This window comes from Malus domestica, chromosome 16, assembly GCF_042453785.1.
Source record: "Malus domestica chromosome 16, GDT2T_hap1".
Lineage (NCBI taxonomy): Eukaryota > Viridiplantae > Streptophyta > Magnoliopsida > Rosales > Rosaceae > Malus > Malus domestica.
Window position 1 is genome coordinate 15,457,879 of NC_091676.1, and position 144,179 is coordinate 15,602,057.

General features: G+C 38.1%; 7 protein-coding genes and 3 long non-coding RNA genes across 15 annotated transcripts; 6 read left to right on the forward strand and 4 right to left on the reverse strand.

The window, feature by feature from the left end:
- The first annotated feature begins 641 nt into the window (after nt 1-641).
- On the forward strand, nt 642-1,278 carry LOC139192642 (uncharacterized). Its single transcript, XR_011576874.1, has 2 exons — nt 642-866; nt 960-1,278. It is a non-coding gene; the product is annotated as an uncharacterized lncRNA (long non-coding RNA).
- Nucleotides 1,279-35,064: 33,786 nt separating this feature from the next.
- LOC103445887 (cyclin-T1-4-like) lies at nt 35,065-45,932 on the forward strand. 3 transcript variants are annotated; one of them, XR_011577519.1, is made up of 9 exons: nt 35,070-35,210; nt 35,811-36,172; nt 40,879-41,087; nt 41,286-41,367; nt 41,707-41,841; nt 42,177-42,352; nt 42,728-45,134; nt 45,393-45,538; nt 45,636-45,932. XR_011577519.1 is itself a non-coding variant. In XM_070815872.1 (8 exons), the coding sequence occupies exons 2-8, from the start codon at nt 35,816-35,818 to the stop codon at nt 45,665-45,667; spliced, it is 1,137 nt and encodes a 378-aa protein (XP_070671973.1). In that variant the 5' UTR covers nt 35,065-35,205; nt 35,811-35,815; the 3' UTR covers nt 45,668-45,932. The 3 variants fall into 3 exon arrangements, 2 of the variants coding, with proteins under 2 accessions (XP_070671973.1, XP_070671972.1); XM_070815872.1 differs by lacking the exon at nt 42,728-45,134 and having other exon boundaries at nt 35,065-35,205; XM_070815871.1 differs by lacking the exon at nt 42,728-45,134.
- A 3,710-nt stretch (nt 45,933-49,642) lies between these two features.
- On the forward strand, nt 49,643-59,881 carry LOC103411515 (long chain acyl-CoA synthetase 6, peroxisomal-like). Of its 3 annotated transcripts, XR_011577520.1 has the most exons (24): nt 49,684-50,059; nt 51,757-51,817; nt 51,918-51,995; nt 52,147-52,218; nt 52,329-52,410; nt 52,574-52,679; nt 52,759-52,835; nt 53,503-53,547; nt 53,674-53,760; nt 54,193-54,282; nt 54,570-54,649; nt 54,743-54,836; nt 55,358-55,446; nt 55,540-55,628; nt 56,163-56,292; nt 56,418-56,536; nt 57,216-57,339; nt 57,429-57,515; nt 58,056-58,159; nt 58,248-58,333; nt 58,564-58,650; nt 58,753-58,839; nt 58,929-59,102; nt 59,688-59,881. XR_011577520.1 is itself a non-coding variant. In XM_029095707.2 (23 exons), the coding sequence occupies exons 1-23, from the start codon at nt 49,861-49,863 to the stop codon at nt 59,016-59,018; spliced, it is 2,163 nt and encodes a 720-aa protein (XP_028951540.2). In that variant the 5' UTR covers nt 49,643-49,860; the 3' UTR covers nt 59,019-59,320. The 3 variants fall into 3 exon arrangements, 2 of the variants coding, with proteins under 2 accessions (XP_028951540.2, XP_028951541.2); XM_029095707.2 differs by lacking the exon at nt 59,688-59,881 and having other exon boundaries at nt 49,643-50,059; nt 58,929-59,320; XM_029095708.2 differs by lacking the exon at nt 59,688-59,881 and having other exon boundaries at nt 49,742-50,059; nt 56,427-56,536; nt 58,929-59,320.
- LOC139192944 (uncharacterized) lies at nt 50,633-51,018 on the forward strand. The gene is made up of 2 exons (XR_011577521.1): nt 50,633-50,744; nt 50,826-51,018. It is a non-coding gene; the product is annotated as an uncharacterized lncRNA (long non-coding RNA).
- A 1,800-nt stretch (nt 59,882-61,681) lies between the features above and the next one.
- Nucleotides 61,682-65,238, reverse strand: LOC139192853 (uncharacterized). Of its 2 annotated transcripts, none has more exons than XR_011577336.1 (4): nt 64,679-65,238; nt 63,819-63,875; nt 63,092-63,159; nt 61,682-62,498 (listed from the first exon to the last, which is right to left on the reverse strand). It is a non-coding gene; the product is annotated as an uncharacterized lncRNA (long non-coding RNA). The 2 variants fall into 2 exon arrangements; XR_011577335.1 differs by having other exon boundaries at nt 61,682-62,553.
- A 1,739-nt stretch (nt 65,239-66,977) lies between these two features.
- On the forward strand, nt 66,978-91,678 carry LOC103421757 (chloride channel protein CLC-d-like). The gene is made up of 22 exons (XM_070815873.1): nt 66,978-67,136; nt 67,219-67,291; nt 67,432-67,653; nt 67,741-67,787; nt 67,877-67,975; nt 68,266-68,340; nt 75,462-75,550; nt 75,777-75,917; nt 76,025-76,095; nt 76,199-76,278; nt 76,390-76,539; nt 87,083-87,157; nt 87,623-87,774; nt 87,882-88,017; nt 88,088-88,216; nt 88,842-88,919; nt 89,044-89,098; nt 89,200-89,284; nt 89,366-89,522; nt 89,616-89,717; nt 89,794-89,840; nt 91,097-91,678. Exons 1-22 carry the CDS (start codon nt 67,059-67,061, stop codon nt 91,173-91,175), a joined length of 2,220 nt encoding a protein of 739 aa, XP_070671974.1. The 5' UTR covers nt 66,978-67,058; the 3' UTR covers nt 91,176-91,678.
- A 735-nt stretch (nt 91,679-92,413) lies between these two features.
- LOC103443265 (mavicyanin-like) lies at nt 92,414-94,745 on the reverse strand. Its single transcript, XM_008382082.4, has 2 exons — nt 94,297-94,745; nt 92,414-93,017 (listed from the first exon to the last, which is right to left on the reverse strand). Exons 1-2 carry the CDS (start codon nt 94,466-94,468, stop codon nt 92,638-92,640), a joined length of 552 nt encoding a protein of 183 aa, XP_008380304.3. The 5' UTR covers nt 94,469-94,745; the 3' UTR covers nt 92,414-92,637.
- Nucleotides 94,746-115,303: 20,558 nt separating this feature from the next.
- On the reverse strand, nt 115,304-121,779 carry LOC103443264 (sugar transport protein 13-like). Its single transcript, XM_008382081.4, has 5 exons — nt 121,486-121,779; nt 120,346-120,668; nt 117,577-117,701; nt 116,378-116,669; nt 115,304-116,276 (listed from the first exon to the last, which is right to left on the reverse strand). Exons 1-5 carry the CDS (start codon nt 121,616-121,618, stop codon nt 115,563-115,565), a joined length of 1,587 nt encoding a protein of 528 aa, XP_008380303.3. The 5' UTR covers nt 121,619-121,779; the 3' UTR covers nt 115,304-115,562.
- Nucleotides 121,780-128,712: 6,933 nt separating this feature from the next.
- Nucleotides 128,713-131,122, forward strand: LOC103443262 (sugar transport protein 13-like). Its single transcript, XM_070815610.1, has 4 exons — nt 128,713-128,991; nt 129,128-129,450; nt 129,628-129,752; nt 129,877-131,122. Exons 1-4 carry the CDS (start codon nt 128,859-128,861, stop codon nt 130,823-130,825), a joined length of 1,530 nt encoding a protein of 509 aa, XP_070671711.1. The 5' UTR covers nt 128,713-128,858; the 3' UTR covers nt 130,826-131,122.
- A 3,189-nt stretch (nt 131,123-134,311) lies between these two features.
- On the reverse strand, nt 134,312-137,905 carry LOC139192833 (sugar transport protein 13-like). Its single transcript, XM_070815609.1, has 5 exons — nt 137,633-137,905; nt 137,194-137,516; nt 136,987-137,111; nt 136,422-136,713; nt 134,312-135,129 (listed from the first exon to the last, which is right to left on the reverse strand). Exons 1-5 carry the CDS (start codon nt 137,760-137,762, stop codon nt 134,467-134,469), a joined length of 1,533 nt encoding a protein of 510 aa, XP_070671710.1. The 5' UTR covers nt 137,763-137,905; the 3' UTR covers nt 134,312-134,466.
- Nucleotides 137,906-144,179: the final 6,274 nt, after the last annotated feature.

Sequence of the window (144,179 nt, forward strand, 5' to 3'; positions counted from 1 at the left end):
GAGACGACCTTAAATGGGCCTAACCGCGTTTGCACCTCTAACCTGTATTAGTGAGAGCATTGCCACTGTATAAGTATGTTGGACGACGGCAGGCTTGTGTGATCACTAGAATCGCTACAATAATACAGTTAATGTGGTTGTGTGTGTGTGTGTGATTTTAAAAGGATTAAAAATGCCAAGTAGGTCGTGTTTGATCCAACAGAATTTTCTCCGGATTATTTTGGTAAGGATCTTTGGAATCTATGAATCGTGTCCGTTCATCGTACATTGTGTAATCAATTTTTTTGATGTACTGTTTGTGTTTGATTTTAAATAAAAATATTTAAAATAATTTTTGACCGTACGATGTACGATAAACGGACATGATTTATGGATCTTCAGGATCCTCGTAAAGAAGATCTGGATTCGTGTTTAACAATAATGGGTTTAAAATGATTAATGCGTTTTCAAATAACCAAAAGGGTTTATAGCAGCTTTTGACGTGAAAAATTGAAAGTGATTATATCACAAATGCACTTTTCAGGAAGCTTCTTCAAATGATTTAAAAAAGAAAAAAATTGAATGAGTACTGCGACATCATTATATATACTAAAACTGAGTTTCCCCGGCACTGTTTATCATCAGTGTCCGGACAGATTTGCCCTCGGTTTTTCCTGTGCTGAGAGTGTTGTTTCGACTTTTCTACAGTAGAAAGTGTGTTTCGCCCCTTTTCTTAAATTTGCAATTGGCAAGCCAAAACCTCATAGTGTTCGTTTATTTTGCCGTTTGGGGTTTTGCCGTTGTCGTTTGATTTCTACCCAATTTGTGAGTCTGTGTGGGAGCGGCCTATCTTCAAATCATGGTGAAACAAATTTGATCGAACTCAGGTAGATTTTATAATAGTTTTATTTGAGTTTTAATTTTCGATTTTTGTTACTTTAGACCAAACCCTAACCGTTTGGTTTTGGGATCAATTGCAGTTTTTGTTATCTCAATTCATAAATCTCTAATTGAGAGAGGATTGGAACGCTGTTGATAATCTTTTGGGTGTGTTATCTCTGCTTCTATTTATCCCAATTTTAATATGTAATTTTTGGGTGTGTTATCTCTGCTTATGTTTATCCCAATTTTAATATGTATTTGGAAATATTGGATTAAAAGGGGCTTGTGATTTGTGAAAACAGATGAGTCAAATGACTCCAATTTTGTAAAGTTTTCTGGTTTTGGTTTCTATATAGAAAACAGGAAAACTGAGAGGGAAATTATGATATAAAGTATTAAGTTTAATTGTGATTTAAATTTTTTTATGCTGTTGGTGGATGAACCCATGTGTTGGTCGAATTGATGGATGTAAAAAATGAATATGGAAAGGTGTAAATAATTGGAGGTTTATGGTATTTTGCAAGTTTTCTGTTGGTTTGTCAATGTTTGTGTTGTTGTAATTAACAACTTAAGCAAATAAATCATTTTCGGTTTCTGAATAAATGATAGTTTACAAAATAATCGAGTATGCTTAGCAAAACTAATTGCTTACAATAGAGAATCACTATAGATGTTATTGTAATAGGTTAGTATTGCTTTTTGTCGTTAAATCATATTGCTGCCTTGAGCTGTGGTATATTTTTGTTTTTCAAATTTAATTTTTTGTGATTGTCTTTTGATGGATATTTCAGGATTTGAGAGAGTGGGTCTGCTTTTATGAATTATTTCGTTGCTTTGTATGATTTTGTTTACATGGATATCTTAGAGCTTAATTAGAAATGTATCTGATTGAAATTTTTGTTAAAATGGAGAATTCTTAAGGAGGTTTGTGAACCGATTAAATTGGATAAGAAACTATGTTTTTTTTTTACATTGTTGTCATAGGTTAGAATATAAATATGTATCTAAATACTTTGAGAAGAGCATAAACAAGAGTTTAAAGTTTCCCTAATGCCAGATGTTAAAAATTGGTTTCATGAGGATCTAGGTCTGAGTGTATTAGAGTGAATGAATGACAGTTTTAAATTTAAAATTGTGTTTCTGTTTGGTCTTAATGGCATCTGAGTTATTTGTGCGTTGATTTTTTTTTCCTTTTTCACAAATTTGTTTTGCAGTTCATTGTTTTCCAAATAGCTGAAATTGTTTGTTTTCATGATGTCTAAAAAATCTCTAAATGATCAAACAAGTGATAGTACAAAATGAAAGCAATGCGTTGATAACAGCCAGTCTAATATAGTTCTCGAATGTGATCACCGATCCAAAAGAATGTGTAGAGCGCATGGTTTGCAAAATTTTGAAGACGTTTTATTCGCACCTAACATGTTTATTTCTCAAAATTTATTGGTTGAACATGTGTTTTTCTCAAGCAGAGTTTCTGTTGATCATTGTGTTGCTAGATCCGTCAACTATAATGAAATTGTGGATTCCACCGTGTTTAGAAAACAAATGTACACGTGTGATCAAAAAGAGAAAAATATTGTTAATTTGTCAAATAATATTGAAAACAGTATTTGAAAAATCTCAAATGGAGAAAACGGTGCACTCATGAATAAGGGCCAAGCCTTTTTAAAAAAAAAAAAAAAAATAGAAACGGCATGTTTCTAATTTCGTATAATTATTTTTTATTCTATGTTCTAACATTAGTATTTAGGTAATTGCATATTGTCACTTAGGGGTGGGTTCAAAAAACCGAAAACCGAAAAAAATCGAACCGAATACCGAACCGAGACAAAAAAAAACCGAACCAAAAGTGTAAAACCGGACCGAACCGAAACTGGTTCAGTTCAGTTCGATTTCTGGGGTTCGGAAATCGGATCGAACCGAACCGAACCGAAGTAAGGAAAAACGACGTCGTTTTTCTCTTGAACGGTGTCATTCGTTTGTCCAAGTCCAATCGCGCATGCCTTCCTTTCCTTCAATTCAATCCTTCTTCAGTCTCTGAAGAACTCTGTCTGAAACCCTAAACACCAAATAGAACCGAAAACCCATTCCTATTCCCTTTCTCTTGAACGGTGTCATTCCAAATCTCTCTCACCATCTCAGCGACCTGTCTCTCACTCGCCATCGCCGTCTCAGCGACCTTTCTCTTATCCTTCTCACTCGCCGTCGCCGTCTCACTCTCAATCTGAATCTGTCACCCTGCGACCCACGACTTCCTCTCGCCGTTTCAAGGCTCAAGTCTCGACCCACAAATTCCCTCATTTGCAAGGTTAGTCTCTCACCCCATGATGCGTTTTGCAGATTTTTTTTTTCAATTTCGTTGGTTCCGTCAACATATATGACCCGCTATCATATAGGCTCCAGTCTGCGGTTGTACTTAAATGGTTTGTAGGGATTGTTGAATTGATTGCGATCATTTGTCTATATCGTAAATGGTTTGTGATTGATTTCTTTAATTTTTGTTGTGTTGTGTTGTGTTTGTCTTTTCGATATGTCCCTTCCCTCGGCTTGTTTTGCTTGCAGCTCTACTTTACCTCCATTTTTGTTGTACTCATTTGTCTTAATTTGGTAAAATGATAAACATCGGGGTTTCAAATTTTGATGGAGTCAATTGTAAGTCGATTATTTTGTGTTCAAGTGCTTGCATGTTGTGTTCATGTTTTGTCAGGGAGTCATGTCTACAGACGCTACGGGTCTGTTGCTTGCTCGTGAGCCTCGTGGGAGACTGGTTCTATGCGAGCTGTAATTGCTTAAGTTTCACCTTAGCAACCTTTCATCATTATGACTATGAACTCGTTCCATCTAAGTCACTGGAGATGGGTTCTGCAGATGTTTTGTATAAGATTTTAGTACTACACAGGATGTGAGGAAGAAGAGTTGAAGTCATTAGCAATGCTGTCTTAAATCTGTCAAATTTTGCCATGGCATGGACTGTCTTTAGCTTATTCAAGTCACAAGGCTTGTTTACGTTTTGTTATAAATAATACAAACTGTTGCGTTTTTGCTCTAACATGGTTCATTAGTTAATTTTTCAGTACAGCAGATGAACCTTTAAGGGAAGTATGTGAGAGTTTTTTCTCGTTGCATGTTTAGTTTGTAGATCCAGATACTTTGAACTAAGGTGTCATTGTTTTCTTCGCTAGTAACTATGTACTATAGTTGCTGGAAATTTCAATTATATCATCTGAAATGGATGCACATTAAGTTGATTCACGAAAGAGAAATCGAAATATGGTGTTGTTGCCTAACATAAAAATTTAACGTCAAACTGCTACCAATCCCTGCGTGACGTCTCATCAACAAGAGAGGAAGGAAAGACCGAATTAGAAAAAGCAAAAGTGTTTCCCAAGTTTATGCAGAAGCCAAACAGGATATGTTTTGTTTTCTTTTTCTTCTTAATCAATGATGTATCTAGATGGCTGATAACTACATTTGTGCATATAGTTTGTGTTTTGTATCTTACCTTTGCTTCTTAGTCAATGATGTATCTGTAAGGACCGTAACTTTTAGTTTTATGAGACTTTATGTTTTTAGATTAATTAGTAAGTAGTAACTTCCCTCATGAATATTGAAAAACCGTCCTGGAGAGAAGGAAACATGTCATATTTTCTATTTCTATCTTATGTTGTGGTTGTTTTGCATTTTTTGGAGGAAGAGAAAAAAAAAAAAAAAAAAAAACCGAAAAAAACCGAAACCGAACCGAAAAAAAAACCGAACCGAAAAAAACCAAAAAAAATTTGGGCCGAACCGAACCGAACCGATAAGAACCGAACCCAGCCCTATTGTCACTGACTTTTTCTTTTTCTTTTATTTGTTTTCTATTTTTTTTTCTCCCTTTGCTCGATGTGATTTTTTGCAGGAGTTGCAAAAGATTACATGGACTTGGGTGATAAAAATTATAAATGTGTCCACTATGGTGTATATTTTTGGTTAAAAGAGTCTCTCAAACAAAGTTGGAAAAAAAAATGAACCCATTTTTACTCTTTGTTGTCAACAAGGAAAAATTATATTTCCACATCTAAAACCAAAACCAACACCAACTTTTTAAAATTGCTTGCTTGATCCAAATGGAGGTCAAAAGAGTTTATCATTTCGAGAAAATATTTGAGCTTATAACTCTATATTTTCGTTTACTTCAATGGGAGCAAAAGTTGATCACTCAATTAATGACAGATCAAGTCCTTACATTTTCAAAATTAGTGGTCAAGTTTGTCATTTAATGGGATCTCTTTTACTTGCTGATAACGAGCCTCCAAAGTTTGCTTAGTTATATGTTTATGATACATATAATGAAGTACAAAATCGCCTGAGTGCTTTTAATTTTGAAGGAAACAATCAAAACCTTGATCCAACAATTGTTCAAGAGTTGATCAGAATGTTTGATGAATGCAATCAGTTGGTTAAACTTTTCCGAACAGTCAAAGATAAATTTGAAACCGATGGTCTAATAAACTTAACAATGACTTTATTAGGTAGACAACTAAATGATAGCAATGATCAACCAACAAGTGATGAAATAGGTGGTTTGATAGTAGATGATGTAGGTTTGTCTGACTCTAATAGATACATCATTATAGACTTAAAATCGAAGGATTAAGGCGTGTAACAAAATTGAATCCAAAATTTATGGCTCTTCAGTATCCTATTCTCTTTCCGTGCGGTAAAGATGTGTATATGTTAGATTTAAAATGGAATGAAAATTAAAAAGGCCTCAAAACAAAAAGACAAAGAATACCTTTGAGAGCTTATATAGCATATCAAATTCAAGAAAGAGAAATGTGTTTAACTACATTGTTAAAAGGAGGTAGACTTTTTCAACAATATTTGGTTGATTCTTATGCAACGATTGAAGAAGATAGATTGTATTACATTACACAAAATTAAAAAAAAAATTGAGAAGTGAAATATCCAAAGGAATTTCTGATGCAATGTCAAGAGGTGATAACGATGCCAACAATTTAGGACAAAAAATTGTGTTGCCTGTTTTGTATACAGGAAGTTCTAGATATATGATTAACAATTATCAAGATGCTATGACAATTTGTAGGGAATATGGTCATTTTGATTTGTTCTTAACATTTACCTGCAATATAAAGTGACTAGCAATTATTAGAGAATTTGAAAAAAAAAAAAACCGAGTTTCAAGCCTGAGGACATGTCTGATATAATTTCTAAAATATTTAAAATGAAACTTGATGATATGCTTGATTTCATCAAGTTTGGAGCGCTTTTTGGACAAGTTGAAGCAAATGAGTTCTAAAAACTTATTTTCATTGTTATCTTTATCTTATTCACATTTTTTTTCTACATAAACCTAACTTTTTTTTTGTTCTTTTTTGTTTTGTTTTAATTCTTTTTACAAATAGATGTTTGTACAATTGAATTTCAAAAACAAGGTTTGCCTCATTCTCATATGTTAATATGGCTGAACTCAAATTTTAAATGCTATGCCGCATCAGATATAGATTTTATCATTTCAGTCGAGTTGCTAGACAAATTTGTGAATCCTCAGCCTTATGAAATTGTTAATCAATTTATGATTCATGGTCCATGTGGTTATCTCAATCAAAATTCTTCTTGCATGCGGGAAAATAAATGTTCCAAAAACTTTTCTAAGTCATATAAAAATGAAACTGTTTTTGAACCAAGTGGTTTTCGGGTTTATAGGCGCTGTGATGATGACACAAAATTTGTTATAAAAAATGGAGTCAAAATTGATAATAGTTTTGTGGTTCCTTATAATCTTGAATTGTTTTTTTAGATATAATGCTCGTAAAAACGTTGAAATTTATTGTCAATCAACGCTTATAACATATTTGTTCAAATATGTAAATAAAGGTCCAGATAGAGCACGGTTAGTTTTACAACAAAACCCAATGATGAAATATTAACTTACCTAAATTGTAGATATATATCACCTTGTGAAGCTGTTTGGAGATTGTTTCAGTATTCCATACATCATAGAGAACCCTCTGTTGAGCGATTACCAGTGCATTTACCATTAGAGCAAAATATTGTTTTCAGTGGTTATCAATCACTGCAATACATTATCAATCAAAATGCTTCTGACCATACAATGTTAACAAGTTGGTTTGAAACTAACAAAATTTATAACGAAGCACGTTCACTAACTTATGCACAGCTTCCATTAAATTTTTTATATGATACACAGAAAAAAAAAATTTGGAAACCAAGGAAACATAAATGTTCAATAGGTATAATAGCATATGTACATCCTGCATCTGGTGAACTATATTATTTAAGAATACTTTTAAATTTGAAAAAAAGGAGCTTTTAACTTTGACGATATCAAAACTATTAATGGTATTGTACATGTTTCATACTAATCTGCGTGTCAATCATCAGGATTGTTAGGTGATGATAAAGAATGGATTGAAGTTTTATCAAATGTTGTCAATGTAGCATCATCTGCTCAATTGAGACAATTATTTGTTATAATAATTTTGTTCTGTGATGTAGCAAATCCTCAAATTCTTTTTGATAATTATTGGCAAAACATGTATGATAATATTTTATACAAATTACGAAAAACTTTTGCGATTCCTGATATGATTATACTACAAGATTAATTAAAAAATTATGTCTTGTTTGAACTAGAATTGCTTTTTAACAATGCATCTACTTCTTTGGACAAATATCATTTACCCATGTCTAATGCAAATAAAATGCTATAAATTAAAAATAAACTTTTAAGAGAAGAGTTAAATTGTGATTGTGAAGAATTGTAAAAAAACACATGCCGTTTTAAAATTGCAACTTAATCGAGATAAAAAACATATCTACGATTCTATTATAGACACTATAAATAAAATAAAAACAAGGCCTATTTTTTGTCTATGGCCACAGAGGTACAGGAAAAGCCTTTTTATTGGATAGGCTTAGATCTGAAGGAAAAATAGCATCGCTGTTATTAACAGGTGGTAGAACAGCTCATTCCAGATTTAAAATACCTTTGGTTATTACTGATTCTTCAATTTGTCCAATAAAAAAACAAAACACACACATTTTGCAAGATTAATTGAAAAAAAAAGATTTAATTATATGGGATGAAGCACCTATGAATCATAAACATTGCTTTGAAGCTTTGGATAAATCACCTTCTGATCTTTTATCACATTTACATGGTACAAAAAACAATATCTCCTTTGGTGTCAAACCTCTTTTATTGGGTGGTGATTTTCGACAAATATCACATGTTATACCTGAAAGAACCAAAGAAGATATAATAAATGTTTCTTTAAATAGTTCTTATTTGTGGTCACATTTAAATTTTTTTTTTCATTTAATAGAGAATATGAGATTATCAAGAAATGGAATAAGCATTGAAAAAAAGAAAAAAAATCAGTGATTTCGCAAATTGGATTTTACAAATAGGAGATGGAAAAATTAGTGATATAAGTAATGAAATAATTTGAATGATAAAGACACATCTTTGGTTGAAATATCAGAAGATTTAATGATTCATTCTTCTGAAAATCCAATTTCTTCAACTGTTTTCGCAACTTATCCCAATTTTGAATTTTTTTTTAACAATTGTGATTATTTAAGGGAGCGTGCTATCATAAGACCTCGAAACACAACTATTACAGACATAAACAATTATATAATTGATTTGTTACTTGGAGAATAACATGTGTTTCTCAGTTATGATTCTTTATGTTCTTCTAGCGTGAATATTGAAAATTTAGAGACATCACATCATGTTGAATTTTTTAATAAACTAGATTTCAATGGTTTACATGCACATAACTTGATTTTGAAAATAGGAATGTCAGTTATGTTATTATGAAATTTGAACCAATCTTTGGGTTTGTGTAATGGAATTAGATGAATTATTACTCAATTATTTCATAGAATTATTGAAGCCAAAATACTTGTTGGACATAATACTGGTTACAAAGTTTTTATACCAATAATCATTCAGCAACTGAGAGCAAGTGACTTTTTGTTTTTAAAAAGAGACAATTCCCAATTAGACCATGTTATGCAATGATTATTAACAAAAGTTAGGGTCAATATTTGAAATAGGTTGGTTTATATCTTCCTGAATCGGTTTTGACTCAAGGTCAGTTATATGTTGTATTATCTAGAGTGACATCAAAAGAAGGTCTCAAAATTTTAATAACGGATGGAGAAAACAATGTCAAAAGTTATACTACTAATATAGTATTTAAAGATGTTCTCCAAAATTTGGAATCAAATTGTTAATTTAATTTTTCCATATCCAAAATGGCTATATATTTATTCAGTGCATTCAAACAACTATATAATGACGTTTGACTTTGGTTTTTAAATCACTCTTAACAGTTGTACTTATATGTCTTTTGTACATGCAGGATAAACAATGTCAACAGTAGAAAGACAAAATAGAAAACATCCTTTAACTCAGGTTACTTTTATTGCTACTCTCCATTTTATTTTGCCGATGTTAAAAATTGTTCTGTTTATTCCAATCTGATAAACAAATTCTATTTTGTCTGGTGCAAATATTGTCTTTCTTATTCTTTTAAACAATTTTCATGTTTGTTTTCGTATCATTCAATAAGTTTATTTGTCAATAACACTATAGAACAAAAACATTTCTTAGAAAATCATTCAATCCATACTTAAAAAACACTTATACATTTTAAATATTTACAATACTTTTTTGCGTTTATACAACTCATGCATGATAAAAAGTACTGATTTTACCTAATATGTCTCTAACCATTATGTTATAATTTATAAAACACATATATTGATGCACTGTATTTACTGAAAAAATATATTTACCAATTTTCTTTTTTGTGCAAATCAGGTAATCAATCTCTTCAAACATCAATTTTATTTCCTCTTTCCTTTCTTTTACCTTCCCAGCACTCTGGCTCTTCATGCCTCGCTTACCTCCTCAGTCAACCTTCTACTTTGTTTTTTACGGAGGTACATTTGTCTTGACAACCAATGGTATGTTAAAAATTTATAATTTATTGATTTTTTCCATTAATGTTTTACACTTAAATAAAATTTTGACCAACCTTTCTCTTCAGGGGAATTGGTCGTTACCGATATATATATATATATATATATATATATATATATATATATATGCACTAATGGGTTAAGCCTGACATCCAAAAGTATTGTCAAAGACGTTATAACCAAAAATGTACCCAAGTCACTAACCTTGATTGAACCAAAGAATAACACAGCAATAAGGAACTTGTTAAATCTGTCTATCTAAACTTCTTATTATTCATTGGATAGATTAAACAATTTTGTTGTTCATATCCTATTCTTTTGTTTGATTAAGGAATGAGGAGACAATGTATTTATGGTTAAAATATCTAGATTCACACTTCTGGATGTCCATCTTAAACCCCTCAGTGAATAATCAAACAATTAATCACATGTTTTCCAGTAGGTCAAAAGAAGACAATGTTTGTCTATAAATTGGTAATAATCAATTCCTTTAAAGATGAGAGATGGAAATGATGATAATACTTGAAAGAATGCAAGCTCAAATGATTTAGCAAATTATATATCTGTCTTACACAAAGACACTAAATTATCCTTATCTGATCCATCTTTGCATATCATTTATTGCCATTCTTACAATAAAAACAACACAAAATTATCTTCCACATCTTTTTGCACCATATTGTCACATTTTTATTTCACTGTAAATTATAGTATTTAGTTTGCTTCAGTTTATCCACAACTTTTCCAAATCATGCACGTTACTACAATAACTTTACTAATGTTTACCCACCAATTCTTACTAATGTTGTTTTTTTTTAAATCTTTTTCCTGTGTTGACACAATCTTCTACCAACATCAAACAAGCTCCAGTCCTCCAAAAAGCAACTTATTGCTCTGTTTTATCAAGCTTGGTATGAACATCTCTCCATTTTTTGCTAGTTTTAGATACACACACATGGTTCAACATAGACAAAATAGTTTTTATTAAAATACTTTACATTATGTAAAATTAAGATGCAAAATAGTAACCACGAAATACAAATAGAACGCACATTGCATAATTAATAAGCTTTTGTGAAAACTTAATGTGCTCACCTTCCTTTTTCCAATTCTTATTCTTTATTGTTTTCTATCGTGTAATTACGCTATCAACTAATTACAAATATTAATATGATTTTTCCAATGTCTTGCCAGAAATTATGTCATTGTTGATATTGCGAGTATCCAATTTGTACAAATTACAAGGTATGTTACCACTCTCCTTAATCTACATATATTCAATGTGCAAAATTACATCTGTTCTCAAGAATGAACCTGTTTTGTTCCATCCTTCTGTTATACTCATATATAAACAAATTAACATAATTCAACCTAGGGCTATATAAATTAGGTTACTAATTTGTTTATGCATTTCTTTGTTTATGGTTTCTATTTTCACCAATTTTCCATCCTTGCCAAGTAGGTTTTTGTGAAGAGTTACTATGATCAACTTCCTTTTTACAATTTCTGTCTTCTATCATTTTCTATTATGTAATTAAAATGTCATATCCTACTGAAAAAATGATGACTGTTGATGACCCATAGCATCACGGGGCATTAGTGCTAGTGTATTCACTAAAATCATTGCTGTGGATATGTGTGGAAATCATGGTTTTTGATTAACCTACAGATTGCATTATTTTATTAGTAAAGGCCATATACTTTGTGAGAGAAATATATTCTTCTATTTTTTATGAGAGTAATGTTCTTTTAATGTATGTAGATCTGTGAGCTGAGTCAACCGGTTCTAGTCGAAGCCTTTAGTAAATCTTATAATTCTTATTTTTTTTCTTTCAAAGTGGTGTTATTCACACTCTTTTTTGCCTTTTAAAAATATTTTTAATTTTTATCCGTCATATTGAATAAATTGAAGAAGATAAAAAGAAGTGTATGGATAGTGCCACCCCTTATTAATAGAGAAACAAACAATTACAAGAAGAAACCTCCTTAGAGCACACAATCGAAACTTCTTGGATACTTCAAATGTTTTAACGAATAGATCTTTATTTAAAAATACAAAATTTAAAATTACTGTTAAAAAGTCTAAAATACACAGGTGCTTCGGAGTCTCAAGAATTTTTTCACACAACCATCTCATTATTTGTATGTTTTCCTTCGTAAATTTGTTATTTATTTATTATCAAGTGACATATGGCCCCTGGTATTTTAAGTGTAAAATTTGATCATTGCCAGATAGGTAGATTTGACCATTTTAGATCAGTCCGGCAAGAATCAAGGTTTTAACGGGAAATGAGAGTTCATGTATTTAGTGGCAGATCTATCACTCTAACCTTGTGGGGTCTCGTTATAAAAGATTCATGTGCGATGTGCTCCAAAATTGCTTTTTCTTCAATTTTTGCTTTTTCTTCAATTTTTTTTCACTGAGGCATTTAGTGGAGCACTTGGTGAGCCAGTCGTTATGCCTAAATCTGTCGACAGCTTCACAGGTCTAATGTTGAGGCCTGTCAAGCATCACTTGCCAATGCATGCCAAATTCTGCTGAATAAATATTTCATAGAACTGTTTGTGGGCATTTTCAGGTCCTATATTAGATGGTCATAGGGTCTTTTGGTGACATTTTCCCCATATTTTCCGACTTGTCACATGGTCCCAAAACCTAGGGGACCCCTTGGATCCACCCTATATGTATCAATTTCTGAAAGCTTGCCCGACATAATTTTAACGAGGCCATACTAGTGCATTCTATCCTCTTATACGTATTATTTTTGTTATCAATACAGACAGAGAAAGAGAGACTGCAACAAGAAGTACATTATGGTTCTCATATGGTAGTTATATTTCGTAAAAGATGTAACCTATTTGTACCATATTTAGGGTCTCCGTATTTAGACCTCGTATGAATACTCGAGGGACTCAAATGTAATTATGTAATAAATAAAGGGGCAAATATGTAATAAGTGAGGATTCCTTATTCTATAAAAGGACTCCTCACTCTCCTCATTAGAGGAGGTCAAGGTTTAGGTCATGGGAAGAGAGAAAACATCTCAGAGAGGGTAAACACAGAAAATAGGCTAGAGAGCACACTATCTCTAGCCTTCTTGTTTATTCACCATTAAGAGTGAAACAATATTTACATCAGTGTGGACGTAGCCCAAACATTGGGGTAAATCACGATACATCTTGTGTTCTTTGCTTTCTTGCAGATTCACGGTCGGATTTATGTTGTTCCAAGACCCCTCCGATTTTATGCATCAACATTTGGCACCGTCTGTGGGAAACGACACGAAAAGCTATGTCAGTTCTTTCCCATTTTTTCATCATAACCACTGTCCACCGTGGATCCGTAAAAAATCCAAAACACCTACGGATCTCCATTTTCATCTACCAAACAAATCAAAACACTCAAATCTCATTTCAGATATATCACAGTTTTCCAATCACTTCCTAGAAAAACCCAAACAAACGGTTACAAAAACCCAGAAAATACCCCCAAATATCTGCACACTCCTTTTCCTCCTGGCGACCCCCGTCTCCACCTACGGATCCATTAGCATGAACTGGGGTATGACGACGTCACACCCACTACCGCCGGCCAAGGTGATGGAGCAGCAGATGCAACCTCTTCCACTGTAGAGACATTCATAAAGGTCCATTACCTGTCCCATTTTCACGCCACTGTTGAACCCAAGCTTGGCCCATAACCCGGCCTAGCACCGCCCGCCATTGGAGATCCGACACACTTAGCACAACGCCCACCATGAGCTACCACCATCTGGGTTGCTTAAAGTTGAAAGACGCCATAACAGGAAACACTTAAGCTCTCTGAGCTCTCAGAGAACTCATCATCTACCCTCTCCTCTACTCTTGTCAAGCCCAAAAGCTCGGTCTCAAATGGCCTCAGTGTGGCTGATGAAGTGCCCGGGGGTTGTCACCAAGTTGTGGACCAAACCAAAACTCTCTCTCTATGCAATTGGTCACTGTATATCCACCAATCTATCCATGGCTAATTCAGATTTGTCCACGGTTTTGCCTTGGGTTCTTATTGTCTCCCGACGAACCGTCCGCAAGAACAAGTTTGTAGATTTCATGGGAGAATATCATCTATACCTAATAGTAAGCTGTGAAGCAGTACCTGTCATCATCCCAAGAGTCAGCAGAGTTCATATGCTACTCCAAAGCTTCGAGCCAATCCACGGAGTCCTTCTTTGCGAAGGCGAAGACATCGATCCGTCCTATTATGATGTGCAGCTATCGGGTTTCTCTCCCGGAGAACTAGAAGAGATCGGAAAGCTTCATGCAAACGCTGCTATCCACCCACAGAGTCGTTGCCGTGTCCACAGTTTCCCCGCCACCTCTAACTTGGCAGACGGCCCACTCACTGCCGCCTGAAGAAGTTGAGTTTGAATTTTTCAGTGGTGAAGATCAGAGCTGGGGTCGTACAGTGACTTGAAGAAATTGTGAAGGAACCAAACAACTGTCTCCCCCGACGCATCCCGCCACCACGTCTATAGAACCGCTAGTGAGTGCACCCCTGGTTGTCAGAAAGGTCTTCCTCTCTGCCATTTTGATCTTTCTCATTTGAAGCTCAAGGCCATGGCAATTCCTCACGACTGTCGTCGTCGTGTCACTGCCCGTGACATATTGCCAGACCCTCCCTTCGCCAAGTTCGATCCCAACTCTTTCTTTGACTGCAATCCCACCCCAGTAAAGAAGGGCGTAGTCTTCGCCATGATCATCTCGACCCGACCCTTGCTGTAAAGATATTTGAAAACCAAGCATAATGGAGAAAATGATGAGGTTTATTATAGGGGAGGCCATAGTCCACCACTATCAAGTCTGCCACACTCAATCATCCATTTGTTCTCATGGAAAATAACCACAAAGATAAGACTCTTATCTTTACAGCCCATACCCACTATCATTGATGAATATTTTATTAAGTTGTCATCTGCAAACTGGAGCAATTATTATATAGTTATACTGATGTGTAAAGCTGGGGTATGACACCGACATTTGGCACAATGCTAATAATGATGACAGCTTACAAGACCTAGGAGGGCTCACTCAAGTAAAAAATATACGTTTGTGGTGGGGACTACCTTCTCAAAGTCGGTCCTTGCTTCAGGCAATCGACTGATCGGCCACAAGAAATGGATTACTGGAATCTCTTGGGAACCAGTCCATCTTAGCTCTCCGTGTCGACGCTTTGTAAGTGCTAGCAAAGATGGTGATGCACGTATATGGGATGTTACGTTGAGGAAATCTGTTATATGTCTTAGTGGCCACACACTTACAGTAACTTGTGTAAAATGGGGTGGAGATGGTGTCATATATATAGGCTCCCAGGATTGTACTATCAAAGTATGAAAGATCATGCCTGCTGACCAAACCTGCCTCCACGTGAAAGTTTCCTCCAACAGCTGGACCGTTGAGGTTGATGTGAATGGAGAAATCTCGCTATTGCCAAGTCCCAGCAGCTTTTTTGAATGATGTGATTTACTTTTCTTATCTTTTGGAGACATATGTATAACCCCACCAGAAGGTAATCATAAATAAAGAAAGAAGGCATCATGCCAAAAAAAAAGGGCAAAATGTCGGCAAGCCCAAAATAATGGGCTAGAATGTGATGTGGAGGGCGAAGGCCCATATGCCCAAAAGAGCCAGGCCCTATGGCTTCAAACTCCAACCTCCATCCCTCCACTTAAGGTTCACCCTCTATTATCACCAACTAGATGATTAAAAGTATGTCCAGTACTCTAAAATTATTCGGCAGCCTGCCGCTATTATCACCAACTAGATGATCAAAAGTATGTCCAGTACTCCAAAATTATTCAGCAGCCTGCCGTTATTATCACAAACCAGGTGATCAAAAGTACAACTTGTCCTTCAAAAAATCATACATGAGCATCACTCAGGACAATCACCATCATACATAAGCATCACTCTTGTCAATCATACATAAACATTCATGAGCATCACTCATGTCAATCATACATAAACATTCATGAGCATCACTCAAGTCAACATCCATGAGCATCACTCATGTCAATTAACATAAACATTCATGAGCATCACCCATGTCAATCAGCTTCGAAAACTTCATTTACAAAGCACCAGCTTCGAAAGCTTCATTTACAGAGCTCTAGCTTTGAAAGTTTCATTTATATAGCTCTAGCTTCGAAAGTTTTATTTATAAAGCTCCATCTTCGAAAGCTTCATTTACAGAGCTCTAGCTTCGAAAACTTCATTTACAGAGCTCAAGCTTCGAAAGCTTCATTTACAGAGCTCCAGCTTCGAAAGCTTCAGCTTCGAAAGCTTCATTTACAGAGCTCCAGCTTCGAAAGCTTCATTTATAACAGCTCCAGCTTCAAAAGCTTCATTTACAGAGCTCCAGCTTTGAAAGCTTTATTTACAAAAGCTCCAGCTTCGAAAGCTTCATTTACAGAGCTCAAGCTTCGAAAGCTTCATTTATAACAGCTCCAGCTTCAAAAGCTTCATTTACAGAGCTCCAGCTTCGAAAACTTTATTTACAAAAGCTCCAGCTTCGAAAGCTTCATTTACAAAGCTCCGACTTCAAAGCTTCATTTACAAAAGTTCTAGCTTCAAAGCTTCACTTTCAAAGCCTCACTGATAAAACTTCACTTTCAAAGCTTCACTTACAAAGTTTCAGTGCATGGTATACAAAGACCGCCTCCGAACAACCGCCACTTCGGCCCATACATGGATTGAATTTGAAGTTTCCAGCCAACAGACTCTATTGACTGAAGACTTGGGGGACTACACTATGTACCATATAATGGGCTTCCGCAACTAGGCCTCATGAAAAATACTTGGGGGACTTAACCCATTATTTATGTACTGAGGAGCGAACCCTTATTCTATAAAAGGGATTCCCTTACTTTCATTAGAGATGACCTATTATTCATGTATTGAGGAGCGAACCCTTATTTTATAAAAGGGACTCCCTCACCTTCATTAGAGAGAGACTTTTAGCCCATCACTTATGTATTGAGGAATGAACCCTTATTCTATAAAAGTGACTTCCTCACCTTCATTAGAGAGCATCGCCGCCAGCTGAGCAACCACCTCGCCGTGAGCATCACTCCTAACCCATCACTTATGTATTGAGGAGCGAGCCCTTATTCTATAAAATGACTCCCTCACCATCATTAAAGAGCATCGCCGTCTGCTGAACAACCGCCTCACCGGAGCATCAACTCTAGCCCATCATTTATGTATTGAGGAGCGAGCCCTTATTCTATAAAAGGGACTCCCTCACCTTCAACGCCACAAGCTGAGCCAACCAAGGCAACATAAGCCACAAGCCGAGCAGCCTCGCAACATGTGCTACTTCTAGTTGAGTATCATTTCACATTGAGCATTGCCTCATATCGAGTATCAGTTCTAGACGACATCTAGTTACTTCGGCCCACACATGGACTGAATTTCAAGTCTCCAACCAAAAGACTCTCTTGACTGAAGACTTGGGGGACTACTGTTTGTACCATATTTAGGGCATCTGTATTTAGACCTACTTGGGGGACTCAAATGTAATTATGTAATAAATGAAGGGGTAAATATGTAATAAGTGAGGAGCCCTTATTCTATAAAAGGAATCCTCACTCTCCTCATTACAAGAGGTCAAGGTTTAGGCCATGGGAAGAGAGAAAACATCTTAGAGAGGGCAAACACAGAAAATAGGCTAGAGAGAACACTGCCTCTAGCCTTCTTGTATATTCACCATTCAGAGTGAAACAATATCAACATCAGTGTGAACGTAGCCCAAACATTGGGGTGACCCACGATACATCTTGTGTTCTTTACTTTCTTGCAGATTTACGGTCGGATTTATGTTGTTCCAAGACCTCTCCGATTTTGTGCATCAACATAACTCTCGAGGAAAACTAATAGGTGTTATTGATATAGAGAAAGTCGTAGCTCCTTAAACACAGTTTATCAACTGTGGAAGAGTACAGTAGTAGAGTTGCAAGTGCAAACTAGATTCAATCAAGATAGTGCATGCTGCATGCATAATAGAGAGAGCTTTCCGAGGCATGAAAAGGCATGTTAAACCAAAAACAAATTAATTTACAAGTAAATTAACTTGCCAGCTATAAGTAAACTAAACCCACTTATAATATTCAAAAGGAAAAAAATATTAACGAAGATTAGAGCCATGAATTCGATACGAAACAATTGATATGTACCTTACCAGACATACATATATATATATATACATACATACATATATATATATATATATATGTATATCTTAACATCATCATCGATTCATTGAATACTTGTCACGTGTTAAAAAATGATCTTATTATCCAATATATGTTTGTCATGTGACATCATCGTTTACATGGGAGCATCTCTCTATCTAAACGAGATTCAAGAAGCTTAGGATATAACAAGTTGTTGATATGTAATTTTATATTTAAAGACAGAGCCATAAATTTTCTTTAGCGGATAATAAGAAGATAAAATGCAATTTAAAGAATAAAGTGAAACCAAAAAGAAAGAGTAAGGTTATGTGGACTATGTTTATACCATATTTAGGGCCTCGTATTTAGATCTCGTACAAATACTCAGGGGACTTAAATGTAATTATGTGATAAAGGAAGGGGCAAATATGTAATAAGTGAGGAGTCCTTATTTTATAAAAAGACCCCTCACCCTCACAATTAGAGGAGGCCAATTCCTAGGCCCTCTCACCCCCTCTCAAAGCTCTTACTCTCAGAGCTCTCTCTCCCTCAGAAATACAATATCAGTGTGGACGTAGCCCAAACCTTGGGGTGAACCACGATATATCTTGTGTTATTTACATTTCTTGCAGATTCATGGTCGGATTTACGTTGTTCCAAGACCTCCGGTTTTATGCATCAACATTTGGCGCCGTCTGTGGGAACCGACACGAAAAGTTATGTCTGTTCTCTTTCAATTTTTCACCTCCGCCATGAATCTGCAAAAACCAAGAACCCAGAAAACCTTCACAGACTCTGCAGTTTTAAGAAACCATCCAAAAACCCATTTTCCATCTCTCTCTCAACAACACGGCTACCATTGCGTCTTTTCATGTCTCCAATTCCAGATCTCACCCTCTCCCTTTCTAAAAAAAAACTCTTTCTCCCTAAAACCCGAACCAAACATCATCTTCAACCTTGGGACTCGGAAGAGAAAGGGAAAACCCTGTAAATTTAGCCATAATCATCCTCCTCCGCACCTCTTTCCTCACTTCTTCTCTCTACACCTCTCACTTTTTTTCCTCCATCTCTGCTCTTTCCCTCATCGTTATCTGACGCATCACCAAACAAAGGGAAGGTCCAATCGTGCTGACCCAGCTCGCCGCTGGTCTCGGCGTCTTGTCAGGCGCAATTGTCGTCAAATCACTCATGGATCAGAAGCCTATGGCCGGCCCCTTCCTGCGCTGTCCCAGGTGCAATGGAACGGGTCGAGTCACCTGTCTTGGCTCACATTGGTTCGATGGTGATGTTGGGTGCCGGAGATGTGCGATGGAACGGGTCGTACGTTTTGGAGTAGCTGTGGTGTATATAATTTAAATGGAAAGCAAAAATGGCCCATTATCGATCTCTATGAGCTCGCCTAGTACGCAGGCAACATATGGCCTAGATTCACGCAAGCAACATATTAACAGACCTACATCGGAAACGGGCAATCGATGGTTGTTCGACATTTGGCGGAGCTCCGGCCCTCAAACCCAAGAATCTATCAAATGGGTTTTTGCTTCTCTAGGGGTTGGAACTTAAAGGGATGTGAGATTGGAAGTGAAAGAGTGTTGAGATCGTCGAGATCATGGCAGGGGGGAAGAAAGAAAAATGTGATTTTTTCATTTTTGTTGGTTTTGTAGAAATTGAAGGTTCTATATCAGAAATGATGAAGGGTTGTATCGATGAGGCTCCCTGCTATGTTCGCATCGCCATGGAGGTCCAACCAAGCCACCACCGCATTTTTCTCTGCCGTCACTCCCCTTGACTTCTCATCATGAAGGAATGCATGTTCCCACTCTTCGCAGATGACACCATGATGTAAAGGGAAAAGAGAAAGCAAAAACAAAAGCAGAAAGCAAAAGTGAGGAATAAACATCCCACCAGAATGATGTAATTTATTTTATCTTTCGGAAACATTTGTATAAACCCCATCAGAGGGTAATGGAAAAAAAACGGCAAAGCCCAAAATAAATGGGCTGGCATGTTGTGTGGAGGGCGAAGGCCCATAAGCCCAAAATAGCACCAACCAAGTGATCAAAAGTACGCCCAGTACTTCTAAAATTATTCGACAACCCGCCGCTATTATCACCAACCAGGTGACCAAAAGTACGCCTAGTACTCCAAAATTATTCGGCAACCTACCGTTATTACCACCAACCAGGTGATGAAATGTACAACCTGTACTCTAATATCATTTGGCAACTAGCCATTCATGCCACCAACCAGGTGATGAAATGTACAACCCGTACTCTCCTTTATGCCACCAACCAGGTGATTAAAAGTACGCCCAGTACTCCAAATTATACATGAGCATTACTCATGTCATTCATACATAAACATTCATGAGCATCACTCATGACAATCATACATAAACATTCATGACCATCATTCATGTCAAGATTCATGAGCATCACTCATGTTAACATTCATGAGCATCACTCATGACAACATCTATAATCATCACTCATGTCAATCAACATAAACATTAATGAGCATCACTCATGTCAATCAGCTTCAAAAGCTTCATTTACAGAACTCTAGCTTCAAAAGCTTCATTTACAAAAGCTCCAGTTTCGAAAGCTTCATTTACAGAGCTCTAGCTTCAAAACTTCACTTGCAAAGCTTCACTTATAAAGCTTCAATGCAGGGTATACAAATATTGCCTCCGAACAACCGCCACTTCGGCCCATACATGGATTCAATGTGAAGTCTCTAGCCAACAAACTCTATTGACCGAAGACTTGGGGGACTACATTATGTACCATATATTGGGTATCAACTGGGCCTCATAAAAAATACTTGGGGGACTTAGCCCATTATTTATGTACTGAGGAGCGAGCCCTTATTCGATAAAAGGGACTCCCTCACTTTCATTAGAGAGCACCCATTATTCATGTACTGAGGAGCGAGCCCTTATTTTATAAAAGGGACTCCCTCACCTTCATTAGAGAGCAACACCGCCAGCTAAGCAACCACCTCGCCGCGAACATCACTCCTAGCCCATCACTTATGTATTGAAGAGCGATCCCTTATTCTATAAAAGGGACTCCCTCACCACCATTAGAGAGCATCGCCGCCTACTGAGCAACAGCCTCACCGCGACCATCAACTCTAGCTCATCATTTATGTATTGAGGAGCAAGCCCTTATTCTATAAAAGGGACTCCCTCACACCATTAAAGAGCATCGCTGCCTACTAAGCAACCGCCTCGCCGCGAGCATCAACTCTAGCCCATCATTTATGTATTGAGGAGCGAGCCCTTATTCTATAAAATGGACTCCCTCACCTTCAACACCACAAGCTGAGCCAACCAAGGAAACATAAGTCACGAGCCTCGCAGCATGTGCTACTTCTAGTTAAGCATCATTTTAGATTGAGCACCGCCTCATATCGAACATCAGTTCAAGACAACATCTAGTTACTTTGGCCCACACATGGACTGAATTTCAAGTCTCCAGCCAAAAGACTCTCTTGATTGAAGACTTGGGGGACTACTGTTTATGCCATATTTAGGGCCTCGTATTTAGATCTCGTACAAATACTCGGGGGACTTAAATGTAATTATGTGATAAATGAAGGGGCAAATATGTAATAAGTGAGGAGTCCTTATTTTATAAAAGGATCCCTCACCTTCACAATCAGAGGAGGCCAATTCCTAGGCCCTCTCACTCCCTCTCAAAGCTCTCACTCTCAGAACTCTCTCTCCCTTAGAAATACAATATCAGTGTGGACGTAGCCCAAACCTTGGGGTAAACCACGATACATCTTCTGTTATTTACATTTCTTGCAGATTCACGGTCGGATTTACGTTGTTCCAAGACCTCCGGTTTTGTGCATCAACAGACTACATACCAACAATGACCCCATTATGGCAAGTTATAGTATGCACATGACGCAGAATTGATCAAGAAATTGGTTTCTATATTTTTGTTTTGGAAATAAGAAAATTCAGTTTTTAACTCCTCTCTTTCTCTCTCTCTAATTCTACACACATATTAAATAAACTATTGAGAAGCATTTACATAGTTACAGAAATAAAGTTTATTGATATATACTAGTTTCTACACATGCGCTCTCTTGAAATTAAAGAAAAGTAGTTTCTGGAACTTGCCTCCTCTTGAAATGAAGTAAGTTAAAAGCCACACACGCATCCTTAAGCATTATGTGCATGATCCAATTCAGAAAACCCCAATAAGGCGAGGAAGAAAAGTGATGTTGCGTATGGTTCAATGGGATAAGAAAACTAAAAAGCAAAATGAATTTCTCTGATGACTAAATGCAAAATGAATTTGCTAAGCAATCATGGAGTTAGTGTCCCTATTGTTAACGCTCAAAATTTACAGGTTTACAAATTAAAATACTAAACTCCTGGTAGGCTTGAAATATGGGCTACAATGAAATGGACACAAAGATTCAAGTGGTTTATTCCCTAAAATTAGGTTACATCCATTGTGTTACTCGGATTTTATTGATTGCAAGACTAAAAACAGAGCTCAACTAATACATGAATTCTTTCTCCTTAGTCGTCCAACCCTAATACAGGAGGTTCTCACCCCTTTGTATAGGCTTTCAATGAACCCCTCAACCTTGGGTCTTCCCCACTTGACAATGATTGGGCCACCTATGTAGACTAGCATAATGACACTTTTTCACTTATCAACCAGACATTCAGCCGTGATGTGACATGTGGTCAGCCGAAATGGCACGTTCTGTCAGAATGATGTGGGCCGAGTGTTTACTCAGCCTTGGTTATCCAACCTCACATCTCCGAGCACCGTTTTGACTACCTTTATGGCTTATCCTAGGTTTCTACCACTGATTTGGGGTTGCCATGTGGCCTGATTGACATTTGGGTAGGCCTGTTCTGGAATACTTGTGCTTCAAAGATGTCAGTCTGCCCACATTCCCCTGACGGTCGGAAAGTTCTTTACATATACCAGTCGAACTAAGCTCATAGGCTGTCGGCCATAGCGCTTGGGAGTGTTCTTTTTAGTTCCCTCCTTTGTTATTTGAACCTTGCTTTGATTGTTGATTTAGATACGCTTACCTTCACTTCATTGTTCAAAGTGTATGTAATCGAATATTGAATATCATTTGAACATGTGGTTGATTTAGTTCTTATGAATCATAGTATTTGCTTTGTTTCAGAAGAGTCAAGGCCTCTTATCAGTTAGTAATAAGGCCCATGTAACCATAATGGGAATAAGGCCTCATTTGAGTTACTAATGAGGATACCGAAGCTATTTGTATTATTTTTTATTTATCGAGTTCTTGAGTTTGAATGTATTACATCTCTTGAATTCAACACCTCTGAATATGCATTCGTTTCAGTTCATTTTAGATATTGTTGCTTAGTGAGCCTTGTAGCCTACGTTTTTTCTCTTCTCTATCAGATCAGCTTGGGTGAGAAGTTAACTTGTTTTAGATGTATTTGAAGAGCTATTACGTTTTGGAAGACCTTAGATGTTTTGTAGTTGTTTTGTTAACATTGTATACATTAAAAGTTTTGTACCTTTGTTTTGAATTTTGGAACCTTTGTAGTTCATATTTTGATGTTTATACTTGAAATGGTAATGATTTTGTTTATGTTCAGATTCGAGAATTTTGGTGGTTACTTTTTGGTCCTAAAAGGGACGTGAAAATTCACATGCCCGAGTTTAGTTGGGGCCAAATCCGTGGTGTGACATGAGTCCTCTACAACAAGTCCCACAACGAACAAATTAACGAAAACATCCTGCAAAGTCGTCACAATTTGGAGTGAATCATACTCAAGAATCAAGTTGTGTAAACCTGTTTCCACCGTATGTCCCACAATGGCCATATCTTTTTCACCATACGAAAGAGAGATACCACATACTAAACTAAGAACTAGTTGATTTCGAAGTAGTAGGTTATACATGGCATTATTGCCACTGAACTATGGACATCCACTCACTAGCTAAACTTGCTAGAGTATTGTTAGTTCCACACTAACTAGTTAGGGCTCATTTGAAAAATATTTTTAAATGACTGAAATCACTTCTAAAAAATATAATATTTTTTAAACTAATTGTCATGCCCCAACTCAAGAATTAACGTAAGCCTTGATTTAGAATGTGATTCAACTATAAAGCTTAGCTAATATAAATAAATGCGAAATGAAATAGAAAATAAGAACATGAATAATTCACTTAGAATAAATTCAATGGAGCTACATATCATTCATTGTAAATTACAACCAACTTACAACTTAGAAACTACTCAAATTTCACGCATGAGTAGCTCTTTATTCAAACAAGAGAGCAAAAACTAGAAAGCTCATTTTTTTTTTGGTATAATTAAAACATCAAATCAAGGAAACTTCTAGTTTTTTTGTTCCACACCTACAAAAGGTGAGCTCAAAAAGCTCAGTAGGAACCTATACCTTCATCATAAAATAATAAACTTTTATTAATATAGCAGAAACAAAACCATATTTAAAATGATTTGTAAGGAAGCAATGCAAACACCTTAACTATATCCGTTAAATTATATAACTAAACACCCTAACCTCGTACTTCCCATTCCGTATTTATACCAATTGATCATGAACACTTAATTATATGAACTAGCCCCCAGCCAAAACATCTCTAATATTTCAACACCTTGAAAATCATTCACATTAAGAAATAACAAAACACAGTCTAGTCACTTTTTATATGTTTCTCTCTTTCTAGCAAATTACTTTTTCTTTCTTAAGTAAATTTGTAATATCATATATAACTTACACCCTCACACCCCACAATTCCATCACATTGTGGTTGTTTCTACGAAGAGAGGCTCTTTTATTCATATTTGCTCTTCTAGGGTTGTCATGGATAAAGCCTCACTTTTTTAAGTTTGTAAAATAAAATTCCAATGTTAAAATTGAAAAAAAAAAAAAAAAACCAACTATAGAAAAAAAATAGTGTTTGTATGTAATTTATTTAAGTTTGTAAGTGAAAGTCTCATGTTCGACTATATGAATGATGATGACGCATTATATTTGTTTTGATTTGATACCTATTTAGTGACTAACTCATTGTGCGGCCTAACTCATTTTCGCTTCCTTTATAGTAGAATATCCCCTTCCTTAGAGTTCAATTGTATCAAGAAATTTGGTTTGGGCTTGTTGTCAAATGAGATTTTTTATTTGTTTATAAAGACTGGGTTGTAAAGTCTTTAAAAAAATTGTATAAATATGAAGGGCATAATTATGAATATCTTATATTATTACATATTTTGGTATAAACTACTATGAAAATGTGTTGCAACTCGCAAGTTGCTAATTTTACTACAAGAGCAAACGTACGTATCGTGGTAAATTGCCTGAAACAACTTGAGTTAAGTATGGAGTTTCAATTTTTCAAACTTGCTCAAGTTCGGCTCGTATAAAAAGCAAGTGAAACTAGACTTTAGTACTCAATCACTTCTTCTTTGGTTATTCCATTCCTTCCCCCATAACGCTTTCTCTAAATTTTTTCATTTTCTTTAACTTTATTTCTACATTTGAGTAAAAGGACTCCATTGCAATATACTCATGTGCTTCTGACCAACATTGTATGATGACGACGACTCTTATTAGTTATCATGCGACTTTATTTGCTTTTATACCTACTTGGATCATTGGAGATGAATTCTTCTTAGATTAACTCACTTGTGTGGATGCAAATGTTTGCCTTCTCCTTGGATAATGTTGTCGCGGGATAGCCGTCGGGGTGGTGCGGCACGTTAGCTTGGCATGGGCCGATGAGTGTTGTGGCATGGACCACTGCTTGGGCTGCTCGGCTTGGCTAAAGCCAAGGGCAGCTATACGGTTGGGGTCACGGATTAAAGCGATGGGGCGCAGTGCTAAGCGAGCCACATGGCCCATGTCCTTTAGGCTCTTGGACCTGATGTGGGCCAGGCTGGCGATTGAGAGAAATGAAGAGGTCATGGACCTCATGGGCTGCTGAAATGCTGGGTATGCAGACATTCTACCTGCTGGTTTGAGAGAAAAAATGAGGGAAAAGCCAGCATGTGTTAAGCTTCCCTGTTGAGTACCGTGAAATGACATTGGCTGCTTAGTCCTCTTTGCTGGGAGAAATGTGGGCTGCTCCCGAGAGAGGAGATAAAGAGGATCAAGACGGATGCTTTGGCTCGTCTGATCGCTGTCGTGGAGCCTACTATGAATGAAGATGGAAAGAAAAGATCTTCCCTGCCTGTTCAAGAGAAGCCGGTTGAGAAAAAACTGAAGATTTCCTCCGCTGTTCGTAAGGGCCTACCTACTGCCATGAGACTTGTGATTGACTTGACTTCTTCCAATGTGAAGAAAAATAAGGCTACTAGATTTAAGTCTGTGATGCCTGGCATGCCAAAAATGGCTAGTACGATTACTGATAAGATTGCTTAGCGCAGAGGTTCTGTCATGCCCCAGTGCCGAAGTCTGTACCAAGATGTTCATTGGAAGCTAAGTCCAGTTCACATTTAAAGAGGCCTGCTATTATGAAGAACGATAAGGTGGACTTTTTTGCTAAAGTGGCACCAAAGCTTATTTCTCTTACTGCTCAGACTGGATCGCTTGCTGAGAAATATGAGACTGCTTACGTGGGCAGTTGCAAGAAATCCACCAAGCCTGTTTCTAGAGAGGTTGTTGAGATCTGTGCACTTTTGAAACCAATCTGCTTGAAGACATGGACGCCTATGCCAAGCTTATTGATGGCGTTAGAGAGGTTATTTTCCCAAGTTCCTTTGCGAAGCGTACGATCCAATATAAAAGGACTGCTATGCTTGCTATGATGCAGAAAATAGCGATTTTGGCCACCGAGTCTATACTCTTTGACCAAGAGGATACCAAGGATGCCAAAGAGGTAGCCAAGACTATGGCAGCTGAAGCTTATTCCTCTGTTGAGAAGATCAAGAGGTTGGATTCTAAGCTCGTTGTTTTGAAGGGGTCTAATATCTCTGCCCCCACTTTTCTGCAGCTTGAGACCACTGGCCAAGAGATCATTGACTTGAAGGCTAGGCTTGACGCAATCCAAGTTAAGTATGAAAATGTAGAAAGGAGATTGAATGTTATATACCTCATATTCCAGCTCTTGAACGTGACGTTTTTTAGCTTCATTTTGCTGTTTACATAAAGGATGAAGAGTTGATTGCTGCTTATAATCAAGTGATCCACTTCAAGAAGATCATCGATAAGCTTGAACCCCAAGTTTTGGAACTCCAAGGTGCACTCAAAATCAACGAAAGTCTAAAGAAAGAAGTGGATGAGCTGTAACGCTTCCGTGTTGGTCTACTCGAGGAGAATGAGCAACTGAAGGGCTTGAGTCTGGGCTCGAGGCTTTGCTTGTTTCAAGTCAGGCTGATTTCTATAAGCTGGGTTATGTATATCATCTATTTGGTAGGCCGTCTGACTTTGAGTTCTTTGGGAAAGGCTTCGAAACCTTTTATATTTCTCTGGAAGACTTACTTGTCTTTACTTTTGAGGCTTTCATTGGTGAAGTAGTTTGAGAAGTTGGTGCTCAAGTTGGGGCAGCTGGGAGTGAAACGGTGGATGATGCTGCTGCTGAAGGTGTGGCAACCGAGTAGTCATGGGATGTCCGAGCTACTGAAGAGTAGTCTTCTAGGTAACCTTTAGGATTTTCTTTGTTTTCCTTGTTGCTTTTTGCTTTTCTTGAACTCCTTCGGCCTTTGCTATTTGTTTATTAATTTCGCTAGAAAATCTAATAAACTTGCTTCATTCGCTTTTCTTAATCTTCACTTCTTTTGGTTATGCCTAACCTTTTACCTTTAGGCCAGTGGCATGCGTGTTGCTTTTCTATAAGTAGACATGCTCGCATAGCCTATGCAGTCATAGGTGTTGGTATAGAACTTTTGCAAAGTTGTTAGCCATAGGGTCAACAGCCGGACACCTTACTTATAGAAGCAGACGAGTCTGTGTGACTACTTGGCTGTTAAATTTGGCTTTCTTCAATCCTTTAAGCTGTGTGGCCTGTATCACAACATTTGGGTCATGAAATTCACTAACCCTTGTTATCAAAAGTGCACAGTTGTATGGAATTTTGTAACCAAAGGTCCTAGAGAACTCCTTGCTTTTATGTAACCAATTTTGTGGGTTGCATAACAAGTATCACAACACTTTAGGAATTAGTGTAGATCTAAACGATCATTCCATGCTTGGCAGAAGTGAAGCTTATCGACTGCGTAGCATGTTGGCAGTGGATAAAGCTTAGTATATGCACGCTAACTTGTTTAACCTTTCACAAAAAATGTGTGGTTGTATAAGTTTAGCGCGGCATATTGCTCAAAGGGCAAGCCGTAGGTAATTTTCTGGAAACCGTAGGCTACCTTAGTGCACTTGGTAGCAGCTTTAGGGTTCCAAGGCAGCCGTCCATAAGGCGTACTGCATAATGTGCCTCCTCTATCTCTGAGGCCTGATTCCCCACAAATTAGTCCAAGAGACCCAAAATCCTTTAGTTAGTTAAGCCTTGAAAAAAACCATTGTGGCTATTTCTAGGAATCTCGACACAAGTTATAATGCACCTAGTTATACCAGGGTAGCCCAACTTATCGACGTCTGGATATTCGGAGTGTAAAGTTTATCCTCCCACATTGGAGAGCAAACCTATGTGGGTGTTGGGGAATTAGTTTACCCTTTCACACTAGAGAACATTGTGAACCCTATTGGGCGCAATTCCTACGATAAGTCCCTATGAAGGGTGCGATCTTCTTTTGAATTGCATGAGTGATTAGTTGTTGTAAATATGCAGCCGAGCCAAGTTGTAGATTACTTCTAAATTCCTCATTGAAAAATGAGTGAAACGAACGAAACTTAGTTGTAAGGTAGGGATTGCATAACAACTGGATAGTCCTCGGCTTGCAAGGTGGTGCCTGTCGAGCTGCTTGAGTCTTCGTACTTTGATGTAGCAGGATGTCACGCATGGTACTTCTTCATATTGTAGGTGTTCCATATTTTTGGAGCCTTCTCTGCGGGCAATGATGAAGGTTTTTCTTAGGACTATATCTTCAGGCTGGAACTACTGGATCTTAGCCATTTTATTGTAATTGAAGAGGAGTTACTACTGGTAGGCTGCAATGTGGTGATGACCTTTTCGCATTTTTCCTCTACTAGATCTAAGTTTGTGGCCATCTCATTTCTGTTCTGCTTAATGCTTGGCAGTAGAGTGCTGATACTTGACACGATGACATTGAGATGAATGATTGCTTCAGAACCAAATGTCAAAGAGAAAGGTGCTTCACCGGTTGCTCATCGTTTGGTTGTGTGATACGCTTATAGAGATCTTGGAAATTGTCTGGCCATTTTCCTTTATTGTCGGAAAGGGATTTCTTGAGGCAGTTGAGAATCGTGTTGTTAGATGCTTTAGTTTGCCCATTGCTACCATATTTCTGGAAAAACTTTGCCAAATCTTTGCTTACGAATTGTGAGCTGTTGTCTGTGACAATTGATTGAAGGATGCCAAATCGACAAATGATGTTCTTCCATATGAAGCGCTCTATGTTCTTCTAAGTTGTGGTTGTCATGGGTTCTGCTTCCACCTACTTGGTGAAATAGCCAGTTGCCACGATCATCATGCCTCTGCCCCCAGTAGCGAATGACATTGGCCCTACTAAATTGATTGTCCACTGCATGAATGGCCAATGACTCGTCTGCGGGTGTAGTTCACTTGCAAGCAGTGCTAGTACCAACTTATAATGTTGGCAGTGGTCACACTTTTATACTAACTCCTTAGAGTCTTGATGCATAATAGGCTAATAGTAGCCTACATTTAGAGCTTTCTATGCTAAGGATTTGCCTTCAAAATGATTTCCATAAAAGTCTTCGTCGATTGAGCTTAAAACCTTTAAGTTGTCGGGAGACGTTAGGCAGTGGAGATATGGTCCAATGTAGGATCTTCACACGAGAATGTCGTTTCATATGTAGCAGCGTGTTGCCTTTGTTTGTAGATTTCTAGACTCCAATCTTTCCATGGGGAGTGTGCCATTGACCAAGTAATTTATAATGGAATCTTGCCAGTTTGGAGTTGTACTAACCCGTGACACCTCGGCTGCTAGCTCCGTCTCTATACTTGGTTTGTCTAGATACTCCACCAAAATAGAGCATTTGAGTTGGTGGTCGAGGACGAAGCTTAGGCCAGCTAGCACGTCTGCGTGGGTGTTGTTTGCCTGCAGAACTTGAGTGAAAGTGTAAGTCTGAAACGCCTCAAGTTGTTTTCGTACATTCTCTCGGTACTACGCCATTAAATGTTTTGCCGTGTACTCCCAAGTAGTATTGGCTGTTGGCTAGGAATCAGAATGAATTGCAAGTTTTTTTATCGCCAAGTTTTTTGCCATTTGGAGGCCTGTTAGTAGGGTTTCGTACTCTACTTCGTTGTTGGATGCTTTTAAGCCTAGAGTGATTGCTAGCTCGAGCATCGAACCATCTAAGGTGACAAGGATCATGCCTGCTCCTGAGCCCTTGTAGTTGGATGTGCTGTTGATGTGCAAATGCTAGAAGTCTCAATTGGGTGAAGCAGACGTGGCTAGGGCATGCTCGATTGCCTTCGAGTCGTCGTTTGGTCACTCTGTTGTGTCGCCTAGGCTAAGCGTGAAGGCGCGGTAGAGAGCCGTGAGGCTGGGGCCATGTTACATGTAGCAGGAGATGCTTAACTGTCGATACTGGGCCACTCTAGAGCTAAATTATGGAGCAAGGGCCGGCTAGGGCCATGTGACGCGCAGCAGGAGGTGGTGCTCAAATGCCGGTACATATTGCTCATATGTAGAATCTTTTGGGGCGACGACGATAAAATTTGGTTCCAAGTATGTCCTTCTAGTGTTTGTCTGCCCTTGGCATGCCTTTTGGGCTAAGTTGTTACGTTCGTCAGAAAACTTTGCATCCGCCAGTGTTTGCGCCTTTATCGTCCCGCGTCTGGATTAAGCTGAATAATGCGTCATGAGGATGACTGCTTAAGTTTGAAGGTATAACTTGAGCTTCTGAGTTGCAACAACTGTCACCAAAGTTAGCTTTTGAATTTCTGGTAGCTGGTTTCCACATCGATAAGAGCTTTTGAACTATAGAATATAGGTAGTCGAGCCCCTAGCTCTTCTAGTATGAGGGGTAAAGCTTATTGCTGCTTCAGATACCTTCAAACATATAAATAAGTCCTCTACTGCTTATGGTTTGGATAGTAGGGATGTGATGTCAGGTACTTCTTTAGGTATTTGAATGCTTTCTCACACTTGTCGTTCTATTCATCTTGTTACTCTTTTTCGATTGAGTTGAAAAATGGCTTACGTTGATCGGTGGACCGCAATGGTAAATGGTTGAGTATGGCTGCTCGTCTGATCAAACCTTGAATCTCCTTCAGAGTAATGGGGGACTTCATATTCAAGATCACACAGATTTTCCTTTAATGTGCATCGGCGAGCCTCATCCCAAAGTGCATGTTTTTTTGCCAGAGCGAAAGAGTATGCCAGAGTTAGATCTTCTTTTTTTATCAATTCCCCGAACAACGGGTGGTCTGCTGTGAGTTCTTTTTGGAAGGCTGCACTAGCTATCAAGTCATTGCATCCGACTATCTTTACCTTCTCTGCTTTGAACATCTTCACGTAGTCACTGAGCGACTTCTTTGGGTTCTTTTTCATGTTAAACAAATGGTTGAATTTCTTCTTAATCCAGCGATAGAATGAATACTCCTTGGTGAAAACCAAAGAAAGCTAATTAAAACTCCTGATGGATTGTGGTGGCAGGGTGTGGAACCAATCTTACGCTTCGCCTTGTAAAGTGGGGGTGAATATTTTGCACATGAGAGCATCGTTCCGATAAAGGATCATTGCGCTATGGTAGTGCTTTAGGTGACTCTCCGTGTTTCCATTTCCTTTGAAAGATGTGAAATGTGGCATGCTGAACTTGTGTGAAGGCTCTGCCTACTCGACCTCGTCTATGAAGGGTGACCTGCTTATGTTGGTCATGTCCCGTCGTAGTGCCTCATCAATGATCTCGTTTTGTTGGAAATCGCACAATCTCTCGATCATGAACCTTTATACTTCTTCCTGAATATGCCTTTGTTGGGAGTAGTGGAGCTCTTAGCTGCCCTCTAGTCATGACCTACTGGTCTAGGTTGTTCTTCCATATGTTCGACTCGTCTATGCGGCAGCTTCTGTGCATGTGGTACGTTCATAGCAGGGGAGCGAATTACTCGTAGGCTGTTGCTTGAACTTGAGCCGGATTGTGTGACTGTTTATCTCTATTCATCGTGCTATCTACTTCAATGTAAGGTGGATGATTCTCTTTGTGGGCCTAGCCGCGAATGAACACTTTGCTTAGAAGGTTGCTCATGTTGATTATCGGAGTGTGGCCCCAACCGTAAATGTATCATCGTCCGTGGGCCTAACCGAGAGTGCATGCTCATTCACGCACTAAGACAGAAGTATACGCTATCTCGAAGGCCTAATCGGGAGTGTACAATACCCGAACGATCGGTTCATGGCTGGTCAAGGGGCTGCTTGCTGGGATGCTGTTGGAGAGATTCGTCGGCTACCCTTGTCCTACTTCGGGACACCTCGTTTAGGGCACTCTGCATCTCGGTTCGCTGCAAGAGTTGATTCACTAAGGTCGTCTGCTGCACGAGGGCGATTGTCAACTTTATGACTTGTCGAGATAAGTGTTGTTCATCATTTGGGTTGGAATGGCTTGGACGGTATGCGTCTCCTTGTGTAATGGAAGTGTAATGGACTCTGGGCGTGAGATTTAAGTTGGGATATATCAAATCTGCGAAAAAATAAAGTGAAAATACCCAGGTTCAATCATCGGTCCAGAAATCTGAAGCTGGGACGGTTAAATTGATCTTGGATCGGTTTGGATTGCTTGGAATGCCACGGAAGTAGGCCGAACCTCGGGTTGAACCACATGAGTGGGTCAAGTGGCAAACACAGGCTGGGCCGCTGGAGCGCATGGGCGCTAGGTTCTCCTTGGCGAGGCTTGGGCATGCAACTCTTGGGCTTGGCTTTGGAGCGTGCTGGGCTCGCGCTGGCCTTGAGCCCCCGAGCGTTGGGCTGCTTCTCTTATTGCAGTTGCTTGGGCTTGTGCTATTGAGGTAGTGACTCGGGCCGACTTGCGCTGGGCTTGGCTCAGCTACCTTGCAGCATGGGCTGCAGATTGGGTTGTGCGCCAAGTGGACGAGACTTGGGCCTGCGCTACTCAGGCAGCGGCTTGGGCTGCTTCTAGCGCCTGGGCTTGCTATTGCAAAGTGGCGTAGGCCTAGGCTATTTGCTGCCTCGCTGCTCCCTGTTCACTATGTGCTTGCTGCCATGGAGCCGGCCCACTTTCCACTTCCACGGTGGCCCCTGTGGCTACCATGGTGGTGGTGCTCCTTGGTGACAAAGTTGCTCCTCTTGCCATCGTATTGAGCCTCGTGGATCGTCGTGGTGGGGCTACATCTCATTCTCCATCATTTGATCCGGATCTTTGAACGTAAGAAGTTCTGTTCGTCGTGGTTTCCGAATTTCTCATCACTGTATTTTTTCCTCACCTCTATTCAAAGAATTAAAAAAATTCTAGGAATAAGAAAGTATGAAAAATTCATGAACGAACGAGGAACAAGAAACTTTGAATGTGAAAGTCTTCTTCAAGTGTGTGAATCAAGACTCTCAATGAAAGCACCAATTTGTGGATACAAATTTCCACCGTCTTCTTATTTAACGACAATGCACCTGCAAAATAATAACACCTAAGATCAAGGTCAAGCACGTCACGCACCCACGATTAATGGGGGGTTTGGCCGAAGAATCTCCAATGCCAAAGTTAGAATTTGAGAGAGAATGTGTTTGGGAATTTTTGGGAGAGAATAAACTTAGCATTTTGGTGTGAGAATTAGGCTATATATAGGGGTGTGGTTGATCCTATTTGGAGAATAGAGACCGGCCACTTATGGTGGTATTATAATATCTTGCAATTAATTTGGTAATTAATCCTAAATTGAATAGGAAAATTGAGAGTTACTTTTTTAGTGAGGATTTGATGAGAAATGATGGGAGGGATTTGAATAAATACCATTTTGATCACATTTGACTCTTCCTTGATTGAGCCGTCATTGTCCGTTTGCATGAGCGTGTGAATCCCGGTGTGCCTTGAGGGTAATTTTGTCATTTTAACCCAAAAGTCTATGTGCCGCCTCCATAATTTTCTTGAATATTTTTGGCTCCACAATTTGCTCTACAAGTTTCCTCTAGTTAGAACTTAGAAGTCGTGAGTTTTATGGTGACGCCGCTTCAGTTTATGGTGTTAGTTACGATTTTGGTTGTTCTGAGCTATATGTGAGATTGAAATGGGTTACACTGGAGTTTTGTGTTGTGGATTTTTACTCCCCGTTCAGATTTTATTTATTTATAATTACATATTAAAAATATTGTTTTTATAATTACATATTAAAATTCATGTCTTATGCACATTTTTAATGTACGGTTTAATTTTTTTTCAATGAATATTGTTGTTTCTTAAAGGTTGGTATAAGATGAAAGTTGTTAAAAAAATGGTAATAAAATGAAATTAAAATTAAGGGAGTTTTAAGGAAACACTCATGATATTGTTCACTTTTAACGAAAAACCAATTCTTTACCTTTTCTTGGTACTGTTCATTACACATTTATTTATCATTTTTCATTAAAACTAAAGGTTTTGTGGACTTTTCGTTACTTTTCCTTAAAATTAAATCTGATCACTTAGTACTACGATCTAGTGATATTCCTCTTCACTTGTAAGGGAAATGTCTTAAGTTCAGTTCTCGTTAAAGACGAATTTGAACCACATTATTGCTAACCAATTAGTATAAATAATATTGTTTGTAATTAAAAAAAAATTAAATCTAGAGAGATACAAGTTTCCAAAGCGGGTTACAGCATGGATCGTTTGTTGCTGACCTTGCATTACCTCACCAAATTACAAAATATAAAATGCTCCTTGCTTTCGGTTTGGGGTTAAACTTGGCACGCTTTCTTCCTCCCAAACCCTAATCACCTCGCGTACGATCGCATCCAACCGTGTGATCAGATCGCCATCGCTGCCCTAATCGCTCTTATATTTCACGATTGCGATTGTTCTTGACGTCGCCGTTTTGTAGTTGTAAGGTTTTCATCGTTTCAATCTGCCAATTTCTGTGCAATCGGACATCCATAGACTATAGTTGGTCAATTATTCGGTTTTAGGTTCAAATTACTTTACTTTCTGCAATGATCTGCTTTCATTTATCGTTTTTTTTTTTAAATTGAATTTGTTTAATTTTAAGGGCAGAGCCATAGGAGGATCTGAAATTTATAGGTTATTCAATTTTGTATTTATTTCACGTATCTATGGTTACATGCATGTGTGAAAGATAATTTGGAAGTAGGCGAATCGTAAATTCTGTTTGCTGGATGTCCGAGATTTAATTGAGGTTTCAAAATTTGAAATTGGTTGAATTTAGAAGCAGGTTGGTTCTTGTGATAATTTAGAGGTTCTTATGTTTTTGAGTTGTTGATTATATGAATTTAGATCGAGTAGAACCATCGAAAATGCATTACGATAACATACTTTTCCTTGTGATTTTGTTAAAGAAATGTTTAACCAGTGTATATTTTTCGTAATCTTCCATGCGTTGTTTGGTTTTTGTTAAATTTAGTTTTGCAGTTTCTCAGGACTTTTCTCTGTTGGTTTGTTCACTTTTTTATTTGTTGTTTTTAACTTGGCAGGAGTAATGTCTTTTGCACGTAACTATCGCTCACAAGGGGGCACCACTGGTGAAGAGTATTGGCCCACCCTTGGTAGAAATGACTTCAAAAACTTCCACAACTTCAACCACAGGAACAACAACAACTGGAACAGGAGCCGGACCAATAGCTTTGCTAAGAATTATAACAATTTCCCCAATTTCCAGAATTACGTGGGTGGTTATAAGGAGCATGCTGATAATTCTAATTATTTCAAGCCTGACAGTGCACCATCGTTTAAGAGGAGAAAATTTTCAGATTCTACTTGGGGTGATGGTGGGAGACATTATCTGCCACCCAACACATATGAGTTTGTCTCGTCTACCTGCAATAATTATCTTCCTTATGCAAGATCCAACGGTGCTGTATGGCACAGAATGTTGGGCGGTGAAGCATCAACACATACACAAAATGGGTTGTAGCGGAGATGAGGATGCTTCGTTGGATGTGTGGGCACACGAGAAAGGATAAGATTAAGAATGAGGATATCCGGGGTAAAGTAGGAGTAGCCGAAATTGAAGGCAAGATGAGAGAAAATCGGTTACGGTGGTTTGGACATGTGCAACGAAGGCCTACTGACGCTCCAATTAGAAGATGCGACTATGGGACAGAGGTTCAGGGCCGAAGGGGTAGAGGAAGACCTAGGAAAACTTTGGAAGAGACTCTAAGAAAAGACTTAGAGTACTTGGATCTAACGAAGGACATGACACAGGACCGAGCACAATGGCGTTCTAAGATTCATATAGCCGATCCCACTCAGTGACTTGGATTTTCCAAGTCTCCAATCGAGAAGTTTTCCTCACTCGGGAAATTAAGGGAACACTACCCCAACCTACATGCTCCACTCAGAAAGCTTCAACATACAAGCTTCAACAAAAGAAAATTCAAAGAACTTAGCGAAGAAGGTTTTGGTGTATTTAACACAATACGTTGAAATGAAGGAAAACTTATTTATTGATATCCCCGATAAGCTACAAATGTGTACATATACATGAGTCAAAATAAACAAACAAGAGGGAGCCTTCACAAGGGTTGCTTAGGAGAAGTTTCAGCAGTCGGTAGAGCCCCAGAAAGAGAAGGCACCGGAGGGGGATCATTCGGAACCTCAGTACTGGACAGAACCCTAGAAGGAGGAGGCATCAGAGGTTGATTATTTGGAGCTTCATTACGCGGTACAGCCCCAGAAGACGAAGGCAATAAATGCCTTTGGAACAAACCCACAAATCTCTGATGATCAAGTAAAACCTGACCATCAGTTTCCTTCATCTGGTCAAGCTTCCTCTTCATGTTTGTAGCATAGTCATGTGCGAGCCGGTGCAACTGTTTATTCTCATGCTTGAGCCCTCTAATCTCCTGTTTGAGACTCATCACCTCAGCCGCCAATGATTCAACTTGGCGGGTTCGAGCAAATAGGCGTTGGGCCATATTAGACACAGAACCTGCACACTGAACACTGAGAGCCAGCGAATCCTTAACAGCTAACTCATCAGACCGTTTGGAAAGTAGTCTGTTATCTTTGGGAGTGAGAAGGTTCCTGGCCACCACCGCAGCAGTCATATCATTCTTCATCACGGAATCCCCAACGGTAAGAGGACCAGTAGGGGAGACGAAGGATGGGCGCCATATGTTGTCTGGAGAAGGCGGGGCTGCCTCTTCAACAAGGTTCAAGTCAAAACGACGGTCGGAGGGGCCAGACATTTTCAAAGGTGTTGAAGAGAGAAGAGGTTGGACAAATCAAGATCTTAGAAGTGCAAGAATGGAGCTTCTACTGGTGGAGATTCAAGTGTGCTTTGGAACTTAATGCCAGCCCCTATAAAAATCTGCACTCGACGGATCTTCAGAAATCGAAGAGGCGTTTGCTTTCTCAAAAGCTGGGCTGCTTAGAGACCACGAGGGTTGATCTCAGAAATCGAAGAGGCGTTTGCTTTCTCAAAAGTTAGGCTGCTCAAAGACCACGAAGGCCGATCTCAGAAATCGAAGAGGCGCTCGCTTTCTCAAAAGCTGGGCTCCTCAGAGACCACGAGGGCCGATCTCAGAAATCGAAGAGGCACCTACTTTTCCAGCCTTGTCAGCACCTGTCACACGCACACTCAGCTTTGCGGAAATTATGGGCATTCTGTCGAAGACTTCTGAGGAAGTAGAAAACACATGAATCTTACTGTTCAATCACCCATTTTCCACACGCAACACTAGCTCATGGGTACCACAGATAACTTTGCCAAAGTTCTCTGCCAAAATTGAGCACGTAAAGCTTGTAGCTCCCACTACATCGCTCTGACCAAGAAAGGTAAAAGAATAGCAAAGAAACAGCACTAACAAAGTTTAGACCCATAAATTTTGAAGGTCTAGCTACCATATTATTACCCACAAGGGTAAAGGAACAGTACCACTGCTGGATAATTGGAAAGTCCCTGTGTGTCAACCTCTGTGCTTCGTGGCAAGGTAGACTAGTAAACATGCCCAACCTTTACTCACACTCGAGAAAACACTACCAATAAGATTGCTTGCTCCAAAATCGAAGAGGCACCGTCCTCCGAATCTCGAGAGCCAGACTCCCAACATGACTACTTTCTCAAAAATCGAAGAGAGGGTAAAGGAACAGTACCATTGCTGGATAATTGGAAAATCCCTGTGTGTCAACCTCTGTGCTTCGTGGCAAGGTAGACTAGCAAACATGCCCAACCTTTACTCACATTCGAGAAAACACTCCCAACAAGATTGCTTGCTCCAAAATCGAAGAGGCACCGCCCTCCGAATCTCGAGAGCCAGACTCCTAACATGATTACTTTCTCAAAAATCGAAGTGACACTGCTCCCCGAATCTCGAGAGCCAGACCCCCATCATGATTGCTTTCTTAAAAATCGAAGATGCATCGTTCTCCGAATCAATCGAAGAGACGCTCGCTTTCTCAAAAGCTGGGCTGCTCAGAGACCACGAGGGCCGATCTCAGAAATCGAAGAGGCACCTACTTTTCTAGCCTTGTCAGCACCTGTCACACGCACACTCAGCTTTGCGGAAATTATGGGCATTCTGTCGAAGACTTCTCGAGAGCACAGACCACTTTTTCAAAGTGCTCTGACAGAGTTAAAACATGTGAAGCTGGCAGCTCCCACTACCGTGCTATGACCAAGCAGGGTAAAGGAATAGCATTACTACTTGTTGTTAGGGAGACTCCTATATATGTCGACCTCCATCCCCAACGGACAGGCAGACCTGCAAAAATGTTCAACCCTTCCTCATATTTGAGAGGGCACTCCCAACGAAGCCTTTCGAAATATTCAGCTTTCTTTCCCCCCGATAATACCTTTGCAAACAAGCTATACTAGAGCAAGAATATCTCATATCATCAGGGTTAAAAGCAAGAGTATCCCATATCATGCTTTTTCCCTGTCTTTTCCTTTGGCCTTGTTGTTACCTGCAAGACAAGGAGAAAGAGAGCAATCAGTCAGCACTTGGAATCAAGCTTCCAGCCAGGAACTGACTGCCTGGAACCCCTTACCTGATTACTTACCTGGCATTGCTCTCGAGTACTCATCTTCAACATCTTATGTTTCCAGGGAAGATACCGCATCTGCTTGAGGAACAGATAGGGCAAGTGCGAAGGATACAAGGAAGCATGTGGAGACAAGCGTAACAGCACACGTGCCGATACATCCATTACTCTGTCAAAAGCAAAAGTATCCCATATCAGCAGGGTCGAACGTACTCTAGATTTGATGGACTTGTTTTGACCCTCAAATTCTTCAGTCGGCTCTGGAGGAAACCAGAAAACCCTCCAGCTCAGTTCAAGAATAAGCCTGTGGAAAGTTACTTCTTCAAAAGCAAAAGTATCCCATATCATCTCTTCTCATCTTTCTTCTCTTTATCCTTCATGCTACTGCAAGATGGGGAGAAGGTGAACAATCAGCCGGAGCTCTGATTGCTTACCTTGTCTGTCACCTCTTTCAGCAGATCCCCTAGCTCGGCGACTTGGGAGACTCCTACTACATGGTTTGTATCGCGCTTGACCAAGCCTGAAACTACAAGTAAGCTTCAAGTGAAATTGATACATTACCTTGTGCATCTCCACCAGTTAAAGATACCACCCCTGGATGGAGGAAGAGTACTTCCAGAGAAGATGCTACATCTACCTATGAGACAGATAAGGCAAGTCAAGACGATACCACACTCCGATACTTAGAAGTTTCGTGATTACGAGATCATTCTCTCACAATATTTCCTAATGTCATTTGTACTAAATCATTCACTTGTACTCACTAAAGGAGAGCTTGAACCTATGTACTTGTGTAAACCCTTCACAATTAATGAGAACTCTTCTATTCCGTGGACGTAGCCAATCTGGGTGAACCACGTACATCTTGTGTTTGCTTTCCTATCTCTATTCATTTATATACTTATCCACACTAATGACCGGAGCAATCTAGCGAAGATCACAAAAAGCGACCGTTTTTGCTGCCTAGGATCTATCTTGCAAGAGAACGGAGAATTAGATGGAGATCTCAACCATAGAATACGACCTGGACGGATGAAGTGTAAGAGTGCATCCGGCGTGTTATGTGACCGTCGTAGGCCACTGAAGCTCAAGGGAAAATTTTATAGGACGACAATAAGGCCAACGATGTTGTATGGCACAGAATGTTGGACGGTGAAGCATCAACACGTACACAAAATGGGTGTAGCGGAGATGAGGATGCTTCGTGGGATGTGTGGGCACACGAGAAAGGATAAGATTGGGCATGAGGATATCCGAGGTAAAGTAGGAGTAGCCGAAATTGAAGGAAAGATGAGAGAAAATCGGTTCCGGTGATTTGGACATGGGCAAAGAAGGCCGACTGACGCTCCGGTTCGAAGATGTGACTACGGGACAGAGGTTCAGGGCCGAAGGGGTAGAGGAAGACCTAGGAAAACTTTAGAAGAGACTCTAAGAAAAGACTTAGAGTACTTGGATCGAACGGAGGACATGACACAAAACCGAGCGCAATGGCGTTCTAGGATTCATATAGCCGACCCCACTTAGTGGGAAAAGGCTTTGTTGTTGTTGTTGTTGTTGTATGCAAGATCCAACGGTGATGCCTCTGCATCTACTACTGGTAAACGTGACCGCTCAAAATTAGATGAGGATGAACTGCCCTTTATGTCAAGGGATGAGATAGAGAGATGCTCCCCGTCTAGAAAAGATGGTATAGATTCAGTACGTGAAGCACACTTGCGCTACTCATATTGTTCTTACCTTCAGAATCTTGGATTGCGGCTTGACTTGTAAGCTTCTTTCTTTTCTAGGTGTATCTTTGTTATGTTTTCATTTTACATTTGTTTCCTTGCATTGTTGAACTGGTTTTGTCCAGAACTAGTTGTTATGGTATTTTTAACACTTTGCTAGTTGACTTTCAGTTTCCATGTTTTCTTCTCTTTTTTTAAGAATTATGTAATTTATGAACTGAATCATGTCTCTTCCAGGCCCCAGACTACTATCGCTACAGCAATGGTTCTCTGCCATCGGTTTTTTTCCCGGCGATCACACGCTTGCCATGATAGATTTGTGAGTATTGTACTTATTTTTAAATTCATAGCATCTTTTGATGTTATTAAGGTGTCCTTTATCTTAGATACCATAAATTATATTTCTCATATGATCAGTATTTTAGCATTTAAGGTAATCAATCATTTGTTGTGTTCAAAGTCTTTTCCCTTTTATTTTTATGTTAGTCTTTTCCCTTTTATTTTTATGTTTTCTTAATATAACTCATTAACCTATGTTTCTTTTCTCCATAACGTGCTGTTTTAAATTTCCTACAGCTTTATGTATTATGTGTGTTGTTGGTTTACTGTGTCACTCCATCTGGTAATAATATTTATGACTATTTTGTTTCTTTTCCAGTTGATTGCTACTGCCGCTCTTTTCCTAGCTGCAAAGTCCGAGGAGACACCACGCCCTTTGAATACTGTGTTGAGAATGTCTTCTGAGATTTCCCATAAGCAGGATATCAGTTTCTTGTCCTATATGCTCCCCATTGTGAGTGTCTTTACTGTTCTTCTGACCCTCTATGATATGATCTGTTCTCTTGAAAACATTCAGAATTAAAACAATCTTCATACAGTTTATCTGTCAATATAAACATTATTACATAATCAAATGCCATAACGTTTTTCTTTTCGTTTACATGAAAAAAACCATTGCTTGGCTTTTCTTTTTTTTTTTTTTAAATTCAGATGACTTTTCCTGCATCCGATATTATTTCCTATTCCATGCTATTCAGTACATCATGTAGAGCATGAAACAAACTTTTTAAGATTTTTCCATTCACTGGACACTTTCTAGCATTCTGACATCTGTTGGTTGTTAAACAGGACTGGTTTGAGCAGTATCGGGAACGGGTGACTGAGGCTGAGCAAATGATACTGACCACTCTAAATTTTGAACTTGGTGTGCAGCATCCATATGCACCGCTTACGTCTATTCTTAACAAATTAGGTCTCTCACAAACTGTTCTGGTGAATCTGTCCTTAAGCTTGGTCAGTGAAGGGTAAGCTCATCAATCAGAGGGTTCAGCATTTTGCCTACATTTCACTGAATGTTTGTACTTGATCATTATTGACATGTTTGTCTTGCTTTTTTCTACTCAGTTTACCTTGCATGCCTTCCTGAAAATTGTGTTATTATTAAGATTCACTGTGGTTGTTAAAGGGAAGGGAGAGGGGTGGGGGGGGATATCATCAGAATTTCAGATTTTGTTGATGTTTGGGCGTGGCTATGGCTGCGGCAGAGGATAAACACTGGTTTTCTTCCTGTTCTCCAAAACTCTGATGCTTGATGCCTGTCTTTGTAATTTTCTTGTTTACAGCATCTACTCTAGTAGTATTTTGAAATATTAATTCTTTTGGCATGCATATAATTGCAGGATCTACACAAGATTAGAGTTGATCGCCTGTATGATATTCTTAGCTGGCGGATTGATTTGCTGTTCATGGAACTTTTGTTTTACTTCTGAAGTTGAACTGCCGATATTTTGTGGATGAATTTACCATAATATTCCTCCATCATCTTGGTCATTGGCTATTGAATATAGCCAATTAGCCTCCATAGCCATTTTCACATCTTCAACTTACTGGTGGAATTTATTAAGAAAGAGTCCTGTCTTGCTTGCAAAAATACAGTTTGTAAGACAGGCTTTTTGTGTGCTTGGTTTTGGAGGAAAACCATTGACTAGGCTAGGATTTTCATATTGTGATTGGTAGTCCTTCCCGTCCCCATATGAATCCTCCAATGACTTTTTCTAGTTCCTGATAACGAGGGGTTGACCTGATATCTAGGGGTTGCTTTAGGTTTAAAAGTATGATATATCAGTTTTGAGTATCAGGGCTTGCAGTCTGATTTCAGTTTCTACCAAACTCTTTCTGATGGAAGTTTAGACCCTGGCCCAAAAAGTTGCAAATTGTCATAGAACTGTGGTCACTGATGCATGAGTCTCAGGAACTTGTGTAGGTATTTGCCTGACGTAGATGTCTTGAAAGTTTTCGATGTTGTATCCGTTTTTCCATTACAGAATGGAATGGGCGACATTAGCATTTTGTATAGTACCTGCCATTCATCTACCCCGTCTCCCTAAAGAATAAAAGGAGAGAGATTTAATGCAACACGTGTGAAATGAAAATGAGGGAAATTGGCACTGACAGTTTTCCTCATTAATTGGCATTGAGATGCAACTTATTTTCCAAGATTGGGAATAGGAGCTCAGGAAATATAACAAAATTTTGAAAGTCATTTGAATGCCATATCATTTTACATGATTTTCGTATCATAATCTTTTTGGTTTAACATATATTTCTCAGGTAATGATTTGTCTGGATCTGGAACCTGCCCAGATATTTATCCGGGTCAAAACCTTGACTCAGAACTATTTGCTTCCATATACATGGTATCAGATAATGTCAATTTTCTAGTCCCAACTCCCGTGTATTGTTTTTACAGTTTTTAATAAATTTGAGGCCACTTCACAGTTAGTGTGCGCTATTTTTGCTTTAAAAATGTATTTTATCTTCTTTGAGTTTTCTCAATTTTAAACTTTGTTTGAACGTTTGTTCAAGCGATGGATTTTGTTAGTTATTTGTTCTGGAAAAAAAAGCAAAAAAAGGTTTTCTTGAATATTCTTTGTCAAAATTTGTTATTTTTGTGAAATATGTTTTATATATTGTAACCGTATCTTCATTTATTTGTAAAGATCAGTTTGATCTTAATGCCACTATTGTTGTTATTTGTGATGAATAATTTATTATTTTTATTACTGGCACTATGGACTCCTGGTCCTTCTGTTAGACGACTTTGTTTTACACAGAAGTACACAGCGGAATATTGCCTCACCAGCTAATTGAAAAAAAAATCATATATTAGTGAAGAAGATATTGGCATAGACTTTTTATATCTTTCTTGGTTACATCCATGGATGTTTTTGGTGTGGGGGAAAGGCTACCCAAAACATGGTACAAGTGTTGTAAGATTATGTTGCTAACTACAACCCGGAAATCTTTTGAAAAGAGTAGAGGAGTCCTAATAACTTAAGATACATGTACTTATGTTTTGAACGCTAGTGCTTTTCTGTTCTCCGTCTCATTATTTATTTATTCTGAAACCTTAATGTTGATATAAGTTCCTGCTAGGTGATTAAAAAGGTAAAATCACAGTGAGACTAGACTCTGGAGGAAACATCTTTTTCTCTATAAAGTACCCCAGAAGAATTGATGGCATCCATCCCTGTAGTTGCTTGAAAATTCCTACCATTGTTAGAATCCCGGGTTGTTGTAGGGGGCATTCGCCATTTTGTGTATTCCAAGGTCTCACCAAAGTTTTGCTTCAGTAGTTGATGATATGAGAAAAGTATACGTATTATAACTCAGATGTACATATGTATACTATCTGGAACAGACTATAGATGGCAATTCAGCTTCATATCATGCCTGCAACATGGCAATTCAGCAGTAGTCGATGATTCTCATCGGGAACTTAGTAGTTGGGTTATTGTGCATGCTCAATGAGCATCAATGCATGTGTTGGCAAGTCTGTCCGGATCCAGCCATTGATCAGAAGATTGTGGATTTGCTTTCAGAAGTTTAATTGTTTGCAATGTCCTGCTTTTGCTTTCTAATATGAATCATGTATTCGAGTAAAATAGCCGTGCAGCAGATTGGGGCCTGGGAATTTTGGTGTCTCTAGATGGGGTGTATCATATTTGCTATAGTTTTGGTACTCTTATCAGCCATCCTGCAGAGATTGTGGAAAATATTCTACCTGACTTGCTGCTTTTGTAGTTGGTAAGAAATTGACTTGTTATTTCATGCCTGATTTGATGTCGTTTTGCTACCAATTTTTTATGCTATATGTTGCTGACGTACGTTCTATCAATGTGATGTGAAAAATATGCTACATTGCACTGAGAATTGCCTGGTCTTTCTACTGTTGCCCCAGATGGTTTGGTTTGATGCTGTGCCTTTCTGCCTCTCCTATCCCATGGTGGTGGCTCGGTCTCATACTTTCAGGGACTGATTTTGTTTTTTCATTTTATTTTTCAGGCTTCGGAGTTCTCTGTGGCTCCAGTTCAAACCGCATCATATTGCGGCAGGAGCTGCCTACCTTGCCGCAAAGTTTCTAAATTTGGATCTTGATTCTTATAAAAATATATGGCAGGAATTCCAAGCTACACCAGATATTCTTCAAGGTACGCATACATGCTTTTGTCATCGCAGCCGAGGCCTAGCGAGCTGCATTTTCAATTGCGTATATCTAGTTTTAATTTGTGTTAATTGTTGATGCAGCCGTTGCTCAGCAGTTGATGGAACTCTTCTAGATGGATGGAGCATGTTGCTACGCTAGTTTCTGTGTATAAAATTCGGATCGGGGAAAACATACACGACTTTTACAGAGGTATGGTGTGAGGAGACGAGGAGAAGCGCCAAGATATGATACTTATCGTGTCTCGCGACTGCTATCCTCTTGAACCTCTTGAAGGCTTAAAAATATTAGTTTTGAATGTTTTGTAACTTAACTAGGAGTACGCATTTCGGAGTGGTAACGTACATATTAATGACAAAATGGCTACAACGTTTTTCTTATATCCTGTGCTCTATGTTCGTATTTTAACTTTGTCTATTGTTGAAGGAGATTTTAGACAACATAATGATACAACGGTTTGGGCCTCCTAATCCATCGGCCTCGCACAATGGTGAATGGAGAGATGCTCTCTTGTCACAAATTCAGTCCGTGGACACGATAATATTTCCAAGCATGACAAGAGTTACCCACTGACTACGGCCCCGTTTGGGATTGAGGTGATTTTAAAAAAGCCACTGTGAAAAAAGCTGAGGGTCATTTTTGTGTTTGGTAAATTGAAAAAAAAATGGCTTATTTTGGAAGCTGCTGTGAGAATAAGCTGAAAATCAAAGGAAAAGCTGAAGCTGCTATTTGCTGCTTTGAAAAAAAGCCAGTTTTTTCAAAGCACATAGAGCTACGGTGCTCCTTTAATGAAAAGACACTATCATCCTGCTTTTTTTCCAAAAGCATTTTCATAAAAAAGTTTACCAAACACTCTACTGGCTTTATTTCACAGCCGCTTATTCTCACAGCACAGCCGCTTATTCTCACAACAGCTTTTTTTCAAAGCACAGCAATACCAAACCAGCCCTACATGTGGTGAAAACGTGAATGTTGGTAGGTTAGGGGATGCTAGGATCTTGCTTTCAAGCACTCTCCATATTCTTTTCATTTATTATGCTCCATTGTTTGACATGTACCGAATGAATAAAACTCAAAACAGGGAGAGATTTTGCAGGGGTGCTCCAAGCTGCGGGTGGCTCGGGTACTATGCTCTGTCAATGCGCTGCCGTGGCTGAAGCAATAGCGATACGTATTGCCTTGTCGGCATGTATTAATCACAAATTCAATCATGTTATTGTTGAATCTGATGCTCTGATGATCATACAAATGATCAGGAAGGAAGTGCCTGCAGACTGTAATTTGGACTACGTTCTTGGCGACATCGAGATCCTAACACGAAAGCTAACGTCGGTGACGTTTGCGTTTGTGCCTAGGGAGAGTAATCAGGCTGCTCACTTGGTGGCTAAGTATGTGTTCAAGAAAGGTCAGGACTATACCTGGGATAATGTTGGCCCAGTGTTTTTGTTTAATACGCTTGTTACTGATGTTAACCTTTTGATTCGTCTTTAATATATGTTATCTTTGGGGAAAAAAATAAAAATAAAACTCAAAACGTGCCACGAAGAATTTAGCTGCCAAAAATATCAGCGCACACTAAACACTGATGCGTACTATATCATTTTGTATCGGTCTCTCTTTTAAAATACATGCTACAAAAGAATTCATATAGTGTAGTTGAAGCATACTAAAATTCAGAAGGAATCCAACTTTAAATTTGTGGGGTCCCAACATATGACCGCTATCATGAAGCCATCCGGCAACGTAGAAGGCATAAAAAATCAGAACGGCCGACGGCCGGCGCAAAATAAAAAGACATTTCAAAATTCGTATTTTTTCAACACAAAATTCAACATATTATTTAGACTTGGCATTCGTTTCTTATTTTTCGTGTTTGTGTCGTTTTTGTGACATACCCGATATCTTAACGGGTCGTGTCATGTAACACCCGTTAAAGTCAAATGGTAATATGACCCGACCCAAAATCGACCCGTTAATATTATCAGGTAATATGACCCGACCGATTACTTGTTAAAGAAAATATATTTTAAATCAATGAATAATGAAAATGAAAAATATAATTTGACCCAAAAAAATTGAAAAACATAATACTAAATTTGTATATGTATATGACATTGTCACATAAATATTACTTCAAAAGATAAAAACAACATTTATCTTTTAAGTATTACATACCCCAAAATAAGAGACTAATAAAAAAACATTGGTACATTACTACAAAATACAAATGTTCAAGGATATGCAAAATAAAAGGAGTTGCGTTTTAAGGTTGAGGAAACCTTGCACTTTTTTTTAAAAAAACCCTTCAAATTTCATCAATTAGAAAGAGAAATGATATTGGTTTATTTTGAACTCTCTTAAAAAGACTATTCATGAGGGTTTGTATGGTTCTAAAAAGGCTAAATAGCCCAAATAGTTTCTGAGATTTGCATAACTCATCACTTTGGTCCTTAACATTTCAAATCGATAAAAGTGGTCTTTGAGATTGTCCATCATCCATCATTTTGGTCTTTCCGTTAAAAACTCCGTTAAGTGTCCCGGAGCTCCTGGCCGGAAGTTTGGGCAATTTTCAAAGCTTCGTAACTCAATCGTTTCTTAACCAAATTCGACCTATAATATATCAAAATGAAGATAGAAAAGTTTAGAATAAGATTATACAATTTGGAAGCACAATGGATGCCGGAGATGGTTAGAAAATAGCCTCAAAGTTGACTGGTCGAAGGGAAAACTAGAAAACTCGTCGGAAATTGGGTAAACTTTAAACGTTCATAACTTCTTCAATACTCAACGAAATCAAGTGATTCAAAAACAAAAATCATACTTCTCGATGAGATGAAGAGAATGATACCTTTGTAAAAGGCTAAATTGACATGGTTTGGCTGGAAAATGGCTAACTTGAGACTAAGATAGTCACTTTCGAGCCATTTTTCGGTCAAACCACGGCGAGTTAGCCATCTAAAAAGGTACCATTCTCTTTATTTTGTCGAGAAGTATGATTTTCATTTGAATCACTTGATTTCGTTGAGTATTGAAGAAGTTATGAACGTTTAAAGTTTACTTAGTTTCCGGCGAGTTTTCCAGTTTTCATTCGGAGCATTCAACTTTGAGACTATTTTTCGGCTATCTCCGGCAGCCATTGGGTTTCTAAATAAGTATAATCTTATTCTACACTTTCCTATCTTTATTTTGATATATTATAGGTCGAATTTGGTTAAAAAACGATTGAGTTAAGAAGCTTTGAAAATTGTCTAAACTTCAGGCCAAGAGCTCCAGAGTTTTTAACGGAATGACTAAAATGATGGATGATGGACAATCTCAAGGACCATTTTATCGATTTGAAATGTTAGGGACCAAAGTGATAAGTTATGCAAATCTCAGGAACCGTTTTGGCTATTTAGCCTTCTAAAAATTCAAACGAAGATGTACCCATCCTCAAAGCATACAAAATGTAATCACGAGCACTAGCATATTTTTTTCACATTTTTTTACACTTGTAAGTTAATTATTATATTTTTTTAATGTGTTTGGTATTTTTAAATTACTTGATAATTTTTTTAACGTGTTTTATAATTTTTTTAATCTCCCTGCTTGCCTATATATAGTACACTATAAAAATAAATAAAACTTAAATTTTTTAAATTTATAAAGAATAATAATATGATAATACATATTTTAATATACTATATGGCTATTGTATTTTATAGTAATTTTTTTAAGTAGTTTAAAAAAATTAAAATCATCAAAATAATATTTTTCTTAACATGTTGAAATATGTTACTCGCATGTCATTCTCGTGTAAACTTGTTAAGGACTCGTTATTAACGGGTTATTATCACGTGACTTGATAACTATTCGATTAGTTATCGGTCAATCTGAGACTAGTAATTTTTGTGTCGTTTACGTGTCGGGTATGAAATTGCTAGGTTTAATATTATTACTACATATTTATTATGGGAATTGCTATTAGCATTTCATAAATCTCATTTTGTAGTATAAATTTTCTATAATTAGAAAAAAAATTACACTTCTAAAAAGTGTAGAATGAAAATTTTGAAATTCTAATAACAACTGCACACCTCGATCTCTTCCTACACTTCTAATAACACCTTGCATTATTTCTAATTTCTGTCCGTACTCATGTCATTGTCACTCGCACACCTCGATCTCTTCCTGATCGCGATCGTTGGGAGCCGTGCCCTTGTTGTTTCGAATGCCGGGGTAATATTCTCGAGAAACAAATAGAAAGTTAAGTGCTCACGAAAAGCTGACCTCACTGGATAAAAACACAAGAAGCAGCTAAAAGATTTAATGGCTCACGACGCCAATCCACTTTCTTCTGCTCTGATCTGCTCATTGGAAGCTAAGACGAACGTCCCAACGCTCCTTCCGATGGATTCAGCGGCAGCTCAGCGTCGCCTTAAAGCAATCAACCGCCACCTCGCCACCGGCGTCGACTCCGAGTCCCCTCTCCGGCCCAATCCCACCACCGCCGGCGAGTTCTTTTCCGGTGCGCCCTCTCTCTGGGCTTATTATTTTTCCAGCTCAATTTTGGTTTTGAATTTTGATCGCGTAGTATGCACGCGAAGCTCGAAGCTTTGTTGTGAAGGAAGTTATTGCAAAGGAAAAAGCTATGGAATAATTTAAGGTGGCATTAATGCCCCTAGATTTTGTGGTGTCTTGATTTTGGGGGACTTTTGAGCTTCCAAGAACTGGATACAGTTAAAGAAAAGAAGCAAAATTACATATTTCGGGCATTGAGAATCAGATAAGATTTTTGATACCTCTGGTTTTAGATTGTTTGATCATACGTTTCGACCTCAGTTGAGGATCATACAGTTTTGAATTGTTTTTTCAGTAAAGGGTGATTCTTTGTATGATTTCAGCAGTTCCAATTCATTGATTTAGAAACCCGTTAGACAGTTAATGTTGCGTCTCGATTTATAAGAGATTTGGATTTGAATTCTTTTTTGTTAATGGGTTTCTTTGTTTTTAAAGTACTAGTTTTTGTGCTCTTAAGGTCTTATGTTTCTTTTCCTTTTTGTCGAAATTTGCATGTGAAATTGATCATTTTGAAACGGGGTGCAATTCAAATGCTCAAGAATCCCTCTTTCAAATCATAAATGTCAAATGCAAGTGTGCTGCTGGATTGCAATTCATGTTTTTTGTTCGCTAATAATTTTTGGACTTTGAAGGTTACTTTTGCTTTTCTTTTGTCCTTTTCAGTTAGATATTAATACTTGTTCGATGAATTTGTTACTGATGGGACTTTGAAGGTTACTTTTGTTTTTCTTTTGTCCTTTTCAGTTAGACATTAATACTTGTTCAGATGTCGTCATGTTTTGTTTTTGTGGGGATTTTGGTCCATGGGATCCAAGAGACCATTTTGAGTGGACTTTTGATTCGAGGGAGGTATGGCAGTGCTTTATGGGAAATATTGAAAGGACCGTTGTATGACAGTTAGGAAAATATACTTGGGAGTTTATCATTTTGTCCTTCCATTGGTCTGATTTCTGTGAAACTTCACTTTCTATCTCCCACATCCAAGCACATATAGGCATTTGACAATGATCTTTGTTCTCTCTCTAATGGGAAAAATGGACTGATCTAGCTGATGAAGAGCACTGAAGATTTGGATACGAACTTATATAAAAACTTGGATCAGTAAAATGAAGAGGACTACCATGACAAAGAAGCTGGACTATATGAAAAATAGGAGTTTGACTTAGTACTTACAGGGCAAATCCTTTCTACAATTGGTAGCATTGTTTTCTCTTCGATTGATTACCTTATGTTTTGTTTTGTATCACTCGCTTTTTTTTTTCTTTTTTTTATTTTTTTTATCTTAGTTCTCTTGTTTAGTTCTTTTGCATTATGTGTTTCATAATGAAAAACTTTGGCCGTTTACATTAGCATGTATGGGATATGTCACTGCATAAATCTTGCTTTGTGGGATATTGTGAAAGCGATAATGGATAAGTTTGTTGCTCAAAAGATAAATTTCTGAGGGGTATCGAGGGCTTTCAAGTGGGATTGGAAATGAAAATTTGATTCTTTGAAAGGTTTGGTTTCTTTGTTTTGTGGTGGACTATAGAATAAGTGGGAACAGGCTGGTAAAGGTGGTTAGCAATTTGTTCTGGAAACGTGTCTAGGATGTTTAACTTATTGGCTCAAATACATATATTAATATCATTAAATTCTTAACAGAGCATGGGTACAGTGTGGTGCTTCCAGAGAAATTAGACACGGGAAAGTGGAATGTATACAGGTGGGCATATTCCCTTTTTTCGTTTGTGCTGCCCCAACAAGGTCCTTGGCTTTTCATGTCATGTGAGAACAATATTTTTGTTTTGTTGTTGTGGTGACAGATCTGCACGCTCCCCAATGAAGCTTGTTAGTAGATTCCCCGATCATCCTGAAATTGGTACACTGCATGATAATTTTGTGTGAGTCAGCTACTTTTTGCCAAATTACACAAGTACATTTAAGCTCAATAATTTCTTACAATTATCTGCCCTATATTTGTATGTCTAACCACTGTTATTTAGTTCCCTTGGAATTTGCTAAATGACTTCATCTAACTTTTGTCAATATTAGGCATTCAGTTGAAACTTTCCGAGATTACAAATATTTGGGCACAAGAATTCGCGTTGATGGCACAGTTGGAGAGTGAGTGTCTTTTTATATAATTAACGTCTCAGTTCCTGTGAATTACAATTGTTTGGGCTCATGCATCCAGTGAAGCCTCACCCATTTTCATTTGTTTTTCTGCCGTCAAGTTACAAGTGGATGACATACGGAGAAGCAGGTACTGCTCGGTCAGGAATAGGTTCTGGCCTAATTTATAATGGAATACCAAAGGTGTAATTTCATTAATAATTCCATGGTTCCAATATACTTTCGTTTATTGGTCATTGAACTTTATCTCTGTAATTAGTTCCTTGAAACATGAAACTACTGAGTGGATTTCCCTGATGTTACATTACATCAAATCCTCTTTAAACTTTTATGTCTTTAACTACAGGGATCTTCAATTGGATTGTATTTTATTAACAGACCTGAGTGGCTCATTGTTGATCATGCCTGCTCTGCGTATTCGTATATATCAGTTCCTTTGTATGACACTCTAGGTTTGTGCTACTTTGCTTGTATTTTTCCAATCATGGTCTATGGTTCAGATGTTACAATTGAATATGATATTCTTTGCAGGTCCAGATGCTGTCAAGTACATTGTAAATCATGCTGTTATGCAAGTTATCTTTTGTGTGCCTCAAACATTGAATAGTGTGAGTTTAAGTTATTATCACCCTCTATAACTTCACAATATTTTCATGAGTTGTAAAAACTTTATCTTGTTACCTTCTTTCTTCCTCAATTTTATATATTTAGGTATTAAATGACAACTAAATGTTTGTTTTTATATTTTTGGAAGTGTCCATATGATAGCATATACATCTTTGTGTAAATGCCATCACAAAATGTTTTGAGCAAGTGTTTATCAGGTTGAATTGCTGTATGGAATATAGACCAGATACTAATTTAGATATCATCTTAAGTATCCAAAAAAGAAAAAGAATAGATAACAAGAGCAGGAAAAGCTCAACAAAAGGCGAAAATCCTTAACAGTCACAATATAAACCTAGCTTGGAAACTGTTTCTTCTGAACTATGTGGTGTCGACTTCTTTCACCTTGGCATTTAACTCATGTTTGGCCAAAATTACTGTCAAAGTATGGTTTAGTGTGTCATTTCTCACTGTTTCAATTTTATCTTAAGGCGTATTTTTCCTTGCAGTGTATACAATCTATATAACTTGTAGACTGAAATTGTTCATGTTGTTAGTAATAAATCATAAATGAGTGCATAATTATTGGAAAATTGCGGATTAGATTCCATATTGTTATATTACATGGCTCTGAATTTCTCAATTGATTCTTGTCATTTGGAACTGCAGTTATTGAGCTTCTTGGCGGATATTCCAACCATACGCCTGATTGTGGTATGAGAATACAACTCATAGTATTAAATTAATCTTTGTACTAGTGAAAGTTGAATGTGATGTTGACTTTGCACAGTTTATATATCTTTTAAAATAATGTCTTCATTTGCCCTCGATATTATTCAGGTTGTTGGGGGGATGGATGATCAAATGCCATCTCTTCCGTCATCGGCTGGAGTGAAGGTTGTAACATATTCAAAATTGCTGTCTCAGGTAATTCCTTTATTCCCTATGAATCCACCAAATCATTGAAACGTCTGAGGATATCTGTCAAAGATCTTCTCATGGATGCATAAATGATATACATCCAAGCATTATATGCGTTTTTCTGTGTAAACATTAGCACAAAGAATGCGTTGAGCAGTGCTAAAATCAACTCACAGACATAAACCCGTAGCATAAACACTCCTGAAATAGCCATTTCGTCATAGCTGCATATTGGATATTTTCTGTGTCCTAAACCACACATTGTCTTCTTCTTACATATTTTAATGCATAGTCTGTTCACACACTTAATGAACATTAGGTGTTTTTTATCTGCTCATGTTGCCACTTGGATATTATGACTCTTATCATAGTTAAACTCCTTAGTAACTGATGATATAACTTTGATTGATGTGCTTCTTATCCATTGTATTATTTCAGGGCTCTAGTAGTCTTCAGCCTTTTTGCCCTCCAAAACCAGAGGATGTTGCAACAATATGCTACACAAGTGGTACAACAGGCACTCCAAAGGTACGATTTAAAGAACTATTAACTTTTAGCTTTTTTCGATAAAAAATGTATATTACAACTTTTAGCTTTCTGATGAAGTAAGTGTGTTCCGCAATAAATGGTTTAGCTACTATGTTTTCATATATTGTTCTGAGTTCTCCTTTTATAACTGTTGGATATTGTGGAAGAAACAAGAATTCTAGGGCTGCCTCCTCCTCAAATACGACTATGTTAAATACTTTCCATATCTTATTTATACCCCATATATTGTAAGAATTGCACTATAACCAACAATAACATTTGGCCAGGGAGCTGTATTGACTCATGGAAACTTGATTGCAAATGTTGCTGGGACCACGATTGCTATCAAATTCTACCCGTCCGACATGTGAGTATCTGTAGTTTTGTGTGCTTCTTAGAAAACAGTAGTGTTTTTTTTATCAGATTTTTTATTTCATACACATTACCTTGTACTTTCCAGCTACATATCATATCTTCCTTTGGCACACATTTATGAGCGGGTTAACCAGGTCATGACGGCATACTTTGGAGTTGCTGTTGGATTCTACCAAGGGGTATGAAACTTGTTTAAACATTTCCCTTTTTAATAGTTTCCCATCATATCTTGAATCTGCGGTATTGTCTCCCCACCAAAACAAAAACCTGTCCATTTGTCATAGAGGTTTACTTCTTCGTAAAGGCTTTTTCTATATCTGTTTTCTTGAAATGCAATAAAAACTGTGCCAGAATCAATCTGCCTGTTAAAAATTAGTCTGCATTTTACTGAAGGGTAGATGCATGTTGCCGTATTAAATTGTTCTCAATTATACTGGATTCAAGCATGTAAGACTTTACTAGAAGTGATGAATTTCCTAAAGGAATCTGATGCAATTGTAATATTGATTTATAAACATCAACATCTATCTAAACCTATTGGAACCTATTGACAAATCGCTGACCAACACGTTGTAATATGTGCTATATGTTAGAGTCGTTAGGCTAGCTGGTTTATTTATATTTTTGTATTTTTTATTTTGGTTTAATTACGTATCTTTAGAGACAAGCCTTACAGCGTTTATTTAACTGTCCTATGCAGGATAATTTAAAATTAATGGACGATATGGCAGCTCTAAGACCTACCATCTTCAGCAGTGTTCCTAGGTTGTATAACAGAATATATGCGGGGTAAAAAAAAAATTCAATTGCTTATGTGATTGTTCACCAATAAGAAACTAATACAGTTAAACAGTCATTAACTCGGATCTTCTAGTTGTTCAGTATTACAAATGCGGTCAAGACATCCGGTGTACTGAGGGAGAGACTATTTAATGCTGCTTACAATGCCAAGAAGCAGGCACTATTAAGTGGTAAAGCATATTGCCACTAAATTCTTTTTGCACTATAACATGAGAATCTACGTCTTACACAATTGTTTATGCTTAAACTGTTAAACTTCTTTTTGCAGACGTAATAAAATGTATGATCTTATGGAAATGGTTTAAGGTGTAAAATCTAGGTGCCAACGTTCAAGTAGAAAAGATATCATGTTTAACTTTGAAATAATAGAAAACTAGAATTGTGGAAATATAGAAACAAAACTACAAGTGAATCAGGTGATATTCTTTACTTAAAGTAGAAATGTAGCAGCTTTAAGGAACTAGTTGTGGAAAATTAGAAACAAAACTACAAGTGAATCAGGTGATATTCTATAAATGTAGAAATATAGCAGCTTGAAAATGAGATTGACAAAAAATGTTTTCTTGACCCTGCCTCGTGGTTTCCTTGAACATTCTGTTAGCCACAGCTGACAAGTGATGAGTCTAAACTGTTTTGGTGCCAATTATTTCCTTGTATTGTGTACTTTTCGCTATTTCTTATTGTATCACGATGTCATGTTATAGGAAAAAATCCATCCCCCATGTGGGATAGATTGGTATTCAATAAGATAAAGGCTAAGCTAGGAGGACGAGTTCGTTTTATGACATCAGGTGCTTCACCCTTGTCACCTGATGTAATGCAGTTTTTGAAGATGTAAGTCTTTTACATTTCTAGGCATATCGAATGCCAAAAGGAGTCACATGTGGTTGGTTTTTATTTCATAGTTTTTATTCTTTTGCATTTACCGGGCTTATAAACTAATGATGATTTATTCCCAGATGCTTTAGTGGTGAAGTGGCTGAAGGGTATGGAATGACTGAGACTTCTTGTGTTATAAGTGCTATGGATGGGGATGACAAAGTATGTGGGCATGTTGGCTCTCCTAATCCAGCTTGTGGTGAGTTATTGTCCACTGACTCTGAGTTTAACGCACCTAATTAATGGCATCATTTAGGTTCTTTTCGAATAATGCGGACCAAAAATTTGAACTTTTTATTCTTTGACCCTTCTACTGTCCTGAGAGTCGGACTTAAGTTAGCTGGCAAAAATGTGATTGTGGAAACTTGTGCTATTCAAGCGTCAATTTCTTCTCCTCCAATGATTGTTAAGCACTCGCATGATCTCATACTTCTCGATAGCATATATCCTCACAGATGGAGGGATTATGCCTGAACCAGTTCAATGATGTATAATTTTCGTCACAGTTATTCAGATGTGATAAGCTGGTTGTGCAGAACTATTGGAATGATTGGTTCCATTATATGTTCGCATGTAGGGCTGTTGACAAAACAAACTAGTGCAGTCCAACCTAAGTTGGCTTGGTCAGGTTATTGTAACATTAATCTGGCAAAGCGGACCTGATCTGACCTTTTAATAATGCATTAATAATCATATTTCCCCTAATGGTGTGTTGAACATGTAGTTTCGATTGCATGCATTCCTATCCACATGTTTGATTCAATATGAATGCATGCAATAAATGAGCTATACATCTGAAGATGGTGCTTGAATTCGTGGTGAAATCTGTGTCAGATTAATAATGCCTTAAAAATTTGTTTTCATATTTTTTATTCCAGAAATAAAGCTTGTTGATGTTCCAGAAATGAACTATACATCTGATGATCAACCATATCCTCGTGGTGAAATCTGTGTGAGGGGTCCTATTATATTCCAAGGATATCACAAAGATGAAGTGCAGACGTACTCAACTTACCTGTTATCACTTGTTTTAAATGTTATTCATTCAGTCAGATATTAAATTAGTCTGATAATATAATTGTACTGGATAGGAGGGAAGTGGTCGACGAAGATGGATGGCTTCATACTGGAGACATTGGGTTGTGGTTACCTGGAGGTCGTCTGAAAATTATTGATAGGTGAGAGCATGCCATCCTAAATGATAGCTTCTAATATATTTACACTGATTTTGCTCAAATCAGGACAGTGTCATGCTTTATATTTTGAAACTGTGCTACGCATTTGGTAACCTTGTCAAATTCAAATTCAAATTGGTAATAGTGTGAAGTAATATATATGCTAGGGCTCATAAGATTTCCCAGGCAATTGCTGACAATCATATAAAGCAAAAGATGCACAGCATACTTTGGACAATTAGAATCAGACATGCCCTAGCATGGGTTTATAATGCATGGTCTACGAATGATGTTCACTGAGCATTTGCAATTAAAATGCCTACATGTTGGATGCTAAGGGTTAAACGAACTGTGATGGTTCTACTTTCCCCATCCCCCGCCCCCAAATCCTGCCTATTTTTCTTGAGAAAGTTAATTTGACCGACACCACGTATGGAGAGAATCTATTGAAATGAAATGACAGGATTTATTGTGCTTAGAGCATATTGGTCCTCTTTTAGCATGTGGACAGCTTATAACTGGAGGTTTTGTATACCCTTGTAGGAAGAAGAACATTTTCAAGTTGGCACAGGGAGAGTATGTAGCTCCAGAGAAAATCGAGAATGTCTATGCCAAGTGCAAGTTTATTGCCCAGTGCTTTGTTTATGGTATGAATTTAGAATCTGCTAAGTCTCTCTCTCTCTCTCTCTCTCTCATATGATGGGTTGCTGACTGCTTATTTGCTGCTATTCGTAGGCGACAGCTTTAATTCTTCTTTGGTAGCGATTGTCGCAGTCGACCCGGATGCATTGAAAGCATGGGCTGATTCCGAAGGCATTAAGGTGAAAGTATCACAATTCAGTTGTACAACAAAATGAAGATGATAAGTATCATGCTTGAGGAGCTAGTAACGTTTGGTTGACCTTTTTGCTCGTGCACATAAATAAGTGTTTGGCCTTTCAATATTTCCTACAACTAATTGATAATCTTCATTCAGTTACTTCTCAAAAAGTCAGAACAATTGGAAACAGTTTAACTTCTGAATAACTTCTCTGGTGATGTTTGGGTGCAGTTTGAAGATGTAGGGAAACTATGCAATGACCCAAGAGCAAGAGCAGCTGTATTGGCCGATATGGATGCTGTTGGCAGGGAAGCTCAGGCAAGTTATTTAATAAAATTACCCAAATGCTATCTGTTTCTTGCACGCCGTTCAAATTAAATGTTGGATGTTTTCATAAATAATTCGATAATATTTCTCCAGTTGAGAGGTTTCGAATTTGTAAAAGCCGTGACACTGGTGCTTGAACCGTTCACATTGGAGAATGGATTGCTCACTCCGACATTTAAGGCAAGTATTCAGTTTCAAACAATTGATAGCAAATGGATGGACGAATTAACGTGACTCACATTCTCTCATTGCATACTTGACCTCTTCAGATCAAGAGACCTCAAGCAAAGGAGTACTATGCAAAAGCAATATCGGCCATGTATTCAGAGCTCGCCGCTTCTGAATCCTCCCCTCGATAGCTTTAAGTGATGCAATGAGGAGCAGCCAGATTGATGCTCTCAACCAGCCATGGAAAAACCGAAAAAAAGGAAAAAGAGAGACAAGTATAAGATTGATGCTCTCAAGTGTAATATTGCAGGAAGGAAAACAGTGATACCTTGACATTGGTCCAATTGCTAGAAATAGAGTTTGGGAATTAAGGATATAAGAATGTTGCAGGTAACTATATAATATATCTAAATCGTTGTAAGTATATACATTGATAAATATTTTTGTAATGAAGATGAAGTTGAAACATAATCTGTGATTATAATTATTGAAATCAACATGCATCTTTTTTTTTTTTTTTTATTCTGTTTGAACCAACAATATTATCTTAAAGTTATAGTTGAATACTAAGAAAATCATATTTAAGAAATAAGAAGTAAGAGATATAATATTTGACTTCATTATATAGTATTTTGTATGAGTATAGTATTTATCCAAACTTAATTAATTCAATCTTGTAAGATGGTTGTGTATACAAAAGTATACCGTTGATTTTACCTACCTGGTGTAAAAAAATTATCCAATTAGAGTAGAGGTTATAGAGTTTTATTTGAGCCAAACAAAGAAAGGAATTGTGATGATACTAGCCTTTCTTTTCTACATGAACTAAATGATATATCATGTTTTCCATCCATGAGTAGCATGCTGCTCACTGTGTAATAGAATTAAAAATGTAGTCAATACTGTTACCAGTATTACCCAAATTATATATATAGAATTTTATATATGTATTTGTCAATAAGGTATAAGCATTGACAGATAAAATAAAATTAAGATTTTGTAAAAGAAGTGATCATACTAATTGAAATTAATCGCAATGTTTGACAACAACAAACTAGACAATTTTATAGAATGATGAGTTGTGAAATATTTTGTACAAAATAATATAATGAAAGAATCAGATGATTGTAAAATTTAAATTTATATGTACATGCGAACAAAAATTCACAAAAGCACAAATATACAATTTCATTTGTATTTCATAAATGCATAATGCATTGATAAAGCTAAGCACTTGATTTTAAATTTTGTAGCACATCTTCGAATAATATGTTTATAGTATAGTTATTTAAATTATTTTCTCCGTTTTCTAGCAAAATTTTTCGACCTTCTCCAGGTGTGATTCTAGATAACGCAACATACAATTGACCATGAGTAAAAACTAGTTCAGGAAGATATAACCCAACTTGCTTCATAGATTGTCTTTGGCTTTTATTAATTGTCATTGCATAACATGGTTTCACTGGAAATTGACATCTTTTAAAAATAAAAGGCCATTTATTTTCAATTGCTGCAAGAGAGATTTTTGGTATGAAAACTTTTTGACCAATATTGGTTCCAGCAAGTATTTTAGCTTCAATAATTCTTTTGAATAATTGTGTAACAACTAATCTAGTTCCATTACACAAACCAAAAGATCGATTCAAATTTCGTAATAACATAATTGGCATTCCTATTTTTAAATTGAGGTTATGTGCAGGCAAACCATTGAAGCCAAGTTTATTTAAAAACTCTGTAGGATACATTGTTTAAAGATTTTCAACATTTCCATTTGAAGAACACAAAGAATCATAACTTAAAAACGAATGTTGTTCTCCAAGTAGCAAATTAATTATATAATTATTCACATCTGTTACAATTGTGTTTTGAGGGGTGACAATAACTCCTTCTCTCAAATATACAAAATTGTCAAAAGAATTTTCAAAATCAGGGTAAGTGACAAAAAAAATTGAAGCAATTAGATTTCCAGAAGAACGAATTATTAAATCTTCAGGTATTTGAATTAAAAATGTGTCTGTATCATTTGAATCATTTAGATCATCCCTATCATGAATTTATCCATCACCAACTTGTAAAATTTTCTCTTAATGATAAACTTTTATAACCATTATTTGGATCAAGCAAAGATTCTAAAAAAGGTGGTGTTGGCTTTGGAGTTGGCAATTCAATTTTTCCTTGTTGACAACAAAGAGTAAAATATGTTCATTTTTCTTTGATTTTTGTTTGAGAGACTCTTTTAACAAAAATAAGCACCATAGAAAGTGCATTTATAATTTTTATCCCCAAAGTCCATATAATCTTCCACAATTCCTGGATAAAAAGACACACAAAAAACGAAAGAAAATAAAACTTAAGCACAACATACGATAAAGCAAATGCAAAGGATATATATCAACAAAACAAAAAATTACATAAAATAAAAAACATACCACTTCTATTCTTTTGGAAAAATGCTTGACCCTTACTTATAAGATTGCGATTCTCACGATCAAAGATTTTTTCAGTTGTGTTATCAAGATTATTTGAGAAGTCAACCACCTTTTTTCCCTTTTCATCAGAGTCGTGAACAATTTTTTCAATAGGTGTAATATGCTGTGGTTTATCATAATTAACATCTTTGATAGGACATTGCAAAACAGTTGGTTTGCTACTACTACACTGATGTTTAAATTGTGAAGTTCGATAAAGATATTATATTCATTGTCGTAATTGTTTTTCCTGCTCTACAGCTCTACAGGATCGCTTGTTGATGCGTTTATACATCTTTTAGACATATTTAAAACAAATTGTTATAGCCAATTTAATGATAAACAACTGCAAAAAAGGATTGGGAAAAAAAAAAGAAAAAAATCAATAAAAACATAACAGGTAAATCAATATACATAACATTAAATATAAACAAAGCATCCAAAATTTGAAACTAACAATTCCAAAAGTTTAAATTGTCACATCCCGGCCTTGATTCCAACGTAGCACGATATTGTCCGCTTTGGGCCCCGACCACGCCCTCACGGTTTTGTTTCTGGGAACTCACACGAGAACTTCCCAACGGATCACACGAGAACTTCCCTGCGGATCACCCATCCTGGGATTGCTCTCGCACGAACTCGCTTAACTTCGGAATTCCGATGGAACCCGAAGCTAGTGTGCTCCCAAAAAGCCTCGTACTAGGAAGAGGTGGGGTGCTCCCAAAAAGCCTCGTACTAGGAAGAGGTGGGCATGTACATATAAGGCAAACCACCCCCTCTCAGTTGGTCGATATGGAATAATGTTACAATCCACCCCCCTTTGGGGCCCGACATCCTCGTCGTCACACTCGCACCACATGACATAGTGGCTTTGATACCAAATTGTCACATCCCGACCCGGGCTCCACCACATTCTAGGCTCGACTCCGTTGTAGCACGATATTGTCCGCTTTGAACCCCGACCACGCCCTGACGGTTTTGTTTCTGGGAACTCACACGAGAACTTCCTAGTAGGTCACCCATCTTGAGATTGCACTCGCACGAACTCGCTTAACTTCAGAGTTCCGATGGAACCCGAAGTCAGTAAGCTCCCCAAAGGCCTCGTGCCAGGAAGAGGTGAGCATGTACATATAAGGCACATCACCCTTTCTCCGTTGATCGATGTGAGATGTTACATAAACTGCTTACCTTAGTGTACAGAGCCTTGCAACACAAATACAACCAACTTAAAATAAAAAAAACACCAGTTTCTTAAACCCTGCAAAAAATCAATCTGAATATTATTCAGAAGCAAAATTATTAAACTATGAAATAACAAAATTGTTAACCATCATCAAATATGCCTTCATCTTTGTTTCTAATTTCTGATCTCCATTCAATTCAAAAATTGATACAATCACATATAAGAAGTTTGCTTGACAATATTGCAGAATTATAATTACATAAACTCAATTAATTTTGTACCTAATTAGAATAATTTATAAACCAACCGATACATAAAGAATTACAAAAGGTAATAAAAGCCCATAAACACAAAAACAAAAAAAGTTTCAAGTAGGTAACCTAATGGAACATACAATGATATAATCTAAGTAATTTGTATCGTTTCATAAAAAGAAACCACACCATAAAACACATAAATGCAAATAGAGCTGTAACATGCAATGAGACTTTATCTGCGAGAAAATTTTAAACGATGACACAAATACCAGCACATATGTGCAAAAAAAATTATTAATACGATTAACAAAGATTTGTAAATTAAAAATTTCACACTATTTAACAGTCTAACTCACCCTTGTTTTTTTTCCCTCTCTTTCAACAACAGTACTTCGTAGCTTATATAAACTGCTTTGACAATAATCTGTAGCAGAAAATGAAGTTAGAAATTAAATATACAAAATAGTGAAGCTCAATATTTTTTTTTTCATTCAAAGCAATGCATAATTTAAAAAAGCACAACTCTAAGAAAGGTTAAAGCATTTTTACAAAGCATACTCTGCATTTTTTGTTCAAATTTTGTTTGCTTTACGCACTTAAATTTAATTTAATTTTTTCCTCTGTTTTTTAAAGCTTGACAAAATTATCAACACACTGACAACAACATTGAACTGTTTTTTCAACCCTGTAACCATTTACATAAATACGAATGTAGCATTTCTATTCAGGACTATAACTCTCGTCCCCCCTTTATTCTCCCATTCCTCTGTGTCATTGAATAAAAACCCCAAATTTGTGTACTGCAAAAACTTAACTGAAAACACCATGTACCAAAATGTACAAAAAAACCTATACAAATTTATGAAAGCAAAGAAATAGAAACGAAAACTGTTCTGTTAGCTTCTTCCCATTAGATTTTCAATTTGTTCGGATATACTACTCTCTCTCAAAAAAAAGTGTTGGTAGCTTCTTAGTACCTAGCAGTCAAATGTTTCATTCCCTCACCAATTAATAAGTGAATAAGTAAATGATTAAACTTTCTTAATCACAAAAGGCTCAAAGCCAAAATCCAAAATCATTTACCTTAACAACAAAGCGGTTTGAAGCCTTGGATTATCTTATTGTTTATAAACTGAAATTCTGCAAGTGTCAACATTTACACATGTTAGAAAGGACATTATCATTTGAATTTATCCTTTAAGAAAACTGACGACAAATGTAATGGAAACTACCAAATACCAAATTAAATACAGAAACATCACAAATCCAAAGGCAAACAAAATTCCAAATGAATTCAAAAAAAAAAAAATATTAGAACAAAAGAACCCCAAACCTAAACAAAATCTCAAACCAGTTAAAAAAAAATTAGGCCAAAACAGGCCAACCCATGTCTCTCACATCTTTCCCTTCATCCCAAATCAATCCATAAAAAAAATTTAGGGCAAAATAGCCCAACTTGTGTCTCTCATATTTTATCTTCCTTTGCTCTGTCTTCCCACCACTTGGTCTCAGTGTATGCTCCCTATGTCTGTCGAATTCAAAATTGCCAAAACCAATTGAATCCCTCATGAAAACCATAAGATTATGTAATTAAATATTTTACCAAAAAAACTAAAATCTAATGATAGAAACAAAATACCTAAAATTATAAAAGCAAAATTGATATACAAAAACCATCCAAAATTCATATACAAAAGCCATCTAAACATCGAAAACAACCAAAACAAATTTAAAACAGCCATACCAATGAAGTAAAAAAAAACTCATGGAGAAACCGTAGACTTCACTACGAAGTGGGTTCCAAGGCTACAAACAAACCCCCAAAATCACAATAGTAAAATTAGAACTGAAAACCCATTTATAAATCCAAATACTGAAAACCCATTTATAAATCCAAATTCACACTTCTAAACACACAATATTCAAAGTAGAGAATTACTCACCCCAAATCGGCACCAGGAAACGCTACCTTTTCTGGGCTTCAATTTTTTTCGAATCGACACCAAATTCACTATTTTTTCAGCGACAGGGGGTTGTGGTTTGTAGTTTTTGATAGAGAGAACTAAATAAATTTTTACTGGGTTGGTTGTCACATCTCGGCTTGGACCCATCACATCTCAGGCTCGACTCCACCGTAGTACGATATTGTCTGCTTTGGACCCCGACCAGTTCCTCACGGTTTTGTTTCTGGGAACCCACGCAAGCAGAACTTCTCAGAGGGTCACCCATCCTGGGAATGCTCTGGCCTCTTTCTCGCTTAACTTCGGAGTTCTTACAGAACCCGAAGCCGGTGAGTTCCCAAAAGGTCTCGTGCTAAATAGAGGTGGGAATGTACATATAAGTCTTAGAGGATCCAATCCTCTAGACGATGTGGGATGTTACATTGGTTGTTTTCAACAAGAAAGTGAGAGAGAAGTCGATTTTGCACAAATAATTTGGGAGAAAAAGATGAGAAAGATGAAAAGATGAGAAAGTAGCTTCAGGTAGGTGGAAAGTGGATGAGAACAACGAGAGAGACAAAGCAAAACCAAAAGAAGTAAAAGCAAAAAACACGATGACAGAAGCGTGGCCTAGAAGGGCAAACACGTCTTTTCCATGTAGCAAAGTTGGAAAAATTGGCCAATAACAAAGGAATTTAGGGTATTTTCGGTTATTCACTGCTGGTGAACAGTGATTTTTACTTGAGTTTTAGTATATGTATAATGTTGTGTTTGGACGAGGAATTACCAAGTATCAATGGACATATGCTAACGTAGTATGAAATGCATCACAAAACGTTAGAAATTTGAAATGACTACTAACACAATATATTGAGCGGAATTTGTAAATGACTATTTGAAATGGCACAATTTCATATGTAACCACACAGGAACAATCGCTATTACTCATGACTCATGAGTTTCAGACTAGGAAATGCACTTTAATCCCTCATATTTGACTTCGGCTCACTATCAAGTAGAAATAGTGGAATTTCAGCGTGGCCCATTAAAAGTGGAAAGGGATCGTCTTCGGATCCGTCTTTCTAATCCACCAAATCAGGGAATCCATGCCATTGAAATTTGATCCAAGGCTACAAACAGGGGCCTACTTTAAAAGTTATAATAACTTCAGCCGTTGGATCAAATTTCAACGGCACGGATTCCCTGATTTGATGGATTTGGAGGAAGTGATCTGGAGATGATCCATTTCCATTAAAAGTGGTATGGATGAGACGTAAGTGGAAATGTACATTGTGTACGAGAGATTATCTTCTCTCGTAGTTTTCTCTAAAGGATGATATAAACCAATTGACGACGACGATAATTCAGTGATATTTCTCTTTTGTCATTCAAACGAATCTAGCTCTTCTATGTCTATGAGCATTAATCGAGAACAATGTTCTAAAAAATGGCCTAGGCGGTGCCTAGGCGCTGGGTGTTGTTGTCCCGTGGCAATTTGGGGTAAAATTTTTGATGAAATTGGTGGGCTGCCTAGACAACTGCTAGGCAGGCTAAGTGGCAGTAGGCGGCGCTAGGCGGTGCAACCTAGACTTGATTCGACAAACCTAGACGCCACAAACACAGACGATGCAACCCCGACAAGCTACAAACCCAGAAGGCAGAAGCTTTCGCAATTTCCTAATCCTGATTTGAGATTGCCAAGAAGAATAAAGAGAAAAAAAATTGCAGAGAGAAAAAAAGAAGGGTGACGGCCGACACAACTTCCATCACCTTTTGCTAGAGTGTTTTTTTTTTGTTTTGTTTTTACAGAACTAGAGTGTTCTTTGTAAATATAGAAGCATGGATGGCCTTTTTGGTCCTGTGCTAATTGAATTAGATACATTGGGGGCTGTGAGCTACAATGGCTTTTGGAATTATTTTTACAATCTCTAGGGCTTATTTTATAGATTTGTACAAAACAATTTGTTGCATAATTAAATCCAACAACTTCCCTTATAATTAGAAGCCAGTTTCCCATAAGCATTGGAAATAGATAATATCCAAGCAATAAAGCCTTTCAAACCCCTTCAGATTACAAAAACAATTTGTATTCTGCACATGTTATTTTTTTTTCTTTCCAAATCTCTAATACATTTAGGTGTAAATAAATACTTATTTATAGTATATATAATAAATTTTATTCAAATATGCCTAGTCCGCCTAGGCGCTAAGCCTCATGCCGCCGCCTGACTAGTGCTTATCGTTTTTTAGAAGCTTGATCGAGATAGTCAATAATCCTACATTCCAAACAAATTTCATCGAACTTCAATTATTGCACCTCTCCTACTCCTGGTCCCGCCTCCCGAGCTCGGAGGGCGGCGTCGAGCCCGACGCCGTCGGCCTCATGAAGAAGAGCGACGATGGCGGCGTCGAGAGCCTTGATTATGAAGTTATTGAAAATTACGCTTATTGGGATGAGCAGGTTGCAAGTTGAGCTTAATTAAACTTGAAGTTTGTAGAAATGTTCGTTTTTGGGGGGTTAAATGTTGTGTGGAAATCTACAGGCGCAAAGAGGGAAGTTCTATGTTGGGTATCACGTGATAGTGAAGTGGTTCTTTGCTTTGCTCATTGGTATCGGTAAGCACTTTTCGGCTTTTGCACTGAATGTGTAGCTTTTCTACTGTCACTTGAAAAGATGCAAATTTTAGTAGAGTTCAGTATTAACATTTTCATTTGGTGTTTTATTTTCTTAATTCTTTGGTTTTGATTGCCTTCAGGGACTGGATTAGCTGCTGTTTTCATTAATATTGCGGTCGAGAACTTTGCAGGCTGGAAGTTTGCATTGACATTTGCAATAATCCAAAAATCATATGTGGCTGGTTTTGTAGTATACATATTGATCAACTTAATTTTGGTTTTTTCGTCTGTATATATCGTTACACAATTTGCACCCGCAGCAGCTGGGTCCGGTATTCCAGAAATCAAGGGATATTTGAATGGTAAGGTGGACTGATAATTTATTTTTCCTGTTGAGTATTGCTAATTTTATCAACGAAGTGCCCGCTGATTGTTATTCAACTGTGCAGGGGTTGATATACACGGTGTACTTCTTTTCAGAACCTTGTTTGGAAAGGTATGGTGACCTGCTCTGGTGTTCTAAGTTGTTTGTTGAGATTTAAACAATGTACTTTGCATTATAGTTTTCTTCTGCCAATTGCACAGATATTTGGGAGCATTGGCTCCGTGGGAGGTGGTCTAGCTTTAGGCAAGGAGGGTCCTCTTGTTCATACCGGTGCTTGTATTGCTTCTTTGCTTGGACAAGTAAGCACTTACTGCCCTTTTTCAAGCCTCTAATTATATAATCTAGGCCACAAAACAACATATTGTTTCTTAAAGTTTTTGTTCTCTTTCTTTCAGCTTCTGGAGTGTGCAGGCAATTGTTTGCACATTCTTGTTACTATTATTTTCGTATCATTTTTAAAGTATATCCTAATGATCAGGCGTAAGTACCAAAAAAAACATATATTTTTATGTTCATATCAAATATCTTTCTATTGTATGTTAGTTGCTTGCTGTTTTTTGAAGATTATTTTGGTCATATCTTAATACAGGGTGGATCTACGAAATACCATCTAAGCTCCAGGTGGCTACAAATTTTTAATAGCGACCGGGATCGTCGGGATCTGGTGAGAGATTTATGTCTTTCATGTTTTTGTCTGAACTTTGAAGATTTGACCTGTGTACAACTGGACTTTATACCTTACCTTCGTTCACTTTTGTAGTCTATATTTGGTAGTTGTCAAATTCTTTTGCAAGACATGAAATGAGTGCTTCTTTAGGGGAGTTGAGCAACTCAGAAGAGTGTAGAAACTACTCTTTTTATCGTCGAATCCGGAAGGAAGAAGTGGTTGTAGCTTTGAAGAAGATGAAGCATAAAAAAGCAATAGGCCCAGACAATATACCAATCGAAGTGTGGAAACTTTTGGGAGAGACAGGTATAACATGGCTCACTGACCTTTTCAATAGGATTTTGAAAACGAAGAAGATGCCAAATGAGTGGCGAACGAGCACTTTGGTGCCTATCTACAAGAATAAGGGCGACGTACAAAATTGCATGAACTATAGGGGTATTAAGCTAATGAGTCATACAATGAAGCTCTGGGAGAGAGTCATTGAGCATAGATTGAGGCAAGAGACACGGGTTTCGGACAACCAATTCGGGTTCATGCCAGGGCGCTCAACCATGGAGGCAATCTATCTCTTACGAAGATTGATGGAAAGATATAGAGATGAGAAAAAGGATTTACACATGGTCTTTATAGATTTGGAAAAAGCGTATGATAGGGTCCCAAGAGACATTCTTTGGAGGATTTTAGAGAAGAAAGGAGTACGAGTAGCATATATCCAAGCTATAAAGGATATGTATGAAGGAGCAAAGACTGCCGTAAGAACTCATGAAGGACAAACCGAAAGCTTTCCCATAACTGTAGGATTACATCAAGGCTCATCCTTAAGTCCTTACCTTTTTGCGTTGGTAATGGATGAGTTAACAGGACATATTCAAGATGATATTCCTTGGTGTATGCTTTTCGCAGACGATATAGTGTTGATAGATGAAACTCAGGAAGGGGTAAATGCAAAGCTTAACCTTTGGAGAGAAGTGTTGGAATCTAAAGGTCTTCGCCTAAGCCGATCAAAGACAGAATATATGGAGTGCAAGCTCAGTGCAAATGGAGGCCAAAACGAGTTAGGGGTGAGGATCGGAGATCAAGAAATACCAAAGAGCGACCGTTTTCGTTACCTAGGATCTATCTTGCAAAAGAACGGAGAATTAGATGGAGATCTCAACCACAGAATACAAGCTGGATGGATGAAGTGGAAGAGTGCATCCGGCGTATTGTGTGACCGCCGTATGCCACTGAAGCTCAAGGGAAAATTTTATAGGACGGCAATAAGGCCGGCGATGCTGTATGGCACAGAATGTTGGGCGGTGAAACATCAACACGTACACAAAATGGGTGTAGCGGAGATGAGGATGCTTCGTTGGATGTGTGGGCACACGAGAAAGGATAAGATTAGGAATGAGGATATCCGGGGTAAAGTAGGAGTAGCCGAAATTGAAGGAAAGATGAGAGAAAATCGGTTACGGTGGTTTGGATATGTGCAAAGAAGGCCTACTGACGCTCCAATTAGAAGATGCGACTATGGGACAGAGGTTCAGGGCCGAAGGGGTAGAGGAAGACCTAGGAAAACTTTGGAAGAGACTCTAAGAAAAGACTTAGAGTACTTGGATCTAACGAAGGACATGACTCAGGATCGAGCACAATGGCGTTCTAAGATTCATATAGCCGATCCCACTCAGTGACTTGGATTTTCCAAGTCTCCAACCGAGAAGTTTTCCTTACTCGGGAAATTAAGGGAACACTACCCCAACCTACATGCTCTACTCAGAAAGCTTCAACAAAAGAAAATTCAAAGAACTTAGCGAAGAAGGCTTTGGTGTATTTAACACAATACGTTGAAATGAAGGAAAGCTTATTTATTGATATCCACGATAAGCTACAAATATGTACATATACATGAGTCAAAATAAACACACAAGAGGGAGCCTTCACAAAGGTTGCTTAGGAGAAGTCTCAGCAGTCGGTAGAGCCCCAGAAAGAGAAGGCACCGGAGGGGGATCATTTGGAGCCTCAGTACTGGACAGAACCCTAGAAGGAGGAGGCATCAGAGGTTGATCATTCGGAGCTTCATCACGTGGTACAGCCCCAGAAGACGAAGGCAATAAATGCCTTTGGAACAAACCCACAAATCTCTGATGATCAAGTAAAACCTGACCATCAGTTTCCTTCATCTGGTCAAGCTTCCTCTTCATGTTTGTAGCATAGTCATGTGCGAGCCGGTGCAACTGTTTATTCTCATGTTTGAGCCCTCTAATCTCCTGTTTGAGACTCATCACTTCAGCCGCCAATGATTCAACTTGGCGGGTTCGAGCAAATAGGCGTTGGGCCATATTAGACACAGAACCTGCACACTGAACAGTGAGAGCCAGCGAATCCTTAACAGCTAACTCATCAGACCGTTTGGAAAGTAGTCTGTTATCTTTGGGAGTGAGAAGGTTCCTGGCCACCACCGCAGCGGTCATATCATTCTTCATCACGGAATCCCCAACGGTAAGAGGACCAGTAGGGGAGACGAATGATAGGCGCCATATGTTGTCTAGAGAAGGCGGGGCTGCCTCTTCAACAAGGTTCAAGTCAAAACGACGGTCGGAGGGGCCAGACATTTTCAAAGGTGTTGAAGAGAGAAGAGGTCGGACAAATCAAGATCTTAGAAGTGCAAGAATGAAGCTTCTACTAGTGGAGATTCAAGTGTGCTTTGGAACTTAATGCCAGCCCCTATAAAAATCTGCACTCGACGGAGCTTTAGAAATCGAATAGGCGCCTGCTCAGAAATCGAAGAGGCGTTTGCTTTCTCAAAAGCTGGGCTGCTTAGAGATCACGAGGGTTGATCTCAGAAATCGAAGAGGCGTTTGCTTTCTCAAAAGTTAGGTTGCTCAAAGACCACGAAGGCCGATCTCAGAAATCGACGAGGCGCTCGCTTTCTCAAAAGCTGGGCTCCCCAGAGACCACGAGGGCCGATCTCAGAAATCGAAGAGGCACCTACTTTTCCAGCCTTGTCAGCACCTGTCACACGCACACTCAGCTTTGCGGAAATTATGGGCATTCTGTCGAAGACTTCTGGGGAAGTAGAAAACACATGAATCTTACTTTTCAATCACCCACTTCCCACACGCAACAATAGCTCATGGGTACCACAGATAACTTTGCCAAAGTTCTCTGCCAAAGTTGAGCACATGAAGCTTGAAGCTCCCACTACATCGCTCTGACCAAGAAGGGTAAAAGAATAGCAAAGAAACAGCACTAACAAAGTTTAGACCCATAAATTTTGAAGGTCTAGCTACCATATTATTACCCACAAGGGTAAAGGAACAGTACCACTGCTGGATAATTGGAAAGTCCCTGTGTGTCAACCTCTGTGCTTCGTGGCAAGGTAGACTAGCAAACATGTCCAACCTTTACTCACATTCGAGAAAACACTCCCAATAAGATTGCTTGCTCCAAAATCGAAGGGGCACCGTCCTCCGAATCTCGAGAGCCAGACTCCCAACATGACTACTTTCTTAAAAATCGAAGAGAGGGTAAAGGAACAGTACCATTGCTGGATAATTGGAAAGTCCCTGTGTGTCAACCTCTGTGCTTCGTGGCAAGGTAGACTAGCAAACATGCCCAACCTTTACTCACATTCGAGAAAACACTCCCAACAAGATTGCTTGCTCCAAAATTGAAGAGGCACCGCCCTCCGAATCTCGAGAGCCAGACTCCCAACATGATTACTTTCTCAAAAATCGAAGAGACACTGCTCCCCGAATCTTCGAGAGCCAGACCCCCAGCATGATTGCTTTCTCAAAAATCGATGAGGCATCGTTCTCCGAATCAATCGAAGAGGCGCTCGCTTTCTCAAAAGCTGGGCTGCTCAGAGACCACGAGGGCCGATCTCAGAAATCGATGAGGCACCTACTATTCTAGCCTTGTCAGCACCTGTCACACGCACACTCAGCTTTGCAGAAATTATGGGCATTCTGTCGAAGACTTCTGGTGAAGTAGAAAGCACATGAATCTTACTGTTCAATCACCCACTTCCCACACGCAACAATAGCTCATGGGTACCACAGATAACTTTGCCAAAGTTCTCTGCCAAAGTTGAGCACGTGAAGCTTGCAGCTCCCACTACATCGCTCTGACCAAGAAAGGTAAAAGAATAGCAAAGAAACAGCACTAACAAAGTTTAGACACATAAATTTTGAAGGTCTAGCTACCATATTATTACCCACAAGGGTAACGGAACAGTACCATTGCTGGATAATTGGAAAGTTCCTGTGTGTCAACCTCTGTGCTTCGTGGCAAGGTAGACTAGCAAACATGCCCAACCTTTACTCACATTCGAGAAAACTCCCAACAAGATTACTTGCTCCAAAATTGAAGAGGCACCGTCCTCCGAATCTCGAGAGCCAGACTCCCAACATGACTACTTTCTCAAAAGCGAAGATAGGGTAAAGGAACAGTACCATTGCTAGATAATTGGAAAGTCCCTGTGTGTCAACCTTTGTGCTTCGGGGCAAGGTAGACTAGCAAACATGCCCAACCTTTACTCACATTCGAGACAACACTCCCAACAGGATTGCTTGCTCCAAAATCGAAGAGGCACCGCCCTCCGAATCTCGAGAGCCAGACTCCCAACATGATTACTTCCTCAAAAATCGAAGAGACACTACTCTCCGAATCTCGAGAGCCAGACCCCCAGCATGATTGCTTTCTCAAAAATCGAAGAGGCATCGTTCTCCGAATCTCGAGAGCCAGATACCACAGACCACTTTTTCAAAGTGCTCTGACAGAGTTAAAACATGTGAAACTGGCAGCTCCCACTACCGTGCTATGACCAAGCAGGGTAAATGAATAGCATTACTACTTGTTGTTAGGGAGACTCCTATATATGTCGACCTCCATCCCCAACGGACAGGCAGACCTGCAAAAATGCTCAACCCTTCATCATATCTAAGAGGGCACTCCCAACGAAGCCTTTCGAAATATTCAGCTTTCTTTCCCCCCGATAATACCTCAGCAAACAAGCTATACTAGAGCAAGAATATCTCATATCATCAGGGTTAAAAGCAAGAGTATCCCATATCATGCTTTTTCCCTGTCTTTTCCTTTGGCCTTGTTTTTACCTGCAAGACAAGGAGAAAGAGAGCAATCAGTCAGCACTTGGAATCAAGCTTCCAGCCAGAAACTGACTGCCTGGAACCCCTTACCTGATTACTTACCTGGCATTGCTCTCGAGTACTCATCTTCAACATCTTATGTTTCCAGGGAAGATTTCCGCATCTGCTTGAGGAACAGATAGGGCAAGTGCGAAGGATACAAGGAAGCATGTGGAGACAAGCGTAACAGCACACGTGCCGATACATCCATTACTCTGTCAAAAGCAAAAGTATCCCATATCAGCAGGGTGGAACGTACTCTAGATTTGATGGACTTGTTTTGACCCTCAAATTCTTCAGTCGGCCTTATACTCTGGAGGAAACCAGAAAACCCTCCAGCTCAGTTCAAGAATAAGCCTGTGGAAAGTTACTTCTTCAAAAGCAAAAGTATCTCATATCATCTCTTCTCATTTTTCTTCTCTTTATCCTTCATGCTGCTGCAAGATGGGGAGAAGGTGAACAATCAGTCGGAGCTCTGATTGCTTACCTTGTCTGTCACCTCTTTCAGCAGACCCCCTAGCTCGGCGACTTGGGGGACTCCTACTACATGGTTTGTATCGCGCTTGACCAAGCTTGAAACTACAAGTAAGCTTCAAGTGAAATTGATACATTACCTTGTGCATCTCCACCAGTTAAAGATATCACCCCTGGATGGAGGAAGAGTACTTCCAGAGAAGATGCCACATCTACCTATGAGACAGATAAGGCAAGTCAAGACGACACCACACTCCGATACTTAGAAGTTTCGTGATTACGAGATCATTCTCCCACAATATTTCCTAATGTCATTTGTACTAAATCATTCACTTGTACTCATTAAAGGAGAGCTTGAACCCATGTACTTGTGTAAACCCTTCACAATTAATGAGAACTCTTCTATTCCGTGGACGTAGCCAATCTGGGTGAACCACGTACATCTTGTGTTTGCTTTCCTATCTCTATCCATTTATATACTTATCCACACTAATGACCGGAGCAATCTAGCGAAGATCACAAAAAGCGACCGTTTTCGCTACCTAGGATCTATCTTGCAAGAGAACGGAGAATTAGATGGAGATCTCAACCATAGAATACGAGCTGGATGGATGAAGTGTAAGAGTGCATCCGGCGTGTTGTGTGACCGTCGTAGGCCACTGAAGCTCAAGGGAAAATTTTATAGGACGGCAATAAGGCCAGCGATGTTGTATGGCACAGAATGTTGGGCGGTGAAGCATCAACACGTACACAAAATGGGTGTAGCGGAGATGAGGATGCTTTGTGGGATGTGTGGGCACACGAGAAAGGATAAGATTGGGAATGAGGATATCCGAGGTAAAGTAGGAGTAGCCGAAATTGTAGGAAAGATGAGAGAAAATCGGCTCCGGTGATTTGGACATGTGCAAAGAAGGCCGACTGACGCTCCGGTTCGAAGATGTGACTACGGGACAGAGGTTCAGGGCCGAAGGGGTAGAGGAAGACCTAGGAAAACTTTGGAAGAGACTCTAAGAAAAGACTTAGAGTACTTGGATCTAACGGAGGACATGATACAAAACCGAGCGCAATGGCGTTCTAGGATTCATATAGCCGACCCCACTTAGTGGGAAAAGGCTTTGTTGTTGTTGTTGTTGTTGTTATAGTTCTCTCCTTTGAGTAATTTTCTCTTCACTACTAGCATATGCTAGTTATCAAGTTTACGAGTTTGTTGTAGTTGTACTGCTGTTCTTGTTTATCCCTAGATTCCCTACTGATATCACAAATCCAGTTCATATATGGCGTTTTGTTTTTTTGAAAGAAAAATGTAGTGTGCACACTATAACAGAGCAGAATCCTCTATGTATGATGTCTGGTTTTTTTTATCCAAGTAAAATAAAATAAAAAATTATCCAAGCACTGCTTTTATCATCTTCCTATGTTCTTTGATATGGCCAAATCTGGTCTTTCTTCTATTTAAAAATAGCTATGCTGAACCTCAAAATTGTACTCATTTTGCATTTATGTGATTGAAAAGTAACCTGTGGGTGTGCAGCTGGAGTGTCTGCTGCTTTTAGAGCTCCCGTTGGTGGTGTTCTATTTGCACTGGAAGAAGTTACATCGTGGTAATGTAATATCATTCTTGATCACGCAGTTATTGTCTCAATATGCCTTTTTATTATAGTTAGTTCTTTATGTGCACATCTCTTGTAGATTCAGACATAGAATTATAATTATATATGTCAGTATTTGTGGAGTTAAAAGTTAAAACTCTTAAAGTATTAAAAACTCAGTTCCGTACCTCTTTTTTAGGGATTTTATTAACCTTTATGTTTTCCCCCCTTTCTAAAGGTGGAAGAGTCAACTTATGTGGCGTGTATTTTTTTCTTCTGCTGTCGTGGCTGTCGTGGTGCGTACTGCAATGGGATGGTGTAAGAGTGGAAAGTGTGGACATTTTGGCTCAGGTGGCTTTATAATATGGGACTTATCAGAGTTAAGATCAAATCTTGTTTTTCAAGAAAAATATCTTAAATTCTCTTTAGTTCTATATTTTTCCTTAGTTTTGAGCCTTTTCTAACTTCCTAACTGATGTCATTCAGTGGTCAAGAGGACTACTCTTTTGAGGAGTTCTTGCCGATGGCAGTTATTGGGGTCATTGGTGGTTTACTGGGTATGGTGTTCATTGTCTTAGCTATGTATGTATACATGCTTCTTCTGTGTTTTTCTTTCCTCGTAGTATTTCACTTTATTTCGATTTCATTTTCTTTTTTCAGGAGCCTTATTTAACCAGCTTACATTTTATATTGCGTACAGGCGCCGAAATTATTTGCACAAGAATGGGAATCGAGTAAAGGTGGGTATTTTACTGTAGTCAGTAATGTGTATATTTTTTTATAGTGCCTTGTAATTCTACAATTGACTTCAACTCCCTTCTTTCCCCTTCACACCAAACACTAAAATGCAGATAATTGAAGCGTGCCTCATCTCGCTGATAACATCAATTATTTCCTTTGGTCTACCACTTTTAAGAAAATGCAGTCCATGCCCTGAAGCAGATGCAGATTCTGGTATTGAATGCCCAAGGCCTCCAGGAACGTATGGGAATTATGTAAATGTAAGATGTCAACTGATAATTACTTTCTCAGTTATTCTGAAATCGTCTATGGGTTTTCTCTTTCTTCTTGCCATTCAATTTCAGTTTTTTGTGTGGTATTTCTGTTATATTTAGCATGAATTGAGTAATCCTTAATTTTTATTTTCCCCTCATAGTCATATCATGGTATGGAAATTGAACGGGCAACCTATACCTGAAGGTGCAGATGTCTACTATTTAGATAAAAGGAAAGGTTAACTAGTATACCATGCACATCTCTATGAAATTTGTAGGTTAACTGGAAAATATCTGGAGTTTCTCAATACATTGGAAGCTACAAGGGTTTCATGGTTAAAAAAAAAAGGCACAGATAGATATTGGGAAAGCTCAACAGTTATTTTTTAAACTTCAAGTTATTAAAGTCTCTTATTTGACCTTAAGTGATAAGTTACACTTTCATTACTAAGATTCAGCTTCATGTGGGTGTGAAGTATATACATTGGGTCTATAACTCTATACACTTAATTCTGAGAATTCTGAAGCAGCTTCAGAATATTCATACCTAATCTACGCTATGTCCAGTTTTATTGCAGTAAGGACAAGGAGTACAATGATCTTGGACACACAAAAGAAGTACTTTGATCCTATTAGACGGGGGAGGGTGAAGAAGCTAGGACAGAAGGGTAGAGTTCAAGAGAGCAAAATGCGTTTAGGAATGTGGAATATAGGAACCTTAACGGGAAAATCTATGGAAGTAGTGGAAGTTATGGTGAGGAGAAGGATAAATATTATGTGCCTACAAGAAACTAAGTGGGTTGGTAGTAAGGCAAAGGATCTAGAAAACTCAGGGTTTAAACTTTGGTATTCGGGCACAAATAGAACGAGAAACGGTGTTGGCATCATCGTGGACAAGACCTTGACACAAGATGTTGTAGATGTCAAGAGGGTAGGAGATAGAATCATGGCAATCAAGATTGTAATAGGACAAGAACTTATCAATGTGATTAGTGCGTACGCACCTCAAGTAGGGTTGGATACGAGTTCGAAGGAGAAATTTTGGGAAGACCTTGGAGACTTGGTGCAAGGAATTGCTCAGACGGAGAAGTTATTTATAGGAGGAGATCTAAATGGACACGTGGGCAGGGAGACAGGCAACTATGGAGGTTTTCATGGTGGCCATGGTTTTGGGGAGAGAAACGAGGATGGGGAAGCTATCTTGGATTTTGCAATGGCATATGATCTCTTCTTAGCCAACACCTTCTTTAAGAAGAGAGAAGAACATGTGATCACCTACAAGAGTGGGTCGTCAAAAACACAAATAGATTTTCTTCTAATGAGGAAAGGGGATCGTATAACTTGTAAGGATTGCAAAGTTATACCAGGAGAGAGCGTGGCTAATCAACATCGCTTGTTGGTGATGGATGTACATATCAAAAGAGGGAGACAAAAGAACAAGACTTGGAAGTGCCCAAGGACTAGATGGTGGAATCTAAAAGAAGAAAAACAAGCCATTTTCAAAGAGAAGGTAATCACCCAATGTGTGTGGGATAGAGAGGGGGAAGCTAGCCAAATGTGGGATTCCATGGCTAGTTGTATCCGAAAAGTAGCAAAAGAGGTATTAGGAGAGTCCAAGGGCTTTGCCCCACACCAAAAGGAATCTTGGTGGTGGAATGAGGAGGTACAAACAAAGGTGAAGGCTAAGAAGGAATGTTGTAAAGCCTTATACAAGGAGAGGACCGATGAAAATGGTGAAAGGTATAGAAAAGCGAAGCAAGAGGCGAAGAAAGCGGTCAGAGAAGCTAAGTTAGCGGCTTACGACGATATGTATAAACGACTAGATACCAAAGAAGGAGAGTTGGATATCTATAAACTAGCTAGAGCAAGGGAAAAGAAGACAAGGGACCTAAACCAAGTGAGGTGCATCAAGGATGAGGATGGAAAGGTTCTTGCTACAGAGAACGCGGTTAAAGACAGATGGAGAGGTTATTTTCATAATCTTTTCAATGAAGGACATGAAAGGAGTGCTTCTTTAGGGGAGTTGAGTAACTCAGAAGAGTGTAGAAACTACTCTTTTTATCGTCGAATCCGGAAGGAAGAAGTGGTTGTAGCTTTGAAGAAGATGAAACATAGAAAAGCAATAGGCCCAGACGATATACCAATCGAAGTGTGGAAAGTTTTGGGAGAGACAGGTATAACATGGCTCACTGACCTTTTCAATAGGATTTTGAAAACGAAGAAGATGCCAAATGAGTGGCGAACGAGCACTTTGGTGCCTATCTACAAGAATAAGGGCGACGTACAAAATTGCATGAACTATAGGGGTATTAAGTTAATGAGTCATACAATGAAGCTCTGGGAGAGAGTCATTGAGCATAGATTGAGGCAAGAGACACGGGTTTCGGACAACCAATTCGGGTTCATGCCAGGGCGCTCAACCATGGAGGCAATCTATCTCTTACGAAGATTGATGGAAAGATATAGAGATGGGAAAAAGGATTTACACATGGTCTTTATAGATTTGGAAAAAGCGTATGATAGGGTCCCAAGAGACATTCTTTGGAGGATCTTAGAGAAGAAAGGAGTACGAGTAGCATATATCCAAGCTATAAAGGATATGTATGAAGGAGCAAAGACTGCCGTAAGAACTCATGAAGGACAAACCGAAAGCTTTCCCATAACTGTAGGATTACATCAAGGCTCATCCTTAAGTCCTTACCTTTTTGCGTTGGTAATGGATGAGTTAACAGGACATATTCAAGATGATATTCCTTGGTGTATGCTTTTCGCAGACGATATAGTGTTGATAGATGAAACTCAGGAAGGGGTAAATGCAAAGCTTAACCTTTGGAGAGAAGTGTTGGAATCTAAAGGTCTTCGCCTAAGCCGATCAAAGACAGAATATATGGAGTGCAAGTTCAGTGCAGATGGAGGCCAAAACGAGTTAGGGGTGAGGATCGGAGATCAAGAAATACCAAAGAGCGACCGTTTTCGTTACCTAGGATCTATCTTGCAAAAGAACGGAGAATTAGATGGAGATCTCAACCATAGAATACAAGCTGGATGGATGAAGTGGAAGAGTGCATCTGGCGTGTTGTGTGACCGCCGTATGCCACTGAAGCTCAAGGGAAAATTTTATAGGACGGCAATAAGGCCGGCGATGCTGTATGGCACAGAATGTTGGGCGGTGAAGCATCAACACGTACACAAAATGGGTGTAGCGGAGATGAGGATGCTTCGTTGGATGTGTGGGCACACGAGAAAGGATAAGATTGGGAATGAGGATATCCGGGGTAAAGTAGGAGTAGCCGAAATTGAAGGAAAGATGAGAGAAAATCGGTTACGGTGGTTTGGACATGTGCAAAGAAGGCCTACTGACGCTCCGATTAGAAGATGCGACTATGGGACAGAGGTTCAGGGCCGAAGGGGTAGAGGAAGACCTAGGAAAACTTTGGAAGAGACTCTAAGAAAAGACTTAGAGTACTTGGATCTAACGAAGGACATGACACAGGACCGAGCACAATGGCGTTCTAAGATTCATATAGCCGATCCCACTCAGTGACTTGGATTTTCCAAGTCTCCAACCGAGAAGTTTTCCGCACTCGAAAAATTAAGGGAACACTACCCCAACCTACATGCTCCACTCAGAAAGCTTCAACATACAAGCTTCAACAAAAGAAAATTCAAAGAACTTAGCGAAGAAGGCTTTGGTGTATTTAACACAATACGTTGAAATGAAGGAAAACTTATTTATTGATATCCCCGATAAGCTACAAATATGTACATATACATGAGTCAAAATAAACAAACAAGATGGAGCCTTCACAAAGGTTGCTTAGGAGAAGTCTCAGCAGTCGGTAGAGCCCCAGAAAGAGAAGGCATCGGAGGGGGATCATTCGGAGCCTCAGTACTGGACAGAACCCTAGAAGGAGGAGGCATCAGAGGTTGATCATTTGGAGCTTCATTACGCGGTACAGCCCCAGAAGACGAAGGCAATAAATGCCTTTGGAACAAACCCACAAATCTCTGATGATCAAGTAAAACCTGACCATCAGTTTCCTTCATCTGGTCAAGCTTCCTCTTCATGTTTGTAGCATAGTCATGTGCGAGCCGGTGCAACTGTTTATTCTCATGCTTGAGCCCTCTAATCTCCTGTTTGAGACTCATCACTTCGGCCGCCAATGATTCAACTTGGCGGGTTCGAGCAAATAGGCGTTGGGCCATATTAGACACAGAACCTGCACACTGAACACTGAGAGCCAGTGAATCCTTAACAGCTAACTCATCAGACCGTTTGGAAAGTAGTCTGTTATCTTTGGGAGTGAGAAGGTTCCTGGCCACCACCGCAGCGGTCATATCATTCTTCATCACGGAATCCCCAACGGTAAGAGGACCAGTAGGGGAGACGAAGGATGGGCGCCATATGTTGTCTGGAGAAGGCGGGGCTGCCTCTTCAACAAGGTTCAAGTCAAAACGACGGTCGGAGGGGCCAGACATTTTCAAAGGTATTGAAGAGAGAAGAGGTCGGACAAATCAAGATCTTAGAAGTGCAAGAATGGAGCTTCTACTGGTGGAGATTCAAGTGTGCTTTGGAAATTAATGCCAGCCCTATAAAAAGCTGCACTCGACGGAGTTTTAGACATCGAAGAGGCGCCTGCTCAGAAATCGAAGAGGCGTTTGCTTTCTCAAAAGCCGGGCTGCTTAGAGACCACGAGGGTTGATCTCATAAATCGAAGAGGTGTTTGCTTTCTCAAAAGTTGGGCTGCTCAAAGACCACGAAAGCCGATCTCAGAAATCGAAGAGGCGCTCGCTTCCTCAAAAGCTGGGCTCCTCAGAGACCACGAGGGCCGATCTCAGAAATCGAAGAGGCACCTACTTTTCCAGCCTTGTCAGCACCTGTCACACGCACACTCAGCTTTGCGGAAATTATGGGTATTCTGTCGAAGACTTCTGGGGAAGTAGAAAACACATGAATCTTACTGTCCAATCACCCACTTCCCACACGCAGCAATAGCTCATGGGTACCACAGATAACTTTGCCAAAGTTCTCTGCCAAAGTTGAGCACGTGAAGCTTGCAGCTCCCACTACATCGCTCTGACCAAGAAGGGTAAAAGAATAGCAAAGAAACAGCACTAACAAAGTTTAGACCCATAAATTTTGAAGGTCTAGCTACCATATTATTACCCACAAGGGTAAAGGAACAGTACCACTGTTGGATAATTGGAAAGTCCCTGTGTGTCAACCTCTGTGCCTCGTGGCAAGGTAGACTAGCAAACATGCCCAACCTTTACTCACATTCGAGAAAACACTCCCAATAAGATTGCTTGCTCCAAAATCGAAAAGGCACCGTCCTCCGAATCTCGAGAGCCAGACTCCCAACATGACTACTTTCTCAAAAATCGAAGAGAGGGTAAAGGAACAGTACCATTGCTGGATAATTGGAAAGTCCCTGTGTGTCAACCTCTGTGCTTCGTGGCAAGGTAGACTAGCAAACATGCCCAACCTTTACTCACATTCGAGAAAACACTCCCAACAAGATTGCTTGCTCCAAAATCGAAGAGGCACCGCCCTCCGAATCTCGAGAGCCAGACTCCCAACATGATTACTTTCTCAAAAATCGAAGAGACACTACTCCCCGAATCTCGAGAGCCAGACCCCCAGCATGATTGCTTTCTCAAAAATCGAAGAGGCATCGTTCTCCGAATCAATCGAAGAGGCGCTCGCTTTCTCAAAAGCTGGGCTGCTCAGAGACCACGAGGGCCGATCTCAGAAATCGAAGAGGCACCTTCTTTTCTAGCCTTGTCAGCACCTGTCACACGCACACTCAGCTTTGCGGAAATTATGGGCATTCTGTCGAAGACTTCTGGTGAAGTAGAAAGCACATGAATCTTACTGTTCAATCACCCACTTCCCACACGCAACAATAGCTCATGGGTACCACAGATAACTTTGTCAAAGTCTCTGCCAAAGTTGAGCACGTGAAGCTTGCAGCTCCCACTACATCGCTCTGACCAAGAAAGGTAAAAGAATAGCAAAGAAACAGCACTAACAAAGTTTAGACACATAAATTTTGAAGGTCTAGCTACCATATTATTACCCACAAGGGTAAAGGAACAGTACCACTGCTGGATAATTGGAAAGTCCCTGTGTGTCAACCTCCGTGCTTCGTGGCAAGGTAGACTAGCAAACATGCCCAACCTTTACTCACATCCGAGAAAACACTCCCAACAAGATTGCTTACTCCAAAATCGAAGAGGCACCGCCTTCCGAATCTCGAGAGCCAGACTCCCAACATGATTACTTTCTCAAAAATCGAAGAGACACTGCTCCCCGAATCTCGAGAGCCAGACCCCCACCATGATTGCTTTCTCAAAAATCGAAGAAGCATCGTTCTCCGAATCTCGAGAGCCAGATACCACATACCACTTTTTCAAAGTGCTCTGACAGAGTTAAAACATGTGAAGCTGGCAGCTCCCACTACCGTGCTATGACCAAGCAGGGTAAAGGAATAGCATTACTACTTGTTGTTAGGGAGACTCCTATATATGTCGACCTCCATCCCCAACGGACAGGCAGACCTGCAAAAATGCTCAACCCTTCCTCATATCTGAGAGGGCACTCCCAACGAAGCCTTTCGAAATATTCAGCTTTCTTTCCCCCCGATAATACCTCTGCAAACAAGCTATACTAGAGCAAGAATATCTCATATCATCAGGGTTAAAAGCAAGAGTATCCCATATCATGCTTTTTCCCTGTCTTTTCCTTTGGCCTTGTTTTTACCTGCAAGACAAGGAGAAAGAGAGCAATCAGTCAGCACTTGAAATCAAGCTCCCAGCCAGGAACTGACAGCCTGGAACCCCTTACCTGATTACTTACCTGGCATTGCTCTCGAGTACTCATCTTCAACATCTTATGTTGCCAGGGAAGATACTGCATCTGCTTGAGGAACAGATAGGGCAAGTGCGAAGGATACAAGGAAGCATGTGGAGACAAGCGTAACAGCACACGTGCCTATCCATCCATTACTTTGTCAAAAGCAAAAGTATCCCATATCAGCAGGGTCGAACGTACTCTAGATTTGATAGACTTGTTTTGACCCTCAAATTCTTCAGTCGGCCTTATACTTTGGAGGAAACCAGAAAACCCTCCAGCTCAGTTCAAGAATAAGCCTGTGGAAAGTTACTTCTTCAAAAGCAAAAGTATCCCATATCATCTCTTCTCATTTTTCTTCTCTTTATCCTTCATGCTGCTGCAAGATGGGGAGAAGGTGAACAATCAGCCGGAGCTCTGATTGCTCACCTTGTCTGTCACCTCTTTCAGCAAATCCCCTAGCTCGGCGACTTGGGGGACTCTTACTACATGGTTTGTATCGCGCTTGACCAAGCCTGAAACTACAAGTAAGCTTAAAGTGAAATTGATACATTACCTTGTGCATCTCCACCAGTTAAAGATACCACCCCTGGATGGAGGAAGAGTACTTCCAGAGAAGCTGCCACATCTACCTATAAGACAGATAAGGCAAGTCAAGATGATACCACACTCCGATACTTAGAAGTTTTGTGATTACGAGATCATTCTCCCACAATATTTCCTAATGTCATTTGTACTCTAATGTCATTTGTACTAAATCATTCACTTGTACTCACTAAAGGAGAGCTTGAACCTATGTATTTGTGTAAACCCTTCACAATTAATGAGAACTCTTCTATTCCGTGGACATAGCCAATCTGGGTGAACCACGTACATCTTGTGTTTGCTTTCCTATCTCTATCCATTTATATACTTATCCACACTAATGACCGGAGCAATTTAGCGAAGATCACAAAAAGCGACCGTTTTCGCTACCTAGGATCTATCTTACAAGAGAACGGAGAATTAGATGGAGATCTCAACCATAGAATACGAGCTGGATGGATGAAGTGTAAGAGTGCATCCAGCATGTTGTGTGACCGTCGTAGGCCACTGAAGCTCAAGGGAAAATTTTATAAGACGGCAATAAGGCCAGCGATGTTGTATGGCACAGAATGTTGGGCGGTGAAACATCAACACGTACACAAAATGGGTGTAGCAGAGATGAGGATGCTTCGTGGGATGTGTGGGCACACGAGAAAGGATAAGATTGAGAATGAGGATATCCGAGGTAAAGTAGGAGTAGCCGAAATTGAAGGAAAGATGAGAGAAAATCGGTTCCGGTGATTTGGACATGTGCAAAGAAGGCCGACTGACGCTCCGGTTCGAAGATGTGACTACGGGACAGAGGTTCAGGGCCGAAGGGGTAGAGGAAGACCTAGGAAAACTTTGGAAGAGACTCTTAGAAAAGGCTTAGTGTACTTGGATCTAACGGAGGACATGACACAAAACCGAGCGCAATGGCGTTCTAGGATTCATATAGCCGACCCCACTTAGTGGGAAAAGGCTTTGTTGTTGTTGTTGTTGTATTTACTTCATCCTTTACCTGTAATCTTCACACGCAACATCAACTTTCCAGATACCACAGACCACTTTTTCAAAGTGCTCTGACAGAGTTAAAACATGTGAAGCTGGCAGCTCCCACTACCGTGCTATGACCAAGCAGGGTAAAGGAATAACATTATTACTTGATGTTAGGGAGACTCCTATATATGTCGACCTCCATCCCCAACGGACATGCAGACCTGCAAAAATGCTCAACCCTTCCTCTTATCTGAGAGGGCACTCCCAACGAAGCCTTTCGAAATATTCAGCTTTCTTTCCCCCCGATAACACCTCTGTAAACAAGCTATACTAGAGCAAGAATATCTCATATCATCAGGGTTAAAAGCAAGAGTATCCCATATCATGCTTTTTCCCTGTCTTTTCCTTTGGCCTTGTTCTTACCTGCAAGACAAGGAGAAAGAGAGCAATCAGTCAGCACTTGGAATCAAGCTTCCAGCCAGGAACTGACTGCCTGGAACCCCTTACCTGATTACTTACCTGGCATTGCTCTCGAGTACTCATCTTCAACATCTTATGCTTCCAGGGAAGATACCGCATCTGCCTGAGGAACAGATAGGGCAAGTGAGAAGGATACAAGGAAGCATGTGGAGACAAGCGTAACAGCACACGTGCTAATACATCCACTACTCTGTCAAAAGCAAAAGTATCCCATATCAGCAGGGTCGAATGTACTCTAGATTTGATGGACTTGTTTTGACCCTCAAATTCTACAGTCGGCCTTATACTCTGGAGGAAACCAGAAAACCCTCCAGCCCAGTTCAAGAATAAGCCCGTGGAAAGTTACTTCTTCAAAAGCAAAAGTATCCCATATCATCTCTTCTCATTTTTCTTCTCTTTATCCTTCATGCTGCCTGCAAGATAGGGAGAATGTGAACAATCAGCCGGAGCTCTGATTGCTTACCTTGTCTGTCACCTCTTTCAGCAGATCCCCTAGCTCGGCGACTTGGGGGACTCCTACTACATGGTTTGTATCGCGCTTGACCAAGCCTGAAACTACAAGTAAGCTTCAAGTGAAATTGATACATTACCTTGTGCATCTCCACCAGTTACAGATACCACCCCTGGATGGAGGAAGAGTACTTCCAGAGAAGATGCCACATCTACCTATGAGACAGATAAGGCAAGTCAAGACGATACCACACTCCGGTACTTAGAAGTTTCGTGGTTACGAGATCATTCTCCCACAATATTTTCTAATGTCATTTGTACTAAATCATTCACTTGTACTCACTAAAGGAGAGCTTGAACCTATGTACTTGTGTAAACCCTTCACAATTAATGAGAACTCCTCTATTTCGTGGACGTAGCCAATCTGGGTGAACCACGTACATCTTGTGTCTGCTTTCCTATCTCTATCCATTTATATACTTATCCACACTAATGACCGGAGCAATCTAGCGAAGATCACAAAAAGTGACCGTTTTCGCTACCTAGGATCTATCTTGCAAGAGAACGGAGACTTAGATGGAGATCTCAACCATAGAATACAAGCTGGATGGATGAAGTGTAAGAGTGCATCTGGCGTGCCACTGAAGCTCAAGGGAAAATTTTATAGGACGGCAATAAGGCCGCGATGTTGTATGCCACAGAATGTTGGGCGGTGAAGCATCAACACGTACACAAAATGGGTGTAGCGGAGATGAGGATGCTTCGTGGGATGTATGGGCACACGAGAAAGGATAAGATTGGGAATGAGGATATCCGAGGTAAAGTAGGAGTAGCCAAAATTGAAGGAAATATGAGAGAAAATCGGTTCCGGTGGTTTGGACATGTGCAAAGAAGGCCTACTGACGCTCCGGTTCGAAAATGTGACTACGGGACAGAGGTTCAGGGCCGAAGGGGTAGAGGAAGACCTAGGAAAACTTTGGAAGAGACCCTAGGAAAAGACTTGAGTACTTGGATCTAACGGAGGACATGACACAAAACCGAGCGCAATGGCGTTCTAGGATTCATATAGCCGACCCCACTTAGTGGGAAAAGGCTTTGTTGTTGTTGTTGTTGTTGTATTTACTTCATCCTTTACATATTAGTTTGCAGGTTGCCTCGCTGGTCTTATTACGAATTCCTTTTTTTATCTTCTTATGATTGCAGGATGAGGCAATTAGGAATTTGTTTAGTGCAAAAACATTTCACGAGTACAGCGCCCAAAGTTTATTGACTTTCTTGGTATTGCATTTGTTTACTTCGCTCAACGCTTGCTTTTTGTGCACATATACTTCTCAGACACTAACATACCTCTCTCCCTCTCTCTCTCTCTCTCTCTCTCTCTCTCAAAGCATTGTATTTAGTCTTTAGAAGTTAGTTGGCAAGGCTCCTCTATTTTGTATGTAATTTTAGCGCACGCACAGAGACTCCCACTGGCAGTATAAAAATAATATATAGAATGTTTTACGGTCTTGGCAGCAGATCTCAAAGGACAAAAGCTAACATACAAAAGAAAGTATTTATGCTCTTGGAAAATGAATCTAATCTCTAAAATAAGGGGCTTGGAATTTAAGGGCTTGGTCAACATTGATTCTTTTCAATAAAAATGTAATTTGACCATGAATGTTCTCAGAAAGAAGTTAGTTTTCTTTTCCTCGTTAGTCCCTTGTGGATTATATGTGTAATTTCTTTCCTAATGCATTCCAGGTGATGTTTTATTCATTAGCAGTTGTGACATTTGGTACTGCAGTTCCAGCTGGTCAATTTGTTCCTGGGATAATGATAGGATCTACATATGGGCGTCTTGTGGGCATGTTTGTGGTTAACTTTTACAAGAAGCTCAGCATCGAAGAGGGAACCTTAGTCTCGTTTATATTTATTAACTGAGGATTAGAACTAAATGTTTTTTTTTTAAATGCATGTAATGTATTCATGAACTTTGCTCTCATGCTTACTGGTTCTGCAGATATGCACTACTGGGAGCAGCTTCTTTTCTTGGAGGTTCAATGCGGATGACAGTGTCTCTTTGTGTCATTATGGTTGAAATAAAAAATAATTTGAAACTTTTGCCTCTTATCATGCTTGTTCTTCTTATTTCAAAGGTACACTTCTGAAGCTTTTACAATAACAATAGATGCTGTGGAGAAATACTTACATCTTTTACCCTTGCAGGCTGTTGGTGATGCTTTCAATGAAGGCCTGTACGAAGAACAGGCACGATTAAAGAGCATTCCATTACTGGAATCAAGACCCAAGTACCAAATGAGGAAGATGCCTGCAAAGGAGGCCTCTGGAAAAAGGGTGAATGTCACTATTATCTTCACCTCCCTTAATAATTATTATAGACAAGGGCATGTGTTTGATGCTGACATGGACATTAGATATTTTGCACGACTGACCCCTTATATGTAAACATTAGTATTGACTCATATGCTCAAATGTGTCTAGAGATGTTCACTTGTCCAGAACTTCCATACCCTGATCCATGTAATTTCCAAGATGCCTATCTCATGTATGAGCCTCCTTAAACTCCAAACTTTATGTCCAAATTGGTTTGTCAGGATCCTTTGGAAAAAGGGGCTATGCTTCATATCACAATAGGTGACTGAATTGGAAGTTAGGGAGCCTTTTGTTCAGTTCTCACTTCTCACCCAAAAGAGGAAACATCCAAACGAAGGCAGAAAAGAAAAAAAGTTGAAAGAGACCTTCTATTATTACTTGAAAGGATGCCCATTCCTCAATAACATCAAACGGCACTATTTCTGGTATCAAATGCCTTTTTTGGCAGGGATTGCACTTTCCATTTTGATTATACATGGTTCTAGTGCCCTGTGCTTCAGTGATTTCACAATGCACCAACTTCTTTGTTCTTTTACTTTTATTCATTTTAGTACTACGCTGACTGCTCAATTTTCTTTGTGTGTAGGTGATTTCCTTCCCTCGTGTTGTTAAGGTTGCAGATTTGGTTTCTATTTTGCGGAGCAACAATCATAATGGCTTCCCTGTATGCTTCACTTTTGTTTTTTCTTCTGTTAACCTCTCTCTCTCTCTCTCTCTCTCTCTCTCTCTCTCTCTCTTTCTTTTTTGCTTGATATATAAGTGTGTGTTGCATGTTATATTCCTTCCAGGTGATTGATCATGCGAGAAGTGGAGAAACACTTGTAATTGGACTAATGCTTCGCAGGTGATATAACTAATTTGTACATTTAAACATGATTTCTTTGTTTTAAGCAAAGAATGTAAGTGTTTGAAAACATTAACGTGAGTATTTGGATTGTGATGCGGTCACTTGTTGGTACTTCTGCAGTCCAAAGTGAGTTTCCAGCATACTCCTCTACCCTGTGATCCAAGAGGAGCCAGGTCTATCAGGCAAGTAAAAGCTTGGAGTTGGTTTGTAGTCTTGCCCTTCCCTTTTACTATAAGATGTTTGACAGTTCCTTTGTATTCCAGGCACACTATCAGTGAATTCGTAAAACCTGCTTCCAGTAAAGGCTTATTGATAAGTGATATACATCTGAGTTCAGATGACTTGGAAATGTACATAGATCTTGCGCCCTTTTTGAACCCATCTCCTTACATTGTCCCTGAAGATATGTCTTTGACAAAGGTGAGAGTTTCGCTGCCATTCTTTCAACACTTTTCTTGCATGGAATGTTGTTCTAACTTTATCAAGTTTATATTGTTCTTGATGATGATGCAGGTATATAATCTTTTTCGTCAACTAGGTTTAAGACATATATTTGTTACTCCTCGTCCATCTCGTGTGATTGGCTTGATTACCAGGAAGGATTTATTACTCGGGGTATTGTCATCCATCTTCTTAATGCATTCTACCAATACTAGACCGCAATTATTGATTTCTGATGTTTTTCTTGCAGGAGAATGAGGATTCAGCATCGATGGAGCTCCAATCGACTAGTGTAAGGTCTCTATGATGCTTTACTCATGTGAAATCTATCAAAACAGTTAGATGTATGCATTTGTCAATCCTCATTTTGATAGGCCAGGCTTGTATGGTCTTAGTTTGGATGCGATGTATAAAGTGATCATGTTGCCAATGTCGCCTTTCTTTTTCTACTTTTTTGGTGTCTGGGTAGCTACCAATTTTTATTAGAAAGACCCCAGTGAACGCCCAAGGGAGAAGCTCTATACGAGTGATCAAGTTTGTGAGATTCAAATTTCTCACACATCTATCATGCCTTCCAGAAAGTGAACTGATTGAGCTCCAAATGACTTCTTCAAGTCCTAGGTTTTTGTTTGGCACCTAGAATACAATGATACATAGATGTATATGCTTGAGAAATATGTGTTCTGCAGACCAGATATATAAAGAAATTTGTTAATTTGGGAGACTACACATCACGTTGAATATGTTTGATCCTATACTGGGGTTACACACTTACGATATTTAGATTTTAGGCCATGGATTATGCATGAAATACATTTTCCTGGTTCAAATGTGATTATCTTTTCCTTGAGGCTTATGTCAGTAAGATGATTCATTTTCTACATATTTCCATTTCACTGACGGCCTCTTTTGCTAGAGGTTTTGACCGTACAGCACTTGCTTTCGCATAGATTGGATAGAAAGTAAGCCAATGAACACTTCCACAGTTGCTTATCAATGGGTGGAGTGTGCTTAATGCACTGACTAGCTGAATACTTGTTTCTCAAATGTGCTTAGCCCTTTAAATATATGGTTATTTGTTCCTTTGTTTTTATCTTGGATTGAGTCATATTTGTAGTGATTTAGTTTGATATATTCCATCCAATTCTAGGATGCAGTTGGCAAATCATCCGGATTGTAAACTTACTGATGAGTTTGTATGTTCATTAAACTATAACGAGGATGGTCATTTTTCAGTTCATGTTGTAACTGTTACATATGGTCTTCTGAATGCATTTGATTGGCAGTGAGGCTGTCTGTCTTATTTAGCGTTTATATGGGTGATTTCTGAGCTTTACATGTCAAAACGTGTTATTCTTTTTTGTTTCAAACAGCTCAGAAAGATCCTTTCTCTAGTGCAATACTTTGTTGCTTGTTCTCGTTCTAAACAACTTTGTTACTAATACTTACCAAATTTAGCACCTGTGATGTGAATACAAGTCTCTTACCCGAACGTGCATATTACCTTTTCTATTGACAACTTTTTAATCCTCTTCATAATTCTCTGGTGGCAGAACTCGACATCGAGATAGGAGAGAGGTTGGACGGAATGGAGATATGGAGCGCCCACTTCTCACTAGTCTTCTGGTCTAACAGCATGTGTCCGGCTGATAGTAAGGTCCGATCATCCTAGAAGACTTGATTCTTTTACTGCTTCCTCCATTCTTTGAACCTAAAATCTTAATTCTCTCTCTAAGTTTACCTTGGATCTAGGACTTTATAGTTCATCAATTGTTTCCCCTCGCAACGGAGGGGTAAACGGACCACACGCATCTGAATTTTGTAACATGTTTATCTGGACGATAACTCACGGCAGATCAACGCAGACATAGAGGTTAAGTCTGGGACACTGAATATATGACGGGTTACATAGGAATTCACAGGAACTGGGAAATATGTGACCCATTGTACTTGTACTGATTTTATTGTTTTCGAAAAAAAACGATATGGTGAGATAAATTCATCAACATTAGTTTTGTTACAGATGAGTTTTAGTGAAAAGAATTTCTCATCTTTTAGTGTTTGTGATGCGTCCTTGTAGACGCGACAGCTTATTTGCATGTGCGACTTTTGAATGATATTTCAGTTGGCACGAAGAGTGGAACGGAATGTGTTTTAGTTTACCATATAATTGCTATTACGCGAGAATCAGAATACAAATCAATATCTTCAGCGTTCCTCTGCTCTGCACAAGGGCACAATATATAAACTGTTGCAGGCCTAAAGATCAAGCTAACTTCCTACCAACTATTACACATGGACCAAACAAAACAAAAAACAAAGGTTAATAGCATTCTAACACCTTTACATTGTGTGGTTTAGACATAAGAATGGGTCCATTCTCCCAAAAATAATGGACCAAATTAAAATGTTGGAGTGCCCATTCCATTCTTGCAATTACTTGCAATCCAAGTTAGTCGAGATTTGCCGCTTGGTACTACGATCAAGTAGTATTCCTCTTCACTTGTAAGTGAGAGGTCTTAGGTTTGATTTTTGCCAAATGCGAATTTGAACCACATTATTACTAGCCTATTGTGAGACTAAACCCACCCTCTTCCTTTTAGTGTAGATATTATCCTTTGTTCTAAAAAAGTTGAGTCGAGATTTGGGAATTGGTACCCCTGACTTGGAACCCTAGATTCAGGACTCAGAACCTAAACTTGAATTCTTGGACTGGGTCATGAATCGGGATTTTTTTGGATTTTTAACCTCACCTTAAGAACTCACCCACGTAACCTCGTTTAGTTACCGAGTGAGGCGGTAAGTTTATTAACAGCTTTTTATTGTTAAAAAAAATAACTGTGAACTAATATACCATCCGAAAAAGATGATTAACAGAAAGCCAGTTGTATAATTGATCTTACCAAAAATTTGATGAATGTTTATGCAAATCTTCAACAGTTTGATGATATCAGAAATTTATTTGAAGGTTGAGTAACCTGTATATGTAATGTCTGTATATCAAGCACGAAAATTACTACTAGCCCACCTCAAAAAAGTCCGTAGAGAGACGCAAATTACTGCCCATATATATAGAACCAATAAACTAGAGTGACTAAGCAAGACCAGAAACAAGAAGTGCGAGTGCTGCAAGTGTTAATCCCAACAAAGCAAAATGTCCCACCAGAGATTGTAACGAAGCAGCCGAGCTTGGACCTGGCACTGGTGCATGCGGAGCAGGAACTATTGGAGAGGCCAACGCGGAAGGGGTTGGAGCAGCCGACGAAGGATGGCGAATGACGTTTATGTCGACCTTCTGGCCGGCCTTGCAGTGACCGGGGACCCCGCACATGTAGAAGTGGTGGCCTTTGGTGGTGATTGTGATTGAGTCGTTTCCAGTGGAGTAGGAGTCCAAGGGCACTGAGGCGTTGCATGACTGGTACATGGCGTGCGTGACGCGAATCACGTTGTGGAATTGAGAGTTGTATTCGAATTCTGATTGATCCCACATAAAACGAGACATTCAAATTACAAGTTTTAAATGGATCAAGAAGCTAAACTTTTCTTCTTACTAATTTTTGTAATTAATGGGTAATTTGCAACAGCAATGACGACATGGAATAAAAAACCAATGCACATGATTAGACAGACACGGGACTCAATGATGTTGAGGATTTGAAGGTAAAAGAGTCACATCGGTGAAAGGAGAAACCTTGCAATGACTTATAATAGATTGGACTACTTACCGTATTGTCAATTGATTTTATAGCAAAACCTCAACTTTTTTCAATGAAAACTTACAATAATAGAGGATCGCTCCTCGATGATGTTAAAGTCTTCATTACGAGTTCATTTGAAGTGTTTTTTTTTTCTTTCTCAAGAAGCACATAACAAAACAAGAAACACTTCAAGTACTCATAGAATCCAAAAATATTTTCTCGAAAAGTATTTTCTATTATTTAAAAGAACTTCTCAAACCAACGTTTCATCTTTCATAAAACCATCCCAATCGATCACATTGACGGATGGATTCTAATGCCAAACATCCATAGTGGACAATAATTAAAGCGTTTCATCTTCTCATAAAACCATCGCAATCGATCGGACTGACAGATGAATTCTAATACCAAACATCCATAGTGGACAAATAATTAAATATATAATGAAAATACACAGGATAAAAAATCAAAATCATAATAAAGTAGAATGTAAGATACATATAGGTAGTGGGGGTGGTTTGAAGTTAGATCTAATGCATCAGAGACCACGCGTGCGTTAGAAAGAGATGCATCCCCCTTACCCTTTTCACCTTTTCCGAACAAAGAATGGCCACCATAGTCATCATGATTCATGGAGAACATTTCGAATTAATCACCAAATTCACCTTTTCAAAATGTTGTATATAACTATTTGCCTAAGATCCAGAGAAGTTTGAACATTATAGTATATTTGGTGACACTTAAGAATATGAGTATTCATTAACAAGAGACTTACGAAAAATTTAAAAAAAAAAAAGGTTTTCGTATTCGCGTTTTTTCTTCATGCATACACCTGTTTAGTTTTAGCTTTTGAATTGAATAAATTAAAGAAAAATTAAGAATCCTTGTTTACCGAAATAATAATAATAATAATAATAAATATGTTACAAATGAAGAAATGAGTGTGCAGAAATGATATCTTAAAATTAAAACCTACAAAAGCAGAAATTTTTTTAAAAGGACAATATGCTGAAGAGAGAAATTAACCAAGAGAAAACTTGGAGAGAACAACTCACTGATAACATCACCAAGTTGGAAATTCTTAGTGGCAGACCATTGTTTGTAGTCGACATTGCCGATGGTGGTCCACCCGGCAGAGTCACCGACCTTGTACACAGCTGCACTGCACATCTCCAAAACAGCCATCACCGCCACCACTAAAGCCAAGACTCTAACCACCAAAGCCATGCCTCTGCTAGCTAGAAAATATGAACTCTTTGAGACTCTGAGATCCTAATAAGCTTGTAGATTTTGGATTGTGCAGAATGGAATTATGGAATGCAGTGAGAGACTCAAAGGGAACTTCCCCTCGTTGGTATTTATAAGGCTTTTGGATGGGGTGGCAGGTTGGCGGTTGGAAACCTTAAAAGGATAATTAATTATTTGTCAAGCTTCTGGGCTGCTGTGCTTCGTTTGTCCCTTGTGGTTTAATTGAAGTCAGAAGAGTGGGGGAGTAAACGATTGTGACTCAATAAAAAAGGGTTGGTTGCAATTAAGTGCACTGTCGTCCAATCGGGTTGTTTAAGAATGTAATTTTAAATGTCGGTAAATTCCATTTAATACTAAAGATTTAGAGTTCACAAGGTTTAGAGAATGCAGCCATAATTGGATGGTAAATTTTGTCTTAAGACAACATAAGAAACTTAAATATTACAACGATTCCTCTTTGTTTTGATTTTTTCTTTTCCTTTCTATTTTATGTATTATTTGGAGGTGGTGCTTGCTGACATCTGAGACCATCTCTAACTGAGAGTTGGCCAGATGGCTCGTTTTAGCCATCCGGCTTTTCAGGATATTAATATTTTAATGAACAATACATGATCATATTTGCATTCATCTTCAACTGAGGGCTAAATGGTCATAGGGCTTGTTTTAGCACTATCACAAAAAACTGTTTCCAACCGAGGGTCAAAGGGTCATAGGGCCAAACATAATTTATTATTTAAATTTAAAAACTACAACTTATATTTAAAAACTACAACTTAAATTTAAAAACGACAAATTAAATTTAAAAACTACAAATTAAATTTAAAAACAACATTAACTTAAATTAAAAAACAACAACAACTTAAATTTAATATCCATAATCAACATCATCTTCATCATTCGCCATTGTAGGAGTATAGTCAGAGGTAAACAACTGCCACCGAGTCATAATTTCTTTTTTTTCCCTATCAAAATAGGCCTTACTCATTGGAGTGTAATTCAAAGTGTTCATTTCCATATTCTTATCATCCATCTCTTCTTGTATTTGTTTGGCCCGTTCTTCATGCCTACACTTCCTTTCTTCCACCTCAAGGGCATTTTGCTCTGCCATTAATCGCAATGAGGCCACCACTTCATGTTGAGCGGCGTAATCATCATTTGCCTTACCCTTTTCCTTCAACCTTCGTGCCTTGTTTCGTCCCATAGCCCTAGGTATGGAACCTTCACCCGAAGATGGATTTTCTACCCTTGTTTGTTGAATGGTAGGAGATCCATCTTCATCCATATCTACAGCTGAGGATGCAGTTCCGAACACCGGCATAGGAGCTCTATGTTGAGGTGGATCTTCAAATAACACCCACCCTTTACAAATTTCCCAACAACTGTGAAACTGAAAGAGTTTCGAGCTGCTCTCCATACACAATTCTTCCACTTGGCTTACATAGAAAATATAATTACAAAAATTAAAGGAAATTAATTTATGAAATTAAATTTAATATAATTAAATATTTAAAATAAATTGTGAAAACACTTACTTCGTCGTAGTAATTAGCGCCGTTTTCATGTCTACTTGTGGCTGCTAACAATGCTTGATGCCATTTGTTCAAACTTGGCTGAAGATGTTTCTTCCATCTTGAAGAACAACTCTCGTAGTTTCGGATATTCAGTCGAGTGGTGCCTTCATAGAACTCTAAGTATTTTTTGGACACACGAGTCCAAACACCTTCATTTGTTTGATAATTCCCCCTCACACTATCTTCCGACACCCATCTATAAGCCTTGCAAAGAGCTTCATTTTCTTTTCGGGTTCAAGCCCTACCTTTCATTGCAGACGAGGCCATTTGAAAATTATTGAAAAAATTGAAGGATAGATTTTTGAAGGAGGAAAGAAAATATGAGAATTGAAATGGTATAGGAATGGTGAATGAATGGTTTAGGTATTTATAGGAAAAAAAATTAGAATTTTTAAGAATTAAAAAAAAAAATTGGCCCAAAAAACCAAAAAAAAAAAAAAAAAAATGAATCCAACGATAACTGGCGTTAGCTAGCCATTGGATTCAAATTTTTGTTTAAGCATTCCTATCGGTTATATCCGACATGATTGCTGGAATTTATGGCTAGCCCTGGGCTGGCTGGCTGCATGCGGCCAGCCCTTTGGCCATTTAGCCCTTTCAGATTCCTTGGGGCCCACGAGCCTTCTGGCCTAGCCCTCGGTTGGAGATGGTTTTTGGACTATTTTCGGCCCTCTAGCCCTCTGGACCCTTCGGTTGGAGATGACCTGAAGGACGGAGACGGAAAATTTTAAGCAGTAAATCAGAATTAGGGATTTCTGATTAAATTATTCTGGGTTTTGGATATTGGTTTGGTAGTGGCTTTGAGTATTGGTTTTGGGAAGGAATATTCCTTCTCTGCCTGCTAGCTAGGTGAACGTTAAAACAACTATGGTAGGATATAAGTACGATGAATGGCCTTGATTTGCTGCAAAGGGAGTTGTTTTTTTTGGTTTTGGTATAATTAACCTTTCAACTAAAACGAGAAGCTTAGTAACGTGGACTTGTAACTAAAGAGGGCATTAAACTAATTTGTTGCATAATGGTTGACTCAAGTGGATGAGTGATTCATTGTCATCTCATGTTGAGATCAAATTAAACATGCCTTAAGCTCTCGGGTTAATATAGAGCCCTACGTCCTCAGGTTAGTAGGGCATGCCCTACCCCCAATAGTTGGGTAGCAAATCCTCTTATGAAATGACATTTCAACTAAAAGATGAGTAACTTATTATTGTAGGAATTGCTTAAGGGGAGGGATCCCCATTTTTTCAAAAAAATGGGGACACGCTCCCCACCGTTGGATTTGAATTAAATGAAATCATGTGGTTGAGATTCTATGGCCTATGTTTTAATCTCAACCACACAATTTCATTAAAGTCAATCTAACGGTGGGGAGCGTGTCCCCATTTTTTTTGAAAAAATGGGGATCCCTCCCCTTAAGCTCCCTGTATTATTGTAATCGCATGCATACGTGGTATTCTCATTCAATGGCAGAGTAGAAAATTAAACTAGTAAGATCAAATATTTAGCTCTTAATCAATTTTCTAATAACATGAAATGCCTTAATCTGATTTTCATTTAACATGAAATGCTACAATTACAACTCACTAAGAAAAGTTTGCAAACTAAAGCATGTTTTAAGCCATTAAATAATCCTATTTAAAAAAAACGAAAAAAAGTTTGCAAACTATAATTCCTAGTTGTTTATGAAAAAAATAGAAAAGTCCCCTAAAAGAATTAAGGAACCTTGTACGTGCTTATAAGAAGCTTGGTCATATTCACCATATTGTCATTTGGTTATATAGTGGAACTTCAACTTTTTTTATAGTATTAAAGCAAGTTTATACACGTGTTGAGCCCACGGCCCATGTGCTCTCACATTACATAATTTGTAATGTCCACGTGTTAGACTTAAATGATGCCTCACGTGAGGGGTCATGTTGAAGGTATGAATCTCCATTGGAGAATTATGAACCTTGCATATCCTTATAAGGAGTTAGACTATTCTACATATTGACAATTGATTTTATGTGGAACTTTAATTCCCTTTAGTTTCATTTTATTGAAGTATTGGATGTGTAGTGGAAATGTAAAAATAAAATTTTTGTTAATCTAATTTTTTTAATAAAGAAAGAATATCATATTTTAGGTTGTTTTATTCACACCTTACATACTGTTGGCTACACTTTACTTACTTAATACACCCGACATATACTTTTAAATTACAATTTACCTTAAGATACCTCAATTATTTTCCAATACTACCCTCACACTCCAAACTCTCCAATCTCCACCCCACATCAAACTCTATGTTGTTTAAAAAAATTAAAAAATAATTGTGTGTTCGTCCCACAAACTCGTTTTCTTTGTTCCCCGACCTCCAACTAAATATATAACAATTTGAGTTTAGTTCAATGTAATCTCTTGCTATGTATAAATGTAAAAAATAGAACTTTACATTTTCTTGTTTTTCAATTACCCTACTTCATAAGTTTATTGCATTATCAGTTTCTCGACCCGTTCTAAAAAGAAGCAAGCGTCTTGAAATCAAAAGGGATTTTTCGCTCATATGATTTGATTAATAAGATTCTCAAACGGGTTAAGTTGTCCCATGGAAACCCTATACAAGGTTTGGGATTGTTCAATGTAATAGGAATATAAGGTAATTTTATCACAGTAAATTTTGGGTGCATTCAGAAAATATATATATTTAAAAATAATCATATGGGCCCTAAATAGCCGTTTAATATTTTACATTTTTTTCAGGGGTATTTAATATTATGGTAAGTGGCGGCGTAGTCAGGATTTTCAAATAATAAGATCATAATAGCGACCAAAAAGCTTGATTGGTCCAGTTCGTCAAACTCCTAGTAGGCATCTGGCTACCATTGTTTGAATATCTCTGCAATAGACTTGTGTGCCTAGATAAATTAATGAGCATTGATTTCTTATAAAAATGGTATGAGATTTAATCTTGAGATACCTTGTTATTGTACCCTACATCTTTGACTCACTTCTGCTACAGGGTACCTACTACATGCTATTATTATAATATTTTTAGGAAACCATATACTTGTTTTACAGCGAGAGGTTACAATTTTCGAAAATGTTTTACAAAACTTTATTTTCAGGCCTACTCACCCTTGTTTTTCGCCCCTCCAGGATTTTAGTGGGCAGAAGTTTCGTGATGACGAGGATTGCTGGTAAAAGCTGTCATGTAGGAGACTTCTCCTTTAGGTATAAATGTCTGTACTCTTCTTTTACTGCAATTTATTTATGCTCTGACATCACTTGTGCAATATGGGTTCAATCTCGCTCACATGCGCACTCTAAATTAGTCACTTTTAGGTTTTAATTTATTCATATTTTTCACATCACTACACTTTATGGCTTCGTCACCTTCCAGGTGTCAACATATGTTAAAAGTTTATGCCACTTGTCGAGGGTGGATGCAGTATACTGTGGAGCAATGTTAAAGACTGCTAAGGCTTTTCAACTAAAGTATTTCATCGAGTATGTGATGCACAGAGAGTCGCACACAAGAAGAGAGAAAAAAAGGAAACAAATATGATAGATGAAAATAAAAGAAGTAGGAGGATGATGTAATTTAGTTTGTTTTAGCTGTTTACAAGGGTTAAATACAATACACAAACAAATATAAATGAGATTTTGAAGTTGTTGAGGTCAAGGATAACCAATGACCCTATGCTGGCTCCCTCCTGATTATGGTGCCAATAAAAAAAAAACTAACGAAAAGTTCTAAAAAACTTTAGTTTTAATGAAAAATGACAAATAAATGTGTAAGTGAATAGTACCAGGGAAGGTAAAAATATGATTTTTTGTTAAAAGTAAACAGTACAATGAGTGTTTTTGTTAAAACTCCATAAAAAACCCCTTATACTTTTGCAAAAAAATTTGAAACATTCAAGTGGGTACAAGAAGAAAACTGTACATGTTAGGCGAGCCGAACACCATCTAAGTGTGATTATTCCAGCAGGCAGGAGAACATGATGTACACACCTGGGTTTTTTTTTTTTTTTTTTTTTTTTTTTTACCAAATTTGCACGTCCAGTCTAGATACCAATCTCCAATTTGTCTAATTTGTAGTTACAAGTAGATCACGTAACCTCATTTGCAATTTTTTCGTCTAATTTGCACGTCCATTCTTGTCAAATAGTTTTAATTAAAGCAGCTCGAAATAACTTTAGTCATATATATGTATATATACACACGGATAATACTAATGATATTAAATTTGCAAATTAAATGATGGGTCACCAATAAAAATGATCACGCTTAAAAACGGTTAAGTAATATATCAATCATCAAATTCTATATCATTTAGTTTTCAAAATTTTATCTACAAATTTAATTTCAGTAGTATTACCCTATACATACATGTGTATTCATAAACATGCATGGCAGTTGACCAACCAATCCATCTTATTAAACCCACTGAGATTGAAGGACTTGAAAGGAAAGAAAGGCGGGTTTCTTTGGTTAACTTAACGTAGACAGAGGATATAAACTTGGGTGTATGCTATGATTACAGTTTGTTTGTGTATTTTTGTAGACAAGTTTTGTTCTGATTGGTGAGTGCCATCATGAATTTACAGCCCACCCCTCTAAACTTTTGCGGTTGATATTATTATTTTAAGATTTTACGTACAAAAGCAAATTTTATTGCGAATGCCGTTATTTTTACAGGGCATCACTGCAAAATCGCTTTAATGTGTGATGGTTGTATTCGAAAACAAGCTACGAATGCTATTTTGTATGACTTAGAGGCATTGGGTGCCCCGGAGTTTCTCTTTAATTTAATTCAAGCTTTTTTATTCCTCGAAAAAATATATCCTTTATGATTCTATATATTTTCTTGCAATAAGTTAGTATTGACTTTACGACTTTGGTCTTTAGTCCTATTGTTATAAAAAGCAGTAACTAATCCCACTTTGTTCTGATTTTGCTCCTAAAGAATGCTAAGGAGACGTGGTCTGAAAAAATGATTTGACTAGCTTAATTTTGGTTTATATAGCTTAATTTTGGTCTGACTAGCTTAATTTTTCTCTTTTCGAATGTTGCTTGGTTTATGCATGTTTGTGGTTTAATGAAGTATGTGGTCGGGCTAGATCTATGTGTTCGGGTTAGATTTGTCCCTCACATAACTCTTCTAGTCTTGCATGTCGGGTAAAGTTTGTTGCTTGGTCTTTTGCAATATATGTTTGTTATTAGTTTGAATTGTGCCTTTGTGGGGCATTTGTTAGGCCTTGAGATTCACAATCAAAACTAATCTAAGTCTGAGCGTGTCATTGTCCTTCTTGTTTAACATATTGTTTTCTTGGTTGTTTAGTTAATTGTTTACTTGTGCCGCAAGTCACTTGTACTTCTTGGTTTAACAGGATTGGGTCATAGATGGGTTAAGTCTGTACTAAGTTCTTTTCATGCCTTTTGATCAAGGACTTTCATTTATAATATCATATGTTTGTTTATAAAGGAGTTCAAGATCATTCAAGTTAATTTCTTAGTCTCAGTTTAGGCTGACAACAAGGAAACATGAGTAATTAGTTTGACAGGATTAATCATAACTAAAACTTGAACGAAAGTAGTTGGAAATGATATAAGGTTTAAAGGAGGATGCAGAAACTACATATCTACTTTATGCAAGTACAAATAAAGGAGATTTGGGCAAGATTACAACCTTGGTGGGCAAGTACAAATAAAGGAGATTTGGGCAAGATTACAACCTTGGTGGGCAATGTTCATCTTCTTGTAGACACCTCTCCTTGTATTTTACAAAGATTGAAGTCTTGGAAAATGAAATATAAACGAGGTTTACTAAAGGGATTCGATACTACAACAAAGGGAGTAGTAGCAGAGCTTATCAAAATGGACAAAAGAAAGCTTTCTTTGTGGACCTGCGACTTGAAAATGACAAGGGGTGAACAAACTAAAACTTTTTTAGTTTCGTTGTTGAGTGTACTAGAAGTTGCTTGATTGATTAGTTGAGAGAGTCTTTATGCTTGTGCCCTTTGCTGCTTTTATAGATTTCTTAGCTCGAGTGTCCAAGACTTCCCCTTTTGGTGATAGCTTCCAGAGCACGGTGAGTCATCATCTTCTTTGTTAATTACCTACCCATGTCATAGAAAAGTGATTTTTGCTGAGGATGAGTTGTCTTTTGTCACTTGGCACTTCTCACATAGGCTTCCTGCCTATTAATTGCCTAAAAAGGGTTTTAAATTCATCATGGGCTGCCACATGTCCCAACCTAATTATTTTCTCATTTTTACACGCCTAGGCCTTTAATTGCATTAACCCTAATGTTAAATATCCACCCAAATGGTATGAACGGTGAAATCAATTAACAACTGTATCTAACTAAAATGATTTTTTGGTTGTAGAATTTTGAAAAATGTTGCTTTTTAAGAGGCTTAAAATATTGCTTCCATCTTTTTAAAATTTTCAAGGTCCCTTTTTTTTTTGGGAACTTTAACGAAAAGTTCCTCGTACTATTCATTTTATCCTTTGTTTGTACCATACTTGACCAATCCCGAAACTACTGAGCACCGGTCAACGTTATACCGTCAAGGACCCAAAAGAATTTCCCTCTAACCAGGAGGCTAATCACAGCGCGACACGTGTCGACATCAGAAGCCAATCACAACACGACACGTGTCAATGTCAGAATGAAACTAGAAACTCTCTTCTATAAATAGAGATCATTCTCTCACAATATTTCCAAATGTCATTTGTACTAAATCATTCACTAGTACTCACTAAAGGAGAGCTTGAACCTATGTACTTGTGTAAACCTGATGCGAAATATATAAGCACACAAATTAAACCCTCTTTTATCAATTGTAGTAAAATATGTAAGTAGGGATCGTTCTAGGCCGGGGATTAGGAGGGATTGCTAAATCACTTGGAAACTGACTTGAAAACGTAAAAACAAAGTTTAAAACACTAAACTAGACTCAAAGAATGCAAAACTATACTTTAAAATACTAAAACAAACCAAAAGACTCAAAACAGCACCTAAACACTCAAAACTGCCTTAAAAACACAATCTGGGCAGTTTTGAACACTAAGGAAGAATTTGAACGAAAATATGTTATAACTTGACTCAAGACACTTAAAAACACAAACTAAATTGATTTCTAACTAATATGACTCAACAAAATAAAGGGGGATTGATTTTAGACGAATTTGAAAACAAAACAAGAACTTTGTAAAACAAAATAGGTTTTAAAACGAGATTGATCAAATTGAATGGATGAGAAGCTAGCTAAGGGGTTCTTCTCTACACATGTTATACTTGTATACAAAATGATTTCCAATTGCTCTTCGACAAACCATGAATACTCAACGCCCAAAATTAACCGTGAATTGCACTAATTAACCCTCAATTTTTCCACAAGTTATTAGGTCGGATGATTGCATACGACAACCCAAAACATTCCCTACAAGTTCCCTACATGAATTGCATAATAGAGATACACGCAAGAATCATTAAGTTCTATGAAAAACATAGGCATTGACGAGGCACTCGTTACTATGAATTGCATGAAACTTATGCCAAGAATTTACTTAACACGATTGTGATCAACAACCTTTACTACTTATGAATATAAGTTCATAACGATTAGGTGAAACTTCCTTATATCCTAGCATCAAACTTATGCATGAAAATTAAGCGTGCACTCTCAACCAACATACACAAATTAGTTTTAATTCATAGAGATAAGTAAATTAAATTCACAATTCATGAAACGCAATTGGAAGTAATCAAATCATATAGCAAGTATAAACATGGTTTTGAATCCCCCTAGCCAAGGGGGGTTTAGTTCCTCATACTCACAATTACACAAAGATAACTTAATTTAAACATTGAAATCAAAGATAGAAAACACCTAGAAACGCTCCAACACTCCCAAGGCTTGGGCATAGGCACGGCACAAGATGTTCCTTCTCTTTCCTTCCTTGCAAGTAGCGGCACTAGAGGTTTTGGACGGTTTTGGGTGGTTTTTATGGTGTAGAATGGATGGGGAATGGTATGGAAAGGTTTAGGATTGATGGGTGGTGTGGCTAGGGGTGGTTTTTGGCTGAAATTAGAGAGAATGGTGGTGGGAAGTTTCGGCCAAAGCAAGGAGAAAATTTGTTATGTTGATGAATATGGGAGGTGGTATTTATAGGCTTGAGAGAGGACCACTCCATTTCCTTTGCATGTGCAGCTTGTGTGGGTGTGTGTTGTCATGTTTCCCCTTTACATTTACACACACATGCTTCATCATTTCAACCACCAAACACACACATTTTCTGCCATGTTTTCCTTTACATTTACACACACATGCTTCATCATTTCAACCACAAAACACACACAATTCCTACCCATGTGTGTGTGTTTCCTTTGCCCATGTGTGTGTGTTTTTCCTTTGCATTTGCAGACACATGTTCTTCATTATTTCAGCCAACAATCCACCCATTTTCTGCCCATGTGTGTGTGTTTCCTTTGCCCATGTGTTGCCTTTCTCTTTTTATTAGCCAAATCTGCTTAGCCCTTTTATGACCTTTCAGTGTTACAATGCCCATAACTTCTTCTAGAAAAATGAGATTAACAATCCGTAAATTGCTCCAGAAAATAGACATCCGTAGCTTTCCACGCATATAAGGCTCATTCTCTCATTCATTCTGAGCTGTTTGTAACATGCTTCCAAAGTCAGATAATCTGCACAGGCAGTTTTGACGAATTTGTTACTTAATAATTCACTTGTGCTACTTTTATTTTCTTTGCTTGATAAATCACACAAAACACAAAAACATAGTAAATAGCTCAAAAATATAAGGAACTAACTAAGAAAAGACAAGTGAATTTTATGTAAAATATATATAAATATGAGCTTATCAAAACCCTTCACAATTAATGAGAACTCCTCTATTCCGTGGACGTAGCCAATCTGGGTGAACCACGTAGATCTTATGTTTGCTTCCCAATCCCTATCCATTTACATACTTATCCACACTAGTGACCGGAGCAATCTAGCAAAGGTCACAAACTTAACACTTTCTGTTGTACCAAAGTCCTCACTAATTTTGTGCATCAACATTTGGCGCCGTCTGTGGGAATGACACTTATTCCCACTCTCTTCAGCTTTGTTAAGCTGGTTTCCACCATTTGTACACTCTCTTTTGACCAGGCATCCCTCTCCAACATGGGGAGCAAAGGAAGCCATAGCACACAGAATGACACCCCTCATGCACCTAGTGCGAAGCAACGAAAGAATGAAGGAAAGATGGTTGCTCTTCAAGCTAAAGTCGATGAGCTAGAAGCTCAAAACAACAAGATAGCAATGAAGAATAAGGTCCTCCAGGAGCAGTATGAGAAGCTCTTTGAGACGCTCCACAAAACTATGCGTACTCAAACACGCGAGCTTGTTGCCCCTGTAGACATCAACCATCATCTGGGTGCCCCCCAACACGGAGGGTCACCTTCCTTCGACATGGGTATCCTTGATGAGGAGCGAGCTAATCATCAAAACATTGATCAACATGAGACTTCTCTCAACCCAGCTGCTTCGACCCGAAGCAGAAGAAGTGGAGGAAGACACCTCCTTGCAGAAGGGTTGAAAGGATCGAAAGCCGTTTATCGTGACTGCCAAGACTTCCTAAAGCAACGTCGAGAGAATCCCCTCCACATATGCTCAAAGATCAATGACCCAAGGGTTTCTGAAAGACTTGGTCCCCTTCCACGACCCAGGCCAGCTGCTAATCTAGGGAAGGAACGACATGTCCTAGAGGAACATAAAGGTACAGGGGACTCTGAGGTATTCCGACAGACTCGCCCTAGAAGTCAGTACGGCGAGTCCAAGGAAAAATCACACGCATTTGCTTAAACTTTCCTACTTCAAAGAGGCGATGAAGACTTACGAAAGAAAATCCCAGTGGTACATGACTCCACTCAAGACCCCATTGTCCTACAGCTCCTTGAGGAAGTAAACAAGTTGAAGGCCAAACGTCAGATTGAGATACCCGACTGGAACCAACCTAGGCTTGGCCCTCTCACAAGGAGGATCCTTGACACCCCTCTTCAAGCGAAGACAAAACAAAAACTTGGTTTACAACTCTATACTGGAAGGGAGGACCAATTGAACACATTAACCTCTTTGAGTCCACCATGGCATATCGGATGCACACCGACGAAGAGCGATGTCTTCTCTTCCCCTCCACCCTCTCTAGCGGAGCTCTAAACTGGTATTGCCGTCTTCCACCTGAGACAGTAGGCTCATTTGAGGAATTGAGGAAACTGTTTCTCTCTCAACACATCTTTCAGACCGATCACTTGCATTCTGCAGATGACTTGTACACTATTCGCCAGAAGCCGGACAAGTCACTACGAGAGTATGCCGGTCGCTTCAGCCATGAGTATTCTCGCTGCGCTGAGGCAGATGACAAGACCGCCCTCAAGGCCTTCACGGTAGGCCTACGTGATTGTTTCTTCAAGTACATGATCAATGCCAACACTTGGAAGATTTACTCTGAGGTGATGACACATGCTTACAACCACGCCTCCCCCGAAGCAAGGACATACCAAGGGAACCCCCATATGGTTAACCCCTATCAACAAATGGGAAATGGAAGTCAAGTTCTACCAAGTGAGGAGATATTGGCCATTTAGACACCCATTGCATCATCTCCTGCCTCATTTAGCTACTCGCTAAGTCACCAAACGTATGTCTCTTGGTAAGAGGAAGGATTTTTACTCTCAGCAAGCCAATTACAACAAGAGGGATAAAAGTTCGTATCAAGACAACCAGGGGTGAACGTACTGTCGACTATTATGACTATGGGGCCAAGCCTCACTTTTTCAAAGTGGAGGACTAGGTACTGAAGGAAATGCTATTATAAGAAGGCATTCATATTACAAATGTTTTGACTCTCAACGCTTGAGATCTTTTGTCACACAAGCCATTCCGCAAATATTTAAAGAAGAGGGAATTCAGACAACTTCTTTTGAGTCTTTTGCGTTCCTAGCACTGGAACACTTGGTCTACGCTGACCTACCTTTATACTCCAACTCAGAGCTTCAACATGCATACTTTGACACAAAGTATGTGATACTAAGGGTTACAACCAACATGGTTCACATATCAAAAGCATGGATCCCTTCATGTATAGCAAAACATTCATAAGCATCACTCATATCAATCAACATAAACATTATGCATTCCAACACATTCATACATAAACATCATACATTCCAACACATTCATACATAAACATCATACATTCCAACACATCCATACATAAGCCAACTGTGCTTCGAAAGGGTTTAACATACTTTGTGTCTTCGACACTTGCTACAATATGCCTCGACACCTTGCCCTTATTCCCACAAACCAGATGATGAAATGTGAAAAAGGAACTCATTTTCATGTCACCAACCAGGTGATGAAATGTACAACCCGTACTCTCCTTTATGCCACCAATCAGGTGATGAAATGTACAACTCGTACTCTAATATCATTTGGCAACTTGCCATTCATGCCACCAACCATGTGATGAAATGTACAACCTGTACTCTAATATCATTTGGCAACTTGCCATTCATGCCACCAACTAGGTGATGAAATGTACAACCCGTACTCTCTTTCATGCCACTAACCAGGTGATAAAATGTACAACCCGTACTCTAATATCATTTGGCAACTTGCCACTCATGTTACCAACCAGGTGAAGAAGGAACCCATCTTCATGCCACTAACCAGGTGATGAAATGTACAACTCGTACTATCCTTCATGCCACCAACCAAGTGATGAAATGTACAACCCGTACTCTAATATCATTTGGCAACTTGCCATTCATGCCACCAACTAGGTGATGAAATGTACAACCCGTACTCTCTTTCATGCCACTAACCAGGTGATGAAATGTACAATCCGTACTCTAATATCATTTGGCAACTTGCCACTCATGTTACCAACTAGGTGAAGAATGAACCCATCTTTATGCCACTAACCAGGTGATGAAATGTACAACCTGTACTCTCCTTCATGCCACCAACCAGGTGAAGAAATGTATAACCCGTACTCTAATATCATTTGGCAACTTGCCATTCATGCCACCAACCAGGGGAAGAAGGAACTCATCATCGTGCCACCAATCAGGTGATGAAATGTGATGAAAGGTTATGAAGGAACTCACATTCGTACCAACAATCAAGTGATGAAAGCAACTCACCATTCATTCCACTTACCAGAAGATGAGTTGTACAACTTGTACATGTGAACTCCTAGCATTCACAAATAATAAAAAACCCTCAAGCTTGACAACTCAACTAGGGGAGCACTTATGCCCAACAAGAGTTATAGTCACCAACATGGTCTTATTGCAAGCCAACAACAACTTCAGTGCATGGCATACAAAGATCAAGTTATTCAGCCATTTTGCATCTGCTTCAAACATTTCCCCTCTGTAACAATGCAAACACTACAATTCTCGAAAGCTTCACACACTCTTGATCAAGACAGTGTGAAGCAAAACCAATTTATGGTGCCAACAAAAGCTTCATCAATGAAGGGCAACTACAATTCTCAAAAGATTCACACACTCTTGATCAAGATAGTGTGAAGCAAAACCAATGTATGGTGCCAACAAGAGCTTCATCAATGGAGGACAAGCACAACTCTCAAAAGCTTCACACACTTTTGATCAAGACAGTGTGAAGCAAAACCAATTTATGGTGCCAACAAGAGCTTCATCAATGGAGGACAAACACAACTCTCAAAAGCTTCACATATTATTGATTAAGACAGTGTGAAGCGAAACCAATTTATGGTGCCAACAAGAGCTTCATCAATGGAGGGCAACCACAATTCTCAAAAGCTTCACACACTCTTGATCAAGACAATGTGAAGCAAAACCAATTTATGGTGCCAACAAGAACTTCATCAAAGGAGTTCAACCACAACTCTCAAAAGCTTCATACTATCTTGATCAAGATAGTGTGAAGCAAAATCAATTCATGGTGCCCAACAAAATTTCAACCTTAAAGCTTCACCTACAAAGCTTCAACACAAAAGCTTTACCAACAAAAGCTTCATCAATGGAGGACAACTACAAATTCTAAAAAGCTTCACACTATTTTGATCAAGATAGTGTAAAGCAAAATCAATTCATGGTACCCAACAAAAGCTTCAACTCCAAAGTTTCACCTACAAAGCTTCAACTCCAAAGCTTCACCTACAAAAGCTTCAACACAAAAGCTTCATCCACAAAAGCTTCATCAATGGAGGACAACTACAAATTCTCAAAAGCTTTACACTATCTTGATCAAGATAGTGTGAAGCAAAATCAATTCATGGTACCCAACAAAAACTTCAACTCCAAAGTTTCACCTACAAAGCTTCAACTCCAAAGCTTCACCTACAAAAGCTTTAACACAAAAGCTTCACCCATAAAAGCTTCAACACAAAAGCTTCACCCACAAAAGCTTCACCTACAAAAGCTTGACCCATAAAAGCTTGACCCACAAAAACTTGACCCACAAAAGCTTGACCCACAAAAACTTGACTTATAAAAGCTTGACCCACAAAAGCTTGACCTATAAAAGCTTGACCCACGAAAGCTCGACCCACAAAAGCTTCACCTACAAAAGCTTCACCCACAAAAGCTTAACCCACAAAAGCTTGACCCACAAAAACTTCGCCCACAAAAGCTTCACCTACAAAAGCTTCACCCACAAAAGCTTTACCCACAAAAACTTGACCCACAAAAGCTTCATCTACAAAAGCTTGACCCACAAAAGCTTCACCTACAAAAGCTTGACCCACAAAAGCTTCACCTACAAAAGCTTGACCCACAAAAGTTTCACCTACAAAAGCTTGACCCACAAAAGGGTGACCCGCAAAAGCTTCACCTACAAATAAGATAGTGTGAAGCAAAATCAATTCATGGTGCCCAACAAAGCTTCAACCTCAAAGCTTCACCTACAAAGCTTCAACACCAAAGCTTCACCTACAAAGCTTTGAAATATATATATATATATATTTTTTTCGGAAATTCAAAAATTCAAAAATTTGGAAATTCAAAAATTCGAAAATTTGAAAAGAAAAAAAATTCGAAAAATAAATTGCCTAGGCCTCCTCTTCTTTGGGCCTAACAACTTTCATAACAAATATATATGAAGAAGGAGTTTTGGGCTACCACTTAGAAAGGAAATGCCTCATTCGTCAACTCCCTCGACCGGAGACTTGGGGGACTCCTACCATATGCTACTGCACATTGATACTCGGAAGTCTCACGACCACTCAGTGACTTGGATTTTTCAAGTCTCCAAACGAGAAGTTTTCATCACTCGGGAAATTAAGGGAGCACTACCTCAACCTACGTGCTTCACTCATAAAGCTTCAACATACAAGCTTCAACAAAAGGAAAAATTCAAAGAACTTAGTGAAGAAGGCCTTGGTGTATTTAACACAATACGTTGAAATGAAGCAAAGCTTGTTTATTGATATATCCGATAAGTTACAAATATGTACATATACATGAATCAAAATAAATAAACAAGAGGGAGCCTTCACAAAGGTTGCTCAGGAGAAGTCTCAGCAGTCGGCATAGCCCCAGAAATAGGAGGCACCAGAAGGTGATTATTCGGAGCCTCAGTATTAGGCAGAACCCCAGACGGAGGAGGCACCGAAGGTTGATAATTTGGAGCTTCATTACGCGGTATAGCCCCAGAAGACGAAGGCAATAAATGCCTTTGGAACAAACCCACAAACCTCTTATGATCAAGTAAAATTTGACCATCAGATTCCTGCAGCTGGTCGAGCTTCCTCTTCATGTTTGTAGCATAGTCATGTGCGAGCATGTGCAACTGTTTATTCTCATGCTTGAGCCATTTTATCTCCTGTTTGAGACTTATCACTTCAGTCGCCAATGATTCAACTTGGCGGGTTCGAGCAAATAGACGTTGAGCCATATTAGACACAGAACCTGCATACTGAACACTGAGAGCCAGAGAATCCTTAACAGCCAACTCATCAGACTGTTTGGAAAGTAGTCAATTATCTTTGGGAGTGTGAAGGTTCCTGGCCACCAGCGCAGCGGTCATATCATTCTTCATCACAAAATCCCCAACGGTAAGAGGACCAGTAGAGGATGAGAAGGATGGGCGCCATATGTTGTCTTGAGAAGGCATGGCTGCCTCTTCACCAAAGTTCAAGTCAAAACGACGGTCGAATGGGCCAGACATTCTCAGAAATGATGAAGGAGAAATGAGGTGCAATAAATCTCTGAAGTAAGGGGAAAATTCCTACAAGCAATAATTCTCTGAATGTATTTCTTGCACACAATTGGTGCCCTTATAAAAGAAAGGGCAACAGGGCCGTTGGTTCAAAAATCGAAGAGGCACCACTTTCCGGATTTCGAAGAGGCACCACTTTCCACACGCAACATCAGCTCCTCGGATACCACAGATAACTTTGCCAAAGATCTCTGAAAAAGTTTAGACACATAAATTTTAAAGGTCCAGCTACCCTACTATTACCCACAAGGGTAAAGGAACATCACCTCTGCTTGATAACTAGAAAGTCCTAATGTGTGTCAACCTCCATGCTCCGTGGCAAGGCAGACTGGCAAAAATGCCTAACCTTTACTCACATTCGAGAAAACACTCCCAACAAGATTGCTTGCTAAAAAATCGAAGAGGAACCACTATCCAAATCTTGAGAGCCAGACTCCCAATAGGATTACTTTCTCAAAAATTGAAGAGACACTGCTCTCCAAATCTCAAGAGTCAGACTTCCAACATGATTGCTTTCTCAAAAATCGAAGAGGCACCGTTCTCTGAATCTCGAGAGCCAGATCCCTGACATGATTGCTTGTTCGAAAACCGAAGAGGCACCGCTCTCCAAACTTCGAGAACCAGATTTCCTTGGATAAAGCTTGTCTGCAATTTTCACACGCAACATCAGCTTTTCAGATACCACAGACCACTTTTTCAAAGCGCTTTGACAAAGTTAAAACATGTGAAGCTTGCAACTCCCACTATATTGCTATGACCAAGAAGGGTAAATGAATAGCATTATTACTTGCTCAAAAATCGAAGAGGCACCGCCCTCCGAATCTCGAGAGCCAGACTCCCAACAGGATTACTTTTTAAAAAATCAAAGAGGCACCGCTCTCCGAATCTCAAGAGCCAGACTCCCAACAGGATTGCTTTCTCAAAAATCGAAGAGGCACCGCTCTTCGAATCTCGAGAGCCAGATCTCCGACAAGATTGCTTGTTCAAAAATCGAAGAGGCATCGCTCTCCGAACTTCGAAAGCCAGATTTCCTTGGATAAAGCTTGTCTGCAATCTTCACACGCAACATCAGCTTTCCAGATACCATATACCACTTTTTCAAAGTGCTCTGACAAAGTTAAAACACGTGAAGCTTGCAGCTCCCACTACATTGCTACGACCAAGAAGGGTAAAAGAATATCATTACTACTTGTTGTTAGGGAGACTCCTATATATGTCGACCTCCATCCTCCACGGACAGGCAGACCTGCAAAAATGCTCAACCCTTCCTCATATCTGAGAGGGCACTCCCAACGAAGTCTTTCAAAATACTCAGCTTCTTTTCCTCTCAATAATACCTCTGCAAACAAGCCACACCAGAGCAAGAGTATCTCATATCATCAGGGTTAAAAGCAAGAGTATCCCATATCATGTTTTTTCCCTGTCTTTTCCTTTGGCCTTATTCTTACTTGCAAGACAAAGAGAAAGAGAGCAATCAGTCAGCACTTGGAATCAAGCTTCCAGTCAGGAACTAACTGCCTGGAACCCCTTGCCTAATTACTTACCTGACATTGCTCTCGAGTACTCATCTTCAACATCTTATGCTTCCAGAGAAGATACCACATCTGCCTGAGGAACAGATAGGGCAAGTGAGAAGGATACAAGGAAGCATGTGGAGACAAGCATAACAGAACACGTGCCGTTACATCCACTACTTTGTCAACAGCAAAAGTATCCCATATCATCAGGGTCGAACGTACTCTAGATTTGATGGACTTGTTTTGACCCTCAAATTCTTAAGTCGGCCTTATACTCTGGAGGAAACCAGAAAACCCTCCAGCCCAGTTCAAGAATAAGCCTGTGGAAAGTTACTTCTTCAAAAGCAAAAGTATCTCATATCATATCTTCTCCATTTGCTTCTCCTTATCCTTGGTGCTATTTACGACACAAGGAGAATGAGAACAACCAACCGGAAGCTGAAGTTGAACCTCCGATCTAGGTTGCTTGCTTGGAAGTGTGATTGCTTACCTTATTTGTTACCTCTTTCGGCAAATCTCCTAGCTCGGCGACTTGGGGGACTCCTACTATAGGGTTTTGTATCGCACTTGACCAAGCCTGAAACTACAAGTAAGCTTCAAGTGAAATTGATACATTACCTTGTGCATCTTCATCGGTTAAAGATACCACCCCTGGATGGAGGAAAAGTACTTCCAGAGAAGATGCCACATCTACGTATGAGACAGATAAGGCAAGTGAAAATGATACCACACTTCGGTACTTAGAAGTTTCATGATTACTCAATGGCTTGGATCTTACAAGTTCTCAACTGAGGAGCTTCCCTCACTTGGGAACTTAGGGGAGCACTGTTTGTACCATACTTGACCAATCCCGAAACTATTGAGCACCGGTCAATGTTATACCATCAAGGACCCAGAAGAATTTCCCTCTAACTAGGAGGCCAATCACAGCGCGACACGTGTCGACATCAGAAGCCAATCATAGCGTGACACGTGTCAACATCAGAAGCCAATCACAACACGACACTTGTCAATGTCAGAATGAAACTAGAAACTCTCTTCTATAAATAGAGATCATTCTCTCACAATATTTCCAAATGTCATTTGTACTAAATCATTCACTAGTACTCACTAAAGGAGAGCTTGAACCTATGTACTTGTGTAAACCTTTCATAATTAATGAGAACTCCTCTACTCCGTGGACGTAGCCAATCTGGGTGAACCACGTACATCTTGTGTTTGCTTCCATGTCCCTATCCATTTACATACTTATCCACACTAGTGACCGGAGCAATCTAGCGAAGGTCACAAACTTAACACTTTCTGTTGTACCAAAGTCCTCACTGATTTTGTGCATCAACATCCTTTATTTTGTCCTTATCGTTAAAACAAAAATTTTTCAAACCCTTTTCATTAGTTTTCCTTTTATTCATTTATTTTTTTTTTAATGAGAAGCGATATCGATTTTTCATTCAACAACAAGAATAGTTACAAGGTTGTCATATGGATACATTCTTCAGTGACTAATTCGTTGATCTGAAAATAATCCGCACAAACAAGCATTAACAGTAAACCCCTAAATAATTACCACAAGTACATGCACCCTAGCACAAGCATCACCGGTGCATATCTACTACAAAGACAGTAGACACAACAGACCTATACCAGAGCACACGTAAAGTCCGCTACAAATTTTTAGGCTCCGCTTGGTATAGAGGATTGGAATTTATAACCTCTAAATTCATGGCATATTTAAGGTAGCAGAGAATAATTTTGATAAAACGCCAACATTACCAATATTGTCCCCAACTTAACCATGTATTACTAGGCGTGAAGTTTTATCATAAACTAGGGGTGAAATATTTCATATATAAGTTGTATATTATTTTGTTATAGTTTCAAATGTGGGACTTTATTCTCCATAAATTTTTCATTTTGATGGGACCATAAGAGAATTAGACATGAAGAAAACTTCTCCTTTCTAATATTATCATTGAGAAATGAATGAATTTGATAAGTTTTCTTCTTGAGTAATCCATCACCTACCTCAAGTTCATCACAAAATTTTCATTTTTTCCTTCAAACATACCTTCATCCTAGTATTTATACATGCAAATTTCCAATCCTATCCTTTATACCAAACAAGGCCTAAGAGTTTTGCCCCTTTTAACGTGAGAAAAGACTTAATTAACTAACCATATAGTTTTAATTGTATTCAAACTTTTTACCTAGTTCCCATTGCTTGACACGCCCTTGAGAACAAGTCGAGCCCATCTCGACACCCCTCCAATAACTTATGACAGTAAATAAATATATTACTTGTGACAAGAGAGATGGCTTGGCGAGCACTCAAGGTGGGCTTTAGGCGTATCCTCTGAGACCCCCTTAGCAATGAGAAGTAGGCAGAAAAAAGTGTCTTTGGGTGAATGTCCTCGAGAAAACTTATAACAGTCACCTTGAAAGAAAATCGAAAACTAAAACAAATAGGAATGTAGATTTTCAAGTTTCAAGTACATTAATCTTGTATTAAAACAAATGCTACTTATCCACAATGTTCTGTACTAATTAATCAACTCCACATACACAAATGCACCCAAATAAGTTTTGCAATACATGTCCTTAATTCCTAGTGAACCAGAGAGGTTGATTTCTGGCACTGGAAAAATCTATTAAATGCTTAGATACTAAATACTGTATTAACTATTTAGAGGGGACACAAACCCTGAAACTTGATTTACAACTGAGAAACACCATCAAATCCATTAGCGTGCCCATTTTTCTTTAAGCCATCTCCATTATTTCCTTCAATGTGGTAGTCATCGTCATCCATAAACCTCTTCCACAACCAATGTTGCTTCCACACCCTCTCTGTCATCTCTTCAATCGGAATGTTCTTCGTCTCCGGGAGTAGGAACAACACGAAGAAAGACATGATCAAGACCCACCCGGAGAAGAAGAGGAAGATGCCGTACTTGAAGTGGCAGAGCATCGAGAGGAAGCCCTGCGCTATAATGAAAGTAAAGAGCAAGTTGGTGCAGACAGTCACACTTTGCCCCGCTGAGCGGGTCTCGAGTGGGAATGTCTCACTTGGTATCAACCAACCTAGAGGCCCCCAAGACCAAGCAAACGCAGCAACATAAGTGCAAATCAGAACCACCACAAAGATTGCGAAGCCTTTGTGGAGGTCATCGGAGTGGTCCTTAACCTTGATCCCTAGTATTATGGCAATAGCCACTTGAGAGATGAACATTTGAAAACCAGCTTGAAGTAAGAGCATGCGGCGGCCTACTTTGTCAACTGAGTAGATGGATACAACGGTGGAGAGAACATTGACGGCTCCTGTGATAACAGCTGAGTAGAGGGAAGCATCGTTTCCAAACCCTAAAGTGTCGAACAGGACTGGCGCGTAAAACATTATGGCATTGATCCCAGTAAATTGTTGAAAGATCTGCAGAAAAAATCAGAAAAAGAACACCATAAGCATACTAATACTAATTGTAAATATAATTTTTGGCATACTACAAAAAAAGCGTTGTTTCGATTGCTAACCTGCAAGGCTACTGCAATGATTAGTTGGGGACGATTCCTGCGCTTTATGAGATTTCTAAAGGGGTGCTTCACTTCTTTTGCTATGCGACTTGCCTCGACAAGATCCAAGAACTCTGGTTCAACATTTTCAGTGCCGCGGATCCTTTTAAGTACGGATTTTCCTTGGTCTAAGAGACCACGTTCTACGAGACTGTTAGGAGTTTCGACCACCAAGAGAGCTCCCAAGGTTAGGAGACCGGCAGGTAAACCAGCCAGCCCCAATGACACCCTCCAACCCCATCCTCCTGTGATCCTGTTATTCAAGCAATTCATCAACGGTCAGCAAATACAGCCAGAAAATTGTTAGGAGGCTAGCACAAAACGTTATTTTACTAAATTAAGCAGACAAAGCAAACCATTAACTAGACAGTTCAAGCCACGTTAGTAGATTTTTTTTGTAACATCAGTGTGCATCCTATGAGATTGATATGAATTTGTAACCGAAAAAGAAGAGATTGGTGGATTCATCATTTGTAGTGAAATAAATATATAATAAATTAATTTCTACACTCTTTTGCACCTTCTACACTTTTATTTATTTCTGATCCATAATTCTCCTTCAATTTATTTAGTCTCAAATTAAAATTAAACATGACTGCTTAGGAGAAAAGAAAAAAAATATGCGAAAATCAAATTCCTTTTATCATGTTAAACTTAATTACCTTTCAATTTCTACCTTATGAATGTTCCTATGTCTCCTCAAGACATCATAAGTTTGAAACTGAGCCATGTGAATATGAATAAAAAAAGGCAATCAAGATGAAACAATTTGGAAGCTGAGAAGCTGATCCACGTCTATTGTTCAAATTCATTGTTTAATAGAATAAACCGTCCCTCAAATAGGCATATGCTTATCTATCAATAGTTTTACCAGTCAATTAATTTATCAGTCACATATGATGGCCCAAATTGTTGACTTTGAGTGCCCGAAGCTAAATACTAAATTGTAAAACAGTCCTTTGGAAATATGCCACAGAAAATTCATAAACCCTGAAAAATGCGAAAGAGTCATAAACATCAAGCATACAAGAGATTTTTCAATGTGTCCGAAAAATCTCTTTATGCATACATGTTATGCATACATGTAACTTAAGGGGCACGGGTAATGTTAAGGGTGGACCAGAAAAAAAAAAAGAACAAATTGGGAGCAGCTGACTTACTTGTTGGTGCCATAATTAACGAGGCTTGCAAATAGAATGCCTATTGTGATATTAAGCTGGAACAATATGTTTAGCCCTCCGCGGATTCTTGTCGGTGCAATCTCCGAAAGAAACAATGGTACAGCCTGCAAAATAACATCAAGGTTAAGTTAAAGAATGTTGAACAAGAGAAACAGAAGTATATTTTCAGTAATTTATTTAGATAAAAACTTATTTGCAGCTAGACAATGTACACCAACATAGTTGTTCTCTATTTTGTCAATCAATAGTAAAGTTATTTAGTTGTGTTGACATAACAATTGAAACAAAGAGATGGCTTAGTCTTTTTTTGCATAGAGTAGGACAAAAAATAATACATAGTTTATAATCATCTCAAAGTATTTAGTTTCTTAAGTCAAGTTTTGAGATACATTGATATTGTGGGTGAGAATTGGTAAAGTCACGAACCAGATTAATAATGTATTATCACTCATTATCTAAAATATTAAAACTTGAAACTTCATATTTACAAGTAGAAATACATACCACAAAAGTACTGTAAAGTTAATCAAATCTTGAATCGAAGTTTGAACATAGAACTTTTTATCATATGCATTGTGCTTTAAAAGGTACATTTTTATATCCTTTTGGACCAACCTTTTGACCCAAGAGCTTGAAATTAAGGTCCTAGTAACTACAAAAGGATAAGATAAACAATTCGGACATGCACACCACATAATAATCATGTACAAGTTTTGAATAACATTGGAGTTCCACGGCTTCACATTATTTCACAAACCAACTTACAAAAAAGATTCACGACTTTTTTGGAAAGAAAAAAAAAAATTCGAAAAGCGACTAGAAGAAGTTGCAAAGAAATTGGGGTGAGGATCCAGTGGCCTCATCTGTTAGCAAAGAGAGGTCTCACCACATGTAGAAACGTCAAAACACAACAATATATTTAAGACTTTTTAATTAAAATGGTATTTGAGATTTGAAATCAATAGAAGTGGTTCATAAGATTGTCCACCAAAAGGATAAGATAAACAATTCGGACATGCACACCACATAATAATCATGTACAAGTTTTGAATAACATTGGAGTTCCACGGCTTCACATTATTTCACAATCCAACATACAAAAAAGATTCACGACTTTTTTGGAAAGAAAAAAAAAATTCGAAAAGCGACTAGAAGAAGTTGCAAAGAAATTGGGGTGAGGATCCAGTGGCCTCATCTGTTAGCAAAGAGAGGTCTCACCACATGTAGAAACGTCAAAACACAACAATATATTTAAGACTTTTTAATTAAAATGGTCTTTGAGATTTGAAATAAAGTGGTTCATGAGATTGTCCACCAAAAGGATAAGATAAACAATTAGGACATGCACACCACATAATAATCATGTACAAGTTTTGAATAACATTGGAGTTCCACGGCTTCACATTATTTCACAATCCAACATACAAAAAAGATTCACGACTTTTTTGGAAAGAAAAAAAAATTCGAAAAGCGACTAGAAGAAGTTGCAAAGAAATTGGGGTGAGGATCCAGTGGCCTCATCTGTTAGCAAAGAGAGGTCTCACCACATGTAGAAACGTCAAAACACAACAATATATTTAAGACTTTTTAATTAAAATGGTCTTTGAGATTTGAAATCAATAGAAGTGGTTCCTGAGATTATCCACCATCAATTATTTTGGTCATTCCGTGCAAAATTATGTTAAATAAGAATCAAAATGATAAATATACCCTCAATTTAATAAACTATAGGCCAAAATGATTTGACAAAAAAACTAAGGGTATTTTGATCATTTTATTCTTATTTAATGGAGATTTTTCACAGAATGATAAAAATGATTGATGGTGGATAAACTCAAGGATCAAAGCCTATATTTTAACTAAAAAGCCTATATTTAAAGCACAAAAGAGTTGGAAAAAACCGGATAATTATGACCTTACGAGAAAACGACTTAAAACAAACAAAAAAAAGCTTCAAATTATTTAGACGCACAAAATATATACAGCCTCTAATACAATTAAGTAAAGTTTACTGCAAAGAAAAGTTAACTTTATTGCAAAAAAAGAAAAAAGAAAAAGAAGAAACTCGTGGACTCTAAATTGATCATAGGCATAACCTCTCTTCCAATCCAAGCGTTTAGAGACCAAAAGTGCCCCACAGGACGTCGGTGCATGACATTTTTTATAAGGCAACAAAAGAATATTATGATATGAGATATTTTGATAAAAGTAAATGAATTGAACAATTCATCTGTTGTGATTCATAAGTATAACAAGATGTGGTGTCCAAGTCACTAGTCCGCACACCTATAAAATTGTTATGATCATACTTCAAAATGATAGTAATTGGGATGGGACCCAAATACGCTTTGGTGTCGGTATTGCGAGAGAAAGCGCCAAAGAACGCGTTTTAGTTTACACCACTCTTATCTCCCGCAGAAAGTATGAACCCTACAAAAGTTTAATTATATTTTGACATATTCGGTAACATTATAATCGTGGAGAATCTAGTTTTGGACATAAATATGTTAGCTAGATCAGTATGTTGTATTTTTTTCACTCTTCTTTATTTAGATAAATTTAATGTAAATAAGCACATAATCCTACGTTTTTTGACAAAGACTATGCTATGATATCCTAATGATATCCAAATTTACGATACTAGAACGCATGCACACTGCCCAAGTTAAACTGGCCCAGCTCGGTCGGCAACAAGTTATTATGTACAAGAACATGAAATAAAAAAGAAGAAATTAGAATTGAACTGACCTGATTTGCGAACCCAACTCCACAACCAAGTGAGATCCTGCCAATGATGAGCATAGCGAGGTCTTGTGCTGCAGCATTGAGAATTGTGCCGCCAATGAAGAAAATCCCAGCAATCAGCATAGACGGCCTCCGCCCGAACTTCCTGGTGGTGTAGGAAGCGGCGAATGTGGCAGTTAAGCCGGCCAGGTACAGCGACGACGTGAATAACTGCAGGCCCTGGTTGTCGTATTTGCAGTAGTTGCTTTTGATCCCCTGTTCTAGAGTCCTCCTGTATACAACCGGGAAAAACTTTTTCAAGAATGGGGCCATCGATGTAACTCCACCTGCATCAAATTAAATTAAGTTCACCATTAGTTCAAATTTTTGTTTTTATTTTTTAATATATTTTTTTTTGCGTAGGTAGTAGAAACTCCTCCTTATGCTAAAAAAATGAATCAAAATTTCGCTTTTAAATTTGTACAAACATTTTTTCCTAAAATTCAAGTAGAAAGTAACCACTTTCTCATTTGTCCGTAAAATTCGTAAACAAATAAATAATTCCAAAATCATATGAAATTTGATAATTTTTTTGGATAGCAAATGACGCTTTACTTCCGTGACAAAAAACAAAGATGCCTATATACCTTGATACAGTTTAATTTTTCTGTTTCCTAAAAACTAACAATTTAAATCCACGGAGGCTATCATTTATTAAAAAAAATTTGGGGTAAGTTTTAGATTTTAAAAAGGGAAAAAGTTCATTTAAATAGAAACTTTCTTCTGTGTTTTCAAAAGCATTGACTAAAGAACATTTGTTTACTAAGAGAAAGAAACAAACATGGATAATTAAATAAATTAATTAAGTAGAATATCAACATTGAACATGTTGATTGAGGAATTTTCTGGCATACTCCAAAGTATCTTGTATTCCGGAATTTTAGCCGTTGGATCATGGTGAAATAAACAATGACCAAGATCTAATGGATGAAACCTTCGGAATATAGAATCTTTCATTGAAGCATCTAAAAGGTTTTCCCAGAACCCTAACCAAACAATGCCCACAGAGTTCATCTAGCGGAGCAGCTGAACCAACAAATCTAAGGCTCTAACAGTACGAAGCTCAAATAGTGTACGTCTGTGTGAGTAGAGAGAGACGATTACCTGAAACACCGACATCGTAACCAAACATGAGTCCACCAGTAGCAGCCATTATACACGAGATGATGACGATGGGCGTGATCTTTGCCTCGAACTCACGCCCGTCCGGACCCGCCGAGAACCCTCCGCCGGCCATGAGCGATATCGAACAACACTTAATTCTAGTTCCTCACAATTTCTCAAAGCAACAAGAAGGAGAGACGTTAGGTGGTAATGGGAATTGAATTTTTGAGTAGCGAGAGGGTGTTTATATAGAGGAGGTGGCATGGAAGTAGCACGAGATTCGAATTCGATCGTGTAGTGGGAACCACCGTTGAGATTTTGAGATTTTTCCACGTGTGCTTCAGTTTTGAAATGGACGGGTGGCCTTTTCTCACAGACGGCTGGCTCTGCTCTCTGGAAAAGTCTGTGGTCAACACAGACAATATTTTGTAATAAGTAGTCAAGCCTCTTGGATTAGGATAAATTTTTAGTTGTAACGCGAACATAAATGATACATCACGTATTTTTATGTAAGTGGTAAAAAATTTTAATTTTAAGTTATTAACCTTTTAACAAATATAACTCACCATTTATATAAGGACATGTGATGTACCACTTTGTGTGACAGTCACACCGAAAAATCTTTCCTGGATTAGGAGTGGGAATTAATTACTTTGCAACTCTAATTTAAATGTTAATGGGGTTTGGTGAGCTAATTAATTCAATCCAGTTTAGGACTGGCGATCAAATAGGAAATTAATTTTGCACAATAATTGAATGTATAGTGAAGATGTCACATGCATAATTATGCTTTTTTAGGTCTATGGGTTGCACGTATTTCTTTGCTTTAGGGCAGGTGAAAATTTCAATTATGCTTTTTAAAAATGAGAGAACAAATAAAAATTGACATAACCACCCGTTTAACGTTTTAAATTCTTACATCATTAACCTCTTAATGAGTCTAACCGTCCAATTAATTTTTATTTTTTTAGTTGTACTTAGCTGATCCATTTTTATGCTTACACAAATATTATATCGATAATGTGTAGATTAAGAGATGGTGTATGGGCAAAATATAAGAACTTTTAAGAAGATTCATTTCAACCTTCAAAATACGGGGACGGAGGGAGGGAGCACCATATAGTGGCATCAATTTGCTTCTACGTGTGTAAGCAACAAAAATGGACCACCCAATGTCATGTAAAAAGATTATTGTTAGTTTGATAATTTGACGAGCAAATGATGATATTACAATCTTTAACTTTCAAGTTGCATTTATTTTGCCTTAAACAACAAAGGTATTAATTATATTCTACCATTGAATTATCCACTCGAATTTATTTTGCCCAAACAAAAAAATAATATAATGCTAGTATGCATCAACATAGAATCTTTTTTATTTTTGGTTGGCAAAAATTTTCTTATCTAGATATACTTTTCAAATTTGTATTTCTTGATAAATAAAGGGATTGAATTGAAGTGTGAAAAGAAGTTGGTTCTGCAAGCAAGTTCTAATTTTACTTCTTTTCTATTTTAAATGATTCTTTCGGTCAACTATCATAAAGTTAGTTAATTAATTAAAAAATTGTCATTAATTTAGGTTATACATGAAGGAGCATTACCATAAAATCTAAAATCAAGAGGTCGACATGCCATCGTAATCCATCATAATCTTTCAAGGAATAGTTGGTCCACATCAATATGTTGTCAATACCACATGCGTTCAAAAAATAAGGGAACATAAAACTTGTATCATTGTGCTATTCAAGTTAGAACCCAAGTTGGAAGTGACACATGAACCTTTACCTAGAGGACATAAGATAAGATACGCATACCGGACAACTTGTGGTCCGACAAATTGATGAACTTTATTCTGTCACAAACTTAAGTTGCACTACATACGTGTTAATAACACGGTCTTATTCCTCGTACTCAAATTGCAAATCAATTGAACATGTTGAGTACATGTATATAATCTAAACAGGGCCGGATCTGGCTTACTAGGAGCTGTAGGGCAAAAACTAAATTAGGCCTTGGCACTGTAAAATTTTCATAATACCCAAATGTGATGCAGTCATCATTTTCAATGTGTCAGTTCTTTTTGTTTCAACTCTCACCTTCACATCCGAAGATGGTTATTTTTCGACTGCCAAGATCGGTGGGCAATCATGCAATAGACGGAAAGGAGGCTATTATCATCTAATAGGATTGGATTATTGATTACTCAGTGCTCCATAAGAAGTAGAACCCGAGAGCACTTGACACAAATTACTAGTTCTAACACTAAACTGCTCATACATTAATGTTAATCATCTTTCTTTTTTATTTGTAGGAACTCTATCTAAGATAAATTTTTGTGAGAACCAAAAGCTTTATCTATCTTCTAAGTATTACCTTAACCAAATTAAGCATTTAAACAATGAAGTATGCTAAGCACGTGCAAGTGACTTATAACTTAGTTGGTTAAAAGTATTTGTCCATCTACTCGAGGTTTTGTCTATCATTGGTTAAAAAAAATGGTATGCTAAGTACGTAAATTATTAAGTAATGAGCGTCCTACTTAAGCCATTCCAAATTGCATGGCAATCAACAATGAAGGAGATTATTTGGCTTCTTGTTGAAGGTATTCATAATTTCTTGTCCGCTTTTAAGTTAATAAATTCATAATATCTAATAAGAAGAAAGATTGAACTTAAGCAACAATAGCGCACTTAAACAAACTAATAAGCAATTATGCTTATGAATTTTAATCGAGTTTGATTCTCACCAATCTTTTCTTCTTTTACAATTAACAATTCAATCCACTATTGGTTGTAGCAGAAAAATAATCATCCAATATACAACTATTTGCTCATTAATCCATAAAGTATTCCCACTGAAAGCTTTAGTGTACATAGGACCCCAAAATGACATCTCTAAATAATAATTTTATTTGGTATCTAGTCATCTTTAAATGTCATATAGTTTTTTCTATTAATAAATTTCAGCAACCCGAGTAGAAGAAACGAAATCATTCTGATCTTGCGATGACGCAACATAGATGCATCCAGGACTAACATGTGCAACCATTCACAACTAATATATATTAGGCCCCTCAAGAAGAGATTCCCGTTAAAAAATGAGAATTAGTTATGGGATCCGTTCCGCATTGAATTTTAACGATCCGAATGATTTATTTTGTAAGTTTAGATTCATGGATCATCTTTGTAAAAATTCAATTCAATCCGAAACTATTTGTCTATTTAATTAACACAAAAATTTCAATGTTTGTCTTAGCACAAAGTGTTCGTCAAAATTTTGAACTCAATTAGATGCCTCAAATATTTTTAATTTGACTAATATTTTGCAATGATGATCTATGAAGTACAACTTGAAAAATAGACTTTTTTTTTCTTCAATGCCCAATAGAAGACTTGTATTATCCACTTCCTCAATTTCTTTAAAAAAATTAAACTACAAAAAGAAATTCGAAATATATATATCCCCAATGATTATTGGCGTGTTTAGAATATTTTTCTATCCCCTCTCTCCATGGAAAATTAGATAATCATATCCTACTGATAAATCAAACTCAATTAGCCGATGTGCAGCTGTTTTTTCCGATGCTCGTGTGATGACATTCACATGTATCATCTAAAACATGTGATGGTACGTAGTTTGAGAAAAACAGAGCTACAACGGAAGAAGGTCTCTAACCAAGAAAGAAAAACAAGACAATTGAAGAACAACATTTAACCTCCAGGTGACTCTGGTCATAGTCACCTGTTTTTGTTTGTTTTGTTTGTTAATTATTTAGCCATCTCATGCTTGAAAACTCTCATTCCAACACTTGCTCTATAACAAACTCACCAACCAACCTATTGAGCTTGACCAATCCAAATCACTTATGAGCTAACCACTCACAAGTTAACGCCTGTCATTAGATTTCTTCCTTTAGAAAGGGAAGATAGCTACTACTTTCTCTAGGTTTACAAATTTGGTTAAAGTCAAAAAATAGATACTCAAGGCTTAATTAGCTAATATAGAAGTCAAAGGCTTTTCTTTGACTAAACCTTTGCGACCCGCCTTGGCACTAATTTTTTTTCCTTCAGATTTTTCATACGGATAATGTTTGTTCTTGATAACATTACATTTTAGAGAAAATATATTAAACACAATAGTTTAGAAAGAAAATTCAACTGACTCTAACAAGGTTAGGATTCCACAACCAAGAATCAATTAATACATGATAAGTTAATGGATTAGGGTTTCTTTTTTTTTTGTTTCATTAGCGCTCTTTAAGGCATGATAAGTTAGTTTTGGTAATTTCATTTTGTTCTCTAAACAAAAAACGTCCATCAAAGTTTCAAAAGAAGGCCAAAAAATGACGTGGAACGATGACCTCTGCAAAAACGCGTAAAGGCTGATGTGTACTTGGGAGACGCCAAAGTGGACCGTCTCTATTAATTGGATGCCCAAAACCATGCAAATCTCAAGCATTTGGGTTTCGGATTTGGAGTCAAAGACTTTTGTTTTGGTTTTGGATAAGGATAAGGATAAAAACAAACAAATACATGACATTATTCACGAGACAATCATCAAAGTTAAGAAGGCTTTGTACGGATGCATGTCGGCAGCCCAAAGTTTGGGAAATATATATGCATGACTTTCTTACTTTCACAAAGCTAATTAAAAGCGGTGCAAGTTGAACAAAAAAGTGGATAGACGTAATAGGAGTCTTCAGGTAGAACGGTAGAACTAATATTAGGCAGTTTTTTTGTGGTGTTACAACTGCCGCTCGTGTTCCTAATCAATTACAGCTAGCCTGGAATTATGACTTTGTTATTCAAAAGCAACAATATTCTTCCATGTCACTGCACCATCCGCTTCAAGTTACCATCGTCTTTTCAATTTTTTCCTATAAAAGTGTCAGCATTATACAACAAACAACTTTATTAGTTATAATTATCTTGGAGAAATTAGTTGAAATTCAGTTGGTGATGTCGTTATACTCAATGATACATATATCTCACAAATGTGGACATCAGGGTATTAAGTTTTCTTTTATTTTTTTTTTTCAAACGACAGAAGATTTAAAGCAGATTCAAAATAGTACATCGTGAGCTAAGACTTTAATGAAATCCTAACCCATCAGAAGAAAACTCAACTGAAAAAAAAAAAAAAAAAATTCTAAAAAGATTGACACAAACAGCAGTAATGATAATGTGATATAAAAAAGGGAGACTTTAGATGCGGTCCCTATTTATGCACAATCTTTGACTGAAACCTTGTTGTTTTTCAATTTTTGATCCAAGTCCCTAAAATTAATTGATAATTTATTTCTATGTACGTTACTATATTTTTTAAATTAAAAATTAAAATTTATAGTTGTTTATAGTAATGAGATTTTAAATAAAAAACCATAATTTGTGGGATTAAAAATATTAAAATATAAATATACTATTGTGTGTGTGTGTGTGTAAACATGGGTACATTCATAAAAAATAACCAAAAAATTATTGTATCAAAACATGGGTACATTCTTCAAAATGGGTACATTTAGCAAAAATAAAAATGGGTACAAATAAATAAAAAAATATGGGTACAATACAAATAAAACTTTAAAAAATATGGGCACAAAAAGAAATTAATATATGGGTACAAATTAAAATTGAAAGGAAAATTGGTACAAATTAAAAAAGGGTTGCAAATTAAAAATGGGTACAAACTAAAAATAAAAATATATGATAAAAAATTTAGCCATAAATATAAATATACTAATTGTAACATTTTTAATATTAAATGAATATATTTAGAAATAATTAATATTTTATTATTGAAATAATTAATGATATTATTAATACAAAGGACCTTGATCAAAAATTGAAAAGTAATAAGGTTTTAATCAATAGAGTAGTAAAAATAAGGATGAAAACCTAATTACTCCTATAAAAAATAACAATTGAACACAAGCTTTCTACACCAACTAGAAACCAAGCAAACATCTGAAAATCAACCAACACTTCCGAGTCCCTATCAAACTTGAAAATGTTGGTAACCCGCGGCTAATGCATGAACTTGGGTCCCACCTCTAGTTAAGTTTCTTTTATTCAGGACAAGTTAAAGAAGACATGGCATTAGCCAAGTTCGATAGAGCAATGTGCTCTTCACTCTGTATCCAAATTCGCATCTTCCTCTCGCTGCAGTTTAAATTGATTTAGTGGTAGATTATCATTTGAATTAAGAAAGAATTATGGCAGTTATTGACCCCCAGAAATTTATTAATGGGTTGGTATTAGCGAACTAATGAACATCCGTGGTGAATAGCCATGAGACAAGATTGTGAGGGGAGAATAGAGGATGCAAGCTTGCAGCATTTTTTTGTTTTGTTTTTGTTTTAGAAAACTTTGACAGTACGAGAGAAATTTATTGATATGAAAAAAGAAGTTACACCTAGTCAAGGGGGGACATAAACCTTACCCCTCATAGAGCAAGAAAAATAAAATACAAGAAAAGATGAGGGGACAGACACCTTACTCCTTTTGGAAAAGAAAATACAAGAAAAAGAGGGGACATAGATCTTACCTCTCTTAAAAAAGAAAATACAAGAAAAAGATTGGGTGGACATAGGCCCAAACCCCTCTATGAACCTAAAAGGTAAGAACATGTAAGACAAGCTATAAAACGAAATGTTTGTGGCATATATACATGAAAAGTTTGGAAAGATAAGATACTATGACAAGCTTGTATATATTCTTTTATCTCACACCGGATATTGTTTGTGTTGCTTTTCACTTAAAACTCATAGTTTTGATTGTGTACTTGATTGTCACCTTTGTTTAATTCATGCAAGTTTAACTACATTAACCTTATTATAGAAAGTGTGGTAACAACTTAACAACTTAATGTACTCCCGAAGAGATTAATTACTGCGTGTGCTTAATAATTTTAATGTAATAAAAGTAGTCTTCGGACATATCTATTTCCGGACATATATATCCCTTTTCCCGGCATTATAGGCATGCTGTAACAGTTGACGGCTTTAACCCTCGGATCATCATATTGCTAGGAAATATGGCCCTTCTAACAATACACCGGAAAGACTCGATCAACTTTCAATGCAACAAACTTGCTGTGCGTTATAACCAAGTATTCAAGACCAATATCAACCATGTATAATGCCCTGGCACTGACTAAATCATCCGTTTTCTCCGTAGTTCACTTCTTGTTGCCTTGAGGTCATCTAGTATATAAACCTTTCTCTAGGACAAACTTTTCATATATTTTACCGAGCTATTGAAAACCTTTTCCATGAGGTCGTTGAGTAATTAAAAGTCTTCACTTCAATCAAATCGGATACTGATAATTAAGGTTCAGCAAATAAGTTTTAAGTAATTAATTGTGAAGCCGAAGCCATGGCCGGCGGTGGATTTGGAGCCTCATCAGGAGGCGAAGACTTCGAAGCGAAGATCACGCCCCTTGTGATCATTTCGTGCATAATGGCTGCTAGCGGAGGCCTCATGTTCGGTTATGATGTTGGCATTTCAGGTACACATACGTGACTCAAGAGTTCCATCTAATGCATACTTGCACAATTAACTATTAACGTGTATTCTTAAAAAATGATTAGAGTTTATTGATAATTAATTTTGTTGAATTCGATATATATGGTCATATAATGCAGGGGGTGTTACATCCATGCCCCATTTCCAAAAGAAATTCTTCCCGGTTGTGTATAGGAAGACTCAAGAATCTGGACTAGAGAGCAACTACTGCAAATATGATAATCAAGGCTTGCAGTTGTTCACATCTTCATTGTACCTGGCTGCTTTAATATCAACCTTTTTTGCGTCGTACACTACCAGATCGCTAGGTCGAAAGCTAACTATGTTGATTGCCGGGATATTTTTCATAGCCGGAACAGTTTTTAATGCTGCAGCTATTAACCTTCTCATGCTTATCATTGGGAGGATCTTGCTTGGTTGTGGAGTTGGTTTTGCTAACCAGGTGCAAAACATAAAATCTTAATCTCATCTTTTTTTTATTTTTTTATTTTTAAATTTTTTTAAATTTTTTTGTTTATAACCTGCCTACTTTGTCTAGTGTTGATTATGATGTATATCTACCCTTTCCTATTACATGTCTTGAACACTATAATTATTGATCAATGTAATATATTTACAGGCAGTTCCGCTTTTCCTTTCGGAAATTGCGCCGGCAAGAATTCGAGGGGCACTTAACATCCTCTTCCAACTCAATATCACCATTGGCATTCTTTTTGCAAACCTTATCAATTATGGAACTAACAAGTAAGCCAGCCCAATCTTGCCTAGCTAATTCAAAAGACAATACCTGAACCAACAAATTTTAGTGTAGTAATATTTTCCAATCACTTGAATATAATTATTATTTTGGGTTACCATACATGCACAGAATTACAGGAGGATATGGATGGAGAGTGTCATTGGGTTTGGCTGGGATTCCAGCAGGTTTGCTAACCTTGGGGTCTCTCATTGTGGTAGATACTCCTAACAGTTTGATTGAACGAGGTAAGTTGGAGGAAGGAAAAGCAGTTCTTAAAAGGATTCGTGGTGTTGACAATGTGGATCCAGAATTCTTAGAGATTGTTGAGGCAAGTCGGGTGGCTAAAGAAGTGAAGAATCCCTTCCAAAATCTCCTTAAGCGTAGGAACAGGCCACAACTGGTCATTGCAGTTATGATGCAGGTGTTCCAACAATTCACTGGCATCAATGCAGTCATGTTCTACGCCCCGGTTTTATTCCAGACCTTGGGTTTTAAAAGTGATGCTTCCCTCTACTCAGCGGTCATAACAGGAGCTGTCAACGTGCTATCAACCGTTGTATCAATCTACTTTGTTGACAAAGCTGGTCGCCGCATTCTCTTATTAGAAGCCGGTGTCCAGATGTTCCTTTCTCAATTGGTGGTTGCAATAGTTATGGGACTCAGAGTCCAGGAACACTCTAACAACCTTACTCCAGGCTTGGCAATCCTTGTAGTGGTTATGGTTTGTAGCTTTGTGTCTTCCTTTGCCTGGTCTTGGGGACCTCTTGGGTGGTTGATCCCTAGTGAGACATTCCCGCTGGAGGCTCGCTCAGCCGGCCAGAGTGTGACTGTGTGCATCAACATGCTCTTCACCTTTATTATAGCACAAGCCTTCCTCTCAATGCTTTGCCATATGAAGTTTGGCATTTTCTTGTTCTTCTGTGCTTGGGTCCTTGTCATGACAATCTTTGTCGTGTTCTTAATTCCTGAGACCAAGGGGGTCCCGATCGAAGAGATGTCTGAAAGAGTCTGGAAACAACATTGGTTCTGGAAGGGATTCATGGATGACTTTGAAGATGGTGCCAAGGCATATGCTTAAACTATGTTAATTACCTCCTATATTGATCTGCCTGGAGCTATATGAGATTTTACAAGATTCCGGACTCTGAGGCTTCCAAGTTCTTCTTTTAGTTCTACCAGCTTCCCAACACGAGCTCTCTCTGCATGCCAAATGTTTGTTTAATTAATTTTTTGAGAGGTCTTATTTGAGCTTTATAAAATGTATTGTTGGAATTCCCCTTTGGATTGTATTCTTTCAATCCCTTTTCAAAAGTACTTTTCTTTTGCATTTTTCGTTTATCAATTCAATAGTCAGGTGGAACCCTTTTTCCCTTTAGTTTAGGTGTTCTTCTTACTTTTTAATTTTGTATGTAATGAATGGTTTGAAACCAAACTGAAACTGTTGAAACTGCACCGCATTGAACCAAACCTAACTAAATGGTTTGGTTTCATTTCGGTTTTGGCTTCAAAACTACATCAAACCAAACTGCAAAAAATTTCAGTTTCGGTCTCACTCTAAACTGCACCGAGCCAAACTGTGCCCACCCCTAATGTTGCTTGGAAGAGTGGTTCCGGTCGTGCTGGCTATGGTAGTGTGTTTCGGAATTTCAAAGACCGATTCCTTGGAGCTTTTTATTTTAACTTGGAAATTCCTAGCTCTGTTGTGGCATAGGTAATAGCAGTAATTCAAGCTATTGAATCAGCTTCAGTTCGTTATTGAACTTTTATTTGGTTCGAAATTGATTCTGCTTTGGTTCTTTATTTCTTGTGCTCTTCTTAATTGGTCTTAACAATTGAGAGTTGAGTGAAGGAATTGCTTGTAACAAAAAAAAAAAAAGTTGGACATAACATAAAAAGTAGGGTGAAGTGTCAATTTAGTTCCTGAACTATCATCTCATTGAAAATTAGGTTCCTAAACTATTTTTTGGGTAAAATAAGTCCCTAAATTGATTAAAATTTGCTAATTTCATCCATACTGTTATTATTTTTTTGGACAAATTCATCTCTACTTTTATATTCAAAGCTATTTTATCCAATTTTCGTCAACTTAAGTTATTTGACACACTTTAGAGTGTAATATCGTCATTTTCTCACCTATAAGCCCTTATGATTTCATATAGATTGCGAATCTAACGTCTAATTTACCCTCCAAAGTTGACACCCCACACTATTTTTTTATGGAAATTATCAACCTTTCAATGTGTATCACATGCAAGTAATGTGACTTAAATTGACGAAAAATGAATATAGTAGATTTGAATCTAATATTAGGGATGTAATTGGCAAATTTGTATAATTCAATGACTGATTTTTCTGAAAAAATAGTTTAGGGACCTAATTTTCACTCAAGTGGTAATTTAGGGACTAAATTGACAGTTCATCATAAAAAGTAAAAGACAGTCATAAATGTAAAATTTTGATAGCATATATGTAGTATGATATAAAATCACGTGATTTATCTGATTAGGGAGCTTTAATGAAAAGGGTTTGGGCCAACAAATATTTAACAAAAAACCATCCCAAAATGTTATTTAACCAAAATGACTCAAAATTTAATAAAAAACCATCTAAAACTATTGTCGACGAGTCAAACTTACAAGCCCAACCCACTACAAATCTACACTTCCGTAAATACCCCTAAATGATTTGATATTGTCTTGACTCTTCATCAACCTCAACCCAGCACGAAACAGCCATGATAACTCCCTGTCTTCCTATCAAATTGAATTCCCCCAATTTCAAAAACAACCAAATCAAAGTTCAAATCAAAGTTGAAAAAGGAAGCATTCATCAGACCAAAGTCGCTGAAACAAGTTCAAAGAAGTTTAATGGTAGAAATCAGCGAAAAAGTGTCTGGAAAAAAAGAAGAACAAAAACATAAAACTGTTTCTAGATAACCCAAAATATAACACTGTTTTTGGAAAAAAAAATCAGATACAGTGTTTGTTTTGTCTGTGCATAAACAAACACTGTATCTGAAAAGAAAAGAACCAAAATCCAGAAACAATTACTTAAATTCCAGAAACAATGACTTAAATTCCAGAAATAGTGACTTAGATTCCAGAAATAGTGACTTAGTTCCAGAAACAGTCTATGTTTTAACCTTTGACTGTTTCTTTTCTTTCATGCATCAATTGATTATATTTAAGAAACATTGTGCTTATTTTGCTTTGAATCCAAATACAGTGAATATTACTATTTATTTTCTAGCTTACATTTAAGAAATAGTGTGTCTATTTTACTTGGATCCAGAAACAGTGACTTGGATTCTAGAAACAGTAACTTAGATTCCAGAAACAGTGACTTGGATTCCAGAAAAGGAAAACTAATGAAAAGGGCTTGAAAACTTTGAGTTTTAATGATAAGGACAAAATAAAGGGTAAAGTGAATAGTACCAGGATTGACTTTTTAGTGTAAAAATGTGGTTTTTCGTTAAAGTGAACAGTACCGGGTGCTTTTCGTTAAAGTTCCCTTCCAGAAACAGTGACTTAGATTCCAGAAACAGTGTTACTTAAAATCCAGAAACAGTTTATTTTTACAGTAAAAAAACAATGACATGTCGTTATTATTGAATAACATGTAGATCTCAAATTTATTTTCTGGAGAAACAAACGATGAACTCCACTGATGATGAAAAATTGAAAAACAGTACCTCGAATACACTGAATAATACACTACATTTTTGTTTCAAAGAAAAAGAAGAAAGTCTGCAAAACAATGATGAACTCCATTAACGACGAAAATCTGGAACTCAACCTAAAACAGTTAGGGGTAAAATCGATAAATCATAATTTATTATAGTTGGACTATTTTTAGTTGGACTACTTTAATATGGGTCTTGTACTAATCATTAAACAAAACTTATAACATGGTTTTTTTTATTAAAACTAAAACTTTTCAAGCCTTTTTTATTTATTTTCCTTATATATTAATCCTAACGTCCAAAGATCAAATCTTGAAGTTCAAACTACCTTCCCTTTTCATCACAAAAGTGTTTCTAATCACCAAGAAAACCTCTAGCTAGGTTTAGAACTAGAATTTAAAATGCTCCCTCTATGTAGTTAGATGGTGTTTCGAGTTTTGAATTTCCCTTTTGTGCCAAAAAACTAAAGCTAAGAAAAAAACAACTGACTAAAACTGTCACGCATCCTTATATTCTACAGGACTGGCTCGGGTACAACCATACAAGAGAGATTAGCAAATAGGGTGTGAGTTGTTCAATCAATTACAGGACATGCATGTGCCAACCTTTTTAATATTTTTTCTACCAAAAAAATACTAGGGAGATCACATTTTCTTCTGCCACATTATACCATTTCACTAATACAGGTGAGACTTTATTTTATTAGCGAGCCTTGCCTCTATTAAAATGTATAATATAGTGCACTAAAATATGATCTCCCTAGCATTACTCTTTTCTACCAAGGTTGTTGCTTATTATGGTTATTCTTGTAGTGCAGACTTAATAGTACAGAAGCAGATTAAGCACAATAGAGAATGAAATTATTTGAAGGGATACTGGAAATTAAACTGATAAAAAAAAAGTTACTGTTTAAACTGTAAAAACATTGAAATGTATGCATGCACAATTGGCATGTGACCTACAATTGAGGAAATTAAGCAACAAAAAAATTGATTGGAAAACCGCCATTCGGAGGCTGCTTGAATGAGGGCAATGCTTCAAGCATGTCCCTTCTCCTTAGGATCATCTTCGCAGTCATCCATATATCTCTTCCAATACCAATGCTCCCTCCACACTACGTCTACCATTTCTTCGATAGGGACACCTTTAGTCTCCGGAAGTAAAAAGAAGACGAAGACTGTCATGAGGAAGACCCACGCTGCGAAGAATAAGAAAATAGCAAACTTCATGTGACAAAGCATTGAGAGGAAGGCCTGTGCTATAACAAATGTGAACAACATGTTTACAGACACAGTCACACTCTGCCCGGCGGAGCGAGCCTCTAGAGGGAATATCTCACTGGCAACCAACCAACAAAGAGGCCCCCAAGACCATCCAAAGGAACCCACAAAAGAACAGACTACAATAACCACAAGAATTCCCAACCCGTGGTCGAGGTCGTTGGATTGATCCTTAAGTTTCATCCCAAGTATGATTGCAACGACCACATGAGAGAGGAACATTTGGATGCCACCTTCAATCAAGAGCACGCGGCGACCAGCTTTGTCGACAAAGTAAATTGAAATAATGGCTCCGAGGACCATGATTACGCCTGTTATAACTGATGAGTAAAGGGAAGCATCATTCTTAAATCCCAAGGTCTGGAACAAAACTGGAGCGTAAAAATTGATTGAGTTAATGCCTGTGAATTGCTGGAAGAACTGCAGAAAACATTACCACATATAGGATTCAGACTACCAAAATTTGAGAAAATTTTCTTCTGACGAGTTGATTAGCCATTAAAACTAGGGATATATGTCATGTTGTCCTGTTTTTTTTTGGGAACTTTAACAAAAAATTTCTGGTACTGTTCATTTTAACGAAAAATCATATTTTTACACTAAAAGTCAATCCTGGTACTATTCATTTTACCATTTATTTTGTTCTTATCGTTAAAACTTAAAGTTTTCAAACCTTTTTTCATTAGTTTTTTTTTTTTGGTAAATATAGGTACAACATATCTACTTACACATATGAACATCACATCTTTCAAAATGTGAACAACCAATTTAAAATGACTTAAACTTTCAAAGTAAAGCTTTCTTTTTCATTTTGTAGGGGCAAATTTATTATTGTGCTTAGAACACGAGATGATATACTACATGTTATTTATATAAGTAGAGTGAAGTTTATTTACAAATGTCCCTCCACTTGTATAATGACATGTGGTGTACCACTCATGTTTCAGGCACACTCTACAATCTCGTGGGACAAACGAAATTTTTTCAATGTACTGGGTATACAGTCAGGTACACTAAGTGTCATAATATAATTAGTTAACAATTTTTTTTTCAAGTTTTCAACTAATTGTATTTTTACACTTGATATGCTGGGTCATGTTCCTAGTAAATAAAATCTCGTGGGGCAACTCTCAACAATGTCTACGTGTATAATTCTAATAATATATGGAAAATGATCCTCGCCGGATCTTTTTCCTAGGGATCCTGTGATCATGTCCGTTCATTGTACATCATGCGGTCAGAAATCATTTTAAATTTTAAATTTATAATTAAATATAAATAGTATCTAACAAAAAATGACCGTACGATATACGATGAACATACATGATCACATGATCCCTGGGATCCCCATAAAAAGGATCTAGTGAGGATCCTATTCCATAATATACCAAACCGATGGACCAAGGTCAAAATCTACTTTAAAACCAGAGTTTAATAGAAAGGAAAGAACTTAGCTGCTGAAAAAATCAATAGCAGCTCCTGCTGCTAGCAAATCATAGATGGACATATGTCCAATCTATGATTAAAAAATCAATTACTTGGACACATGTTCATCTGTGATTGGTCAGCAGTGGGAGCTGCTAGCTAGTGAATTTTCACCAGCCAAATTCTATTCTAATAGAAATTCAATTTTCCCAGGATGACAATATAATATTCAATTAAAGTACTTAGTACGATATAAAATTAACCAATGCAATGAAATGCTTAATGACCTGCAAGAAAATTGTAATGATCAGTTGAGGTCTGTTTTTACGCTTAAGGAGATTTCTGAAGGGATGCTTCACTTCTATAGCAGCGCGACTTGCCTCGAGAATCTCAAGGAATTCCGGATCGACATTCTCAATACCCCGGATCCTCTTTAGAACTTTTTTTCCTTGCTCCAACTTACCTCGTTGGATCAAACTGTTTGGAGTGTCTGTTACAATGACAGCCCCCAGTGTTAGCAAGAGTGATGGAATGCCAGCCAAACCGAGTGATATCCTCCATCCATATCCCCCTTTAATCCTGCATGTGGTAGCACAAAACATTGTAGTTGGGAACTTGGAGAGAAACCGAAATACAAAAATTGTAGCCCCCCCAACATACACATCTAATTCATATTAGTTTTTCGGTGTGACCATAATACTGGTAGTTCACCACTGTTATATCGCGTGAAGGTTAATTAATACTATAGAATATAGGTATAAACTTGTTTTCCACCTTCATGGACTAATAATACCATGTAATGGCAACAGAATTACAAACAAAAGTTTCTTAGGGAGAATAACGCTGCCTTACTTCGCAGTTCCATAATTGATAAGTTGTGCTACAAGAATGCCAATGGTGACCATGAGCTGGAAGAGCAAGTTAAGTGCTCCACGAATTCTTGTGGGTGCAATCTCCGAAAGGAAAAGTGGTACGGCCTGTTATCAATTAAAAAAAAAAACAATCGCTACATGATCAAATTATGTATTCATGAATAACCAATCATTAATTAGTATTTACCTGGTTAGCAAAACCAACTCCACAACCAAGTAAGAGCCTCCCAATAATGAGCATGGCAAGGTTCTTAGCTGCAGCATTAAAAATAGTTCCGACTATGAAGAAAACCCCGGCGATCAACATGGTCATCCTTCTGCCTAGAACTCTGGTTGTGTATGATGCAAAGAAGGTTGCTGTCAATGCAGCGAGGTATAATGAAGATGTGAACAATTGCAGGCCTTGATTGTCATATTTACAGTAATTGCTCTCAAGTCCTGGAATTTGTTGCTTCCTATATACAACCGGGAAGAATTCCTTTAGGAAGTCGGGCATGGATGTAACACCACCTGCATCAGACGGTACATCAAAATTCAAATTAAAATGTACAACAGATTTAATTTGATTCATGAAACAAAGCAAAATGTTGTGCATATATAACATATAGAAGGTTTTATACAAGTACCTGAAATGCCAATATCATAACCAAACATGAGGCCTCCGCTAGCGGCCAATATGCATGAAATGACCACAATAGCCGTGATCTTTCCTTCAAAATCTTCGCCGCCTGTCGGGCCCCCGAATCCCCCTGCCATGATTCCTACCCTTTCTTTCTTCTTCTCAAGCTTGCTTAGTTATACCTGATTAATTCTTGAACCTACGTTACAAGACCACGCCGACCAGCTGGAGTAGAGAGACAGGAGAGAGTAGCTCGGTGGAAATGAGGGGTGTGTGTGCGTGAGGGGTTTATATATTAGACGACATCAAGGCAACAGATCGGGATTGAAAGACGTAGAAAATGGATTAATTAGGAAGTGCCATGGTCAACAGCTTTTCCCATGGCGCGACCTGCGGTTGGTGTTCATCCTTGTTGCTTGGTTATCGTGAAGGGTACGAGAAGTTAGTTAAACCACAGTTGATCAAGCCGTTAAGAGTAATGTTAGAAGGACCACGTTTTCTAACCAGATTCTTTAGCAAACTGAACACACTATGTGGCCTTCAATTTATCAATTAACAGCTTGTCATATAATAATTAAATTAATATATAGGAATATATAATTCTCCATGACAAGGGTTACATTATGCATGTGTAAGTAGTCAGAAAATGCATCTGATTCCTTTTTAATTAAACTATTTAATTGAATATGCAACTTAAAATACAAGTGTATTTTTATAAGAGTATTGTTAGAGGATCACATTCTTGTAACAAGTGATGCCAGTAGTTGTTTCTTGGACTGTGTTATGTTATTGACCCTATATCTTATTATTTTGTAGTCTTGTTATAGGCGAGGATTGAAGATTGGTTCATAAATTGAATAATTAATGTTTTATTTTAAGTTAACATTTGAAACGATACTGACATAGGTTTTCATTTTTTGGTAAATAAAATTAGAAAATAAATCTGACATAGGTATTTTGGCTGAAGTGTAGCATGTACTGAAGACTGCATTTAATACTTTTTCTGGTTGGGTAACAAAATATTTTTGAGAATGAATATTACATTAATGGGAGAAAAAATCTTGCATGAGCTTATAGTAAGTTACGCTGCTTCTCATACAACTATCTTAAAATATGTATTTTCATACTATCAACTTTTGATGTCTTACATATAGCAGAGTTTATTTGTGAAAATGAGTCTTAATTTTACAAGTCCATCAGAAAGTGATGTAAAATTTTGTCTTGGTAAGCGTTATTTTTCTACTTAGTTAGGCGTTGATATGTTGCTTTGTGCTAAGTTTTGCACTGCTTTTCTGTTACGTTTGTATTTGTGAAATTGTATTATGGAGAGGGACACAAGTGCATAGCAGTACCTATGGAGTCTGGATTTTAAAATTCCATCCTGAACCATTGAACGTGGTTTCTTAGCTGCAGTACTGGTTCTATCAATTACAGGGAGGGATAACATACTCGACCAAAAAAAATAGTATGTTAAAGTTCCAAGAATGGTTCTTCTTATCTGTCCGCAATCTAGGATGTTTGTAGTGACTTAAAATTTGTTTACCATAAACTTAAGATTAAGTTCCTTTTATTTATTTTTAAATAACATTCACTCAATGCTACTTAGCATTGAAGATATATTTCTTTTTGAAAGATTGAAGATGCTGTTTTGAGAGGATATTCAAAGAAATCATACTGAATAAATAGAACAACAATGTGTTTATATATCAATTTTACGAAACCCTAAAAGTGTACAGATGAATACAAAAAGCTGCAATATTCTCTAGTCATCCATATCCTTTTGCAATTTGAAAAAAGAAGCCTAATTAGATTAATAGTCTATGGGAATAGGGTGGTCGGTAGATAGCCTATGTGATAAAAAAAATTAGAATTTAAACTTTTATAGTGAAATCCGTTATTATAAAATTAAAAGTTCTATCAATTATCCGTTAATGGTTAGCACGTGAAACTCATTTGTGAGGTTAAATTTTTGTTTTTTTTTTATTCCTTTAAACTCACTTTGCATTCAGTCTTCATGCCCAACAGGAAGAAGAAGAAAAACCATTCAGTGTCCTTTCGAATTTGAATTGGGATTGAAATCATAGTCTAGAACAGTGGAACCAAGAAGTCGCAATGAGATGGGTGTTAGGATTTTCTGTGAGAAATCGAAGTTGGTTTTGATTGAGAAATCTAAGAGGATTGTTGAAATTGTTTAAGTTCACTGAAGTCCTGAAAGGGGTTTCATAGATGAAATTTTTGTTTTGATTTTTAATTGATGTTGATCTTGATGAGTTTGTAAAATTTTAATTAAGTCTTTGATTTGTTATTTGTTATTTGAACAAACGATATTATCTATGTCGATGTAAATTTCTTCCGTCTTCAGTCTTGATGAAAATGCACTTGCAAAACAATCAACACCTTTGATCAAAGACCTAAGCCTCACACGCCCACGAGGTGGGGGGGGTTAGGTCAACGGATCTCCAATGCCTAAGTTAGTTTCTCTGAGAGAGTAAAGTGTTTAAGGTTTTTTAGGGTTGCAAAAAGCTCTAAAAATTTGGTAGAAGATGGGGTATTTATAGGGCTAGGGCCGGCCATATAGTGTTTATTGGAGAGATAAAATCTAAATATTCCCAAGATATTAAATAGGAAATAATATCTTGAGATAATGGTGTAATTATCCTAATTTAAATAAATTAGGATTACTTACTTGATTGAAGTTATTCTTCAAGTAGGAATGTATTAAAAATAGGATTTGGGTAATTAATCATTATCTTTAATTCCTTGCCAAGGGCAGGTAAGCTGTGGGCAGTTGTGTTCAACTGCTGAGTCCTCCAAGGATGTGAGCTGCACATGGGAACATCTGAGAAGCCTGCCCATTTATTGAGGGCAATCTTGTCATTCTTTAATAAAAGTCCACGTGTCGCCTTTAGAATTTTTGGGATTATTTTAGGCTCCACAAATGCCCTTACACCTACCGTGCTGCACGCATGGAAAGGGCAGTAGGTGTAGAAATCCCAAGCTGCTTGGGTTTGTAGAGTTGTTCCCAATTTGAACTTGATCTTCGTCCTTGATTTGGAGATAGACTTCTTCTAGGAAAAGCAAAATAATTGCCCCCAATACCTATTTAACTCTGCCTTAAGTAGGAGATTAAATAAATTTGGAGAACAATCATTATTCCAACAAGAAAGAGAAGCCAGAGGATATTTTTTCTTCCCCCTCCCCTAGCATTCTTCTTTCCTTGCCCTTGCGAAGAGTTGTTTTTCGTTGTTCTTCTTCTTTTATGTGTCACACCAAGGTAAGAAAATTTTGAATTTTTTCTTCTTCTTGAATTTTTGGGAGCCTTGGGGCTTGAGGAATTGGCTTGGTGGGTGTCAAGGATGCATGAATGGCGTGGCAGGGAGGCTATGGGAGGCAGGTGGTGCGACAAGGGTGTTGGCTGGCGTGGGGAGACCAACTTAGGCAAGGTCTCCATGGCTGCACCTTGTGAGCTGCTGGGTAGAAGCCCATGCAGCAGAGTGGCAAGCGAGAGGGAGAGTCCGGCTTGGGCCGGCTCTTGGTCTTTAATGGCCTGGGTCGCGTGACCCGGCCTTGCTTCCTGGGGCGCCTAGCGCGAGAGCGAAAAAGGGGAGAGGAAGTGTGGGCCTCCCCCCGTGTCGGGTTGACCTGCATGCAGTAGAGAGAGAGGGCCAAAAAGCTTTAAGGCCTGCTCTTTGCGCATATATATGTGTATATCCTGCTTTTTTTTTATTTTTTTTATTTGCAAGCTACCTTCTTAATGTTTTTCCTTCGTGCTTTTTGCAGAAATCTTGAGACGTCTTCTTTCGACTGAAAAAATGACGAATATCCTTCACCTTTGTATCTTTAAGGTGGTTCTTCTGGCAATGTGGGTTACTTCAAGGCTGCGCATGTCAAGATTAACTCTGACGAGTTGTTTCGGGATTTTCTTGAGGCGTACAAGCATGCAATTCCATTTGGGGTATGCGTCAAGCGGGTGAAAGATGATAGTGGCCATGAACCATATGGAGAGGGTGCCTCTGCTAGGAAGAGAGCTATCAAATTCCATCCATATTACTTTGTGTTGGGATTCACTTTTCCTATGTCGCGTCTTTTCCAAGAGGTGATTTGCTCCATGAAATGTGCGTCTGCTCAGTATTCCGTAAATGCAGTTTATGGGATGGTGTGATTCTTAAACTTAAGCAAGTTCTTTAAGCTCGGCTTGACCATAAATGAGTTTTGGTACTTCTTTGAGATCGGCCACAAGGAAGGCGTAGAGCAGCTGAGATCTCACCATAGGTTGTTCGATGCTTCTAGCAGAGGTGACCATGAATGGGCGAGAGATACCTTAGAGATGAGTAGAGAGTGGGAGTTTGACTCTTCTTCTGGGCTGTGTGTCCCGACTACCTTTATCAGTGGTAAGTGAACTGCTTCATTCTTATCCTGCTTGAATTTTTGTTGAGCTGTTCAATGACTTCAATTTATTGATCATCTTTCTTACTTTGTGTAGATTCTGAGTTTGGCTCAACTCCAAGGACTTCGACAGATATGAAGAAAGTGCACGTCGCCATGGGCATTCTTGCTGAGTACCGTGAGTAGCGCTACCTGCTTAGCCCTTTTCGTTGGGAGAAAAATGGCTTGCCTCCGAAGGAAGAGATAGAACGGATAAAGGACAAGACGTTGGCTCCCCCGATCGCTGCTCTAGAGCTTGCTGCCAACGAGGGTGGAAAAAAAAATCTTCCTCACCTGCTTATGAGCCTTCGATCAAGAAGAAGCCAAGAACTTCATCCGTTGTTTGTGGGAGCTCATATCCTACCAAGAAGCTTATCATTTATCTAACTTCCCCCAAAGGGGGCAAAGATGACCGTTGAGCCTGAGCCTGTGCAACCTGCTACTCCGAAGGTGACTGCACCCATTGTTGAGAGACTTACCCAGTGGAAGAGTTCGGTGGTGCCTTCGGTGTCTGGGTTTGTATCGAAGCATTAGTCGGGAGCTAAGTCTAGTTCTGCTTCTAAAAGGCTTGTCGCTATGAAGAGCGGGAAGGTAAATTCTGCTGTTAAGGTGGCGTCTGGGCCTACTCCTCATTCCGTTGTGATTAACTCGTTTGCTGAAAAGGGGAAATCTGCTCGCGCAGACACTTGTGAGAGATCCACTAAGTCTGAGGCTGGAGAGTTTGTTGAGGTTTATGATCTGCTGAAGACTGACGTGCTTGAGGACGTTGATGCATGTGCCAAGTTTATTGACAATGTTGGGAAAGTTGTCATCCGCTCAGACTCATTTGCGAAACATTTTGCCTACTCGAGGAGGTCCTTCTTGATTGCCACAATGTATAAGACTTTGATTGTGGTAGCTGATTCTATACGCGTTGATTAGGATGTTGTTAAGTGTACTAAGGAGGCTGAAATGGCGCTGGTGGCTCAGCTTCGCTCGGCTGCTGAAAAGATCGAGAAACTCGAATTTGAACTTGACGTTTTAAAGAGGTCTGATGTCTCTGCCCCTACTTCTTTACAGTTGGAGATCGCTTGTGAGGAGGCCGCCTATTTGAATGCTAGGCTTAGTACGACTCAGGCGATGTTATAAGTTGTAGAGAAGGAAATCAATCATGTTTCTCCGGTGGTCGAAGACCTTGAGCGTGTCAATTTGGAGCTATGATTTGCTTATTTTGACAAGGGTGATGAGCTTATCTTCATGCATGCTGAAGTGTCTCACCTTAAGGAGATTGTTAGTAAGCTTGAGTCCAAGGAAGTGGATCTGCGAGGTGCATTGTCTGCGATGTTGGATGAGCTGCAGGGTGCTCATATTGGGCTTGTTGAGGAGAATGTGCAGCTGAAAAAGGAGAAAGTTGGTCACGAAGTGGCGCTTGCTTATTGTCAGGCCGATTTTTACAAGCTTGGCTATGTAGACCATCTTCATGGCAGGTCGTCAGATTATGAGTTTTCCAAGAAGGACCGAGAAATTTTCCATTTCTTCAGTTGATCTGCTAGATTTCTCGTTTGAGGCTGCCTTTAGTGGAGCAGCTAAAGGTCAGGCAGTCTAGGTAGGGGTGGTTGAGGATGAGCTGATGGAAGCTTTAGCTGCTGGAAGTGGTGCGGCTGCTGAAGGCGTGGCAGTCGAGGAACCCGTAGTTGTGCAGGCTGCTAATGAGTAGTATTTTGGCTTAGACTTAGGAATTTTCTTATTTTCCTTTTTGTTCTGCTTTGCTTGAACCTTGTTGGCATTCGAGCTAGTTTATCAGTTCACTAGAAATTTAATAAACAACTTTCCTTGTTTTTGCTTTATCTTTGAATTTTGCCATGTCCTTTGTGAAACTTTGCCGTAAGACAGGTGGCTGGGTGAGCTACTTCAACGAAGCAGTTGATCCCACATCGTCACTTAGGTTTTGGTTTCGACTTTGGGGCTTCTAGAGCCTTGCCTGCTTGAGGCGTCTAGCAAAACTTTGTTGTAGGACAGGCCGTTGAGTTGGCTACTTCGATGGAGTAGTTGATTCACGTGGTCACTTTAGGGTTCAGTTATGGCTTTGGGGCTTCTAGAGCTTTACGTGCAAAAGGAAGAAATACAGGATTTCCAACTTTTAGAGCCGG

Bases quoted from the DNA above. Each gene is read 5' to 3' on its own strand.
- LOC103445887 (XM_070815872.1), top strand. From the start codon at position 35,816: ATGTCTTTTGCACGTAACTATCGCTCACAAGGGGGCACCACTGGTGAA. The intron at 36,173-40,878 runs TATGCAAGATCC...TTGTTGTTGTTG, and splicing joins CCTGCAATAATTATCTTCCT to TATGCAAGATCCAACGGTGA. The intron at 41,368-41,706 runs GTGAGTATTGTA...TTTCTTTTCCAG, and splicing joins ACGCTTGCCATGATAGATTT to TTGATTGCTACTGCCGCTCT.
- LOC103411515 (XM_029095707.2), top strand. From the start codon at position 49,861: ATGGCTCACGACGCCAATCCACTTTCTTCTGCTCTGATCTGCTCATTG. The intron at 52,680-52,758 runs GTTTGTGCTACT...TATTCTTTGCAG, and splicing joins TCCTTTGTATGACACTCTAG to GTCCAGATGCTGTCAAGTAC. The intron at 56,293-56,417 runs GTAAGTCTTTTA...ATTTATTCCCAG, and splicing joins GTAATGCAGTTTTTGAAGAT to ATGCTTTAGTGGTGAAGTGG.
- LOC103421757 (XM_070815873.1), top strand. From the start codon at position 67,059: ATGAAGAAGAGCGACGATGGCGGCGTCGAGAGCCTTGATTATGAAGTT. The intron at 88,920-89,043 runs GTATGCTTCACT...TATTCCTTCCAG, and splicing joins ACAATCATAATGGCTTCCCT to GTGATTGATCATGCGAGAAG. The intron at 89,285-89,365 runs GCAAGTAAAAGC...TTTGTATTCCAG, and splicing joins AGAGGAGCCAGGTCTATCAG to GCACACTATCAGTGAATTCG.
- LOC103443265 (XM_008382082.4), bottom strand. From the start codon at position 94,468: ATGGCTTTGGTGGTTAGAGTCTTGGCTTTAGTGGTGGCGGTGATGGCT. The intron at 93,018-94,296 runs GTGAGTTGTTCT...GGGATCAATCAG, and splicing joins CCAACTTGGTGATGTTATCA to AATTCGAATACAACTCTCAA.
- LOC103443264 (XM_008382081.4), bottom strand. From the start codon at position 121,618: ATGGCCGGCGGAGGGTTCTCGGCGGGTCCGGACGGGCGTGAGTTCGAG. The intron at 117,702-120,345 runs GTCAGTTCAATT...GTTATTTTGCAG, and splicing joins GAGTTGGGTTCGCAAATCAG to GCTGTACCATTGTTTCTTTC. The intron at 116,277-116,377 runs GTTAGCAATCGA...TTTTTTCTGCAG, and splicing joins TCATTGCAGTAGCCTTGCAG to ATCTTTCAACAATTTACTGG.
- LOC103443262 (XM_070815610.1), top strand. From the start codon at position 128,859: ATGGCCGGCGGTGGATTTGGAGCCTCATCAGGAGGCGAAGACTTCGAA. The intron at 128,992-129,127 runs GTACACATACGT...CATATAATGCAG, and splicing joins TTATGATGTTGGCATTTCAG to GGGGTGTTACATCCATGCCC. The intron at 129,451-129,627 runs GTGCAAAACATA...ATATATTTACAG, and splicing joins GAGTTGGTTTTGCTAACCAG to GCAGTTCCGCTTTTCCTTTC.
- LOC139192833 (XM_070815609.1), bottom strand. From the start codon at position 137,762: ATGGCAGGGGGATTCGGGGGCCCGACAGGCGGCGAAGATTTTGAAGGA. The intron at 137,112-137,193 runs GTAAATACTAAT...AATTGATAACAG, and splicing joins GAGTTGGTTTTGCTAACCAG to GCCGTACCACTTTTCCTTTC. The intron at 135,130-136,421 runs GTCATTAAGCAT...TGTTTTCTGCAG, and splicing joins TCATTACAATTTTCTTGCAG to TTCTTCCAGCAATTCACAGG.